The sequence below is a fragment of the Erpetoichthys calabaricus genome, chromosome 8, assembly GCF_900747795.2.
Source record: "Erpetoichthys calabaricus chromosome 8, fErpCal1.3, whole genome shotgun sequence".
NCBI classification, from domain to species: Eukaryota; Metazoa; Chordata; class Cladistia; order Polypteriformes; family Polypteridae; genus Erpetoichthys; species Erpetoichthys calabaricus.
In genome coordinates, this window is record NC_041401.2 from 165,224,343 (window position 1) to 165,368,521 (window position 144,179).

The 144,179-nt window shown below is 38.7% G+C and overlaps 5 protein-coding genes across 5 annotated transcripts in view; 4 read left to right on the forward strand and 1 right to left on the reverse strand.

The window, feature by feature from the left end:
• The window catches only part of sdf4 (stromal cell derived factor 4), a 25,193-nt gene extending 24,020 nt beyond the window's left edge, over positions 1-1,173 (forward strand). The window contains exon 7 of the mRNA XM_028807719.2: positions 1-1,173. This exon is cut by the window's left edge and continues 227 nt beyond it. The gene's annotated coding sequence lies outside the window, so the exon portion shown is untranslated.
• Positions 1,174-15,072: 13,899 nt separating this feature from the next.
• On the forward strand, positions 15,073-33,314 carry pink1 (PTEN induced kinase 1). Its single transcript, XM_028807720.2, has 8 exons — positions 15,073-15,556; positions 18,183-18,464; positions 21,958-22,061; positions 24,938-25,120; positions 26,915-27,078; positions 27,425-27,552; positions 28,700-28,927; positions 32,643-33,314. The coding sequence occupies exons 1-8, from the start codon at positions 15,212-15,214 to the stop codon at positions 32,901-32,903; spliced, it is 1,695 nt and encodes a 564-aa protein (XP_028663553.1). The 5' UTR covers positions 15,073-15,211; the 3' UTR covers positions 32,904-33,314.
• A 6,386-nt stretch (positions 33,315-39,700) lies between these two features.
• Positions 39,701-59,483, forward strand: agmat (agmatine ureohydrolase (agmatinase)). The gene is made up of 7 exons (XM_028807721.2): positions 39,701-40,128; positions 48,836-49,038; positions 51,726-51,774; positions 52,812-53,007; positions 56,746-56,925; positions 57,116-57,200; positions 59,365-59,483. Exons 1-7 carry the CDS (start codon positions 39,716-39,718, stop codon positions 59,436-59,438), a joined length of 1,200 nt encoding a protein of 399 aa, XP_028663554.2. The 5' UTR covers positions 39,701-39,715; the 3' UTR covers positions 59,439-59,483.
• A 12,540-nt stretch (positions 59,484-72,023) lies between these two features.
• dnajc16 (DnaJ (Hsp40) homolog, subfamily C, member 16) lies at positions 72,024-114,823 on the reverse strand. The gene is made up of 15 exons (XM_028807722.2): positions 114,526-114,823; positions 107,360-107,548; positions 97,290-97,356; positions 93,513-93,840; positions 93,206-93,390; positions 92,239-92,343; positions 91,490-91,648; positions 80,487-80,617; positions 79,868-80,045; positions 78,741-78,923; positions 78,169-78,245; positions 77,228-77,308; positions 77,045-77,140; positions 74,787-74,957; positions 72,024-74,303 (listed from the first exon to the last, which is right to left on the reverse strand). Exons 2-15 carry the CDS (start codon positions 107,536-107,538, stop codon positions 73,856-73,858), a joined length of 2,388 nt encoding a protein of 795 aa, XP_028663555.1. The 5' UTR covers positions 107,539-107,548; positions 114,526-114,823; the 3' UTR covers positions 72,024-73,855.
• Positions 114,824-125,615: 10,792 nt separating this feature from the next.
• casp9 (caspase 9, apoptosis-related cysteine peptidase) overlaps positions 125,616-144,179 on the forward strand; it is a 60,161-nt gene continuing 41,597 nt past the window's right edge. The window contains exon 1 of the mRNA XM_028807723.2: positions 125,616-125,840. The gene's annotated coding sequence lies outside the window, so the exon portion shown is untranslated. The remainder of the gene's footprint in view (positions 125,841-144,179) is intronic.

Genomic DNA, 144,179 nt, shown 5'->3' on the forward strand with positions numbered 1-144,179 from the left:
ATTGGGTTGCATTTCTGAAGGGTTGTGTTTTTCTGAGTATCTGATTGGCTACTTTTCTGTGAATGCAAACATATTGATGTATCGATCCGTTGCCTCCGTAAATTACCAGCAAACCACTCACGAGCGCACATCTTGATTCATCTTCATGTTTCCATTTTTTTTATTTAAAAAAAAAAAAGCATAAACTGATATAATAAACATAAATTGACAGTGTCATGTTAACTTTAATAAGAAAATGCAATAAAATATAAGGAAAATCATGGCTAAATTTTGGTTTGGATGCACATCTCCCTGCACATAGTGTTTCACATCGGAGGTAAAAACTCGGCTCTCATGCAGTTCTGCTGTTTTCACTAAAAAAGGTAACAATGGCCTGCCACTACTTTAAGGGCACCTTTGAACGCAACATTAAAACCAACCGTGTCCCTGCTTCAGTGTGTGAACTTTTAAACACTTTTGTTTATCCTGAAACATAATTGTAAAGTGGCAGACTGCATGAAGGAGTAGATCTAGATTAATGCATAAAATCCATCTTGTTTGTGGATGTGACTGCTTGTACTTTTTCCCTAATGTAACGCTGGTGAAATATTCAAAACGTGCAATAAAAATGCTTTCTGCGAACTATGGTCACCGTAGTCTACCTATTAAGCTAACTTTTTAAATTTGTAAAGTCGGAGGTAGACATTTTTCCTTTTTAAGTGTGTCAGCAGCCAGTTTCAGATATTGAAAATTTAAAATGCGCTTTATATACCGTGTGTGTGAATGTATGATACAGATATATACTCACACCATATATTTACATATCTGTATTTATATCAAATTAAACAAGACTCATTAAATTTGTCAAGCACATTTATGAATCATTGAAAGCTTTCAGATGCAAAAAGTACATTATTTATTTGATTTGGAACTTAGCAAAATGGGAAAAAAATATAATATATATATATATATGAGCTTCATTAAAGACAAGTAATCCTGTCTGAAAGTTTGCCCACCAGATGCATAAAGGAATCCTAGATATTCCCAAGAATACATTTTTACATAAATAATTAAAATGCATGTTTGCTTCTTTTCTGTTCATACTATTGTAGAAAGACTGATCCTCAGTGTTCTGTATATTTTGTTGGTTTGTTTTTTCTTTTGAGTTCTTACATTAAATAATGTATTTTGTAATCCTGTTTGCAAGGCTGTATTATTTGTAAGTGTTAAACAATGCAATCTGTTGCCAGATATTAGGTGTTTAGCTTTAATTTAAGGAAAGCAAATATTTAATATGCATTTATTAAAAGCAGCAGTTGTTCACACTTTGTGATGAAGCCACATGTAAGGTGTAGACTTATGAATGAAATTATTCTTTAAACTTTCAAAATATGCTGCTTACTGAAGGTTACGTTTCTGGTTTTGATAAAGGGTATATGGATGAATGGAGCTAGTCCCACCTGATAAGACCCACTCTCGTTTCCGTGAGTTCTGCTTGCACTCTGGTTTTGCTGTCGCTGTGACTGATTTTTGGGCTCCTCCACAGAGACCGCCTATGACAAAGGATTCTTGACCAATGAACGAGGTAGAAAGGCAGGTCTTGTATCCTTATGATGTGCACTCCTGTAGTATCTCTTTAACAATATTTTACCAAACATGTATGTGTTTTGCACGTTTTGTGCATACAACTGGATAACCGACTTGTAATTTAGGATTTACACACATTTGTACAGACCTCCTCAAATTCTGAAAATATAACACGGCCTTGTAAAAGATAGCAGCACAAAGTACCAAATTTGAAAGATGAAGCTCTAAATATTTAATCTACAGTGGGGCAAAAAAGTATTTAGTCAGCAACCAATTGTGCACGTTCTCCCACTTAAAAAGATGAGAGAGGCCTGTAATTTTCATCATAGGTATACCTCAACTATGAGAGACAAAAATGAGAAAAACAAAATCCAAAAAATCACATTGTCTGATTTTTTGAAGAATTTATTTGCAAATTATGGTGGGAAAAAAAGTATTTGGTCAATAACAAAAGTTCATCTCAATACTTTGTTATATACCCTTTGTTGGCAGTGACAGAAGTCAAACGTTTTCTGTAAGTCTTCACAAGGTTTTCACACACTGTTGCTGGTATTTTGGCCCATTCCTCCATGCAGATCTCCTCTAGAGTAGTGATGTTTTGGGGCTGTTGCTGGGCAACACGGACTTTCAACTCCCTCCAAAGATTTTCTATGGGGTTGAGATCTGAAGACTGGCTAGGCCACTGCAGGACCTTGAAATGGTTCTTACGAAGCCACTCCTTCGTTACCCGGGCGGTGTGTTTGGGATCACTGTCATGTTGAAAGACCCAGCCACGTTTCATCTTCAATGCCCTTGCTGATGGAAGGAGGTTTTCACTCCAAATCTGACGATACATGGCCCCATTCATTCTTTCCTTTACACGGATCAGTCGTCCTGGTCCCTTTGCAGAAAAACAGCCCCAAAGCATGATGTTTCCACCCCCATGCTTTACAGTAGGTCTGGTGTTCTTTGGATGCAACTCACGACAAGTAGAGTACCAAAAAGTTCTATTTTGGTTTCATCTGACCATATGACATTCTCCCAATCCTCTTCTGGATCATCCAAATGCTGTCTAGCAAACTTCAGACGGGCCTGAACATGTACTGGCTTAAGCAGGGGGACACATCTGGCACTGCAGGATTTGAGTCCCTGGCGGCATAGTGTGTTACTGATGGTAGCCTTTGTTACTTTGGTCCCAGCTCTCTGCAGGTCATTCACTAGGTCCCCCGTGTGGTTCTGGGATTTTTGCTCACCGTTCTTGTGATCATTTTGACCCCACGGGGTGAGATCTTGCGTGTAGCCCCAGATCGAGGGAGATTATCCATTTTCTAATAATTGCTCCCACAGTTGATTTCTTCACACCACGCTGCTTACCTATTGCAGATTCAGTCTTCCCAGCCTGGTGCAGGACTACAATTTTGTTTCTGGTGTCCTTTGACAGCTCTTTGGTCTTGGCCATAGTGGAGTTTGGAGTGTGACTGTTTGAGGTTGTGGACAGGTGTCATTTATATTGATAACGAGTTCAAACAGGTGCCATTAATACAGGTAACAAGTGGAGGACAGAGGAGCCTCTTACAGAAGAAGTTACAGGTCTGTGAGAGCCAGAAATCTTGCTTGTTTGTAGGTGACCAAATACTTATTTTTCCACCATAATTTGCAAATAAATTCTTTAAAAATCAGACAATTTGATTTTCTGGATTTTTTTTCTCATAGTTGAGGTATACCTATGATGAAAATTACAGGCCTCTCTCATCTTAAGTGGGAGAACTTGCACAATTGGTGGCTGACTAAATACTTTTTTGCCCCACTGTATATGTGTATATATGTATATATATATATATATATATATAAATAAAAGCCAAATACCACTGACTCATTCATCACGAAATCTTCAGAGCCATGAGGACTTGGGACTTGAAATTTGGAATGTAGGTTATCCTTGGCCCTTAGGTGCTCGCTAAGAAACATTTTTAAACATTTCGTGGTCCAACCATGAAATTTCTTAGTTTTTCAGACCTGTTTGTATGTCTGTCCGCTTTTCACGAGAGAACTAAACAGATTTTTTTCTATAATTTGCTTGAACATTGCATTGATTTTGCGACTTTCTCATCACACTATAAGTATCATAGTTTGCTTGCAGGAGCGATTTATTAGCGTGAATCTGAGAGAGACTCATTGGGCTGTGGGGCCCTCCTCACTCGTGTGCCAGCCTCGCGGAGTAACCTTAAATCCGCTATGTTAGCAAATGAGAGAACAACTTAACGGATTTAGATCTTTTTTTTTTCTCTAATTTGCTTGAACATTCCAGGTGATTTTGCGACTTCTTTCATTGCGCTAAGTATCATAGTTCGCTTGCAGGAGCGATATATTTGCTCAAATCAGAGACAGAGGCTGCAGGCCGAGGGGATGGGGAAGAGTGACGTCAGGAGTACAGAGCTGGGCCGGGCCCTCCTCACTGTCCTGTTTCACTAATACGCGGGCGAAGCCGTGGGGGATGGCTAGTAATTTATATTTCTGCCTGCACAAGGTGTGATCATAAATTCTGGGAATTGGCCCAATTTTTAGAAAATGATGATTGTTACCAGTAGTTCTTATTGGCCTCTTTAACTCTACTGTAGTCCATATTGTGATTATAAGAATTACTTACAAACATTTTGAAATCACTTCATTTGGTTTTTTTTTGTTTAGCACTTCCTGAGAGAATACCCTCGTATATGATGTACCGTTGAATTCTTGATGTCTAGTTATGCAAGATGTTAAGCTTTTTGGGGTTCCTCCCTTTTTTGGACCTCTAGTCCTGGAAACCTTAATTTTTAGGACACAATTGGTGTAGCAAATTATGCCCTTATGATAAAGCATAAACCAATAGATGTCTCTAGCAAAAATGATCAGAAGGACTTCATGTCGTGCATGGCACATCGACCAACCCCAGGGATTCACCCCCTAAAGGGACACAAGGGTTTAAAATGACTCCTTTTTGCAAATGCTCGAAAAAACTGGGACCAGTAATATAGGCATGTGAGGTGTCCTTTGCTGCAGTTTCAAGGTTGCTGATCACAAATACGGTGTTTTTCATAGCTGATTCTTTACCAGTGGTGCTAACCCCTAAGAAGGTTAAAAAATGTGAAATTCCAAACATAAGCATGAGGGGTATTATTTTAGGCTATTTCATGGGCTGTGATTGCAAGCACGATGTTCTTTTTGATTTTTTGATCATTCATTAGGGGTCAAGGCCTTTGTGGCCCTCCATCAGAGGGTGAAAAAATGACAAATGCCTATTAAAATCGAGAATATATAGACTTTTAAGCATTTTCAATTGAAGCATACATTTTATTTAATATTTTAGATATTTAAAAGAAACATGTCTCGTTTTTTATGAGCACCCTGAATAAGAATGGGTCATGCTAACTTAGACTTTTGCAGACTTCATTTTTTGCATATTGTGGTAGGATTTTTATTTATTTTTAATTCTTTAACTTTTTATTACCTGTTGTGGCAGGTGGCCGGGTGTGGTCCGCAGCCGCCTGCCTATTTAAGGAGCCGCCTCCCTACAATCAAGGCTAGAGTCGGGTGAGGAGGTGGACGAGGTCAGAGGAGGTGGCAAGGAGAGGCCCTGAGTGTTTGTGAAGAGAAAGAGAGACGGCCTGTGAAGAGCCAGGATTGTGAGAGACTGTGGGGGATTGTTAGTGTGGTGCACATAAGACTTGTATATGTTAATTGTAAATAAACGTGTGGTGATGGCTTTAAATGTGTCTGCCTGCCTGTGTCCGGGTCGCCTATTTCACACTGTGTTACACATGTGTTACAGGCTTTTATAAGCATTTTGTAAAACCTAAATTAAAATGTTAAATGTACACGGGTCAAAGTCTTACCTTCACCCTTCAGCACTAGTATCATTTAAATAATGAAAGCAAGTGAAGGATAGTTAAATCGTAGAATATATCAAGTATGACATGGAATGTATGTTAGTACACTTTTTTTTGTATGTTTTTGGTTATGTTCAGCTAATGTTATATTCATATGTCGCTGTTTTCTCTGAAATATTCCACATAAAATGTGTTAGTGGAGAATAGCAGGTACACGCCTGCTAATTTCACAGTTTGCTTCTGTGCAGTGTCATGGCAAACCTGACACTGACGAGAAACGAGTGAATTTTAAAATGAAATATTGAATGGATAGTGAGGATGAATACAAATTTTCCATTTACTGAATTTCATTTAAACCGTCCTCTTAAACAGATAATCTCAGAGGGTTTTAATTTTGAATCTGTCCTGTTACACAATTTTGGAGGGTCTAAATTTCAGAGCAATATTACTGCCACTGTAAGTTCTTAGCATAGGCTTACGCTTTAAAAATTGCAGGTGTGGCACAGTGCAGCCTGTCCTACTTGTTCAATTTGCTATTTACATCTTTGACTTGAAATTGGCCACTGGCTTTTTCGTTTATCAGAGACGACCTGTAGCTTTCCCGCTGTCAGTTTTAGGCTTTACTGCTGTCAAAGATCACAAATAAAGTTTACTGCGGTGTGAATGGTATTATAACGTTCAGTGGTTTTATATCTTACCTGAAGAAGGGCCTGAGTTGCCGCGAGATTTGTGAATAAAAGATATTACTCTAATGACAGTGACAGCATGTATAACTAAAAATGTATGGGGAGAATGTCTTTATTATAAACATTTACAAATATTGTTACCTGTTCTAGTGTGGCCAGCCCCAGAATGGCGAAGACGCACTAGCCAGCCAATCAGCCTTCTTTCTGTACAGACCATCATCCTAGCTCTGAAATAAATACTAATTTGAGTGGTCTCATCAGCAGAATTCAGTAGTTTTCCATGAACTTCACTGGATGTGCCGTATTGGGGAAAAAAGCAATGGAAGACCACATCCACTGATCGAATTTGCTGTCAGGGCCAGGAACTTTGATGCGATGTCCGCCAAGCTGCACGTTCTTCAGAACGTCAAGGTTCTTATAATGACTCTGGAGTTGGAATGTTCCAGTTACTGAGGTCCAGGTTTTCTGTGCCAACTTCTTTATTCTTTTTTAAGATGTCTACTAGACCACTGCCTTTATTTTCAGTCTGGCAATCTGACCTCCTTTACTCTCCCCTCATCTTGTGGAAAGCTATAGTTTAATAAAATCTCAGAATCCTCTAAAAATCTATACTTCCAGTGAAACTTGTGAGGCTATTGCTGTATTTTTTAATCAAAAAATTAATGATATTAGAAACAATATAGTATATCTCCCCAACACTGATCCTCTTAAACTCCAGTACTCCATTATAAACAAATTAAATTCTTTCACTAGGATAGATTTACCTGATTTATATAAAATAATTTCTCAACTGAGACCCTCCACCTGTGTCCTTGACCCAATACCAACAAGTTTTTTCAAAGAAGTATCGGGCGTGCTAATTGATAATGTTCTTGACATAGTAAATTCATCATTAGATACGGGGGTCTTCCCAGACTGTCTTAAGACTGCTGTAGTTAAACCCCTGCTCAAGAAAAATAATCTTGACCCCTCTGCTTTTGAAAATTTTAGACCCACCTCTAACCTGCCTTTCTTAAGTAAAATTCTAGAGAAGGCAGTCATTATGTAGTTAAATGACCACCTCAATAAACATACCATTCTTGGTAAGTTTCAGTCGGGTTTCAGAACAAATCACAGCACAGAAACTGCAGTCATTAAAGTAGTAAATGACTTGTGGGTAAATGCAGACAGAGGCCGTTTATCTGTTCTCGTCCTCTTAGATCTGAGTGCCGCATTTGACACCATTGATCATAATATTCTTAGAAATCGCCTTAGTCAATGGGTGGGCCTCTCTGGCAGGGTCTTAAATTGGTTTGAATCCTACCTGGCAGGGAGAAAATTCTTTGTTAGTTGTGGTAATTATAACTCAAAGACACATGATATCCTATATGGTGTTCCACAAGGCTCTATCCTGGGTCCGCTGCTCTTTTCGATTTACATGCTTCCATTAGGTCAGATTATCTCGGGGCATAACATGAGCTACCACAGCTATGCTGATGACACGCAACTGTACTTATCAATAGCACCTGATGACCCCGACGCTGTTGATTCACTGACACAATGTCTTACTTGTGTTTCTGAATGGATGAGTAGTAATTTTCTCAAACTAAATAAGGAGAAAACAGAAATTTTAGTGATTGGCAGTAATGGATATAATGAGGTTATTAGAAATAAACTTGATGCATTAGGATTGAAAGTCAAGAAGGAGGTAAAGAATTTTGGGGTAACTGTTGACTGAGACCTGAATTTTAAATCACATATTAATCAGATTACTAGGACAGCATTTTTTCACTTAAGAAATACTGTATAGCAAAAGTTAGACCCCTTATAACATTGCAAGATGCTGAAAAATGAGTTCACACTTTTGTTTTCAGTCGGCTAGATTACTGTAACGCACTCCTCTTAGGACTACCAAAAAAAGACATCAATCAATTGCAACGAGTGCAGAATGCAGCTGCTAGAATCTTACAGTAACTTGGAAAAGAAAATCCGAGCACATCTCTCCAGTTTTGATGCCACTACATTGGTTACCTGTGTCATTCAGAATTGACTTTAAAATACTACATATGGTTTACAAAACCTTAAATAAACTCACTCCATCTTGGATTTCGGAATGTCTTAACGCTCCAAATCGTAACCTTAGATTTCAAATGAGGGTCTACTTAGAATTCTAAGAGCTAAACTTAAAAGAAGTGGTGAGGCGGCCTTCTGCTGTTATGCACCTAAAATCTGGAATAGCTTGCCAATAGAAATTTGCCAGGCTAATACAAGTGGAGCACTTTAAAAAACTGCTGAAAATTCATTACTTTAACATGGCTTTCTCATAGCTTCATTTAGTTTAATCCTAATGCTCTGTATATTCAATTAATTATCATTATTATTCATGGTGGCTCCAAAATCCATACTAACCCCTACTCTCTCTTCTGTTCTTTTTCCGGTTTTCTGTGGTGGCGACCTGCGCCACCACCACCCGATCAAATCTCCATGATGTCCCTACATTGATGGATTAAAGGCCAGAAGTCCACATGACCGTCATCATCAAGTCCTTCCATGTGAACCCTGAATACAATGAGGACTGACTGTGGTCATTGATGTTAGGTAGAATGCCCAGAGGGGGCTGGGTGGTCTTGTGGCCTTGGAACCCCTGCAGATTTTATTTTTTCTCCATCTGTCTGGAGTTTTTTTTTGTTTTTTCTGTCCTCCCTGGCCATCGGACCTTACTTTTATTCTATGTTAATTAGTGTTCTCTTATTTTAATTCTTATTTTGTCTTTCTTTATCATGTAAAGCACTTTGAGCTGCATCATTTGTATGAAAACGTGCTATAGAAATAAATGTTGTTGTTATTATCAGCATGTTCAGTTTACATTTTTACATAATCTCTACCTCGCCTCTTGTGAACCTAATGATAGCTGATCCCACCTGTCACTTGTGTTCACTATTTTTCTATATATACTTTGTGATTGTCCTCTGGTTTCTGCTTTTTGGTCTGCCCCTTTTCTCTCTATGTCCATATTCCCTTTTGGCTAATGCATTTTTTCTCTTGGCCCACTTCACTCTTATCCCACTGTTTTGTCTTGGTGCAGTTCTCTATTACTCTCCTTTCCCCTTTTGTATTATTAATATGCAGCCTTTGTCAGAATGCCTCAAATATCACAGACTTACCACAGTTTTTAAGGTATTGTAGTATATAACTTCTCCTCACCTTCCCTTCTATATTTATAACCTCTGGCAATTAGGTGTAGTAAAAGACAAGCAGGAATTAAGTTACACTTTAAATAATGTATTGTTTGTAATATTCATAATTAATAACAATATGCAGCGTACATTTGAATACTGGCAACCCTACAACCTGATAAATGCTGATGTGTAGTTTCAGGCGGCACACAGACTTGTTAGTTACTTTAAATGTCTCTAGTTAAGTCCTCATTTGTGGTCAGCTTTCTTCAGAACAGGCTGCATGCCTGTCTCAATACGGCTGCCGACCTGTGCTCTTCATTGTGTTGTCCTTTTCAGTTCATGGTGTGAGATGCCCCTTCATCATTTTGTCAGAGAGAGGGTGAGGTAAAGCAAGCAAATTTATAGATTTTCTATCCAACCCCTACAGCCAATAGGGTGTCATGGTACTTAAAGGCTTCTGATACAAGCCAATTCCAAACAGCCATACTTCAGACCAATGGGGCAGAGAATACCTTCACACCTGCTCCCAAAACCATTTGTTAAGGTGAAGCTTGCCAGCTAGGTAGTTGTCCTCCATGCAGGGGTTGACTGAGAGAATCCAGCAGAGAATCACTTGCCAAACTTGTTTGAGGCACTCACACCTACCCGGTCATAAAAACTCATTCCTAAAAGGTAGGAAGGGGTGCTTAACCATCAAATCATTGCTGTTCTTATCAATAATGTAACACTAATATTACATTGATTTGTCTAAGTTACAAATAAAGACATACAAAATATTTATCAACTTATATGCAAAATTTTACACCACAACACCCACCATCCAGCAGATGATTGTGTCTGGGTAGGATCAATGTATAAAGACTGGCTGGAAATCTTTTAATTCTCTCACTCTTTAAGTACATTTCTGGAAATCCTCTTTCTTTAATCCAGCCTTACTTGAACTTTTTTTCGGTGTGGATCAACAGGTCATCTGGTTCTAGTACATGGACATAGGAAGCTGCTGTGTGTTTGGTGGAGGACTCGATGACCAATGGTCCACATTGTGTCCCTAGTCTTAATTCCCAATGCTTCCTCTTTCTGTTTCTTTTCCCTGCTTTTGGGCTTACACTGGCATCATTAACTTTTAGTCTTTAAGGGACCCCTTGTTCCAGGATGGCTTTGGCAGGGTTGGCTCTAGTTTTTTTGTTCCCCTAAGTGAAGCTCTAAACGAGGCGCCCTAATCTTGGAGTCTTGTCAGCAATATTATACACATATTACACAGAAGAGTGAAAAGAGGGTGTTCCCTCTTGGTGTTTCCAGCACAATGATATACTGTATACAATAGATATTAAATTGATGACCATGGGGGTTATTCCCCTTTGATGTTTCAATGGCACAAATATACATATCTTGGATAAAACTGTGAAGGGGAAAATATTCACTTAATACATAAAAATAACGGGCGGCATGGTGGCGCAGTGGTGGCGCTGCTGCCTCACAGTAAGGAGACCTGGGTTCGCTTCCCGGGTCCTCCCAGTCCAAAGACATGCCAGTTAGGTGCATTGGCGATTGTAAATTGCCCCTAGTGTGTGCTTGGTGCCTGGGTGTGAGTGTGTGTGCCCTGCGGTGGGCTGGCGCCCTGCCCGGGATTTGTACCTGCCTTGCGCCCTGTGTTGGCTGGGATTGGCTCCAGCAGACCCCTGTGACCCTGTAGTTAGGATATAGCGGGTTGGATAATGGATTACTGACATCAAATAACGAGGGGAGTCTGATTGGTGTTGAGCCTGGGTGACCACCTACTTTGTGTATAAGGTAGAATCGGCCCTAGGCTTTGCCATTTTCATTTCCCTTTTTTTGAAGTGCAATAAATATTTCTATTTCTGAAATAGCTTTAATTGTCTAACTTTCTTTTGTTATTTTCCTATTATTTTTTTCCCTGTAGATTTTTTTGTTAATTGTATCCTAATGGTGTTAGTTAAGGATGAGCGGAGTTAACACCCAGGCAACCAACACTGAATTCCAAAATTTGCAGCTATTTTATTTGCATACTACCTAGCGTGCTCATATGTAAATACCAACTGAAATAACCAGAATACCTGAAAAAATTGGATACAAATTATGAAAATCTTAAAAACCAATGATCAAAAACGGAATTATCCCAAAATAAAATACAGTATATAAATGCTTTCCAAATTCCAATACAAATGTAGCAAACCCACTTTTGTAATTTCTAGATTGACAGCCCCACACAGAAACTGAGAAATAGTTTACTTAATTAACGTAGCAGGCCACTTCAAAGCAGAATTTAGTTGAGGTGAAAATCTGTAGCTAAAGTGGGCCCATACTAAATAAATAAATGAAAAGAAACAAGTCTGAATCTATAATAATAAAAGGCAAAGCCCTCACTGACTGACTGACTCACTCATTCACTGACTGACTGACTCACTCATCACTAATTCTTCAATTTCCCGTGTAGGTGGAAGGCTGAAATTTGGCAGGCTCATTCCTTACAGCTTACTTACAAAAGTTAGGCAGTTTTCATTTCAAAATTATACGCGTAATGGTCATAACTGGAACCTCTTTTTTGTCCATATACTGTAATGGTAGGCAGTAAGATGGCCGTAGGAGACTGAGTTGCGTGTTGCGTCATCACGCCTCCCACGTAATCACGTGAACTGACTGTGAACTCAGTACGTAGAAAAGAAGGAGGAGCCCCAAAGAGCGCAGAAGAAAACATTCATTACACAATTGACAAGGCAGCAAAACAATAAGAAGCGAGTGAGTGACGCATACAAGCATCTTCATAAGACACGAGGTATAAAAAAGCACGGTGTAAACCGTAAGTGTAAATTAACTTTATAGAAACGCCCCCGCTGCCGTTTGCAATACCATATTCGCGAGATACAAGTTTAATAAGAAGACACGAGGTATAAAAAAGCACGGTGTGTAAACCGTAACCTTAACTTTATAGAAACGCTCCCGCTGCCGTTTGCAATGCCATATTCGCGAGATACAAGTTTAATGAGAAGACACGACGTATAAAAAAGCACGGTGTAAACCGTAACCTTAACTTTATAGAAACGCTCCCGCTGCCGTTTGCAATGCCATATTCACGAGATACAAGTTTAATGAGAAGACACGAGGTATAAACGAGAGTTTGCATCACTTTGTAACAGAGTTAAAATTGCTGTAGCGAGAAACTTTTAACTGCCGGGTCTTAGCTAACATTAAATAAACCCGTGGACATCGCAACATCACACAAGAGAGCGGCTCACATGAAGTGACTGAACGCAGCAGGAGTGATCACTTCCATGAATCAAACCTGTTCAAAAAACACATCACAGAATTGATAAGGTAGGAAAAGAATATGAAACAAAGCACGGTATAAACCGTAACTTTAAGTTTATAGAAACGCTGCCGTTTGCAATACCATATTCGCCCCTGCGAAGCGCGGTGATTTTGCTATATATATTAAACTATTTCAACCATTGTATGATCTGCTTCTCGCAACTGAAAGAGGGCACCGTGACAGAAGTTAGCCGACTTGCTCACCAACCACAAGCGTTACCTGGTAGGTAACCACCCATACAATCAGATTGTGAATCAGACTACGAATGCCTGCAATGTAATTACCCCGATCTACATGCTGTCAAATGAACGAACCTCACGCCGTGGCACAACGTTAGGGGCTTCGCCTCTACGTCCGAGGATCGATTCCCGTAAGGGAGTGCAGTGACTGTGTACTCCTGATGAGCACACAATTACGGCGAAACACGTGTCGCATACTATGCATCTTCAAAGCACGGTGTAAATAGTAAGTTTAAATTGAGTTTATAGAAACGCTCCCGCTGACGTTTGCAATACCATATTAGATGACTTTGTAACACAGTTAAAATTGCTGGAGCGATACATTTTTAACTGCCGGGTCATGTCGCGTGTTCTTGGGTAGGTACACCAAAAAATGTATACATTTATGCATGTAATGGGCAAACAAAAAATGTACTATACCCGAAAGCACTACAGTAGTACTCAATGTATCTTTACTTCTTAAATGTTAATGTTTTACTGTTTAATAATTTATACGCTTCTTATATGTTATTCAGATTCTTTTATCAAAATACCAGTAACAGCGCACTGCACGATAACGTGGAGTGAATACACTTGACATGACCATTCATAGTATTTATCCTCTTTCTCTGTATGTTTACCATTCATTTGCTCAGAGGTTGATGACCTTGCTGCTTAATGAGCAGCTCTTCACCCTAGCGTCCCGCTGCTTCTCTTCTTTCGTCGGCATCTTTTCCCGTTAAAACTCATTTTTTTTTAAAACTTAGTATGTTTTCTTTAATTTTTCAGTTAAGCTGGCACTTAAGTCTTCAATCTGCCTCAAGAATGATTAGCGGAGGTGGTAGACAATGAAAACGTCAGCCGTACGCATCCGCCACGCACGCACTGGTGCGCGCAGCTGTGAGTTGATTCTACAATAAAATAAAATAAAGATAAAAAGAGTAATAACTTGCAGCACCGCTATTCAATTACACTTGCCTAACGCCTCTCCTAAGGGGAAATACTGTGGGATCTGGGCATCCGTCAAAGCAGCAATCACAAGCCCGATTAGAAAGCGGGAAGCTGTGATTTGTCCTCTCCCTCCCATGTAACAATCGCAGCCCGTGTTGCAACGCACTATGTATGTATATGTATATATGTGTATGTGTGTGTATATGTATGTGTATATATATATATATATATATATATATATATATATATATATATATATATATATGTGGGAAAGCGAATAGTAGACGTGACGTAGTATCTGTGTACCAAATTTCAAGTCAATAGGTGAAACGGTTTGCGAGCTACAGCTCATTTAAAATCCTGGACAGACAAACGAATAGCCACGGTAGCGTTTTATAGAACAACATTTTAATGTTTAATAATTTATATTTATATGCAATGTGCTTCTTATATATTACTTCATATTCTCATATGATAATGATGTTAATGTTGTTTATATTGATTTCTATGTTATTGTAAGTGCTCTTTATTTGTGGAAAAATAAATTTGGCAATTAAACTTATTTTATACATACATTTTATTTTTTCTCTTGCACTCAGTGAGCGAATCCACTGGGTAATCAGCTATATATATATATATATATATATATATATATATATATATATATATATATATATATATATATATATATATGTATGTGTATATATATATATATGTGTGTATATATATATGTATATATATGTATATGTGTCTGCATGTGTGTGTGTATATATATATATATATATATATATATATATATATATATATATATATATATATATATATATATGTATGTGTGTATATATATGTTGATATATGTATATATATGTGGATGTGTATATGTATATATTTATGTATATACAGTATGTTTATGTATATATATGTTTACATAACCTCTTTAACACAGTACTTCTCCGCTGCGAAGCGCGGGTATTTTGCTAGTCAAAGATAAGGTTTACCCCAGTTTAACACGTCATCTGAAATTACTGTATAGGCACACAGCCTATCTTCCAGCTGTCAGAAAATCTAAAGAACACGTTTTATAAGTAGCTCTACAGAAAGATTGATAACCAAATAACGAATCACTCGAAAAAAGTATTCTTTTCCAGCCCCTGTTGCTATTTGATTGGTGAATTTTCTAGTTTCTAGATTAATCATTTATCCCCGCCCATCTTCTTTATGATTAACCAATCTCTGTGAAGAATTCTAGTTCGTTTGTGATTGGCTTCTCTTTGATTGGTGAATACTTCTATCTTCTAGATCAATCATCCGTCTCTGTCACAAAGCTCCCCCCATTTGTCATTTGTTTTTATTTGGAAGCGTGCGGTGCTGTTGCTTACTTTCGATAGGAACTGTTCTTGTTTGTTGTCGTGGTTGAGTTGGTGTGGTGGTAGTCGCGTTCTACCACATTCTTCTCACCATGTCACTGAAACATGTTATTGGTCGCGGCTTGGCGATCGGCCGCACGGCCTTGCACCGGGCCGTTTTTAACCCGGTGTTACGCACTGCTGCGCAACTGCGCAACCTTCGCCCAAGACAGGCCTCCTACTCGAATAGTTCGCTACTCCCGTCTCGATATCGTTACTTTAGGGTGTCGCTCAGTGGCCTGGCCGCACAGTTGCAGCGACATCTATTCCGTACAGCTAGCGGCACGGGTTCACCAAGGAACAGGGCTGTCTTCCTAGCTTTTGGGCTCGGGATGGGACTAATTGAGCAGCAGCTAGAGGAGGACAGGAACAGCAGTGCTGCCTGCAAGGAGATCCAGGTAAGTGAGTTGGACGGATGGGGACCTCAAACTACTTGGTGTGCCATTCTTTGGACACAGGGGGAATCCTATCCCAGATAGCTTAGTGCGCAATGAAGATACACACCCTGAACATGGCGCCAGCCCATCACAAATTAAACACACACCACTTTAGCGCTGCCAGTTCCCCCAACCTGCGAGTCACAGGGACAGGGTCATGGGAGGGAACCCGCACAGACACGAGGAGAACGTGCAAACTCCACGCGAGCACTGGGCTCGTTGCTGCGAGTGTTCATCCCGTACCAATTTGGGAGTACCCTGGGTTTCTTTTCATAATTCATATACTTGTGCAAAGAGATTCTTCGTAGTCAGGCCAAGCTACTAAAATAGTCACCGATTCGTCTGCATATGTGCACACGGAATAAATGTGTTTCCATTATAAACGGCGGTCTGAACAAACTATGTAATTCATAACACATACTTCTGTGACAAGACAAGCTATGATGAAGTAAGAAAAAAAAAAACACTACAGCTATCAAAACACTTAGTTGAAATCCCAGAACGCACATGAATGTTACCCCATGTGTACATTCTCAACTTTTCTGTTTAAAAAAATAAATAAAAATGCTTATTTTGCCACAATTTGCTAAATAAAGTGATACAGTACCCCCTTGGGATAAAGTTGTATTTGGCTTTTATTACAATAAGCAGATAACCAAACTTTATAAAAATTGTAATTTCAAAGCTTTAAATGTATTAATGTAAGTGAAATTTAGTTTTTATTATAACTTTATATTAAGAATAGTTCAATATATTTGGCTTGGGGTTATGATGTAAATATGTAGCAGTAGGATTGTAAAACAAAAAGGCAATTATATTTTGTAGTTCCTCAGCCCCAACCCTGCTTAAATGTCAATCTCCACCCATGTTTTTTTCTTTTCATTACATTTTGTAGTGCACGATGTAGAGATTTGTTTAATCAAGGTTTTACAGCAGTAGAATGGTTAACTTAACAGAAGGCAGTTCATGTGAATAAAACATATTGTGCATCATATTGGTGTTCACTCTTGTTATGTTAGGAGTGGGCAACATTCTCACAAAGATATTTGCAAAGGGTTTCTAATGACAGTGTGTCAGGGAAAAAGTTTGAATCAGTATAAACATGTAGGTACCAGTTGTGCCTGGGGACTGATGGGCACAACCCATACATCAGACACAAGCTTGAACACTGCCCAGTATAACTGTACTGCTTTCTTGGTGAATTATGATAAGTAATGCTGGTGTTACACTGCCTACCGTTTATGTCATTCAAGAGCGAGACTTGAAAGATAGTGTTCACATTGACCACAGAGTAATACTTTTATATACCTTTTTAAAATATATTTCTGTATATATGTATTCAGCTATTGTTCATAAATTTACGTGTGGTCTGTATGATTTGAGTATTTTAGCATGTGTATATATGTCTAGTGCTTTTGCATTGTTTCCCCCACTGTTGAAATCAGTGCTTTGTCCACCAAGTATTTTTGATCATTTGCTCAGTAACTCATAGCCCGCAGACACTAAATTTGTGAATTTCCTGTGACTGAGTTGTCTTTTTGGTTTGTGTCTATTTACATTTGTCCAGTGTTCCTTTGCATCAAATGGTTTCCATCAGTACCATTTCACCTTCCATTATTATACAAATGATGCAATGCGAATCTTGGAATTAGTGAGAAGACTCAAACAATCTTGTAACTAATCCTGCACTGTGTTTCACTGTGTAAATCTCACAGGGGGCTCTGATGTGAGCCAACATTTCCCCCCCAAATCAAATACTTTCCTTCAACTCAGTTGCTTTTCATATTGTAATTTCTAATGCAAAGCAAGTAACAGTGTTCTGACTTCCTACTTACTATAACAAGTTAGAATATATGATATATATGAAATTTGATTTATATATTTGTATTCCTTTTTTGTGGACATGACTTATGTGTTTATTGTGAATGTAGTAGGGGCATAAAACAAATTCCCAACTTCTCCAGTCCTTCTAAATACAAGCAATAGCACCACACTACTATCCATCCATCCATCCATTTTCCAACCCGCTATATTCCTAACTACAGGGTCACGGGGGTCTGCTGGAGCCAATCCCAGCCAACACAGGGCACAAGGCAGGAACCAATCCCGGGCAGGGTGCCAACCCACCGCAGGACACACACAAACACACCCACACACCAAACACACACTAGGGCCAATTTTAGAATCGCCAATCCACCTAACCTGCATGTCTTTGGACTGTGGGAGGAAACCGGAGCACCCGGAGGAAACCCACGCAGACATGGGGAGAACATGCAAACTCCACGCAGGGAGGACCCGGGAAGCGAACCCAGGTCCCCAGATCTCCCAACTGCGAGGCAGCAGCGCTACCCACTGCGCCACCGTGTCGCCCACCACACTACTATATATGTTATATATAATTTTAATTTGAACGGACCCCATGTAACTTTTACACATTTTACGAATATTCTTGCTTTAAAGTAGTCTTTATTAAATAAGCATGAAAATTATTAAATATATTTTGTTTTTTTAACATTTCAATGCATACAGTATAAACATAACAATGTGTTAAAAAATCCTGATAACTGTTTTAGATTTTTTTTTCCAGGCACTTTTCCATAAAAAAATGAAGAAATATGAAAATCCATTCAAGTCTTTTTCTGCGGGTTACAAGTTGGAAGATTACCTTATTGGTCAAGAGATTGGGAAGGGCTGCAATGCAGCAGTATATGAAGCAGCCCCTGCGAACAAAGACTACACATTTGCTAACATATACTCCTCAGAAAAACAAAACACTAGTGCAGAAAAAAGTGAAAAGGACTTGGTACCAGTGAAGTTCTCTTCTGGTTCAATTTTTCCTTTAGCTGTGAAGATGATGTGGAACATTGGGGTAAGTGCATCTTAACTATAACACTTTCAGCAACAGTGGCCATGTATTCCACTTAGAAGACAGTGCAATATGTCAATCTGCAAACTTACAAACCAACCAGTAATGACATTTAAATAACATTTTATATTTCAGTAAAACAAATATATAAATTATCCCCAAAATGCCCATTATAGAGTTATGCATTTGACTCGTAATAAGTTAAATTTAAACTTGTATGCTGATATCCTTTTGAAGCAGGGCAGCATTTTATTTTAGGTTACTCATCAGGAAAGTACAGGTAATTTTATTTAAATACTGTAATACATACTTTGTGAATATTCACTAACTTCCTACAGCATAAAGTCACAAGTAGACTGCAGAGTTTCCCGTGTACCTATACAAAGTACAGCGACGGCAAAAGTGCATTTTGCCCCCAATCTAGAACCCCCGTCATCATCTTGAGTTCACCTCTGTTATAGGGCGTCTTTATGTGAAAATAGCAGGTTCAGATACGGGGGGGTCGGGGGGGGTTGGGGCTTTATGTGTTAGCGTGAACGCAACTGAGAGAATAAAACTGAATAAAAAAAAACAAAAAAATAACAAAGCTAACCTTTACAAGTATCATAAATTTACACCTTCTGTTACAGACTCAGCTCAAATGTATGTTTTTATTCTAAAAAGTAAGAATAAGAGCAGCTCACTTCTCAAAATGTAGTCGTCCAGGATCAAACCCGTGAAGTTTTGGTTACCAATCCAATATTTGATACCGTTGTGTTACTGAAGCGGTCGTATCAAAGAGGTGTCAATGTCGCACCCTAACATGGGTTCTTTTTCTGCAGTTATATTCTTGAATAGAAGCACACTTGTTCTGTTATATTTTATACCCTTTGTGAAAAGTGTTTATTTGATGTTTGGACTTCAGGCTTCACACATTATACACTTCATGTCTACATTTTGTCAATTATTACTAAAACATGAAAAACGTTTCTGTTTTAACGATGTGTTTACATAGATTGTTGTAGACACGGAACACACGTGAAATGCATGTGTTCCAAATAACGATATAGTATTTATAAAATTTGTCATTTTGCTTGACTTCTCATTCTATACAACTCTATGTAAGCAACTAACATGCAGGCAAACAGACTTGAGCTGAGAAAACTGTGCGGCGGTGTGGGGATGTGATAGTAGGCTGCTTCCTGCTTATCGACACATTTACAGGACAAAAGACGCTGATGGAGAGGTGGGATGGATTTACAAGTTTTTCCATAGGCTTTGGTAATTCTAGTGTTAAGACGATTTTCAAGCAATTTTTAGTCAATCAATCCTCAGTCTGAAAGATCATCTATGAATGGACAAAATTTTAATGCTTTTGAATTCTAGTTGGGTCAAAGCATCCCACCATGTTCAGCTCAAGAGTTGACAAAAAGATGATCTGTGAAGTTTTCTATAAACATGCCACTATTAATTTTAAATTGCATGAGTTGACCTTCTGAAATAGAGCGCACAACACTGTCTCACATGTAAGACTATGAAGAAAGATGCCTCTGGTCTTAAAAAAGAATATGGATGGACAACTGAAGTTTACCAGGCAACACCTAGGTAAAGCACAGTGTGCTCTGGGTGGCAATTGTTTGGACATAGTGGTGAACATCATGTATAGTTAAAACCAAAAACTGCCTTTGACCCAAAGAAACTCATACCATCATTAAAGCATGTTGATGGAAAAATTATGGTGTCAGGGGTGCTTTGATGTCTTGGAGCCTGGCCAGCTGGCTATCACAGAATCAACCATGAACATCACATTGTTCTTGAGGAGAATGTGAGTCTCTCTGTCAAAAAGCGAAAGGTGAAAGGTAAATGGGCTGTACAACAAAAGAATCATCCAAAGTACTCAAACATGTCCATAAAACATGTCTCAAAAAGGAAAAGTAGAGGGGCTAATAATGGCAAAGCCCAGATCTTTGCTTCATAGATATGCTGTCAGCTATTTGAAGTGGAAAGTACATGGAGGAAAGCCCATTAACATTGCGCAGTTAAAAGAATTCTGTAACAAGGAGTGGGGAAATGTTTCTACAGCTTGGTGGTGGAGATTGGTAGATAATTGATAACAATACATTTTATTTAATTACAAGAAATGCTTTGAAGAAGTTATTTTTGCCGAAGGGAGCAACTCCAGTTTCTGAAGCTAGGAATATACAGGGTGGTCCAGATCTAATTATGCAACCCCGCCATTTTGGAATGCAGGCCAGGTGCTGCCATCTATCGGCAACAAAAAGAATTTTAAGTGAAATCTCTATGTGCAGGGCAGGTGCTGTGAATTCTGTATGCAATAAACTTAAGTTATAGCGTAATGAAAATTGCATAATTAGATCGGGACCACCCTATACTATTTCTTTCAAAAGCAAACAATTGCATTTCTGACTTTATTGTTAAATAAAAAATTGAAAGAATACTATCTTAAATTAGATCATCTTTATCTGTCAGCATTGTTGAAATGAAGATCAAATATCCATATGAACAAATACATCGAAGGATATGTACCTTTTTAAGGAGTGTGCTGTGCTTGTTTCGTAATAGAACTATAATATTCCCAAACATACTTCAGCCAAATTAAGGAAATTTAGGTGGCAGAGTTAGTCAATCCTGGCAGCATTGGGTGCAAAGGAAAAATTTGCCCTTGCCTGGTATTTTTGACGAACTTCATAATAAATTTCATCTTTAGAATGAAATTATTTCTTTGTTTACAGGTTGTGTGTTTGTGACATCATATATTTATTGTCATACATATACTGTAAGGGGAAGACTGTCATGACAAGCGTTTATTGATATTTGTGAAACCATCCATTGTGTTAAAGAACTATTATGCATTTGTTATTTTTTTAAATACTTTTCAGTCTGAAAGCATGTATACATATTGGTATCTACTGAAACCATAAGAGTTTTTAATTCATTTTTTTTTTTTGCCCACACCTAGTTGAGAAGTGTTTTCCCATGCAATGGATGTACTCTCTGACAGGCAGATTTGAAGATGAAAAAGGAAAACTGCACAGACTGGGCATGCAATGCTGTTTTTTTTTTTTGTTAAAAGTACAGAATTATTAAAATGGCAACTCTTTCGATTTGAAGATCAAATTTACTGTTTCTGTGTGAAATCAATCTTTCAGCCCTACTCTCAACTTTTGAGCAGCCCACACTGGTACTTGATTGGTTTTGTGACAGTGAAATAAATGTGCTAGAACAGAATCCGAATACATTAATAATGTGGTTAAGTTATTACTTAGCAAGTAGTCCTCTTAGGAACCTGTCCTTGTGACCTAAAATACTGGTGGGGTTTACATTTTGCCAGCCATGAAAAAGAAAGACTGAGTGTAGCAACTATGTCTTTATTGTTAAAACAAATAGAATGGATCCTGTCAAACGTAACTTACAGCTCACAGCTAGTAAGCTGAGTGAACTGTCTCAACTAAAACAATAAATGAAATTCAGTTTTTGTTGTTTTGCGGCACTGCAGGAAGACTCATCCTGTGAATCCATTCTGAAAATGATGGGAAAGGAATTGGTTCCTGCAAGCCCACATGCCATGAGTGCTGACAAAAGGACAGTTACTCTTAAAGGGTGAGTATGAGAGGCCTGAACATTATGATGGCAGCTGTTAATACAATGAATGAATGAATGAATTACATCATTTAATTAAATTAATTAGCTAAATCAGTATGTTTTCATACAATGGTCTTATCTTTTCCCAAAAAGGTAACTTTTTTGGTACTGGTTCTTTAGTAGTGTTAAAGGTATGGGAAAAAAAGACCTCTTACAAGAGTCTTTATTTCAGAATTATAATATATCTGATTAATAGTTCTTTAAAATCTAAATTACCATTAAAAAGAGATAATAGTCAAAGTTGAGAGATTTTTCGAACAATAAGTAGACATTATACCCTGACTACCTTATTATAAGATGCTACGGCACAAAGGTAGCATGGTCCTGTATTATTTGTTCCTATAAGAAGTGCAGAGTTAAAAGAAAAAAAAAGGTTTTATTTGTATAGTATTCTGATTTGTGTACAAAATATAATAGATTCTTCTCAAGACTCAAATGCCTACTTTTCTGAAATTTGCTGAATTAAATGCAAAAGTATAAAAGTTCTAGACCACTGTTAAGTGATAAGCTATGGTTTGTTAATTCTGCAAAATTATTGAGTTGGGAGCTTATAGGTTAAATCATCTCTCCATTTTTTTAACCTGTGAAAGCCAATAACTCAAAAGTATAGATGGAACATAAGTGGGGCAACAGTCCATCACAGTGCATACTCACTCACAACTGCTCAAGTTATCATTAAACATGCATGTCTTTTAAAAATGGGGGGAAAAACACAGTGCCCAAATTGAGCAGAGAGTGCAGACATTGAGCAAACCTGAAAACTTAACACAAGCAGTTCCCAGACCAAGTTTGTTGAGATTTGAGGCTACAGCATTAACCTCTGCACTATCGTGCTGCCACTCTGAAACTGTGAGCATCAGGTTACTTTTAAGGATGCTCATATCGATTGGCTGCCAATCTAAATCGGCAGATTTTCACTAAAAAAGGCGCAATCAGTAAATTGGCCGATCACAAAAGCCAATCTTTTCAGTCCCTGCTTTCCCAAGCTTTACAGTAATTTAGTTGCAGTCCTCCTATATGCAAGGTATTATGGTAGTAGTGCCAGCACGTCCTGTGCAATTTGATAAACGGCAAGAAAAGCTACTTGTGTTCAGACTTTATTTTGTTCTTTAATTAAAACAGACACTGTTTCAGTTTGGACAGAGAGCTTGTTTAAGTGCAAATGGAAAAAGAAAACATAAAGACAAATTTGAAATTGCTGCTTGGTAAAAGATAAGCATGTTAACGTAACAGTAAAATGAATCTTGTAAATCTGTTAAGCATGTTAGTCTTGTCTTCTTGATAAACAACTTATGAACATTTGATCCATTTGTAGCTTTTTAAAGATTTGTAGTGTTTATTTGCTGCTGTGTGTCATACAGCAGAAGTTTTGGTAAGAAACATCCATCCCTCCATCCATTTTCCAACCCGATGAATCTGAACACAGGGTCACGGGGGTCTGCTGGAGCCAATCCCAGCCAACACAGGGCACAAGGCAGGAACCAATCCCGGGCAGGGTGCCAACCCACCGCAGGACACACACAAACACACACTAGGGCCAATTTAGAATCGCCAATCCACCTAATCTGCATGTCTTTGGACTGTGGGAGGAAACCGGAGCGCCTGGAGGAAACCCACGCAGACACGGGGAGAACATGCAGACTCCACGCAGGGAGGACCCGGGAATCGAACCCAGGTCCCCAGGTGTCCCAACTGCGAGGCAGCAGCGCTACCCACTGCTACCCAAGTACTACATAATTATAATGGTAATGCATGTTCATAATTACACCTAAAGAGCTAAAAAATGTCTAGCTGATAACTTGAAGATAAAAAACACACACACCTGTATAAATGTATATTTTAACTGCAGAGAAGCTGTAGTGCAATTAATGATTATAAAATGATTAAAACCTATAAGTACATGTATATTTACATTTAAGCAGTGTTTAATTGGCAATATCAATTAATTGATTGTGTGAGAATATACAAATATGTATGTATGTAAAAAAAAAATTTTTTGTTGTTGTTGGAGAAATGTAGAAATGGTGAAAATATATTTATATATTTTTAAATTAAGCCTTGTTTCAGATAGATACATTACTGAAAAAAAACAATATAATAGCTTGTAATTATGGTAAGCATTTTCTTTTCTTTTATGCCATATGTATTATTGATACATCTTTTATTAGTTAAAATAAGTATTTTTTTAAAGAAATTTTATTTATTTTGTTTTTATGGTCACTGAACATTAAGTCTACAGAATTTTATTTTGTTAGTGAAAAATGATATAAAAAATGCCAGAAGTAACATATAAATATAGAACATAAGGCTTTAATGCATGTGGTTTTGCAGGAGCAGAGTATGAAATATTTTTTAAAGGGATAAATAAAGAAAAAAATGGAATCAGCTGAACAAGTAACATAAAATCAGTGATCGTTATCGGCTTTAAAAAAAAAAACTTGATTAGAGCATTCCTAGTTACTTTCATCCATATATTAGTTTTAAATATGTAGTCTATTGTAAAGCACTTTCTTTTAATAAATGATAATGGTTTTTGGTGGGTGATTCTTTAGTTCAGCTGTTAAGATTAAATCACGTGTTGCCTTTGCTTTCTGAGATCGTTTTTCATATCGTCACACACTTATTTAACAGCAGACTAACAGTTTATATAGTTTAGGATGACTCACACTATCACATAATCAAGAAAAGTAAATGTTTTTCTTGCCTTTTTGCTATCATCAAACGGAAGAAATTAGGAATGATAGACAATACACCACATTATTATGTTTTTGTTTACTTATTATTATCAGATTGCCCTTAAATCTTCATGCTATAATTGATACTTCCCATTACAGGCACTTTGGCTACAAGACAAAAAAACTGGAACCTCATCCAAATGTAATAAAGATTTTCCGAGCCTTTACAGCAGATGTACCCCTTTTGCCTGATGCTTGGGAGAGTTATCCTGACATGCTTCCCACAAGATTGAATCCTACAGGCATCGGCCATAACCGCACTCTCTTCTTGGTAATGAAGAAGTAAGTAGGATCAGAGTACTCTAGTACTTGTCTGTTCATTTTGTAGCTATTTTTTTTATAATGGCTAATGACACTCTAAAGGACTTTTACTTTGTAATGCCTCCTGATGGGAACTGAGTGGGGAGAGGAACATTTAAGTATAATGTTTGTTTCAAAACAAACAAACAAAAAAACTATGAATTGTGAAAACTGGGTTAAACATTACACTCTGGAGCAAATAATGCACTTCTCAAGGTTGTATGTCCATTTCAGTAGTTCAAAGTAAGGAAATGTAATATTTTTGCTTATTAGCCATGTAGGTTTATGCCAGATTAATCTGAGCCTTAATTATCAATAAACTAAGAAAACCATACACCTCAGAATATAGTGGCCATGTTCAAAGTGCATTCTTGTATTTGATGAAAGGCAGCAGAGAGCACAGGTTTAAACTTTGACTGGTATGTGTTCTAAAAAAAACTTAGTCCTGGGGTGTCCAACCACTGGGCTAGTGAGATTGGTTTGTAAAATTGTGTGCATAAGAAAATAAATGTAGCTTCCTGAGGAAAGTATTTGTATGACAGACATATTGCTGGAAAGTTTAAAAAATATGTCCAAGCGAGTTTTGAAAAAAGGGTAGTGCCAGAGCGCATCTACAAAAAGAAAAAATTGCTTATTTTTATATTGAATAAATGAAAAGATGACGGCCACATAAGCAAAATATTGTGTTTCCAACTTCTTTTATCTAATGTGGAAATAACATATTTTTAATACTTGATGCATTAACCTTGATATTCCAAAAAGTTTTATATTCATCAGATTTGGGTTGATGCAAGAAAGCAGTTGAAACTTGGAGAGAATATGAAATATCACGTTTTGTCTAAATATGCAGTTCTAATTTTAGTTTATTTTACTGTCTGTTACAAGTAGTGGTGCTCAATGGCTATTTTGACAGCTAATGTTAAATATTTTGTTGGCAGTATGGGTGAGTAATTGTAGGAGTTTTCTTTAATAAGAACTAAAGAGTGGTGCTAGATTTCTAGCAATTGAAATATGACAAGATAAAAAAATATATTAAGGCAGTGTTTAAAATTTGCTTTGATTGTTTAAGTGAAGAATTACTGTTTACTAACTAAAGCTTCTGAAAGTTGGTTAACAGTAGAACATATAAATCGGGTCTGAATTTAATTTTTTGTGGAGCAGACATTGTCCTGTACTGAAGGTTTTCTGTTAGTAAGATTTACATTAAGGTTATTCATGCTCACAATTAACCTAAATATGAGTTTTACTTAAGTTGTCAAGAAATGTGCAGACTATTCATTCCTCTTTCACATTACAATATAGTATCACAATATGGTAAGTAAGCACAACCATACAAATCAGGTAATTTTCCAAACTACAGTAATCCTAATTTGATTGTTTGCCTAATTCTTGGAAGTTGTCCAGTTATGTGATTTCTTTATTATAGTCAGCAGTATCTTTAAAGTAAGTATACTCGATGGATGTGTTGGAGTGATCCATCAATTCATTGCATCTGCTTGAGTTCTAGTTACAGTATTGAACCTGTGGCCCCATTTACTATCCATTAAATTGAAGTGGCTTTGCAGTTTCTGCTTGGCAGTTTGGTGTCTTGTAAAAGGTGCTTAATTCATAACTTCATAATGCAGAATAATGATGGAAAACCACTGAAACAACCACACATAAATAAAAACTAGGGTTAAAATCATCTGTGTTTGCAAGAATTCAAAGTACTTACTATTTAGACTCAAAGTGCCTTGCACTGCTTCCTAACAAAAATTTTTTTTTTTTTTTTTACAGATATCCTCGTACTTTACGACAGTATTTGGATGAAACTATTCCTCCACATAGGGAAGGTGTTCAGATGATTCTGCAGCTTCTGGAAGGAGTGGATCATCTTTACAAACAAGGGATTGCTCACCGGGACCTGAAGTCCAATAATATCTTAATGGAATATGATTCAGGTTGGCAGGCTTAAAACGTATGGTGGATATGATATTGTGACAAAAATGTGCAACGTCCCCAAACTCAAGTCACATCTAGATTCTAACCTAGGTCCTCACAGTAGAAATCCACATGCAGTTTAAGAGAAGGAGCAAAAGGAATCGAATGTTTTTCCTGTGGATTGGTGAATTCAACACTGCACCTCACAGTATAACTGATTTACTTAAGATCATCACTACTAATCATGTTTATAGTTTACATATTCATAGGCCTTATAGCTAATGGCAGTGTTTTTATTGTGATTTAGCAAGTGAACAGCTTGGTTAATATGTTGTAAAACAGATTTTGTTTGCCTTTATTTTTCAGTTGGCTCCATTCGTTTGGTAATCACTGATTTTGGTTGCTGTCTGGCTGAGAGTTACTGGGGTTTAAAGCTGCCATTTAACAGTACCTGTGTTGACCGTGGTGGTAACATGTCCCTCATGGCTCCTGAAGTAAGTAAAATGGTCAAACTAATTCATACATCTTACTGTATTTAACTTGAAATTTTGCTTTGAATTGTGCCTCGGAAGCTTGCATATCGTAATCTTTTTAGTTGGCCAATAAAAGGTGTCATTTTGCTTGACTTCTCGCTACATTCATAATGGCTAACACGGTACAACAGCCTTATTCTTCCAGTTCATATTCTGTAATATCCTGACTATGTGATTTCAAAGGTTGCATGTGGTAGGTCAGATGTGTTTGTATAGTTTAACTTTAGTTTTTATTATTTTCCTTAGTATTTTGGACAACCTTCAAGGTTCATCTTCAGTAAATAGGTCCCATCTCAAAAGACATCCTTTTCAGAGAATATATTACATACTGCTGGCTAGTATGCTTTCATTAGATTGTGTAAGGTACTTCAGAAAGTAATAAACAACAAGTGCACACATCGCTTTTAGTACCCCTGCTTTACAACCCAACTTCGTTAGACTCGCACATACAAATCCAATTTCCATTATAGGGTATTCACAGGTTTGCATTATTTTGAAATTTAGGTGCCACTCAGCTGAATTTTACAGGAGATGCACAATGTGCTGCTCAATTACATCTCGAAGGACTCTAAAATGGCTCCACCCATAGTTGGTTCCTACCTTCCTACCCTTCTCTTGAAGAGTGTATCACTTGCCATATTTTTTAATCATTATTATTCAGGTTTAAAAGATAATGCTGTAAAAAAGTCTGCTTTACATGTAAGGGCTTTGATTGTCACCACAGAAAACGAAGAATTAACTTCTTTTGCACTAGTTGTAGACACTGCATATGGCCTATTGTTACTAAGCCTATTAATGCTCACCATTTACCATGAGGATACAACACCTGTAGTTCCATGGGAACAAGAAGTGATCAAAACTAAATTGTAAAGCTGTGATCTGCACTTGTGCCTCACCCTATAATTGGTCTTAAAATTCTTAACATTACTGTATGATTCATTTGGGATATAACTGATAGTTAAGTAAAGGTTGTAAACTCTGTATTATATATCAATGCAAGTCATCAATCTGTCACTGAAGGTATTAACTAAACCCTCTGTCCATTTTAATTCAGCTGAGTGGGTTTCCTCTGCATATTTAATTGTACTTCATGTCTTTAAATACACAGGTTGTATCAGCAGTTCCTGGACCATGTACCTTTATTGATTATTCAAAAGCAGATGTATGGGCTGTAGGTGCCATTGCTTATGAAATATTTGGACGGCCAAATCCATTTTACAAAACAGGCTTGGAAAGTCGGACCTACCATGAGAGAGAACTACCTGCACTGCCTCAACAGATGCCTCCTGCAGTGCAGCTTCTTGTGAAGCTGCTGTTGCGCAGGGACCCACATAAGGTATGCAAAGTGTTTTTGAAGTTTGTATGCTTGCTAGTGCCTTATGATGGAGTGGCATCCAGTTCAGAGTACACAAAGCTGCTGGAATAGGCTTCTTCTGACCTTGGTCTAAATTAAGTTTGTTCAGGAAGTGGATGCAACCAGTAATTGATGTCATTGATAACAAAATTTGTTGGAAACTAACTATTATCAGTTATTTGCTATGTTATGGGGGAAGGAAAGAGAACACAATTGGTGAACGCTATCTCTCTGTATTATTAAAAAAAAAAAAAAAAAAAAAAAAAGTCCTGGGAGGGAGACTAGGGAGATGAGACGTGATCTTCTCTGAAGACAATTTGACGTCCCACGAGAGACATTTGAACGTCACGTGAAGACAATTTGACGTCCCGCTTTAGACACTTTAACGTCCCACGAGACAAGGCAGTGAGACAACATTTAAAACCAGTTCACGGACATCTAACCAAGCAGTTGTTGGAATGCATTTGGCAGACAAACATCATGTGCTCCCAGCTCTTAAAACAACGACAAGCAGAACATGCAGCTTGCCAGCAGCAGGAAGCCAGCAGATGATCCGACCGCTTCTCCTTAGCATGCTTTCAGCCACCACCCCCAAATCCCCTTTCACAACGCGAGTGGCAGAGATGTGAAGTGGCAAAAGGACAGCTGCTGTACAGGCTTTGAAATGATCGACGCAAAGCGCGACAAGCAGAAAACGCAGCTCGCCAGCAGCAACAAGCCAGCAGATGATCCAACTAACTCCTTAGCATGCGTTCAGCCCCCCCCTTCACAACGCGAGCGGCAGAGACACGAATTGGCAAAAGGACAGCTGCTGTACAGGATTTTAAATGATCGATGTGCAGCGTGACAAAAAGAACATGAAGCTCGCCAGCAGCAGAAAGACAGCAGATGATCCGACAGCATCTCCTTAGCGTGCGTTCAGCTGCCCCCTTTCACAACACGAGCAGCGTTACACGTCCTGCGAGAAAGATTTAACCATGCCCAGGGTGTGAAATAAAGGATAAGTATTGTTTTTATAAAAGTTTTAAAGTAAAAGTGAAAATAATGCATGTGTATCAATTCCAATAAAATAATCTCTTTAAATTGTATATCCAGTAAACCAAACCTGGGGGTGGGCGAGCGAAGGGAGCAGGAGGCAGAGCCCCTAGTATTCTGTACAAATGTTGGTGAGTTTTACTCTATATTTACATGAAACTTTCATATTGTAGGTATTTATAACATTGTATGTAAATGCCCCTTGTTTCTCTAGAGAGAGCACATTTTTGCTTTGTCAAAATATTAGAGCCAATGAAAAACAGACTCGGCGCTCTTGTGAGCAAAAGAACAAGTAAGAAAGAGGTAGGGAGTTCCTGAAATCTAAACAGAATTTACAGAATGCCTTTTACAGGCTGTCAAAATGCACAGCTTCTGGTAACTTTGTGAATTTAGAAACTGCTGAAAACTGGTCACAGAGTTGTGTAAATTGTTGTCCAATACAATTCCTACAGTAGTCCTGTAATCTGGCATCCTCAAAACAGCAAGGTCCAGAAACTGCAGTCATTAAGTTTTATATCCTGTAATGTGCAGCCAACCCTACAAACTTCACATCATAGACCAAGATTAACAGGCAGATTTTGGAATATGATGCAAAGACAGAATTTAAATAGGATGTAGGATCCAAAGAACTCAAAAGTGTGGAGACATATCCGTTTCTTCACATCTTGTGAGAAATCTGTGTCCTGCAACATCTGCAAAAGTGAGCTCAGTTGGTATAGGAACACCTAAAACGTAAATGGTTCAGAATTCTGGTGATTCCTCTCTCATACACAGGGATTAAAAGTATGCAAAACTTGAAAGTGTTAGGCTAGACTTTACAGTTAGTAACTGTGCTTGTTGCTGTGTGCTTTGTTTGACAGAAGTAATTTTAGTGCATATTTGTACAGTAGTTATGACGGAGAGCATTTTGTATCGACTATAACTTTTTCATTTTTGAATAAAATTGTTATTTTGCACAAATATTGTATTAAAAAAAACCAATTGACTTATATATATCTCTCTATATATAAAAGAAAATCCTGGAATGGAAAGCAAATGCAAAGCTACGATACGTGATAATCTCATAAGATATTTTAAAGATCCGCGAGACCAAAGACACGCCCTACTTACAAATAGGACAATAGGCAGCAAAACATTCAGTCTTGTGAAGGATTTGATCCAGGACTCTCAGCGCATATAAAGCGTATAAGGACAGTACGTTATAAATTAAATGTCGACATCTAAACGAAGAAGAGAGCAGCATGGAGAAAAGAGACTCAAATGCGTTGGACAGAAAAAAGAGCAAAAAAGAATAATCGAGGTGCAAATTCAGAAAATAAGGAAAGTAATTATCAGCCCGGAACAAGTGGAATTGGAAAAAAAAGCACGTCCAGTCCGGGTCAGAATTAAAAGACAATGAGTAAAAGAAAGTAGAACTTCATAAAGACGTTTACAAACGTTGACGCTAAACATATGCAGAGCAGGTTAGAGACTATGAAACCAGGGAAATTAGAAAGGCTCAAAAAAAAAAAAACGGCGCTATACACATGTGGAGAAAGTTAAAGGATATGAAAGTAGGAAAATTACAAAATATAAAAAAAGAAAGTAAAGATCGTAGTAGCGCAAACAAACTGCCTCATTTAACTATGCACCAGTCTAACTTTGGTTTTGCACAATAATTACTACACTATTGCTTCTTAACACTCAATTCTACTTTATTCACATAATTGTACTTATTTATTATGTTCTACTATACTGTAATCTTTCAATCTATGACTTTTTGTTAATCTAACTGATATTCTTCTAACTTTGCACAGTTTTTAGTAAGCGGATCAGGATGCATTTCACTGCGTGTTGTCCTGTATAACTCTGCATGTGACAAATAAAGAATCTTGAGAATTTCAAAAACGGAGTTTACCGCACATGTATTTATTGGTTACTTTGTTCATGTATATATATTTATCTGTCTGCTTATTTAAAAAGCTACATTTACCCCAGGAGTCAAAAACCTAGAGAAAAGCTGGGGTATCACCTTGGTAGCCTCATGTACTTTTGGAACTGTGAGAGGAAAATAGCACGACTTCACAGACTGGAGTCCAATGCAGAACTCTACTTACTTTTTTACTTTGTAAAAAAAAATAACTGCTGATGATGTAGATCGTTTTGTCTGTGCTGAAATTCCAAACATAGAAACCTATCCTGACCTCATTAAAAAGATTCAGCATATTGGGACTCACAAGATTACAAATATTGTTTTTACAGAAGTTCTGAAATAAAAGTGAAACTAATGAAATAGCAACAATTCAAAGAAAAAAAATCTTAAAAGTGTGTATCCGGAAAACCAAACACGGGGGTTGGCGAGCGAAGCGAGCAGGGGGCAAAGCCCCCTAGTAATGTAAATAAATAACCAGCCAACTATTCTGTTTAACAAAATAGTTGTTAGTTGTGCTTTCTAGATGTACTGTTTGATGGTATGCTATATTGACTGGCTTCTTAAGTGCATTGACATCTCACTGGGGAAAGAGAAGAGCTTTGTTAATTCATGAGTCTCTGATCATTTTGGAGTCCTTAATACACTGTTGTATTTGTTAGCTCTTACTTCTTTAAGCATTCATTTAATTGCAGACCCCATCATAATGAAGAGTGCCATGTTGTCTAAATATTTGCTGTTTTTCTGTTTTAGAGACCAAGTGCCAGAACTGCTGCCAATATGCTTCATATTTACTACTGGAATGAAAAGCGATCCTTTCTCAATCCAGCCATCATGAACAAGACTGTTGACTGGCTTCTGTGTCAGTGTGCCACTGCCATACTCCAGAGTAGAGGCTACAGAGGAAACACCGTAGAAGTGGAACTACTGAGTTGCTTTCTTTCAAATATCGACATGGCAGAATTCCAAACAGGGATAGCTTATTTAGAGTTCTGTGGACAAAAAATAAAATGAACTCCTTTAAATAAATGTGTGGCCTGTAGGCTGAATAGGCACTTTAACGTGTTTTACTGTTGCTTGTAAGAAACCAGGTTTCTTTTTTTTGTTGGTATTATTTTTCTAAACCAACTTTTACAACACTAAAGTTGAAGGTGTCAAAGGAATTTGAGAGATTCTAGCAGAAAATGCTCTTCCTTGGTTTCACTTTACAAATTAATTTTATTGAAATTGGAGAAAATGGCACTTTTTTTTAGCGAAGTCGTATTTTGGAAAAACTCATTTTAGTCAAGAAAAGTTTTTTTTTTCTTGTTGACAACACTTTGCTTACATAGAGTATATTTTACTAAAATGTAAATTTTATCCTAAGGAAATATTTTGCTGTTTTATGTTTTGTTATAAACATTAAAAGAGGACTGGTATGTAGAAGCTGTATTCTTCTTGATGTTGACTGTCTTCTACACATTTTTTTTAAAATTAGTTTTAACACTTTGTGGAAGTTGACCCAGCGATTCACTTGCACCCTCCCCAGGGGCTACTTTGTGTATCAGGCTGCTAGGAGACTGGCTTCAAACCTTCACATCTCGGACTTGAATTAAGTAGGCTTGAAAATGTTAAGTTGTTTGTGCAAGCTCAGAAAGAAATGTTGTTCAACGCCGAAACCCGTAAATGCGATTCAGTCAGTTATAGCATCGTGCGTACAGTACTGTTGAAAAGCAAGTTACATAGAAGGAAAGGTAAGTAATAAAATGGGCTTCGTTAAAAGATTGGGGTTCTGAAGGTGACTAGGCCGTTAGTTAGGAAGTTTAGCAAAGACGCCAGTGAGTAAACAGAAGGGCCAGCTAGAAGACTGTATTTAAGGTGTAGTAGGGTAGACTAATGCTGTTCACTATTACAGTATTAATCAGGTGATGGTTCCATGACACAGTGTTTTGATTTGAGGAGCTTGTATGTGTTAATAAAGCACAGTCTGTGGGTGAAAGTGGAATATTCAGGGAAGACCGGCACCAGCCAAATAATCTGTTTATTTTGGTAGAAAGAGGGAGCAGATAGCCTTGGAAAAGTCACCCTCACATTCTGTTATTACAATACAAAGTAGGATGCAAACACCCACATTATGAACAATGCAACTTGCACCTTTCATAACCAGTCCTGGTATGTTCAAATATAATATCGGTGTTAAAAATATTCCTTTTTCTGCAGATTTAATATGTCCTGTCCATGGCTGGGTATGTACGTTTCTACAGAAGGGTTATGCTAATGTACTTAGAAATTCAACCATGGGTCATGTACACTGCAGAGGAAATGCCTAAGGGAATAAGTTCTGAACACAGAATTGTTTTCCACCCTCTGATAGTGCAGATTCTAGTGAGAATTTTGGACTAAAAAGGAAGAGAACGACTAATGTTGTCTGACATGCTCAAATGTTCATTTGTTCAGGCTTGTACAGCACTGTCATACGTGGCATGGTCTATTCCAGTTACGCTAAGCTTCAGAGTGATGACACTTACTGCTGATTGCATTGATACGAATGCTAAGATTTAGGTAGACACTTAGTGCTACTAGTGCACAAGATTCTTGAATCTCTTTCAAGGCCTACATATTCATGATATTGTACACTAATGGGTGTTAGCAGTGTAATGTATAAGACAACTTTTATTTTCAAATTTTCCGAGTCATAATGTATTCTGTTATACTGCTGTACTTGGATGTGTGTGTGTGTCAATTAAGTGCGTCATTTTTTAAGTAGTTCAATAAACAAGGACCTCCTTTCATCCTCTATCCACTGTGTTGCTGAATTTAGATACTGTAATGGCATTGTTCTCTTTATAAAGAGGACATAACTGTTAAGTGTATATGGAAAATGACAATAAGCACAAAATGGCTGTAATCACCATAGACAGACTTTCATTTCATTGTAATGCTGTTTGAATTAAATAGTGATGTTGTTGTCATTCAGATGAGAACGGTGCTACCTGAGGTGAAAGGCAAGTGCTGTTTTATCTGTGTAGTTCATATCATTTTCTCCCGTTATGAGCAGCAACATGTCCAGTACATGGAAGATATTTTTCAGAAGCTCCTGTGTATCAATGCCATTGTCAAGAACAGCTTATTTGGGGAGGGGGGGTTTGGGGGAATATGTTGTAGGCAAGGTGAGCGGCCATTGATCTTAAGAATGTGGCTCCCATCTGGAGCTATCCTTGTACAAATAATTGCCTACATGATAACTTGACCTCACGGCCTGTCCTAATCTAAACCTACCATTTCTGGTCCACCTAGGTGCAGACAACTGGCATAAGTAATGAATAATGTGTAGGTAGGTACAAACTGGTTTAAACACCAGGAACAAAGGATTATTGAGACAGGGTGACTATGAGGGTCCATTAGTAAAATAAAACCAACAAAGAACTAGCCAGTGTAATCAGATGCTTAAGATTGGGCTCCGTGATTTTTCAATTTATTATTCTCTGTATTCTCCTTTTTTTTTTTTCGTCTGCAAGGCATCACTGTGATATGGCCACACGGAAGGGGGGACTTTTCTCTGGGATTTCTTTGCAAAACTATATTTATGTTCCACAAGTCCATTTTCCATTCCTCTATCAACCATTAATTACAATACCAGATGGCTTCAGCTGATCCTATGAGTCTGTTTTCTTTCCCATCAGCCCCGCCTAAACACCACCCCTTCAGGGTCATTCAGCTTGATCAGTATCAGTTGTCTTACCATGCCTCGTATAACAGCATACCCTCATTCGATTGCTAGCTGGCATAACCGCCGATCCCACATTTGTCCATAAATGGGATGAAATTAATAAAATTTTGACTTTAATCATGAACTAGATTTTTTTTCATCAATGAGCTGGTAATGTTTTTCTTTTTTTCGTTTTCTTTATGGACCTAATATGCTGCTACTGTATTATCCAGCTGTTGCCCATGTAAATGGAAGTATTGTCTTCTTCTTTTGGCTGCTCCCGTTAGAGGTTGCCACAGCGGATCATCTTCTTCCATATCTTCCTGTCCTCTGCATCTTACTCTGTCACACCCATCACCTGCATGTCCTCTCTCACCACATCCATAAACCTTTGCTTAGGCCTTCATCTTTTCCTCTTCTCTGGCAGCTCTATCCTTAGCATCCTTCTCCCAATATACCCAGCATCTCTCCTCTGCACATATCCAAACCAACGCAATCTCGCCTCTCTGACTTTGTCTCCCAACCGTCCAACTTGAACTGACCCTCTAATGTCCTCATTTCTAATCCTGTCCATCCTCGTCACACCCAATGCAAATCTTAGCATCTTTAACTCTGCCACCTCCAGCTCTGTCTTCTGCTTTCTGGTCAGTGCCACCGTCTCCAACCAATATAACGTAGCTGGTCTCACTACTGTCCTGTAGACCTTCCCTTTCACTCTTGCAGATATCCATCTGTCACAAATCACTCCTGACACTCTTCTCCACCCATTCCACCCTGCCTGCACTCTCTTTTTCACTTCACTTCCACAATCCCCATTACTCTGTACAGTTGATCCAAAGTATTTAAACTCATCCACCTTCACCAACTCTACTCCCTGCATCCTCATCATTCCATTGACCTCCCTCTCATTTACACACGTGTATTCTGTTTTGGTCCTACTGACTTTCATTCCTCTCCTCTCTAGAGCATATTTCCACGTCACCAGGGTCTCCTCAACCTGCTACCTACTATCGCTACAGATCAGAATGTCATCAGCAAACATCATAGCCCATGGGGACTCCTGTCTAATCTCATCTGTCAACCTGTCCATCACCATTGCAAACAAGAAAGGGCTCAGAGTCGATCCCTGATGTAATCCCACCTCCACCTTGAATGCATCCATCACACCTATTGCAGACCTCACCACAGTCACACTTCCCTTGTACATATCCTGTACAACTCTTACGTAATTGGTGACTGTGTGCAGATGGTGCAGACCTATAAATACCTGGGAGTGCAGCTGGATGATAAATTAGACTGGACTGCCAATACTTATGCTCTGTGTAAGAAAGGACAGAGCCGGTTATACTTCCTTAGAAGGCTGGCGTCCTTCAACATCTGCAATAAGATGCTGCAGATGTTCTATCAGATGGTTGTGGCGAGCACCCTCTTCTACGTGGTGGTGTGCTGGGGAGGCAGCATAAAGAAGAAAGATGCCTCACGCCTGGACAAATTGGTGAGGAAGGTAGGCTATATTGTTGGCATGGAGCTGGACAGTTTGACATCTGTGGCAGAGCGATGGGCACTGAGCAGGCTCCTGTCAATCATGGAGAATCCACTGCATCCACTAAACAGTGTCATCTCTAGACAGAAGAGCAGCTTCAGCGACAGACTGCTGTCACTGTCCTGCCCCACTGACAGACTGAGGAGATCGTTACTCCCCCAAACTATGCGACTCTTCAATTCCCACATGGGGGGGGGGGGGGGTAAACGTTAACATCATACAAAGTTATTGTCTGTTTTTACCTGCATTATTATCAATCTTTAATATTGTTTTTTGTATCAGTATGCTGCTGCTGGAGTATGTGAATTTCCCCTTGGGATTAATAAAGTATCTATCTAATTCTCTGCCACTCCCGACTTCCTCATACAATACCACAACTCCTCTCGAGGCACCCTGTCATATGCTTTCTCGAGGTCCACAAAGACGCAATGCAACTCCTTCTGGCCTTCTCTAAACTTCTCCATCAACACCATTAGAGCAAACATTGCATCTGCGGTGCTCTTTCTTGACATAAAACATACTACTGCGCACTAATCATTACCTCACTTCTTAACCAAGCTTCCATTACCCCTTCCCATAACTTCATGCTGTGGCTCATCAATTTTATTCCCCTGTAGTTACTACAGTTCTGCACATCCCCCTTATTCTTAAATATCGACACCAGTACACTTCTTCTCCACTCCTCATGCATCCTCTCACTTTCCAAGATTCCATTAAACAATCTGGTTAAAAACTCCACTGTCACCTCTCCTAAACACCTCCATGCTTCCACAGGTATGTCATCTGGACCAACGGCTTTTCCATTTTTCATCCTCTTCATAGCTGTCCTTACTTCCTCCTTGCTAATCTGTTACACTTCCTGATTCACTATCTCCACATCATCCAACCTCCTCTCTCTCTCGTTCTGTTCATTCATCAGCCTCTCAAAGTACTCTCTCCATCTGCTCAACACACTCTCCTCGCTTGTGAGTATGTTTCCATCTTTATCCTTAATAATAATAATAATAATAATTCATTACATTTATATAGCGCTTTTCTCAGTACTCAAAGCGCTATCCACACAGGGAGGAACCCACAATCTTCCACAGTCTCCTTACTACTAATCACCCTAACCTGCTGCACATCTTTCCCAGCTCGGTCCCTCTGTCTAGCCAATCGGTACAGGTCCTTTTCACCCTCCTTAGTGTCCAACCTCTCATACAACTCATCATACACCTTTTCTTAGGCTTCGCCACCTCTCTCTTTACCTTGTGCCTTATCTCCTTGTACTCTTGTCTACTTTCTGCATCTCTCTGACTATCCCACTTCTTCTTTGCCATCCTCTTCCTCTGTATACTCTCCTGTATTTCCTCATTTCACCACTAGGTTTCCAATTCCTCCTTCCTCTGTCCAGATGTCACGCCAAGCACCCTTCTTGCTGTTACCCTTACTACATCTGCTATAGTTTCCCAACTGTCTGGTAATTCTTCACTACCACCCAGTGCCTGTCTCACCTCCTCCCTAAACTCAACCTTGCAGTCTTCCTTTTTCAACTTCCACTATCTGATCCTTGGCTCTGCCCTCACTCTCTTCCTCTTCTTGATCTCCAACATCATCCTACAGACCACCATCCTATGCTGCTTATCTACACTTTCCCCTGCCACCATTTTGCAGTCTTCAATCTCCTTCAGATCAACTCTTCTGCATAGGGTGCAATCTACCTGTGTGCATCTTCCTCCACTCTTGTACGTAACCCTATGTTCCTCCCTCTTGTTAAAATACGTATTCACCACAGCCATGTCCATCCTTTTGGCAAAATCCACTATCATCTGACCTTCTTCATTTATCTCCTTGACACCATACCTAGCCATCACCTCCTCATCTTCTCTGTTCCCTTCACCAACATGTCCATTGAAATCCGCTCCAATCACCACTTTCTGTCCCTTGGGTACACTGTCCATCACTTCATCCAACTCACTCCAAAAACTTCTTTCTCCTCCATTGCACACCCAACTTGCAGGGCATATGCACTAACAACATTCATCATCACACCTCCAATTTCCAGCTTTGTAATCATTACTCTGCCTGACACTCTTTTCACCTCCATAACACTCTTGACATACTGTAATGGGCTCAAAAAATCACTATTAAGCTAAGTTCAGATTCTGATTCTGATGTTTAAAACTTCGAGAAATGGTGATTTTAGCAGGTAAACCAGGTAGCCTATGTATGTCTGTGGAAACTGATAGGCAAAGATCACTTCCAAAAAACTGACCTAGGCACAGTATTTGGGTGGTAACATTGCTGTCTCTCAAAAAGGAGACAAGAACTTGCACCTGGACAGATGGATTTTGAAAAATATTGAGTGAATGTAAGGATGATTCTTAAAATACACTTACATCCTGAAGGAAAAGCCATTTTAGAACAAGTTAATTTTGTGTGTAGCCAACTTAAAAACGCTTGTTTGATTATGCAGCTCATCATTAATCACATTGCGATTATAAATACTTTTAAAGGTGCTAGATCTATTTAATTTTAATAGAAGTTGACGTAACTCAAAAAGCTAGTTGATGATTTTTGTGTTAATGTTTTCGCTGACCTCAAACATTCGCATGGATGTACCTGTATTTCTTGAACTCCGTTCTGAAGGTCTCTTCGTCGTGTCTATATTTCCCACAATGCACTCTCGCGGCGCCTCACACCGATCAAACTCCAAAGTTTCACTTGGGCAAAGCTGACACTGACACGGACACCATGCAACCTGCTGCTCGCGCCACTGGGCTCTTGAGAGCTCAAACTAAAGCTTTCGGGACCAAGATGCTTCTAAACAGCCGAGTGCTCCACAAGCCAAACGGGAGGGCGCTCTCCAGCTCTCGCTTCAATGTGCCTCCAAGCGCAGAATTCGTCGCCAGGCCGGTTGGCATCGCTTCGATGTTCAAACTGCCGATGAAGGAATCTTCTACAGGACTGGACGCGGCTTTCGTGGGAATCCCGCTTGACACCGGCACGTCTAACCGTCCCGGAGCGAGGTAAAATTGCAGTAAGTCTGGCTTGTCGCGACGCAGTCAAACGCCACCTTGTTTTCTTCATAAACCTGCGCAGTGTTACCTGGAAGGACAGCTCGCTGTCAAAGTTGCAGACTACCGGTCATACGATACGCCTCGCGTACGTCACTTTGAGGACTGCGGGACCAGCTGCAGGTAGTCAGTCAGAGCTGCGCAGTTTTTGGTTTTTTTAAGTGTTAGCCTACAACATACATTCGTAAGTCAATGTACAATACACACCATCAGCGACCAGATCTATCAATTTTACATCAAATTAAATGCTTTACATATTTCAGTTACTCTCTTTTTCACCCAACTTAGTGAATTTAAATACGACGGACGTTCAATTTTAAACGTAATAAACAGCGGAAGATTGTTAGCCCATTAGCTGTGTGTATATGATACCTAGTAATCAGCAATACCAAATTCATAATGTATATCATTTCTCTGGATGTGTTAATCCTTACACAACGCAGCACACTGTCGACTTCTTTAAAGTTAACAAATCTCAAGAGTTCCACACATGTTATTTTGAATTCCATCCATCCATTTTCCAACCCGCTGAATCCGAACACAGGGTCACGGGGGTCTGCTGGAGCCAATCCCAGCCAACACAGGGCACAAGGCAGGAACCAATCCTGGGCAGGGTGCCAACCCACCGCAGATGTCATTTTGAATTTTAACCCAAAAACAAATACGGTAGCAAATATAAAACGGTTTCTTGTTCATTTTTGCAAAAGGTACAACGTTCATCTTAGCCTTGTTTAGATTTGGCCAAAGTTAATTTACCAGGGCACATTGTATGTCCAATTCTGTAAGCAGGAACGCACTGGGTCTCAAAGCCGGCCCGGGCATCCTTCAGCGAGTGAGGAGGTGACGAGGTCGACCCACTTGGCCCATTATTATTCATTGTGATTTTCTTAAAATTTGTGATGAGTACGCGGTTCGCTACTTGCTACGAGCCTATATGATATGAACTCTATCTAAACTGTTGCCAGACGTAATCTGTACACTGTTGTTTAGACACGACTTAAAATTTGACGACATGCTTAGAAATAAAATGTAATGAAAAATAAAAATTTAGTAACACGGCTTACACGTTATTAGAGTACATGTCAAATGTCAATGTCATGTCCAAGTGCCAGTACCCTAGTAGGCTATTAGCTGCTCATTTACAATGGAATAAGTTATAACCAAGGTTATAATGAAAACCTCACATGTTTGAAATGTTCCATTTACTTAACAATAAACTATAAATGTTCCATCCTAATATGAAAAATTCCTATCGTGTGCTTTATAACTTTATTTCATCATATTAATAATCGAAGCTGAAAACCACTAATTATTGCTCAATCCGACGACCAGAGAACAATAAAATGCATAATACATAATCTAAACTAATTATTAGTACCGAAGAATTTAAATACTAGATATGAGATAAAATAAATTGCAATAATGTATGTGCTAACCGAAATGTAGCGGCATTGAAACAGAAGTCGGCAAAAGGCAGTTTTGACCAAATTTTTCGCTGCAACGTTGTGCTGACAACTAAAACAACTTGATGACGTAATATGGTATATTAATAATATAGGACTGTATAAATCGCAGTATTCCAAATTGTTCCTAATGTGTGCTTGTTGTGTATGTGTGTGTGTCCTGCGGTGGGCTGGCGCCCTGCCTGGGGTTTGTTTCCTGCCTTGCACCCTGTGTTGACAGAGATTGGCTCCAGCAGACCCCCGTGACTCTGTAGAATGTGAATTTCCCCTTGGGATTAATAAAGTATCTATCTATCTATCTATCTATCTATCTATCTATCTATCTATCTATCTATCTATCTATCTATCTATCTATCTATCTATCTATCTATCTATCTATCTAGTTACACTGAAAAAATTATAACATTGATGTTGTTCATTCAACGTAAATTTTCTCTTTCAAGCAATTTAAGATTAGTCATTTAGTGTTGTAGCTTGAAATATTTGGTTTCAGATCTCAATCAAAGTAAAAAAATTGTTTGTACCAAAGTAAGTTATGGTGGAGGGAAATAAACGTAGAAATCCTATTTCATCCATCCATCCATTTTCCAACCCGCTGAATCCAAACACAGGGTCACGGGGGTCTGCCGGAGCCAATCCCAGCCAACACAGGGCACAAGGCAGGGAACCCACCCTGGGCAGGGTGCCAACCCACCGCAGAATCCTATTTCAGTTAACTTAATATTTTAGTTTGTTCGTGTGCTGTGTTTGAGGGGCCGTTTCTATATTCTTACAGGTCGAACTTTCCAGCGTGCTGGCTTTCCAACTGCCAAAAAAGAAGAACAACTTAAAAAATAGATTTAGTATAAAACAAGTGAATTGCACCCAATCACTCTAAATGATTAGCCTCAACTTAAAAATTGTGGGATCAATAAGATAAAAAGAATTATATTGGTTCAAACTGAAAATATTAAGCGTGAATCATCACCTTCTTTTTTTCAGTGTAGGATATAGCAGGTTGGATAATGGATGTATGGATAAATCGCAGTACAGATAAAGTTTAGTAGTTTAGAAAATTAATTTTAATATCAAAAAGTAACCAGTACATAAAATTTATTTCATGAAACAGCCATCCCATGACCAGACCAGAGTCAGCAGCCCACCGGGCATTGCCCAAATGCCCTAATGGCAGTCCGCCCCTGCCTGTAAGTAACTTCTTCGATCCTCTTTATTAGACAGTATTGAGTTGGGGTTGTCAGTAGTTGTAGAGTGATATATTAGACATTTATGGATGCAATGAGAAATGAAGCAGAATGACATCTTTTATTGGCCAACCGTAGATTACAATTTGCATGCATTTGGGGCAGCTCAGAACCTAAAGAATGGGCCTCAGTGGCTTCAAAAGCTGTCATATTGCAGTTTACTCAGACAGTCGTTTACTTCCACTTCTCATTGACTTACGACTTTTCCAATCATTTTATTTAATTTTTCATTCCAAAAGGAAATACATGAATGCATTATACAATGGTTATACAGTCTCCTTACATGAGCATTATTACCTTTTGTAATAACTTAATATTTCCTAAACTGTATATACATCATTCTTAGAGGAGACCAGGTTCACAACAGCAAAATCTGCCTTTCTATTGATTAAAGCAATTGTATTGTCAAGAGAGGCGCTATCAACAGTCATGTCACATCCAGACCAGGGCAACAGGAGGCTGGAGCCTGTCCCAACTAGTCCTGGACACAAAGCAGGAATAGACTCTAGACAGAGTGCCAGTCCATTGCAGGGCAAACACACACTTGGGTCCATGTAGCATCACTAATTCACCTAACCTGCATGTCTTTGGGAAGTGCTTGGAAACCAGAGCACCTGGAGGAAACCCATGTGGACATGAGAAGAACAGGCAAAGTCCACACAGGGATCACCCAAGACATGAATCCTGGCCTCCATACCACAAGGCAGCAGGACTACCACTGTGCTACCGTGCCATACCATTTACATTTACATTTACAACATTTAGCAGACGCTCTTATCCAGAGCGACTTACAACAGTGCTTAGTAGTCTACAACTGTTCTTCAGTCTTTAAGGCTAGGATACCACTAACAACGGTGACAAATTCAGCATAGGAGATGGGAATTTAAAATGTATCTAAAATTCTGTGTTAAGACAACAACCTGCCCTCCTTATTTAATAAGTGTGCAACTAACCAAATGTCATCACTAAACCATGAGTGCAAAAATAAACTTTTGTTCTTATACATAATATTTATGTTGGATCTGAGTGGTGTCAAATATTTTAGCAGGGAATCGTGGGAAGTAGAACTCTGTTCATATGGCAAACATGGGACACGCTGAATGTTGTGTAATGGTGGTCATTTGTGAAATATTATTGCACAAAGATCAAAACGCTCGCTTTGGAACAGGGCTCAAAGTACAAGTGCTTTAGATTTTCAAGTGACTTTCACTTTTGACAGCTGTTGTATCCTTTTGGGGGCAGCACGGTGGCGCAGTGGGTAGCGCTGGTGCCTCGCAGTTAGGTGACCCAGGTTCACTTCCCGGGTCCTCCCTACATGGAGTTTGCTGTTCTCCCCGCGTCTGCATGGGTTTCCTCCCACAGTCCAAAGACATGCAGGTTAGGTGATCCTAAATTGTCCCTAGTGTGTGTGTGCGCCCTGCGGTGGGCTGGCACCCTGTCCAGTACTTGTTTCTTGCCTTGTGCCCTGTGTTGGCTGGGATTGGCTTCAGCATACCCCCGTGACCCTGTAGTTAGGATATAGCGGGTTGGATAATGGATGGATGGATGTATCGGTTTGTGTGGAGTTTGCACAGTCTCCTGTGTTAATGGGGGATCTCTTCCCACATCCTCAAATAACTGCGTCCATCCATCTTTTTAACCTGCTTTTCCTTGGCAGGGTTGCTGGATAGATGGAGCTGTTCCCAGCAATCATCGGATACAAGGCTGGATTGTGTGCCCATTTATATACAGGTTATACAGTAGATGCATACGTAAGCCATGTATCAGTGTCTGTATGTGTGCATGAATGTGCCCGCTGATGGACTGGCACCCCATTCTGGGACAGCAGCTTTAGAAAGCAGTAAGTTTCAGTTTTCCTGTTCAAGTGTTACATAGTCAGCGAGGGTGCGTTCAGCACTCCACTGTTTGAACAACCCAGCATTAGCGGCCTTATCCATGACCTATTCTGAGGAGAACTGCTTCCCATCTGGTGCTTGCTCTATTTTTGCCCACTGCATAGCAGATCATCACACTTAAATTGCTTCTCAAATTGCAGAAACCTCAGAGCTATGGCAGCTGGGTTGAGGATCTTTTCCATAGCTTGCAGTGATTTAAACTTTGAGACCCTGTGAATGACCAAGACGATCAGGGTGGAATTGTCTCTGTTTTAACAGCTAATAGTTACCATGTGCTCTTTTATAGTATCTTCAGTAGTTAATCTTTTGTTTATTTTTAATTTTAAAGTGTAGTTAAAATATATTTTTTTTAAAAATGTTCCCATTTTGGAGGAATTAACAGTTTGAAAATTGGAGCATCGGGCGGCGCAGTCCTTGAAATCACCACCTGACGACACTTAGACTTTAGTTAGATTCCAGACTAAGAAGGAATATTCTTATTTTAGGGGAATTAACAGTGTAATTATTAGAACAACTAGTGGCACAGCCGGTGGCTTTACCACCCAATAGCACTTAGATTTTAGGTAGATTCCAGGTTTATAAGCAATACTAGCTGAAATTCCCAGCGTTGCCCAGGAGGAAAATAAAGTGTTTTTTTTTTTGGCGATCCTAAATTGTCCCTAGTGTGTGTGTGTGTGTGTGTGTGCCCTGCAGTGGGCTGTCACCCTGTCCAGTGTTTGTTTCCTGCCTTGCGCCCTGTGTTGGCTGGGACTGGCTCCAGCAGACCCCCGTGACCCTGTAGTTAGGATATAGCAGGTTGGATAATGGATGGATGGATGAATGTTTGAGAAAAATGTAATTAAAAAAAACACAACTTTAAAAATAAAAATAAATTAACAAACAATGAAGACTCACTAATGTGCATGTCTTGCGGTCTTGTATGTATGTTATCATCCAGTTGACGCTCAGAACTGGCAAACTCTATTTAATTTCAAAAGCAACAGGGGCGCAGTGGTGGTACTCAAACATAAAGAATACTGGCAGTCACCTCCAGTTCACCCTCTGGTGGTCATTCTGAGTGTCAGCTGGATGATAACATGCATACAAGACCGCAAGATCACCCCCCACGCTACCCAGAAGGGGATGGTTAGGGTTGATTTCACCTTACAGTATTTTTAGTCAACCAATGAGAAACATGCGTACCAAGTTTCATGAAAATCGTTCCAGCCGTTTGGACGTGATGCTGGAACATACATACACACACACACACACACACACACATACATTGACTTTTATACTGTATATATAGATTTCCATTTTGGAGGAACTGACAGTGTGAATATTGGAATATCTGGTGCTACAGTTGGTGGCATCACCACCTGACTTTGGAGGGATTCCAGACTTTGGAATCTTCTGAGTGGCATTTGAATGTTCACCTTGTGCTTCCCTGGATTTTCACATATGACTCCACCTATAGGGTGGTCCAGATCTAACTATGCAACTATTGTATTGCATTGCATTAAAAGTTGCATACAGTGGAACCTCGGTTCACGACCATAATTCATTCCAAAACTCTGGTCGTAACCCAATTTGGTCGTGAACCGAAGTAATTTCCCCTATAGGATTGTATGTAAATACAATTAATCCATTCCAGACCATACGAACTGTATGTAAATATATATTTTTTTTAAGTTTTCAAGCACAAATATAGTTAATTAAACCATAGAATGCACAGCGTAATAGTAAACTAAATGTAAAAACATTGAATAACACTGACGCTGCCTGTGTGTGTGTATGTCTCTCTCACGCTGCCTGTGTGTGTGTGTGTCTCTCTCTCATGTGTGTGTCTCTCTCTCTCTCTCTCATGTGTGTGTCTCTCTCTTACGCTGCCTGTGTGTGTGTGTCTCTCTCTCACGCTGCCTGTGTGTGTGTGTGTGTCTCTCTCTCGCGCTGCCTGTGTGTGTGTGTCTCTCTCCCTCACGCTGCCTGTGTGTGTGTGTGTGTGTGTCTCTCTTTCTCGCGCTGCCTGTGTGTGTGTGTCTCTCTCTCGCGCTGCCTGTGTGTGTGTCTCTCTCTCTCTGTCACGCTGCCTGTGTGTGTGTCTCTCTCTCTCGCGCTGCCTGTGTGTGTGTCTCTCTCTCTTGCGCTGCCTGTGTGTGTCTCTCTCTCTCAAGCAGCCTGTGTGTGTGTCTCTCTCTCGCGCTGCCCGTGTGTGTGTCTCTCTCTCTCACGCTGCCTGTGTGTGTCTCTCTCTCTCACGCTGCCTGTGTGTGTGTCTCTCTCTCTCTCACGCTGCCTGTGTGTGTCTCTCTCTCTCGCGCTGCCTGTGTGTGTGTGTCTCTCTCTCACGCTGCCTGTGTGTGTGTCTCTCTCTCTCTCACGCTGCCTGTGTGTGTGTCTCTCTCTCTCACGCTGCCTGTGTATGTGTGTCTCTCTCGCGCTGCCTGTGTGTGTGTCTCTCTCTCTCACGCTGCCTGTGTGTCTCTCTCTCTCTCACGCTGCCTGTGTGTGTGTCTCTCTCTCTCTCTCACGCTGCCTGTGTGTGTGTGTCTCTCTCTCGCGCTGCCTGTGTGTGTGTGTCTCTCTGTCACGCTGCCTGTGTGTGTGTCTCTCTCTCTCTCACGCTGCCTGTGTGTGTGTCTCTCTCTCTCTCATGCTCCCTGTGTGTGTGTCTCTCTCTCTCTCGCGCTGCCTGTGTGTGTGTGTCTCTCTCTCTCTCGTGTGAGTCTCTCTCTCTCTCTTGCGCTGCCGGTGTGTGTGCTGCCTGTGTGTGTGTCTCGCGCTCTCTCTGTCTTGCTCGTTGCACAGGAAATGCACAGGGAGAGACTGAACACATACAAACCGAAAGGGAAACTGGTTTGTTTGTATACCGAGTGTGTGGTCGTGAACCGAGGCAAAAGTGTGGCGAACTTATTGGTCGTAAACCGATTTGTACGTGTACCGAGACGTTCATGAACCGAGGTTCCACTGTAGTTAGATCTGGACCACCCTGTACACTCCACAGTTCACTGACACATTATTAGGCTGTCTTACAGGCCTGTATACTATGATGTGCTAGTTCTTGTCTTGTGCCTTTGATTGCTACCCTATACTGTTTAATGCAAGTTCAAATAAAAAAATTATGGATATTTGTAGTTTTTTGGGTCAGGATTTTGATCTGCAATATATACTGCAGTTACAGTGTGCCTTTAAATGAAAGTGGATGAAAATGTTCTAGAAAGTTGACAACAAATACTGGCACATTCAGTGCATTTTATGATTGTACAAAGCATTATTGTTTGCAAGTAAAATGTAATATTTAAAAAAAAAGTTCTGTAAAAACAAATATTTATTTAAAATAATTTGTTAGCATATTTCCATTACCCACATAGATGAACACTACATTAAAAAGAATATTTACTGTAATATGTGCTATGATTTTAACAATTTGCCATATACAGTATCTCTGTAAAGTGAACTTTTGATTAATTATAAAGAAGTGGATGGTGTGGTGCTTCATTGGTTAACACCGATGCAGCAGCATTGTGAGTTTGAATTCTGTGTCTGGTGTGTTATTTGAGTGGACCCTTCTTGCTCTCGTATTGTTTTTCTTCTGTGCACTCTTGTTTTCATCCCACATCCCAAATATGTGCAAGTTAGGCTAACTGCAAATTCTAAAGTGCGTGAGTAGGCCCGGCAGAAGACTCTTGTTCTGTCCACGGTTAGCTCTTGACTTGCATTTGGTGTTTCGATGGTATGTTTTGGCTCCCTACAACTCTGAACTGGATTCAGTGGATTGGAGAATATCATGTTATGCTTTTGGAATTGTTGCAGTGAAGACGTTTTTGCATTACCTGCTGCAGATACTAAGCTTGTGTGGTTGTTTTAGGTTGGAGCTGATAGTATATTTGGTTTGGGTCCCACATTCCAGGCAAAAAAGATGATCTGTTCATTTTTTTGCACATTTTTAGGAGTGCATAGACAATAAAGTTTGAGGCACTTTATGGCAATCAAAAAGCTCCGGCTAATTTAAAATACAAATCTTCATTTAGGATTGTCTGGCTGGTGACATATTATGCATAATGGTTGGTGAATTTTACAGGTTTGGCCCTCGTGAGATCAGAGCAGAGTCTTCAATGTTGCGCATCTACAATGGTGGCACAAGGGCTGCGCCTTATGAGTCATTGATGGTGGCCGACATTGGTGATGTTAACGTCAACTTGTATGACCTCAAGAACAGCTGCAAGAGGATACAAGAAGCATACAAGAAGATCATCGCCAATGGCTGTATTCCTTTAACTCTTGGTAAAATTATATTATTATAAATTATTATGCTGAGTTGAAACAGATTAAAATTCAGAAATATATATTCAGCCGCAACTACCACCCAGTCCAGAGCAGGTTAATGTACCTTGTATCTGAGAATGCCAGGAGAGGCTCCTGTTCTCCATCCATCCATTTATTCAGCCAATATGTTAAATACAGGTTTGTGGGGCTCCTGTCTCCTGTTATCCTAAACCAGGATTAAGTGGGTTTATTAACTTGATAGATGGATGGATATTTAGCTATGTTATTAAACAATGTATACCTCTGCCTTTTTGGCAAACGTATTCTTTCTGTTTATTCCAAACCCAGTTGCATTCAGTTTAACAGGAAGAGTGCTACATTCAGAAATGGTCACCTTATTGATTACAAGTGAGTTTGGGTCTGATTCCCAGTGAACCGACAGTAGAAAAAGTGTCTGAAGAAAATAGACAGTTAGAGGTACTTAACCTGAAAACACAATGCAAGTCTGAAGTTTCGAAGGTTGTGTTACAAACATTGACATGTAATAGATCAAAAAGATGAGCTCCAATCTCTGTGAATGGACAAAATATCTGACTTCACAGTGTTTCTCAACCTTTTTTGTCGTTGTGACCGACTTTTTCCTGTACTTAATAAGTGTATTCGTGACCCACCAGGTTTGGGGGACGGGTGAATTGAGTGTGATCATCAGAGAGTGGGCAAGGGGGCGCCCTTGGTGAAGCGAGCGCAATTGTCAGTGCAGGAGGGTGGGATCAGGCATGATCATCAGAGTGGTGACCCTCTGCCAAAATACATATGTTTGGTACGTTGTGAGCATATAACTGGATACCTAAAATTTGGATTATGCAACTTGAGAACGTTGAGATTTTTTTCATTGAAGTTTTAATATTGTTTGCTGTTTTCTATTATGGGTCCCCATTTAAGACCATTGTAACATGAATTTTCTAATCTCCAATCTGTATGAAAAGATGACAATAAAATTTTTTCTCAGTCATCACTGGAAACAAGGTGGGTTAGGTAACAGATAAAATTTCACTCGTAATGGATTTCTGGGTGATTCTATCTGACAGGAAGCCATTATTGTTGATTAGTTGTGGGACTAATGTCTGTTGTCAGAGTCAGGACTCCAGCTGCTGCATTTTGAAATCTGTTGTAATCAGTTGCCTTCATCTGCAGGACAACTATTGGTGAGAGAACTACAAGAATCCAGATACAGCAAATCAACAAACTCTAATGATGTTACATAAAGAATAAAGTATCTGGTCTGCTGCCATAATGTACCGGTTATAGCAGGGGTCGGGAACCTTTTTGGCTGAGAGAGCCATAAACGCCACATATTTTAAAATGTAATTCCGTGAGAGCCATACAATATGTTTAAAACTAAATACAAGTAAATGTGTGCATTTTATGTAAGACCAACACTTTTAAAGTACAATAAGTCTCTGAATTCTTTTTAATAACATTGTTATGCTGTTGCTAACCAATGATGAATAAAGTACTTCTTACCATTAATGCGACTTCTGGTGCTGCATGGTTTTGCTGATGGCTTTGTAGTCTGGTTGATACGTGGTGAGGTTAAGCTTCATGCAGGCGTTGAGACTTCCATCCGTTAAACGTCTGTTGACTCATCCAAAGCGAGAGAAAAGAATGGTGCTGCATTTATGCCCTTCACTTGTATTGCCTCAATTTGATTTGCTATCATGATGGTACGATCATGAACAGTTCTTGCCGACAGAGGCATGTCTTTTATTCGTTTGATGTATTGTCTTGTCTTTATCCGAAAAGTCGTCAAAAAGTTCATTGGCAACATCAAGCATGAATGTTTTGGCATACTCCCCATCTGTGAATGGCTTTCCGTTTCTCACAATTGCTAAAGCACCAGCAAAGCTAGCCGAATTCCAGTCACCCTGTTGGGTCCAAACACGGAGTTGCTGCTGACTAGCTTGCACTCTGCACAGTAGCTCTTGACATGCTTTCTTCCTGCTGTCCCCCGCAGGATATTTCGATGCAAATGTAGTATGGTGTGTGTCGAAGTGCCGCTTTACATTTGACCGTTTCATCGATGCAATTTTATCATTGCATATTAGACACACTGCAGAACCTGCTCTCTCCACAAAGGCGAATTCCTCTGTCCATTCCTGCTGAAAAGTACGATACTCCTCATCTTTTTTTCTTTTAGCCATCTTCTTCGCTAAAAGGGTTTCTGCAATTAGCTAGCTGACTACTTGATTAAAAGGAGGGAAGTTTACTTCCTGACCTCACAACGACCCGTGTACGTTACGCATTATCCAATAAAAATTTGGTGTTGTCCCAGAGGACAGCTGTGATTGGCTCCAGCCACCCGCAACCATGAACGTGAGCGGTAGGAAATGAATGGACTGAAATCCATGAGAATGTTTTATATTTTTAACGTCATTATTTTTTTATTAAAGATTTATCTGCGAGCCAGATGCAGCCATCAAAAGAGCCACATCTGGCTCGCGAGCCATAGGTTCCCGACCCCTGGGTTATAGCTTGGGTCCAGCAAGGCTGGTCAAGATGGATGAGAGACAAAATATCTGCTAGTAAAATCCTCTGCATTTACTCCAAGAGTGTGGGAGAACCCCAAGGAGATATGTCTTGGATGGCTGTCACAAGTCCCATCCTTTTAACAACATGTTTCTGACTTTATCTTGTTTTGTCTTCAGGTGGTGATCACACAATCTCATATCCGATTCTGCAGGCTGTTGCTGAAAAGTGAGTCATTCGAAAGATACCGGCTAGAAAAGATGGCATCTTATGTAAAAAGAGTGCAGGCTGAGTTGGGTGGGTGTGTGTGCTTTGTTCTTCATGGCCTCTAAAGACTCCTGTTTACCCAAACTGGTATGCAACATTCAGTCAGTTGTTCTCTCTGTCTAAAACATGTGCCAGTCCTCTGCCCTTTCTGAACTTTTAACCACAGCATTCCTCTTCAGATTGCACTTGAGTCTTTCCAGCACACTCAGCTACTTGCTTCCTTTCTGGACCGCTGCACAATCTTTAGAAGTTGAATGTTGGTATGACCCTCTTACTGTGCATTCTACCAGTTTGTAAGCGTGATGACTCAGTTTGTGAAAAGGACCCTTACTGGGTTATCACAAACTTCATTGGTAGTTTTTTTTAACATATTGTCTGAACATTTGAGAATCATAGTGTGTCAAAAGACATTCTTTTATCAAACCAGCATTTTTAGGCCATTTTTCATTTCTCACCTCACGTTATCATTGAGGTTTTCATGAGTGCCAATGCTGTTACCATCTTCCTTGGCAAAACAGGCAGTAAAAATTTTCCAACAGAATTCTTTTGATTAAAAAGCAAATTACATACCAGAAGACATCAGTGGACATTATGGGGAAGTGCATTTAAGATTGAGGCCATGAAGCACTTCTTCAAGCAAAAAGTGGTGGGAATCTGAAATAAACTACAGAGTCATGTAGCTGAATCAGAAACCCTGACAGACTTAAACAGCTTAGCTATTAGCAAACCAAACAAAGTTGACGGCATGAATGGACTCCCCTTGCTTGCCAAACTTCACATATTCTTACAGTTTTACTATTTCTCATCATAGCACAAAGCCGTACATGTGGTTGTGTGCTTGAGTGTGTCCTGTGGTGATTTGAACTCAGCACTCCTGGGTCAAACTCCAGCCCACCACTACCCTGTACTGGAGAAAGACAAATCTTACCACAAATGTAGCACTGGAGTCCCTGGTTAATTTTTCCAAGGTGACTCTTTTCTTTTGCTGCTCCTTACAGATATGGCCCAGTTGGCTTGGTACACGTTGATGCCCATGCAGACACTGGAGATGTCACTCTAGGTGAGAAGATTGCTCATGGTACTCCATTCCGCCGCTGTGTAGAAGAGGGCCTGCTGGACTGCAAGCGTGTAGCACAGATTGGACTACGGGGATCAGCCTACACACCAGATGCTTATGAGTATAGCAGAAATCAGGTATTTAAAGTCAGACATACAGTATGTCCACCATTAGACTGTTCACTTTACAAGCAAGTCAGGATGCCAGGCCTCTATAATGGGAAATAAGGAGACAGAAACTGAATGTGTGGATAGTTTGGTGGTTGCAGTACTCACTACCCAAGTGTGGGTTTGAATGTGTGAGTAGTCTTGAAACGAACTGGCATCCTATCCAGGTTAGACGGCTGGCCTTACCTAATTCTGGTGCCATTGGCTCCAGCCCCTGTGACCCTGTAAATTGACTGAGTAGGTTTAGAAAATGGAAATATCAATGCAAAACTACTGTATATATACAGCAGAGTGCTTTAACTGGAACCAAATTACTTGTGGTACTCTGTCTACGGCGATGCGATGACATTCAATCAAATATTGCTGGGGGTAGGAGGGTTCCCACATAAAGATTATTGAAAATGTGCTGGTGCTCACTGGCAGGCTAAGATGAGGTGCAGGGTACAGTAAAATGTAGATCATTGCAACATAATGACAATCGACCGAAGTGCAATGTTGTCCCCTGTAAAGATTCATGAAGAGGTGCCAGTACTCATTAGAATACTATAAATAGTTACCAGTACGATGAAAAATAGATTGTTGGAATAGAATGATAATTGACTGAAGAACAGTGTTGTCCCCCATGTAGATTCTTGAAGAGGTGCTGGTACTCACTGGTATTTCAAGACAAGGTTCTAATCCTATAAAACCTGGAGTTTTTTGCCGTTGCGATATGATAGCCAATCATAGAGCGCTGTTGTTGTTTTGGGGGGGTGGTTCAGGGGATGTTCCACGTGAAACTTAGCATACAAGTGCTAATCCCGATACACTAAGAAAATCTGCTGGTAGTCTATGTTGAAGTTAGAAGAGGTGCCTGTACTGAATACGGATGAGTACTGGCCCATGTCAAGCACTGAATACATGAATATTCTTCTCTTACTTATGCTTGCTGTTTGCTCAGCAGCTAAGGCATTAGACTTTAAATTACAAAGTTGTCAGTTCATTCAAAAAGCCTGCAGTCCAACTGTATAACATACATGAAAATAATCGTTTTACACATCCGTGCTTATATAGTGCCTTGAGAGGATATTCCCTCTGGAAAGGCACCATTTAAAGCTTGTATTTTGATAGTTGCTTCCATAGTATCTTAACATGCAGCACAAGTAACATAAAAAGTATAAAGTGTCAGTGCATCCATTTTAGCTGCCAGATTAACAGTTTTATTGTGCACCTTGGGTCCTTTCAACATCAGGAGAGCTGATTTGTGCTTTCTACTAAATTAAATGAAGTGTTGTATTTTAATTAGTCAGATGCCCATGGATCTTTTATGATCGCAGAGAGTCAGGACCTTAGTTTTACATCTCACTCAATGGACGGCACTGATTTTTACAGCACAGTGTCTCAGCCACTGCACTGTTGCATAGGCCTGAACACACAAACCACAAGGTTAGCATCTCCTGTTGGCCTCACCAACACCTCTTCCAACATCAACCCAAGCTTTTCTGGTTGGTGGACCCAGACATGTTTAGCTTCAGTTTGAATACCTATTCTGAAGTGCAGGTGACATGGCTACATTCTTGTTCACCATGGTTCAGGGCAGAGATGATGTGTTGCATGTTGGTCAGACATACAGTGCATCCGGAAAGTATTCACAGCGCATCACTTTTTCCACATTTTGTTATGTTACAGCCTTATTCCAAAATGGATTAAATTCATTTTTTTCCTCAGAATTCTAGACACAACACCCCATAATCACAACATGAAAAAAGTTTACTTAAGGTTTTTGCAAAAGTATTAAAAATAAGAAAATTGAGAAAGCACATGTACATAAGTATTCACAGCCTTTGCCATGAAGCTCAAAATTGAGCTCAGGTGTTTCCCCTGATCATCCTGGAGATGTTTCTGCAGCTTAATTGGAGTCCACCTGTGGTAAATTCAGTTGATTGGACAGGATTTGGAAAGGCACACACCTGTCTATATAAGGTCCCACAGTTGACAGTTCATGTCAGAGCACAAACCAAGCATGAAGTCAAAGGAATTGTCTGTAGACCTCCGAGACAGGATTGTCTCGAGGCACAAATCTGGGGAAGGTTACAGAAAAATTTCTGCTGCTTTGAAGATCCCAATGAGCACAGTGGCCGCCATCATCCGTAAGTGGAAGAAGTTCGAAACCACCAGGACTCTTCCTAGAGCTGGCCAGCCATCTAAACTGAGCGTTCGGGGGAGAAGGGCCTTAGTCAGGGAGGTGACCAAGAACCCAATGGTCACTATGTCAGAGCTCCAGAGGTCCTCTGTGGAGAGAGGAGAACCTTCCAGAAGGACAACCATCTCTGCAGCAATCCACCAATCAGGCCTGTATGGTAGAGTGGCCAGAAGAAAGTCACGCCTTAGTAAAAGGAACATGGCAGCCCGCCTGGAGTTTGCCAAAACGCACCTGAAGAACTCTCAGACCATGAGAAAGAAAATTCTCTGGTGTGATGAGACAAAGATTGAACGCTTTGGTGTGAATGCCAGGCGTCATGTTTGGAGGAAACCTGGCACCATCCCTACAGTGAAGCATGGTGGTGGCAGCATCATGTTGTGGGGATGTTTTTCAGCGGCAGGGACTGGGAGATTAGTCAGGATAAAGGGAAAGATGACTGCAGCAATGTACAGAGGCATCCTGGATGAAAACCTGCTCCAGAGCGCTCTTGACCTCAGACTGGGGCGACAGTTCATCTTTCAGCAGGACAATGACCCTAAGCACACAGCCAAGATATCAAATGAGTGGCTTCAGGACAACTCTGTGAATGTCCTTGAGTGGCCCAGCCAGAGCCCAGACTTGAATCCGATTGAACATCTCTGAAGAGATCTTAAAATGGCTGTGCACCGACGCTTCCCATCCAACCTGATGGAGCTTGAGAGATGCTGCAAAGAGGAATGGGTGAAACTGGCCAAGGATAGGTGTGCCAAGCTTGTGGCATCATATTCAAAAAGACTTGAGGCTGTAATTGCTGCCAAAGGTGCATTGACAAAGTATTGAGCAAAGGCTGTGAATACTTATGTACATGTGATTTCTCAGTTTTTTTATTTTTAATAAATTTGCAAAAATCTCAAGTACACTTTCTTCACGTTGTCATTATGGGGTGTTGGGTGTAGAATTCTGAGGAAAAAAATGAATTTAATCCATTTTGGAATAAGGCTGTAACATAACAAAATGTGGAAAAAGTGATGCGCTGTGAATACTTTCCAGATGCACTGTAGGAATAAAAGTTCATTCTTTTGACATTATTGGTACACAGGAAACCAAAAGTTGTAAAGGGCATAACATATCCAGCACTTTCAGTATCTCCATAGCCATTTATCCACTAATTTTCTACACCCACTTAATCCAAGTCTGTGATTCCCCTGGTCAGCAGTCCTGGATAGGATGTTAGCTGGTGTGCCAAGATGGCACTGCTTTGCATGATGTGTCAGCAAAGTTGAAATCTTCAACTGGAAGTAATCTGGCTTGTGGTAGGATCACAAGGGTCTATGAAGCTGTTGTTTCACTTGGGCTGTTGATGACTTTGTATATAAAATGAAGGGTGCAGTCCCTCAGCCGTCCTGTATGGGTGGTGAGATTTGAACATCAAAGTTTTAAGTGCACCAATAACAAGTAGTTGGCTCAAATGTGGATGGTGCTTTAGGGTGCTATGCCACTTTCTGTACTGATGGATACATTTCACTCTTTTTCTTGTTTCTACTCAGGGGTTCCTGGTAATCCAAGCACAGGAGTGCTGGCTAAAATCTTTGACTCCCCTGATGGAACAGGTCAGGAAGCAGATGGGAGATGGCCCTGTCTACCTTAGTTTTGACATTGATGCTTTAGATCCAGCTTTTGCTCCTGGCACAGGAACTCCTGAGATTGCAGGCCTTACTCCAGTGCAGGTAATTTGTTTGTCTGTTTGTTCTAAAAGACACAACCATTTCTAAATAAAGAAATGGAAGCTATTTTCTGACAAGGGAAGTTCTCTAAACTCTCTATCATAAAGAAATAGGGCAAAAATAGGAATGGACAAAAAGGCAGACACTCCTGTTAAGAAAAGCAATGTTACAAGCTTCTCTTTCTTCTTCACAGGCTCTGGAGATCATCCGTGGCTGCAAAGGCATGAACCTTGTAGGCTGTGACCTGGTGGAAGTGGCTCCCGCCTATGACCTTACTGGTAGGCTTCTCCTGCTTATGGTGTCTCTGACATACACTTGATTTTCTTTCTCTTTGAGTAGCAATTATCCAGGCCGTAAGGTAGTCGGCGCCTGTCGTGGCGGCAATCCCCGAACCCGTTGGTGGACACCGGCGGTGAGGGATGCCGTCAAGCTGAAGAAGGAGTCCTACCGGTCCCTTTTGTCCTGTGGGACTCTGGAGGCAGCTGGTAGGTACCGGCAGGCCAAGCGGAATGCGGCTTCGGTGGTTGCCGAGGCATGGGAGGAGTTTGGGGAGGCCATGGAGAACGACTTTCGGACGGCTTCGAGGAGATTCTGGTCCACCGTCCGGCGTCTCAGGAGGGGGAAGCAGTGCAGTGTCAACACTGTGTATGGTGGGGATGGTGCGCTGCTGACCTCGACTCGGGACATTGTGGGTCGGTGGGGGGAGTACTTCGAAGACCTCCTCAATCCCAGTAACATGCCTTCCAATGAGGAAGCAGAGCCTGGGGACTCGGAGGTGGGCTCCCCCATCTCTGGGACTGAGGTCACCGAGGTGGTCAAAAAACTCCTTGGTGGCAGGGCCCCGGGGGTGGATGAGATATGCCCGGAGTTCCTCAAGGCTCTGGATGTTGTAGGGCTGTCTTGGTTGACACATCTCTGCAACATCGCATGGACATCAGGGACAGTGCCTCTGGATTGGCAGACCGGGGTGGTGGTCCCCCTCTTTAAGAAGGGGGACCGGAGGGTGTGTTCCAACTACAGAGGGATCACACTCCTCAGCCTCCCTGGAAAAGTCTATTCGGGGGTTCTGGAGAGGAGGGTCCGTCGGATAGTCGAACCTCGGATTCAGGAGGAACAGTGTGGTTTTCGTCCTGGTCGCGGAACAGTGGACCAGCTCTACACCCTTAGCAGGGTCCTGGAGGGTGCATGGGAGTTCGCCCAACCAGTCTACATGTGTTTTGTGGACTTGGAAAAGGCGTTCGACCGAGTCCCTCAGGGAATCCTGTGGGGGGTGCTCCGAGAGTATGGGGTACCGGACGCCCTGATAAGAGCTGTTCGGTCCCTGTACGATCGATGTCAGAGCTTGGTCCGCATACCGGCAGTAAGTCGAACCCGTTTCCAGTGAGAGTTGGACTCCGCCAGGGCTGCCCTTTGTCACCGATTCTGTTCTTAACTTTTATGGACAGAATTTCTAGGGAGTCGCCCTACTTGCAGCTGTCCTTCACTCTGCGTACTTCAGCTGTTCAGTTCGCCTCTCTGATCCCTGGCTCCAGTAGACTCCTCCTGACAGCGACTTGGGTTCCTCAACGACCAGGGCGCCCACACTGGAGAATACACACCCTAAGCCCCGACTCCCGCTGCCTTACGCGGAGAGTCATCCGCCTTCCGGTCACTCCCACCCTTCAGAATCAACTCTGCGGGAGCAACCACTACTGCTACTCCTTGGGTGTCGGCCTAACACCCAAGCTACCTTTACAGCTGCATGCGAGCCTGCACTCGCTCACTCTCCCGCACTGACTTTCTCCTCCTGCTGCTTCCTGCCTTCTCCTGCAACCTCCGTTCCGTTCAATCTATCATTTTTCCCCCTTAGCCCGCTCGCACTTCTATATATCAAGAGGGCATGGCAGCTGTGGCAAATTAGCAGCCCCAGGAACAATCACGGATGTGGGCGGTTTCTCAAACACCCACATCGCGAATCGCCCTGAGAACCACTTCAGCCCCTTGCTAAGCCGCGAGCGCGGTGATTATTTATTTTAAAACTGGCCTTATGATGGGAGCCGCTATACCACACTTCTGCTTATAAAAGTTGTTTTGTTCTCTTGATGCAGGCAGAATGGACAGATTTGTATAATATTTGAAATACAACACTTATGTGTAGTATTTCTTTATTGCCAAATAAAGACTTCTGACTGATTATTTTGTAGACAGAGTGGATTTGAAAAAAAGATTACTTGTACGTTGAGTGATAGGTGACAATTGATAAAAGTGCAAATAAAACATGACAAAAAATTAACGATCCCTGATTTATTTATTGACACAGAAAGTGATTCAAATGACACGAGAGTGAAAAGAACAGCTGTAAACATGTAATGATTCTTGCTATGAGTTGTGCTTGCTCTGTTGTTATTAATGAATGCTACTGAGATGTCTGCTTATTATAACGTCTTGTTTTTGTCTCTTTAGGAAACACGGCTCTAACTGCAGCAAATCTTCTCTTTGAAATGATGTGTGTCCTTCCTAAGGTCAAGTACTACTAATGCTTTAGGACGACTTTACTGATTAAAAGTTCCTGTTCCATTTTATGAAGTGTGATGGGCTGACATTTGTTTTCATTGATGTTTGCTTTTAATGAATCAGATAAGTGGGAATAGGTTAATAAAATGAAGGTGCTTTAGGAGAATGTTCTTCCATTGAAGCAATTGGTACTTTGGGGTTTAATTTTAGGACTGGTCCAGTGCATTTGTGCTTATGCTTCATCATGGCAGTACAGGAACTTGAGAGATGACCTGGAAAGTGCACATAGTGGTGGGTATGTGTGGACCTGTTATAATAATGAGAGTAAGGATGCCTCAGTTATAAAACTTTTAATAGATTTGAGTATGAAAATGTGCACACGCCAAAAAATAAGAAAAGCTGTACAAAATAAAAAAAATCAGATTTATAAAACCTGCTGTACACACATCTATATTCAATTTACCGTTTTTAAATCACAATTGTCATTTAAATATGTGTTCATGAACACACCTCCAACTTCTTCTTCTTCTTCTTCTTTTGGCTGCTCCCATTAGGGGTCGCCACAGCGGATCATCTTCTTCCATATCTTCCTGTCCTCTGCATATTGTTCTGTTACACCCATCACCTGCATGTCCTCTATCACCACATCCATAAACCTTCTCTTAGGCCTTCGTCTTTTCCTCTTCTCTGGCAGCTCTGTCCTTAACATCCTTCTCCCAATATACCCAGCATCTCTCCTCTGCACATGTCCAAACCAACACAATCTCACCTCTATGACTTTGTCTCCCAACCTTCCAACTTGAGCTGACTCTCCAATGTCCTCATTTCTAATCCTGTCCATCCTCGTCACGCTCAATGCAAATCTTAATATCTTTAACTCTGCTACCTCCAGCTCTGTCTCCTGCTTTCTGGTCAGTGCCACCGTCTCCAACCCATATAACATAGCTGATCTCACTACCGTCCTGTGTTAAAAAAATGCTTTAGTTGCCTCACATTTTTATGCAATCGTTTTGTTCACCCCACTGAATTAAAGCTGAAAGTCTGCACTTCAACTTCATCGGAGTTGTTTCATTTAAAATTCATTGTGGTAATGTACAGAACCAAAATTAGAAAAAAGTTATCTCTGTCTAAATATTTATGGACCTAACTGTATTTCATATAACAAGTTACGATCTTTCGGCCTCAAAGCAACAGGAATCAATTCAGTAAACCAAGACCATATCATCAGTCCCAAACGAGTACCAAATCCACTGATGTACAATCATAAAATGTTGCAGTAGACCTGTGTTTTTATTGGCTTACAGGGTCGTTATTGTGGATCCTTTAATGTTATTGTGGGAATGTTTTGAGAGTTACATTGAGCATCCTTCCATTAGCAATAAGGCTGAATTGTTTTGTCAGCACGTGTATAGTTCATTATATGGTGGAACATTAGATTTGAAAATCTTCTTAAATGTCTTTGTAACCAGTTTCAGAGCAAAGGTATCAACAATCATATTTTTGAGGGCTTCATTATGTGTCACCAGTATGATTAAGCTAGACCTTAGTTCTTCATTTTTGTGTAAGGTTAGGGCCTTCAACATACTCTCAGTGATTTAATGGTATTGGGCACACTTATGGTTCCCAGCTAGGAAGATCCCTGTTAAATAATTTAGAAAGGTGGACTTTCAAAGCTGTTTGTTAAATTTGTTTATTCTAGTGATAACATTACAATGAGAATAAGATGTCCATATATTTGCATACATTAAGAGATAAAACACTTTTCAGGGAAAAGTGTGACTTATTTTTTCATATTACTGTAGATTTGTACTGTATGAGGAATTGATTAGCCCAGGCTCTGTGAGTCTGGCACTCCACTGAACAGCTAATCGGATTGCACATTTTTGTCACTTGGTTTAGTTGACTTAAGTCAGATAGCCCATACACAACCCAAATCTTATAACCATAGTGTATCTGGGTGTACTGTGTAACATCGGCAAGTATAATGTTAATGACGACTTATTTAGCAGAACAGAGCAGAGCGCGGGAGTCCACAGCTTGACTCTATTGGGGTTATTGCTTTCTCTTGAATTGTCAAACTAATGTCATTGACAGTCACCTGTTGTGATCATTTTCCATTAACAAGCAAACAGATGGTTTCAAGTCAACACCACTTAGGAGCATAGAAAAGAAAAAAACGAAAGCATGAAGAAACAGCTTGCGCTGCCTTTGCAAGTGTGTTTTAGAAATCTGAATTTGTCTAATCTCCATTAACATAGCTAATGTTACATCCATTGCCACTACACTAAGGCTAGCAGTCTACTGGAATAACAATGGAGTAGCATTATGTATAACAGTGTTGATATCGAGTGTTTAACAGATATTATTGGACGTTACAGTACCTAGCTATCACATGGCTGAGGGTTATTTATTAATGCCATATCGACCTCACAACATCTACACGTTGTTAAAGGCTGCTAACATTAGTCGACATATGAAGTGTTGTCTTACTGAAGACACGTTTATAAATTGCACTGACACACAGGCGGCTCTCTTAACTACAGTTAGTGATTGGCTGAACTATGGAAGAAAAAAAAAGTTCAATGAGCTCAGATTAATTGTTGGTTTATGTAATGAATTATTATTATTATTATTTTATTGGCAGGTAACATTACTGATTTTGACTCTGTATTTACTGCATTATGTAAGTTTATTAAGCATGTTCAGTAACAGTACTAGTAGTTTTTATTTTATTATTATTATTAATTGTAGTATTTTTAAACATATATTAGTAGTAGTAGTAGTCAGTCAGTCATTTTCCATCCATTATCCAACCCGCTATATCCTAACTACAGGGTCACGGGGGTCTGCTGGAGCCAATCCCAGCCAATACAGGGTGCAAGGCAGGAAACAAACCCCGGGCTGGGCGCCAACCCACCACAGGGCACACACACACCCACACATCCACACACCAAGCACACACTAGGGACAATTTAGAATCGCCAATGCATCTAACCTGCATGTCTTTGGACTGTGGAAGGAAACCGGACCACCCGGAGGAAACCCACGCAGACACAGGGAGAACAAGTAATAGTAGTGGTATTTAAAATAGTAATATTATTATTAGTAGTAGTAGAACTTAAAAATATAGTATTATTATTATCAGTAGCAGTAGTAGTGGTATTGAAAAATATATTAGTAATAGTAGTGTTTTAAATATTATTAATAATAGCTATATTTATATCTACTCTATATATATAAAATCCTAAGCCTAAAAGTTCAACGGTTTTGCGACGTTTCTACGTCACGTTTTTTGTCACGCTTTAAATCCAGCTTATTTTAAAACCTACATATACAGTATATGTTTGGTATCATACTTTTCAGAATTTATTGACCTTTAATATGATGTTGTTAGATTTTCAGATTCTTATTCCGTTTTAAAATTATAAACTAAAAAATATCAAGAACTCACGTCCCGCGAGACGAGACTTAACCAAGAGTGGCAAGAGATTTAACCACACCCATCCATCCATTATCCAACCCGCTATATCCTAACTACAGGGTCACAGGGGTCTGCTGGAGCCAATCCCAGCCAACACAGGGCGCAAGGCAGGAAACAAACCCGGAGGGCACACACACACACACACCAAGCACACACTAGGGACAATTTAGAATCACCAATGCATCTAACCTGCATGTCTTTGGACTGTGGGAGGAAACCGGAGCACCCGGAGGAAACCCACGCAGACACGGGGAGAACATGCAAACTCCACGCAGGGTGGACCTGGGAAGTGAACCCGGGTCTCCTAACTGCAAGGCAGCAGCGCTACCAACCGTGCCACCGTGTCGCCCTTAACCACACCCAGGGCCAGAAATAAAAGAGAAAGAGTAGGACAGCAGCTGTACAGGCTCTTAAATGTTTGAAGCTCCGCACGAGATGCAGATCACACGGCATGGCAGCAGCAGCAAGCCAGCAGCTGATCGAGCAAAGAGGAGGTAAAAAAAAAAAAATCTGTATTTGTTTCCCATTGCATCACCGTGTAAGAGAGGGTTTCGGAGGAGCGATCACGTCTCCTAGGGGGTGCGTTCAGTCCCCCTCTTCACAACGTGAGCGGCAGAGACACAAAGTGGCTGGCGTGTAGTTCAGGCCAGGGGGATTGGCGAGAGAAGCCATCAGGGAACGAACCCCCTAGTAATATGTATAATATTATTATTCATAGTAGTAGTATTAGTGATAGTTTTGTATAGATTATTATTAATAATAGTAGTAGTGGTGGTAGTATTTAAAAAATATTATTTTTATCAGTAGCATTAGTAGTGGTATTTAAAAATAAATATTATTATTAATAGTAATATTTTATATAATAGTAATAATAGTTCTTATTATTACTATTATCAGTAGTACTAGTAGTAGTCATAGTAGTAGTATTAGTGGTATTTTAAAATATATTAATATTATTAGGAGTAATATTTTATGTAATTATTATTAGCAGTAGCAGTTTATATACAGTATTATTATTAGTATTAGTAAAAGTCATAGTATTAAAATTGTTTTTGTTGTTCACAAGTGATACTGATGGACATATCAAAAAGCACAGAGTAACAGAGCTCTGGACCATTATTATTATTATTATTATTTTTTTACCACCAATTAGGCTTTCCCTTATAAAGGAACTAAATCAGTTGGTGTGTCCTTGCCATTAAATGCCACTGAAGTCCAAATCTATTTATTGCCCTCCGGATTGCAGCAGCTCTTCCAGTTGCCTGTTTTTCCAGACGTAAGCTCATCACGACATGCAGCACTTGAGGTCATTCACAGCCCAACGACGTTGCACAGAAGCTCTTGTGTGATGACCTCATAGGTGACTTTACCTTCAGAACACGCAGACGTCTGCTATTGTGATTTGCAACAAACCGACTGAAGAAACCAAAACATTCACTTTCAAGTTTTGTCTTTTAAAGAAGTATTTGTATTTGACATTAAAAGTTATAGTTAGCTTTGTGATGTGTGCTTCTTTGTTTATCATTTGTTTAATTTATTATTGTTCAAATGAAAGCTGTTATAAGAAACACTAATGTAGTGGGTTCAGGGAAGGGCATGTTGGGGAGTTTGGGGGGCTGCCTGTTTGCCTAGGGGCAACACTGCTTATGCCATGTGATTCACCAGAGTGTCAGGGTCTGTAGGCAGCATCATGAAGGTTTCTTCCCAGCCCTCTAGCCATGTGCCTTAGAAGTATGTTATAAAAACAAGCAGGGCATCATGTGGCTTGTCATGGGAGTACATGTGCCTGTAACCAGAACTACAAGTCAAGTCGACGTTTCTCCTTCATTGCCAAACATCATCTGAAGTGCAACCTTTGCAGATACCAAGAGGAGGTCCATCCAGTGAGAGCAGATCCCAGGTGAGCTGTGAAGCTCCCATAAGCAGTTGCACCCTTCATTTGCACTGCACCTCCAGGTGTTAACGCTTTCCCTAAATAATACGACACACTCCTTGCCTGCGTATCTGCACTGAATTCCCACAGAGCAGAACCTCAAAACCGAGCACAGCATTTGACATCTCCAGGTTTTCAAGACGTAACAAAGCATTCTCCTCCTTAATATTCTCCTCCTTAATATATTTGAAAAGAGCATCTGGTAGTACAAGGTGTGGTGTCAACACAGCCCAGCTTAAAACAGTTCCTGTCCTCCGGGCACAGCCCTCAGTTCAGGAGGTAGACTCATATAGGCCATATGGTAGAACGGGTGAAGGTCTTTTTAGAATTCACAGCTTACATTTTACTGTTGTGCCAGCTGCTGAGATTTTGGTAATACTTAGTTTTTAAAGCCCATGACATCAGAGCAGTGTTTTACAGACTATGAGGCCATGTTGTAAGTTTCTTTGTGGAGACAACAGTGCAAGACCCAAGCCCACTTGTCTCCCTGACTGGTCCAAATCACCTCCTCCTCCAAATGACAGGTCTAATATCTTCAGCCATCACATTGCAATTTAATGCTATGAGGAAGAATATATAAAGAACCGAGCACCTAAAAATTACCCCAGTGACCCTGAAAAGGAATGGAAGAACCCAAAAAGCAGGTCTCACTTTGAGACACTCAGGAAAATCCCTTGCTGTTGGTACTTCATCTTTCTTTGGAAACAATCAAGGAGAAGGCTGGCAAACACCAAAGATGGCCCTGTGCTTCCAGCAGAGGTGGATACAATGAAGTCCTGGCCAGTACCCCACCCTGCCAGGAGGAGTTCAGGCTGTCAGAAGATCTGGATGTGAGCCCTAGCACAGGAGTGGCAATTGAAGATCTCTGGGCAAAACATACATTGAGTCGGGACCCATCCAGAAGGCTGCCCTATGGCCTGTGCTAATAAGGGGAACACGTGTGGATGCTGAAAGTTAGATGGAAATACAGTGGTGTGAAAAACTATTTGCCCCCTTCCTGATTTCTTATTCTTTTGCATGTTTGTCACACAAAATGTTTCTGATCATCAAACACATTTAACCATTAGTCAAATATAACACAAGTAAACACAAAATGCAGTTTGTAAATGGTGGTTTTTATTATTTAGGGAGAAAAAAAAATCCAAACCTACATGGCCCTGTGTGAAAAAGTAATTGCCCCCTTGTTAAAAAATAACCTAACTGTGGTGTATCACACCTGAGTTCAATTTCCATAGCCACCCCCAGGCCTGATTACTGCCACACCTGTTTCAATCAAGAAATCACTTAAATAGGAGCTGCCTGACACAGAGAAGTAGACCAAAAGCACCTCAAAAGCTAGACATCATGCCAAGATCCAAAGAAATTCAGGAACAAATGAGAACAGAAGTAATTGAGATCTATCAGTCTGGTAAAGATTATAAAGCCATTTCTAAAGCTTTGGGACTCCAGCGAACCACAGTGAGAGCCATTATCCACAAATGGCAAAAACATGGAACAGTGGTGAACCTTCCCAGAAGTGGCCGGCCGACCAAAATTACCCCAAGAGCGCAGAGACGACTCATCCGAGAGGTCACAAAAGACCCCAGGACAACGTCTAAAGAACTGCAGGCCTCACTTGCCTCAATTAAGGTCAGTGTTCACGACTCCACCATAAGAAAGAGACTGGGCAAAAACGGCCTGCATGGCAGATTTCCAAGACGCAAACCACTGTTAAGCAAAAAGAACATTAGGGCTCGTCTCAATTTTGCTAAGAAACATCTCAATGATTGCCAAGACTTTTGGGAAAATACCTTGTGGACTGATGAGTCAAAAGTTGAACTTTTTGGAAGGCAAATGTCCCGTTACATCTGGCATAAAAGGAACACAGCATTTCAGAAAAAGAACATCATACCAACAGTAAAATATGGTGGTGGTAGTGTGATGGTCTGGGGTTGTTTTGCTGCTTCAGGACCTTTTAGGCTTGCTGTGATAGATGGAACCATGAATTCTACTGTCTACCAAAAAATCCTGAAGGAGAATGTCTGGCCATCTGTTTGTCAACTCAAGCTGAAGCGATCTTGGGTGCTGCAACAGGACAATGACCCAAAACACACCAGCAAATCCACCTCTGAATGGCTGAAGAAAAACAAAATGAAGACTTTGGAGTGGCCTAGTCAAAGTCCTGACCTGAATCCAATTGAGATGCTATGGCATGACCTTAAAAAGGCGGTTCATGCTAGAAAACCCTCAAATAAAGCTGAATTACAACAATTTTGCAAAGATGAGTGGGCCAAAATTCCTCCAGAGCGCTGTAATAGACTCATTGCAAGTTATCGCAAACGCTTGATTGCAGTTATTGCTGCTAAGGGTGGCCCAACCAGTTATTAGGTTCAGGGGGCAATTACTTTTTCACACAGGGCCATGTAGGTTTGGATTTTTTTTCTCCCTAAATAATAAAAACCACCATTTACAAACTGCATTTTGTGTTTACTTGTGTTATATTTGACTAATGGTTAAATGTGTTTGATGATCAGAAACATTTTGTGTGACAAACATGCAAAAGAATAAGAAATCAGGAAGGGGGCAAATAGTTTTTCACACCACTGTATATGTGATGAGCAGTGACTGAGAGGAGAAGAGGGGCCCACAACCGTCTTTTTGAAGAAACCCAAAAGTGCATAATAAATGGTGGGAGAGATTGGGGAGACGATTCATACAAATGATTAGACTTATATGTGTTGTGAGGTACCAGCTGGCGTTCTGCCAGGATGAATCCTGCTCACTTGCCAAACCAGGAGTCCATGGGAAAGGAAGGCCACTAGTAGAACGGCGATATTTCCCTTCCTTGCCAGGATATGAACACAGAAAGATGTCAGGGTGGGTGTCAAAGCAACCACTGAAGGATATACTGGTTGGGCTTGGGCACCTGGAAGGTCAGAATAGTGGGTGACTGCCTGTTATGCTGTAACTCAGTGTTCTACCTATATCAGCATGAGAGCTGTAGCCCCATGGGCCCACCTTTTCGGGTTCTGTGGGTGCAACTAGGGGAAGCTGTGAGATACTGATGGCACAAGTGACTGTTGGGGTCCTACCTGACCTGGAAGTGCTTCCCAGAGGCAATAGATTCAACAATGGAAGTACGCCCAGGCCCAGAGTTAAAAGAGAGCCCTCTACGTGGCCCACTGAGTCAGGAGCAGAGACGGACAGTGCTTGTCTGGGTGGGGTGGAGGAGAACAGAGCAAATAATGGAAGGACTGAAGGTTTCCTCTGCTGTACTGGCAGGTGCTGGTACCCTGAATGGCAGTGTGGAGAAGAAATCAAAGGTACACTTAGTGTAAATAAAAGAACTGGTTTTGAACCCAGGACTTGTCAGTAGCAGTCGAGTGTGGGGTTTTGGGGCTCGCTGTCCCCGCTGCAGGCCACAGTGTGTTACAGTCACAGCTGTCACTAAAACACACACCTTTGAAAGTTGTTTGAATGCCTCAACAAGGCCTGGTGGTCAGCCTCACCTACCATGGTAGATGTTAAAATGTAACCACATAATACTGCATGGGGGGCCGTCGCATCCACTGGGAAGATTTTAGGAGGCCCAGACATGCAAAAGTACTACAGGATGAGCAAACCACACAACACCGACCGTCTCTTGAGATTTAACAGCAGGCATACCACATGTGCTTCAGAAGAGGTCACCCACCTGAAGCTATGCTTGTTCAGGTGCAGCTAGTACTTGGATACGAGACCATCTGGGAAAGCTTGGGTTCCTGCTGAAAGAAGTGTTGGTGAGGCCAGTAGGAGGCACTTACCCCGGGGGTTGTGTGTGGATTCCAATATTCCAGTGCAGTGATGAGGACACTGTTGAAAATATAGTGCTGTCCCTTCGATGAGATGTAAAACTGAGGTCCTGACTCTCCGTGGACATTAAGGATCACTGGGCAATTTCAAAAAGAGAAGGTTGCACCCTGATGTCCTGGCTAAATTGACCATAACAGTCTCATCCATTTTGGCCCCCTAGTCATTTCCTGTCCCTAACTGGCTAACTATCCCACCCATTCTCCACATAATAGCTAACGTGTGGTGACCACACACATAAAAGAATGGCTCCCATCACATAATCCAGATGGGTGCTTCACATTGTTGGTGGTTGAAGCAGTTCCCCTCTGTCCATGTACAGCAGTTTGAGGAGTGAGAAAAGTGATATATAAATGTAAATAATTATCATTGCTGGCCTAGCAACACCTTGGACAAAGAATTGCTGAAGTAGGACTACTTTCACTACGTCCATTCCACTCTTTGCATCTGAGCCCAAGAAGTCTCGACTGCAGATGGATGAATCCAACTTCTCTAGGCAGAAGGCTGCCACATTGACACGTGATGATGCTGTGAGCAGCCATATTATCTGGCTGGTGTCATAGCATGGAGTTATCACCGCTGATTGTCACCCATTTTACTGTACATACAGTATCTTCACAGCTGGCCTACCTTCATCTCCAAACTGTGAGGCATTCTGGGATGTCAATCTTACAAAAACAATCGGGTATCGTGGTGTTCACCTTACTTCCAGTGATTAGACAGAAGAGTTCTCATGGTTGGCAGACATCTTCCAAAATTACCCATGCTCACCAAGACCCTGCTTCCTTTCTTTACTAGTACCCAAAAAGATTTGCTTGAAACCAAACCAATCACAGAAGCCATATTAGTATCTTAAGATTTCAGGTTATATGGCATTTACTTCACAAAGGGCAGTTTTAAAAGTGATTTTAATTCCAAAAACTCATAATAACATCAATTTTAAGTTTGATTTTTGAAGTTCTGGTGGCACAGTGGCTCGCATTACGGTCATTTTCAAGGACCTGAAATCTGAGTCCTGTGCCCGCCTTTATCAAGCGTCTCTGAGTAGGCAAATGGTCCTAACTGGCTCAAAATTCTCAGTGATGTAAATTTGGTCCTCCTCTTAGGAGTAGAAATAATTTTACCAATTTTCCTAATTTAGGAAACTACGCCTAACCTCACCAGGATTTAGGAGAGCTCATGAGCTGTCCTAACTGGCAAGAAGCTCCAGAAGATGATGTTCAAGCAGAAATCGGCACACACATCCTGGGAGAGGAGGAATGTTTTGGAAACGCTGGACAACAATGAACTCGTAAAAAGATATGGATGTGATGGAGATGGAATAAAATTCAGAACAAATCTTGTGCATCATGTGACCGCTCCAGGTACGAGGAGAAGCTATAGACTGTCATAAAAAATGAAAATGCTGTAAGGCTACGTGTAAAATGCAGCTTTGCAATAGCAGTGATTTGGGTAATAACTAACAGATCTAGACATTTACCTGTCACTTAATGTGAGGTAATTAATGTAAAGCACGCTGCACTCCTGCAAATCGGGACACACATGAAGATCATTACACCAAGTGTGGATGAGCACCCATGTGTGAACCGCTCCCGACATCACAACACCAACACAGTGGTGGCTATGGATGTAAACTATTTTGAGTAGCCAGCATAACACCCTGAAAAGAAGTGGGCAGGATGGGAGAGTGACAACGAAACGTTACACGAGAACGCCGAGCTCTGCATTTCATGAACCCCTGAAACATTCACATTACACTTTACAAGAAGGCAGGCAGAGACTTCTGGGACTTTGGAAAAGGAGGAATCATGGAGAGGGACATGTCATATAACTCTGGAAGACAATCGCGAACAGTGGAAGAAGAGTGAACACGACTTCAGAAACAGCGGAATAGCAACTGTGGATAGTTTCAGTATTAACTGTTACTTTATGAGGCGTTTCCCATGACATAACAGCGGCATGGTGACTCTTCCAAAAGTGTGCCTGTGGATCATTCACTGTTAAATAAGCGTGCTCATTAAAGGGCTTTACTCTCATTTGGTGCCTGTGTGTGTGTCCATCTTGGTGCTTGTTACACTTTAATCCTTGTTGCTGAGAAGTGGCAGCAATCTCATGCAGGTTAGCAGAATAACCTGCCTTATTATGTTGCCCTCCTTCTTCAACTACTATTTTGAATATTATTACTATTAACTTTGTGATGAAGCCTTTGCATTTGTATCAGAAAACTACAAAGCGGCTTCCGGAGTTGCACTTTGCTGCTTGAAGTTCTGTAAAATTGTGAGCACATTCACTCTCAAATGTGAACGCCTACTGCTCACTGGTTGTGGGGCACTTGGTAACGATTTCACATGTTCTACACTGTGTAAGACAAACTCTTATCCTGGTCACACTGAAAGGTTTGATAAAGACGAGCAGTAGTTTGTGGGAGTTTGCAGTTCTCCACCTGTTCATGGTGGATTTCGACTCCCAGCTACTGTGGTTTCCTGATGTGCTCCAAAATGTGCACGAGTCACAATAGCTTAAATGGTTCCTCGAAGTTAAATGCCTCACACTCTGTGTTTACAGGTTAGACTTGGACTCCTTTAGTCCTTTAAATGAAGAGTTTGAGGTCAGATGGTGGAATTTGTTAATTAGGTCAATACAGTCATCTCTGGAACCAGAGCTCAATTTTGAGCTTGCCGTGTTCTGTTTTATAGCTTGCACTCCTCCCCACAGTTGCTTGTGCTCACTCTGTTGTTACTTTAATCATCCTAAGGATGAGTTGGTTGGTTTCATTAAATTGGCTCAGTAATAATGCACTCTCTGATTGCCTCGTTGCTCCGAAGGTTCAGAAAACAGATTAATGACATAGGATTCTCAAACCCGGTTAGTCCAATTCAGGGTGATGGGAAGCCAGGGCCTGTCCTGGACATGGCACCAGTCACTTACATATACCTGGCACAGTCTGGAGTGTCGGTTACCCTAACCTGTGTGGCTTTAATGACGGAGGAGGAAACCTACAAACTCCTCACAGACAATGAGCTGACATGGGATGTGAATTCAGGACACACTGATTTGTGATACTGCAGCACATTGTGCCACCACGCTGCTTCCAAAATGGATATATTTTGTTGTGTTTTTTAAAATTCAAAAAGAGCTCACTGTACTACTGTGTGTGAACAGTGCAATTAACAAGTGTGCAATTAAAATAAACTCTAAGTACACTTGTGGGTCTCCATCATAAAGAATATGCTATTAAAAATGAGCTGATGTCAAGTGACACATACTGAACTCTATACACACAATCCCATCAAGGAGTAGTCGCAGACCCTGCTGTCTTGGCATTACACTGGCTTACATATACATCAATTGTAAGCCAACTCGGGGTCAAACTTTAAAACCAATTTTATTTTGTCTTAGAACATCAAGGTAACATGTATAATAAATAACATCACAGTCTAGAGTTTAAAATAAAACCTAAAAAAAAGCATTCAGACATCAGTATTAAATCAAAGCTAGCCTTCAATTATCCTGTCAACAGTGCAAAAGACAAGCAGAGCGATTTCAAATTTACCTGCCGGTTTTCTGGAGCACTGGCCTATAAACGTGCCATCCTGTCACTTGAATGTCTGGCCCTCAGATTCCAGCTGCTGTTCTTCAGATTCCTTGAGTTTCACACCTTCCTTTGTGTTGCCTAACAAAAGGCCTGGTGCTTTATTACTCTTGCCTTTCCAACGGCCCCATCATTCTACGTCTAAGGCAGTACTAGCAGCTGGGATGGTCTCCTGTTTTAACAAGATCTTCAACAAGTTTAATCTTCTGGGTGTAAAATGCCTCATTCACAGAAATCCAATTCAGGAGAATAGAAAGAAATCAACCATGTTGGAAAACAGTGTCCCCGTTTAAATTCTGCACCACCACACCCAGGTTTATCAGGAGTGCCTTTCACTAGAAAATCTCCAGTGTGAAATGTCCATCCAGTGAATGCAACAACTGGCAGTATATAAGGTGGTGGCATTCAGACTCGAGATAGATAAAACATACTTGTAAACATTGGTACTTGGTGAAATTCAACGATTTAAGTCATTTACATTAACTCTAGGATTAGGTCACAATTTGAGTAAAAAATAAGGTAGCTCATCAAAAATCAAAAAAGAAGAAAGTCCCATAATTTGTATGTCAGTCATACTGCAAATAACTGCTCATCTCAGCTAAAGATCACATTATCGTTCCAAGTTATGTTTGGTTTCATCCTAGATCCAGGATGGTCCACATTTGTTTTTTCTTCTCCTAAAGGCCCTTTGAAAATCCTACTTGAGGGAAAAAAAAAACGAATTTAAGGCTGCACTTAATCCTGAATGTTTGCTGAAGATGTAAAACATCTATCACATAAATATTGAGTGCTGAATTCAAAAATAAAGTCTCTAACTTAAAAAAAATGTATTTTATACAAGTGATATGACAGAGGTCAGCAATCTTATTGGGCCTGCAATCACAGGAGTAAATTGCAAAAACTTGCACTTCGATAAAGATGCATCTTTCTGTTACACACAGAGCATCTTCTATATTTAAAGCAGTTTGCCCTACGAATGCAAAAACGTCTCCAGAAGTATCCAGGTGCAGAAACTCAAGACAGATAGATTGCAGGTCTCTAACCGTGAGGTTTTAGCAGCACATAAAAAAGGAATATAAATTCTACTGTATGTACCCACAACATATTCTGTAGTTAAGGCCACAAAATAAAAGTGGCTGATTTAATGCCTCATCAACTGTAACCACAAATCATGCAACTGTAACAGCCTGTAGAGGTTACTAGGTCACACTATGTCTCAAAGCCAGTGATCTAGATGGTGCCTTACACTTGTTTTCCACTCTGCCATGATCAAGGTTGATATCCATGCAGGTTTTGAGTAACTAAAAAGAAATTTCAGCCACAGTTTTATTTCAAATTGTAGCCAATAATTATCTGTAAATTATGCAGTTATTCAAGGTGTTTGTGTTAGAGCTCTGAAGCAGAGTTTCACCTTCGGGGCCAGCAGTATGTAAAGGTAGAGTTCTCCGGAGGTGCTCTCAGCCGGACAAGGAGAGAAAAGTAAGAGCACTCTGGCCATAGGCAGAAATGTATCATAGGTATTTCCTAGTAATTTCATAAAGTCTAACAAACTAAGCAACGGAAACAGAAAAATAAATAAATATTCTTCGTGGTTATACAAAAGCAGTTATTTGGAAGCCGTAATTTTTTCTAGTCCAGGCCAAGAGGGGATGTAGTATCTGGGCAGTGTCCCCTCTAAGAGGCGTTCCATCCAGAGACCCAACCGATCAAGTTTATGATGAATCTGTAGGCTGGTGCCAACTTTAGGCTGTACAGTTTTTCGTTGATGTGACTCATTCTTGGAAAAGGAGGATCCTGACCTGGACCTGGCCTCCTCTTCGGGTGACTTACTTATGTCTAAGTCCTGGTCTTCGCCAGTGTACACTGGCTTGAATAAACAGAAATATTTTTTATATCCATTTAGTGCCAACACGTATCCTGTGTAATCCTGTCTGTGGTGGCTGTCATCTTCGTCTGTATCTATCTGGACAGCATCTTGAGCGAATTCCAGGAGCGATTCCATCCATTCATGATGCTTATCCATGTTTAGAAAGGAGAAATGCAGAGTAAGGCTCCTGTAAGAAGCAAAAAAAACAAACAAACTAAATAAGCAGGATGTTATGTGTATACTGTTGACAAGGCATTCGGTTTCACCTGCTGCATCATCCTAACAATTTTCAGTAGCTTTATTACAATACGGGCAGTAATTCGGTTTCTAATCAGGACTGATTTCTCCTTGCACTTGATGCTGCCAGGATAAGGTCTGAACCCCCGAAATCCAGCCTTGGTTCAAGCAGATTAACATAATCAAATTACAAAATCACTTCACAAAACACTGTCAGTGAAACCATAAACTGTCTTGACAAGCATACAAGATGAAATAGAAGAACAGGACAGTTGTAAATTAGTGAGAAATCACCTGCCATGTTAAAGTTGCTCTTTTTAATACACACATGCAGATCAATCATAAGAGAAGAACCTGTCATTTACAAGCAAAGATCAAATCACTAGCCACTCTAGTAGTAATATTCACATTAAATGCTATTCTCTACCCTTACCCAGTAAAGGAGTAAACTTCTTTTGCAAACTTGCTTAGGAGAACGTTTTTGGTGGAATCTGTCAGCACCAGCACTACATTGATGTGTCCTGGCCTCAGGCGCACCAGATTGCTAATATAAGTAATGTCTGTCAGCTCAGTTACTTCTACAAAATTCTTCTTTGGTGCTCGGCTATAAGAAAAGAAAGAGGAAATAGTGAAATGAGGCATTCATCATACACAAAAATGCAAAATATAACATGAAGAACTAATTAATGTTAATGTTATACATTTAATTATCAATATCATTCCTGGTGGCTACATAATCTGTACTAACCCCTACTTTCTCTTCTGTTCTTTATCCGGTTTTCTGTGGTGGCGATCTGCGCCACCACCACCTGATCAAAGCACCGTGATTTCCCTACATTGATGGATTAAAGGCCAGAAGTCCACATGACCGTCATCATCAAGTTCTTCCATGTGAACCCTGAATACAATGAGGACTGATTGTGAGGTCACTTATGTTAGGTAGAATGCCTAGAGGGGGCTGGGTGGTCTTGTGGCCTTGGAACCCCGGCAGATTTTATATTTTTCTCCATCCGTCTGGAGTTTTTTTTTTTTTTTTTGCTTTTTCTGTCCTCCCTGGCCATCGGACCTTACTTTTACTCTATGTTAATTAGTGTTCCCTAATTCTATTTTCTAATTTATTTTGTCTTTTTTCTCTTTCTTCATTATGTAAAGCACTTTGAGCTACATCATTTGTGTGAAAATGTGCTACAGAAATAAATGTTGTTGTTGTTAAGAAAATGCATGACTTGTCATTTTAAGTCCAAAGATTCATTCAAAGCTCTTCACATCCTGACCCAGACAAACCTAGGGAAATGTTCTTTTAAAGTCTAAAACCTGTCTACGTCATGAAAATCTCTTAAACAGACAGTGAAGCAAAAAATAAAAATGAATTTTGTGAATATTTTTTTACTTACAGAAGCAGGCACCGTTAATCAAAATTCTTTTGTAAGGTTTTTTTTTTAATGATGATTTTGTTTCTTTTCAAATGCTCCTATTGGACTGATTTTGTATTACTTGAAAAAGAGATATGTTCACTTTGTTCAGGCAGAGTGATCATATTTTAAGTAAACAGCTTCTGGTTCATTAGTTTGAAGAAAAAAAAAAACAACTTTGGTTAATGCAAGACCAGCAGGTGGGGATGAGCCATCCACAGTGCCAAAAACAACCGCAGAAGAAAGCAGTGCTTATCATTAGAACCCTCGCCCGATCAGTATACAGTAATCCCTCACTTATCGCGGGAGATAGGTTCCAAGGCCGACCGCGATAACTGAATTTCCGCGAAGTAGGGACACCATATTCATTTAATTATATAACGTGTATTTGGACGTTTTTAAACCCTCCCTGTATTGTTTACAACCCACCCTTTACTCTATTAATAACAGGGACAACTGCTAAGCAATATGAAATCGGTAGATAAGTTTACACTTACTGTATAGCGAAGTACACGTAGCTATATATGACGTGATGATGGTGATGAATATTCTGCGCAGTAAAAATGATGACAATTGAAGGTGATAATCCCCTGAATGCAGTAGCAAGAGCACGTTAATGTTGAATGAGTGAGATGAGACTTCCTGGTTAATGCAGCACTCCGTCGCTGAGCCAATCAGCAGCACACAGGAACTTAACTGCGTGCTCTGATTGGGTAGCTTCTCAGCCATCTGCCAATAGCATCTCTTGTATGAAATCAACTGGGCAAACCAACTGAGGAAGCAAATACCAGAAGTAAAAAGACGCATTATCTGCAGAAACCCGGGAAGCAGCGAAAAATCCGCATTATATATTTAGATATGCTCACATATAAAATCCGCAAAGTCGTGAATCCGCGAAAAGTGAACCGCGAAGTAGCGAGGGATTACTGTATAACCATTTTGTCGCTGCTCTAGATGAGTATCTGTCGCACTGCCAGTATCATCACCGACGTTCATGTACTGCATGGAAATCACATTCCAATCAGCAAGTACCAATAATTATGATATAAACCTTCACGAAGATCCAAGAACAATATTAAGAATGTATATATTTTCATAATCCTAACTTATGTATTAACGGAGCTTTAAATGAAATGTTGCTACACAGAAACACTAATAAAAATTTAAATGCACAACAGGAACAGCTAAACCAAGAATATATGCAAGTTCCCCTGAAAAAATAAACTGGCTTATTGTGGAAATGCAGAATAAAAGTGGAATAGAGCAGCTATCCACTAACCTGGACTGGTTTGTACTGCTGGGAGATCCATTTTCTGCTGTTTTCTGGGAATCATCTTTTGGTTTGGTCTTTACTTGCTTGTCATCACCTGAATCACTGAAATGATAATCCCAAGTTTTAAAAATGTAATTCTATTCACTCTAAAGTCTCCGCAGATCAACAAGTTTAAAGATGGCCAACTACCTGAATGCCTGAATGACGACTGTTCCAAAAAGGATGAAAAGGGCAGAGAAGATAAGCGACAGAAGGGGCATCATTTCTCGCCTGCAATGTACCAAGATAAAGTTTGTTTTTAAAATAATAGAATTATGATGCATGAGAGGCTTAGATTAGTCTTAAAAAACATACTAAAACACGCTCTATCTAATGACAAATATGTGAATAATTTGCAACAAAGAAAAATATTCTCTTTATAGTAATTAATGACAAATCTTTGCAGCTCATACTAAGCTCGTCACTTTAAAATTTACACAAGTATGGATATATCCAAGAAATGAAGAAATATACGATATGTCAATGTGTTCTTCAGAAATAGTGCTGCACACTAAACAGAAACCTTCTTTCAATAACTTCCTTTTTTAAACAGAAGCTTACACGGTGCAAAAACTATTAACAAGATACAGAAAAAAAGTAATACCCGCTTAAACTGTCCCATGTGTTTTTAGCACACACCAGGTTTCTTACGTAAAAAAGTCACATAAACATGGGGAAATTTTGTGAAAAGACTAACAGATAAGAGCCAAATGAAAGGTTTTCATTACTCAACGAGTGTGGGTATAAACAATTTACTACTGTCCTGTAATGGATATTATACATTCCTGTCTTGTTCCCACTGCTACCAGGATAGGGACCTGTAATCCTGCACAAGTGGGTTCAAAAACTGGCTAGATGGATATTATCATAGTAGACACCATATTCTATTCATAGGGACCAATACATTTTTGTATTTTTTTTTAAATTTCTAATTACGTCAACATGTATATTTAGGAGAAAAAACAAATCAACTGCTTTATGGAAATAGACAACAGCAAAAGAAAATAATATTGTATCAACTCATTCAATCACTTAAGTCTACTTAATGCAACATGAAAAAGGAATAAAGGAATGGTGAAAAAGATTCAGACCAATTGTTATGCAGAAGATCTTCTCCAAACTGAGATAAGTAGTCATATACAGTGTATATCCATCGCAAAAGAAACATCTGCAAAAAAACAAGAACAAACAGTGTTGGCATTTGTTATCTCTGCAGTCTGAGTGTTTTATTCATCTAAATTTACCTTATGCCATGACAGATCGTGTATGTTTTTTTTTTGAATAACAGATACAACAGCATAATTAAACTGTCACATTACAAAAAAATTCTCACATATAATTATTTATTTACAAGTACTTTTCAGAGCCCTAACTGACTACAGTCTAGTCAAAATGAGTAGTTTTGATAAATCAGTGACAAAACTGAGTGGTGTACATGACACATCACATTGCAGGTATCCATAATAATGGACACGACAAGATTTAAAACTTATGTGCTACCAAAAATGCTGCAACCTAGAAAGAGTAGTAAGATTTTTGGTTATGACGGCCATGCCCACTTCAACTGGACTTGCAACACAAAATGTGGCTATATAGCACATTGTTGAACAGAACAAAGTTTAAAAAAGAAAAAAAGTAATTTTTTTTGGCTGACAACACTCACAGCAGCAAACTCATTGTTGAGCTCTGGCAGCACAGCGTCCTTGGAGAGGACGGAGGGGTCCATCTGAAGCTGCTCTAGACTTTTCAGGAGTTTAAACTTATCATCTTCACTCCCATTCCAGCCTCCTGAGATTGGTTTATAGAAGACTCTTCCAGCTGTGTTACGGCGCTCCAAGATTACCACCTGTAAACAAGGTGGAATTTTCTTATTTTTATTGATTTTAATTAGTTGATTTTAATTAGAAGCAAACAACATTCCATAAAATCAAGTCAAACTTAAACACAAAATGCTAGTAGTGTGGTAAAGGCAACTGCTATTTATTTGTCCTTCTCCACTTTAAGCCCATCTAGGAGACACCAAGGCTGTCTGATAGGCATTTAAAAATTATTGCTGCAGAGATGGTTGTCCTTCTGGAAGGTTCTCCTCTCTCCACAGGGGACCTCTGGAGCTCTGACAGAGTGACCATCGGGCTCTTGGTCACCTCCCTGACTAAGGCCCTTCTCCCCCGATCGCTCAGTTTAGATGGCCGGCCAGCTCTAGGAAGAGTCCTGGTGGTTTCGAACTTCTTCCACTTACGGATGATGGAGGCCACTGTGCTCATTGGGACCTTCAAAGCAGCAGAAATTTTTCTGTAACCTTCCCCAGATTTGTGCCTCGAGACAATCCTATCTCGGAGGTCTACAGACAATTCCTTTGACTTCATGCTTGGTTTGTGCTCTGACATGAACTGTCAACTGTGGGACCTTATATAGACAGGTGTGTGCCTTTCCAAATCATGTCCAATCAACTGAATTTACCACAGGTGGACTCCAATTAAGCTGCAGATGCACCTGAGCTCAATTTTGGGCTTCATGGCAAAGGCTGTGAATACTTATGTACATGTGCTTTCTCAATTTTTTTATTTTTAATAAATTTGCAAAAATCTCAGGTAAGCTTTTTTCACGTTGTCATTATGGGGTGTTGTGTATAGAATTCTGAGGAAAAAAATGAATTTAATCCATTTTGGAATAAGGCTGTAACATAACAAAATGTGGAAAAAGTGATGCGCTGTGAATACTTTCTGGATGCACTGTATATCTCATAAACTGGGAAAGCATACATGACACAAATAAAGTGCATCTACAAACCTGAGGAAAAGTACTGTCCAGATCTTTCAGCAACACATCACACAACGCTTTCTGCTGTTTCTGATTGACATAGGCAAATCTGAAAATGTCTTTGCTGTTAGAGGATGCAAATTCCAGAAAAGCTGCGTAGCCATTAGAAATGGAATCTTGTTCAACAGTTATCAGAATGACACAATATCTGAAGAAGAAGAATCAGGTATACATTTTGTCAGAGTTTTAGAATGTCTTACATTTCAAACTAGTAACAGTCTGTAACATTTTGGTACACATAATGTATGAACAAAAGAAAAAATAGTAAACAAAACTGAATAAGTTATATTTTTGCTACATATCAGCAATTGAATTTCTAATTACTAGGATTTGTAAACTGTTCAAAACACTTTCATATATACTACATTTTGTTATGTGACTTAGATAGTGCATAGAGATATGAACAGGAAACATTAGCTCTCTGTGTCTACTAGTGAGTTGCTGGTGACATAGTGCTTAGTCCATTAAGACTGATAATACTTACAAGACAGAGAAATCTAAACACTACTGCATGATTTAAACAGTAAAGTTTTTAATGAGCGTTTGTATCTGTGAAAATGCAGCAGTAGTAACAAAGCTGGAAACTTACTTTCGACGACGATGAGTCTGTTTCACCGGACAAAGCTCATCAAACAGTTTTTGGTTTACAAGTCGGGGAACCAAAAGAAACTTGTTGCTGGAAACAAAGTCATCAATAATTTGTCTTTTCATTTCTCTAGCCTGGAAAACAAAATAATATTATGTCTGGAGGAAAAAGAATAAATATTGAAGCTAAGAAACTATATCACTTCCAAATGTTTAATCAATATTTTCTACAGTTTCTTTGATGACATTAAAAGAAGGAAAATAGTTTTTCATGAATTGTCGTGAGAAAAAAGAGTCACATGAAATCCAATGTCTTTTTAGAATTAGGGCAATTTAGAAAAGATAAACAAAAATGAAATACTAGGGAAGAACTCAGCTCTAGTTTTTAGAAATTGATTTGAGGAGGTACATTGACAAACTGAATGCCAGTTACATTTGTGAAATTTATGGTCTTCTGAAACACGACAACTATATGGTGTTGAGAAAACCGGCAACTTGTTTTAATCGTAAAATTTTTTCAGCAAGCCAAAATGCGGCTTGATTCAAAGTATCGTCAAGCATTCTCGTCTGGGATCATCCTCTGGGTTCCTCTAAGGTATGTACTACCATCTTGGGACGAGAGTGGGTACAGTCACTACCTATGTCCTCTCATTTTTCTCCTGCAACACAGAGAAGATGTTTTCCACGATAAATCATGAGCCGGCAGAAGGAGATGGCTCGCTGCAAGCAAAGCATTGCAATGTCCCAGTAACCTGAACTTGACCCTGACTTAAGCCTGTCTGCACTTATCTGACTGATGCCTTTGCACCTTGGACCACCTGTATTTTGTTAACATTTGGAGAAGTAAACGGGGAAGACCAATCTGGCACCCCAACATTCTTTTGCTTTGGACTTGCAATTCCTCACTCGTCTACAGTAAACAACACCTAGTTATTTGTTCAGACCAATACACATGAGAATTTGTAGCAAAAATGGAAATGATGGGCAGCAGGTGCACCGTTTCCAACTTTTAAAAGGCTCTAAACTAGTTATAGGGTGGTATGAGAGGGATACACACAAAAAACAAGTAATGAACAGCAAGAGAAACAGAGAGAGAAAGAAAACTCTTATGCAAAAGAGAGGGAGCAGCAGCTGCAGTTATATCTAAGAAGCAACTACAAGACTAAAAAAGAGCTTTCTTTATTAACACTTGTTTATGGAACTGGTTAGGGAAAAGGAAGAAAAAAAACCGCCAATCTGTGCTTGTTTTGGTCAGATGAATTACTTTTTAATGTAGTACCATAGATAACCCTTGAGAATTGACCAGAGGCTTCGCAATCATTCTCTGATAGCAATTAACATTACTGCAATATGCGCATATGTGTGTCCAACCACATATCTGTTTTCAACCAACCAAGTTCAGGATTGTTGGGACTCTGGTACCAATCTCTAGGTGTGAGGAAAACACTGTTGGACACGGTGATACCTTGAATGCTGTCTACAAGAGTGACAAAATAAATACCTCAATATGTTCTGTTTAAAATAAAATGTCTTTTGTTAGTGTAGGTCAGATTGTAAACCTCTGAAAGAAAATCTCTAACGATACAACATGTGTTAATAATAACAATAATAATATAAAATAGCAAGTTCCATTCCCTGCTTACTTCACTCGCGAACCCCCGGGGATAGGCACTGGGTGCCCACAATCTTGTGGCTGAGCCGCTCGAAGGGTGCCAGGGTGCTCCTCTGTTAAGAGGAAGCGATTGTACTTAAATAGATGGTATATAGAAGAGTATGCGAGGCACATGAGGAAGACGGTTTGGTCCTTAGTTATTATAGATAGAAAATCACTTACTTGAGTATTTCACTACAACTGTCTATTTTAAAGAACAATGAATAATAAAACATGATAAAAAGTAGAAGTAAAAAAGTAAAACGTAATAAAAAGTAAAAAAAAAAAAAAAAAGAAAATTACATTAACGCCACATCAAAAGCTATATTATGAATTACTTTATCCTCTAGCTCAGGGGTGGGCAGATTCAGTCCTGGAGGGCCGCAGTGGCTGCAGGTTTTTGCTCCAACCCAATTGCTTAATAAGAAACCCTTATTGCTCAAGTAACACTTCAGCTTCACTTTAGTTGTCTCGCTCGTTAAGATTTTGAACCCTTATTGCTTATTTAAGTCTTAAACAGCTGTATTCTTGGTTTTTAATTGCTCCTAATTAGCAATACCATGCAAATGACAAAAGAGACCAGCATTTCTCCGTTTAGCTTGTTTTCATTTACACCTGTGTGTATTTATCACGCACTATTGGGTTTAATTAAATACTTGGAAGGAAAGTGAAGAGAAAAAAGTGAAGCACTGAGAACTACTCATCTGTTTTAGACTTCAAATCATTTGGATGATATCCTTAGAAAGGAAAAAAAATCTAGGATATGAGAATGACCTGACATGGCAGAGTTAAAGCACTAGCAAGCCATGCAATTAAATAATTGACAAGGATTGGTTTTTAATTAAGCAACTGGGTTGGAACAAAAACCTGCAACCACTGCGGCCCTCCAGGACTGAATCTGCCCACCCCTGCTCTAGCTTATATTCTATAAGCCTTGCTTTTTGCATTTCTGTTCACATGTTGTTTGGGATATTTTTATTTTTTTCGTTTACTGGACAATTCCCTTTGTTCTTGATTTTTATCATATGCAGCTCTTTTTTGTTCATTTTCTTTTTTTGATGTTCATTATCAGCTCTTGCCACTCTTTTTCTATCGCAATGTAAAATTCAACGTTCCTGAATAGATAATTTGCTTTTCTGCCTTGCAATTATAACCAACTTAATTGAAGGGCGAGTTACCACCGAGAGTGTCATGGGGTGGTAGGGAGAGAGGATGTGCACAGTAGGGGTAATGATTGGACGAGTGGTGTGGAGGGGAGTGGTCAAGGCTGAATAACACGGACATGACAGAAAACATTAAAAGATACGTTTTATTTATATAGTGCCTTTTCCATGTAATGCTTTAAAAGAACAGCATAGCTATGGAGGCTAGTAGTTAGCTGAGCTGCAAAAACAGAATATATAATTGCTGAAATAGAATCAGCAAACACTACATTTATGTCATTCATTGCATTTTTGAAATCAAACTAATGTTCATTACTATAAGAACTAAAATAAGACAAACGTGGTGAAAGTATAAAACAACACATACTGGGATGTTTTGGGATCAAACGGGACATACCTTCCAGTTATAAGTAATAATTCAAATCTGGATTAGTACATTGGCATATACGTAAAAAAGCAATTTCTTATCAGTTATGGGGAGGCACCTTGAAAATAAACGGTAAAATATATAAATTCGATTTAATGATATATTTTATTCACCAAGGTAGCCTTAAAGTTGCAACCAAGACATTGAAAAATCAAAGCATTAAGGATTTGTGATATTTGACATTTTTGTTATTTGACTTGTTCATTACCACTTTGAATGCGAGCTACAAGTTAACTTGTATCTCTCTCAGCCTGTCAAGACTCAACAGACAAGAAAACACGTATCTCAGTATGCAGCCAGCTTGCTGGAGATGTTTGCTGCTGTGTCTCAGTTACCTAATATAGTGTGCTGCCATCTAGTGGATAGCCATAGAACAGCTTGCTGAAAATACTGTTATACAGTATACGAGCTGTATATACCCGGCGTTGCCCGGGGCAGAAGTAACCTAATCGGTCAAACACTTACATATATACCAAAGTAAACCTAATCGGTCAAACAGTTACATATATAAAAAAACCGAACCTAATCGGACAAACAGCTTCATATATACAGAAGCGAACCTAATCGGACAAACAGCTAATCTATATACATAAGCAAATGTAATTGGTCAAACAGTTACATAAATACAAAAGCAAACCTAATCGATCAAACAGCTTCATATATACAGAAGCGAACCTAATTGGTCAAACAGTTATGCATGTGCAGAATGATTTTACAAACATTATGCGTGTTAACAATCATTAAAAAGAAAAGATTGAGGAACTGTTCTTCTATATGTGATGAAGCCACTAATAAGACAGATTTTTTTCAGGACCCAGCTGTTTCATAACTAAACTACTGCCACCCCAAAGTAATGCCTAATAGTGGTTTTTGGGGTAGCTGTGGAATAAAAAGGGTGTTTTTTAGTCAGTAAGAATCTGACACTACCCTTCAGTACGGGCTGAAGGGTGCCTATGTAAGGTTTTACATCCTTCCCGTATGGAAAAAAAAAACATACTAAACTTTTTTTTCATCATTACAGATAATCTCAGTCAAATCGAAGTACGCATTCTCAATTTATTTTTATCTAATTTTTACTTTTTCACAAAGCCATCCCATGCCAATTTGTATGAATAAACTTTTGCTAGAGAGTTAGCAAAAGTTTATTCATGCACATATTTTAATACGGATAATCTATCTCTAATCAAGGTTCTCATTTTCATTGTAATTTAAAATAATAATAGATACTGATTTTTTTCTTCTGTTTTAGAAAAACCAATCTATGCCACCTACGTCTTCGTCAAGTCAGCTTCATCCAGCTTCATCACATAGAGAAGAAGAGTTCCTCAATGTTTTCTTTTTAATGATTGTTAACACGCATAATCTTTGTAAAATTATTCTGCACATGCATAACTGTTTGACCAATTAGGTTCGCTTCTGTATATATGAAGCTGTTTCATCGATTAGGTTTGCTTTTGTATTTATGTAACTGTTTGACCAATTAGGTTTGCTTATGTATATAGATTAGCTGTTTGTCCGATTAGGTTCGCTTCTGTATATATGAAGCTGTTTATCCGATTAGGTTCGCTTTTTTTATATATGTAACTGTTTGACCGATTAGGTTTACTTTGGTATATATGTAAGTGTTTGACCAATTAGGTTACTTCTGCCCCGGGCAATGCCGGGTATATACAGCTCGTATATATATATATATATATATATATATAGCAAAATACCCGCGCTTTGCAGCGGAGAAGTAGTGTGTTAAAGAGGTTATGAAAAAAAAAGGAAACATTTTAAAAATAACGTAACATGATTGTCAATGTAATTGTGTTGTCATTGTTATAACTGTTGCTGTCTTTTATTATATATATAATATACACACACTCATAAACATTTATATACATATACATATGTATACATATCTACATATACACATGTACATATATATACACACACATACATAAACACACACATAAGACTTACTGAGTGAAACGGGCTTTCATTGACAATCATGTTACGTTATTTTTAAAATGTTTCCTTTTTTTTTCATAACCTCTTTAACACACTACTTCTCCGCTGCGAAGCGCGGGTATTTTGCTAGTATATATATATATATATATATATATATATATATATACACATATACACACATACATGCAGTTTTAATAACACAGAAATCAATATAAACATTAACATCATTATCATATGAGAATATGAATATATAAGAAGCACATTTCATATAAATATAAATTATTAAACAGTAAAATCTTCTTCTGTAATTTGCTACCGTGGCAATTTGTGTGTCTGTCCAGGATTTTAAATGACCTGTAGCTCGCAAACCGTTGCACCTATACACTTGAAATGTGGTACACATATGGTACGTCACGTCTACTATCCGCTTTATGGGTGATGATTGTTTTAGTCTTTTTATCTTTATTTTATTTTATTGTACAATCAAGTCCTATCTGCGCACAGCAGGGCAGCCGTGGGCGGATGCGTATGGTGTATTCACTCGATGTTATCGTGCATTGCGCTGTCAGTGGTATTTTGATAAAAGAATTTGAACAACATATAAGAAGCGTATAAATTATTAAACAGTAAAACATTAACATTTAAGAAGTAAAGTTACATTAAGTACTACTGCTGTGCCTTCGGGTATACCTCATTTTTTGTTTGCCCATTACATGCTTAAATGTATACATTTTTTGGTGCACCTACCCGAGAACACGCGACATATAACCGAGAAGCATGGATTTTAAACACGCGTTGAGTTGATGTGCTGGTCTCCCTCGTGAAATAACTGGTAATGTTTGACTAAAATCTACAGCGAGTAAAACGACATTAGCTCCTATTTTTTTTTTTACGATCTCTGAGATGTTGCTTTTTTCGGTTCAAGGCTTCATAAGCTCTTTTATGTTGTATGGTGTACTTATCCCAAACCATCATCTTTGAATGTTGCAAGACTTTCGCCTTGTATGTAGATCGGGGTAATTGCATTCATTGCATTCCTAGTCTGAATCACAATGTGATTGTATGGGTGGTTACCTGGCACTGTAGGGTTGCCACCCGTCCTTTAAAATACGGAATCGTGCCGCGTTTGAGAATGAAATTGCGCATCCCGTTTTGAATCAATACTGGACGGGATTTATCCCGTATTTTTTTTATCATTTTTTTTTAAAGCAGCGTCTCATGCAAATCATCCCACACGCATTTTATGAAGATGCCTCCTTTCCTACTTTTGATTGGGTAATACTTGATGTCATCGTTAGTTTGATTGGTGTTTTTAACTGTCCAGTGAGTAGGGCGTGTCTTTCAACCGTAAGCAGATTTTTTGCACTGGTATCACTGACCTCGACGACGGCGACGTTATACGTCAAAAATAAATTACGATAAATGACGATTTTAGCGATACTTTATTACGACGGCGGCTACATAGACACGATCAAATAAAAACAAAAAAATCAAATAATCATTCTACATTTTCAAAACGTCGAAAAAACGACGGAATGAAAAAAAGGCCCACCCGACGACCCACCCATTCCATTTTTATATATATAGATTGGCAGTTACATCGTGAAAAAGGTATAAAGCTGCTGATGTTTGAAACAACTAGATTTTTTCAAGATGAAACATTTTGATGATAATGGCAGTGACTGAGATAGTGACAGTCCATTGGATGATGTGGAACCCGTAAGCTCTGATACTGATGCAGATAATTTACCTAAGGTTGTTACATTGTCACAGGGCATCCATCCGACTTGTCATGATTGTCAGGACAGCACTACATGGACATTCTGCCACTCACTGACTACAAAAAGTCACAAACTACCAAATGTGTTGTGTGCAACATGCATAGGCAGTGCAAAGAAACATGTAATATTTGTGGCATATGTGCTTCTAAGCTGGAACTTTGTGTGATTACATGCTTCTAGAACTTACATTCAAATGGAGACATCTTCATGTTGCTGATGAAAATGAAGCAATTAACATTTTTGACCCAGTTGCTGCTGATAATAAAACTGTAGTCTTATATTTATTTCTTTACTAGCCATGTGCGCCCAACTTACGTTGCGCGTGTTAAAGTTGTTTGTGAAGGGCTCCCTGTTTAAACGCGGCTGCCAGTCGTGAACTGGGACCTTCGTCGCACAGCATTATGATTTTTTATAAGGGAAACAAAATTACAAAACAAAACCCTTGGACATTGATTCGATAGGAACGGCCTACTCGGAATCACTGTCCGAATAGTAATTATGTGGTGGTGGAGGAGCATTTCTGCTTCTCTCCGCTCACAGTCCGTCTCGTTTTCATGACGCTGTCGTTTCCTCTCACGATCTCTTCTCAACCTTTCTCAAATTTCGCAGGTTGCTTTGTGGCAATCCAAAGAGTAAGGAAGAACCAAAGGTTCTTTCTTGAACTCCAAACGCCGACTGATGAAAAATCACAGAAGTGTGTCCGACTTATGTACTCTGACTGCCGACTCCAAGAAGTGGGTGAACATTCGATTTGGACGAAGTGCTGCCAACGACGGTTGATAGAAACACAAAAAATCACAGTCTTGACAACGAAGCAGGTGTCGACGCCAGATCTAAACACAAAGCACGGTGTCGACGCCAGATCTAAACACAAAGAGTGCTATTGACAGTGTTTGTAAACAAAAGTAACAACCAAGGTGTTGTGTATTCAGCCAGTACAAACAACATGTAGTCTCCTTTAGTTCAATCCTCTTTAATCACCACACTCCAACCTCATCAAACGATCCTCCCCCTCACTTCCTCTCCTCCTCCATCACTACTGCCCTCTACTGAACACACCAGGAACACCACACAAGGCAGTGAATTCGCGGACAAACAAAGATCAAGATCCAAATGAAGATTATATATAAAGACAAGGGGGCTCCTTGCTTCGCTCGCCTACCCCCGGCGTTGGGTATCCTGAAATACATTGTTTGTATATCAGTCAGTCGAGCTTGTTCGTTTTAAACCCGTGCCTGCTTTGCTTCCGCAGTTTCAGACGCGCGTTTACTTCACTCCGCAGTGGTGCCACTCACAATATGGCGGTGACGCCTGTGCCTTCACTCCGCAGTAGTGCCACTCACAATATGGCGGTGAAGCCTGCGCCTTCCATACTTTATGGACCCGTGGGGCCTCCGTAGCCTCTTCCGTTTGAATGTGGGCTGCAGCGCAGAGTCCTCTTATTTGTGTGGCTGTGTCGGTAGTCGTTAGCCAGGGGCGCGTTGTTGCTTCATTACTCATTCACGTCAGTTGAGCTCTTTCGTTTTTGGGCCGTGACTCCTTCGTGCGCGGTGGATAAGACTTCGTGTGCGGTTTATGAGACACGCGCCTGCGCAGTACGTCTCATGGTCCCATCGCTGTGTCCCTGCGTCCATGCCATCCGGTTTACCATTCTCGGTTGGTAATATGGGTATTTTAGATATGTTTTGATAGAGTTCATTATCATATACAGTTAGGTCCATAAATATTTGGACAGAGACAATTTTTTTCTAACTTTGGTTCTGAACATTACCACAATGAATTTTAAATGAAACAACTCATATGCAGTTGAAGTGCAGACTTTCAGCTTTAATTCAGTGGGGTGAACAAAACGATTGCATAAAAATGTGAGGCAACTAAAGCATTTTTTTTAACACAATCCCTTCATTTCAGGGGCTCAAAAGTAATTGGACAATTGACTCAAAGGCTATTTCATGGGCAGGTGTGGGCAAGTCCATCGTTATGTCATTATCAATTAAGAAGATAAAAGTCCTGGGAGTTGATTTGAGGTGTGGTGCTTGTATGTGGAAGCTGTTGCTGTGAACAGACAACATGCGGTCAAAGGAGCTCTCCATGCAGGTGAAAGAAGCCATCCTTAAGCTGCGAAAACAGAAAAAACCCACCGAGAAATTGCTACAATATTATGAGTGGCAAAATCTACAGTTTGGTACATCCTGAGAAAGAAAGCAAGCATTGGTGAACTCAGCAACGCAAAAAGACCTGGACGTCCACGGAAGACAACAGTGGTAGATGATCACAGAATCATTTCCATGGTGAAGAGAAACCCCTTCTCAACAGCCAACCAAGTGAACAACACTCTCCAGGGGGTAGGCGTATTGATATCCAAGTCTACCATAAAGAGAAGACTGCATGAAAGTAAATACAGAGGGTGCACTGCAAGGTGCAAGCCACTCATAAGCCTCAAGAACAGAAAGGCTAGATTGGACTTTGCTAAAGAACATCTAAAAAAGCCAGCACAGTTCTGGAAAAACATTCTTTGGACAGATGAAACCAAGATCAACCTCTATCAGAATGATGGCAAGGAAAAAGTGTGGAGAAGGCGTGGAACAGCTCATTATCCAAAGCATACCACATCATCTGTAAAACACAGTGGAGGCAGTGTGATGGCTTGGGTGTGCATGGCTGCCAGTGGCATTGGGACACTAGTGTTTATTGTTCTGACACAGGACAGAAGCAGCTGAATGAATTCTGAGGTGTTCAGAGACATACTGTCTGCTCAAATCCAGCTAAATGCAGTCAAATTGATTGGGCAGCGTTTCATGATACAGATGGACAATCACCCAAAACATACAGCCAAAGCAACCCAGGAGTTTATTAAAGCAAAGAAGTGGAAAATTCTTGAATGGCCAAGTCAGTCACCTGATCTTAACCCAACTGAGCATGCATTTCACTTGTTGAAGACTAAATTTCAGACAGAAAGGCCCACAAACAAACAGCAACTGAAAGCCGCTGCAGTAAAGGCCTGGCAGAGCATTAAAAAGGAGGTGATGTCCATGAGTTCAAGACTTCAGGCTGTCATTGCCAGCAAATGGTTTTCAACAAAGTATTAGAAATGAACATTTTATTTCCAGTTATTTAATTTGTCCAATTACTTTTGAGCCCATGAAATGAAGGGATTGTGTTAAAAAAAATGCTTTAGTTGCCTCACATTTTTATGCAATCGTTTTGTTCACCTCACTGAATTAAAGCTGAAAGTCTGCACTTCAACTGCATCTGAGTTGTTTTATTTAAAATTCATTGTGGTAATGTACAGAACCAAAATTAGAAAAAAGTTGTCTCTGTCCAAATATTTATGGACCTAACTGTATATGTAGAACTATATGACAGAATCCTGATAATAAATGGTCCAGCAGTCAATGTGTTAAATATTACTCTTCTGTGTTATTAACCAGCTAATTACGTCTCTGTACACATTTTTTAATTTTATACTTAGAATTTGAAGCAGCCTCCATCAAATAAATATTGATTTCTTGATAACAAAAAAAAAAAAATTCTTAAATCAGCCATTTCTTGAGCTTCATTTACACAAGAAAAAAAAATTTCAGCAAAGTTTTAGTCTAACTTGTATTCCTGAATGGTGCTTTCACATTTTCTCTTTATATTTTTTTCTTAAGATTCTATCCAACTTTATGAAATGTGCTTTCCGCTGTGAATATCAAATCAAAGTACTTTCCATTAATGGTACAGTATACTGTATATTCTAAAATATATTCACACAAACAGAATTAAAGTACTTGTACAAAGCCACCTCTATAAGAAAAGAAAGGGTTTTGAGTCTGTATAGATTTGGTTTCCTAACAATAAATCACTTATATACCTTGTCTTATTAAAGAAACTGGTTTCTTAAAGAGATTTTCTGAGATTCCATTCTGTGGGTCACAATGGAAACACAAATTGCACTTAGCTTTCAAAATGTGGCTTAATGTGTCATCAGATATAATGATTAAAAATATATATAATAATATTGTATTGCAACTCTGACAGTCTTCATACCTGAATCATGTCAGCAGGTTGGTCAGTTTTCTCCTTAAATATTAACATGGCTGGAATAATAGTATTGATGTTATACTGCCTGAGCAAACTCTTTGATTCAGATGATGTTTGATCAACATATCCAAACTGCACATAATCTTTGTAGGCAAATGCTGTCAGCTATTGAAATAAAAGAAACAGAATGATTATTGAACACCTTTGCGATTATAAAACTGAAATCTTTATATCTCCACACAAAATAGAAATAAATGTAATTTCTAATAAAATTACTAATTGTATGTTCTAATAAGGCAAGAGAGAGAGAGACTGCCCTGTTTCACTGAAGATGTCACTTAAGGTAAACAGAACAGAAACTCCATCCCATGATTCTACTCCTTTCTTTTTCTTTTGCATTTGCAAACTAATTTAAGGTAATATACCTATAAGTATAAACAATTTACATGAAAATTGTTCTCAAAAGGTATGTACTGGGACTTCCAGTTGTATCCTGGTTGGTTTACCATTGAAAACATAATAAATATCTTTTTAATATTTATACACTTACAATGACTAAAAAAAACAATAATAAAACAATCCATCCATTTTCCAACCTGCTGAATCCAAACACAGGGTCACGGAGGTCTGCTGGAGCCAATCCCAGCCAACACAGGGCACAAGGCGGGATAATAAAACAATCTTGATTTTAAAATAAACTATTGCCATGAAAAAGATTTAGCACATATACAGAAAACATCATAAATGCAACTCACTTTGAATAAAAGAGGAGTGGCACGAAGACGATCAAAAAGCAGCACATGGGGTTTGTTTTCTTCCTGATAGTTCCCCAAGAACTCAAGATAGTTTTTATCTGTCACCTTATATGGAGGTGGTTAGGAGGACAGAAAGCAAAGAAAGTTTAACATTACTAACTTTTCAAAATGCTACCCATTAGAAACAATACCTGCCAACCAAACATGTATAAAATATACACTCATGGACTGGTTTTCCCTCCTAGGTCTATTTCTGCATTTCACTCAATTTTGCGAGGAAATAATCCTGGCTCCCCACAACCTGAGAAAGAGTCATCAATACATGAATACTTTAAAAAAAAAAAAAAAATTAATTAAAAAAAAATGAAAAACTACAATAGACTATTGCAGTTTTTCAATAGGTGTTTTCATTTTATGGAATGTTATTTAGTGTTTTAACTATATTTGGTTGCCTTGGTGGCACTGGCATATGCTTTAGCTCATCACATGCTGGGAAAAGGATTAAATTGAGAAAGATAAGAAAAAAAGTGTATTATATCATTATTTATTCCATAATAGGGATATTAATAAAAATCTTCCAATACATACACCAGAGCAGTGGCAAATGATATTCTGCTATCCCTAGTGTTACTTTGTTTAGAGCAACTAAAGTGAAACAGTAGCAGTGTTGCACAGAACAATTTGCTGGCAACATGTAATGATAGTGCAGACAGGCTGCTGCAGGTAATAAGTGAACTTAGCACAAGGGAGAGATGATGGGAGTGGGCAACTGCAAAACACGAGTAAAGAAAATCTATACAGACACCAGACAAACTGAGCAATCAGATTTTCATCGTAGATATGGACAGAATCGTTAATTTAATCATAAAAGTAAGCCAGTAACAATGAATAAACAGAATTATCATCTGAAGAAAAAAAATTGAAGTGTGTATCAACAAAAAGAATGGTGGTTATAATACTCACATACCTTCTCTATAAGCTTTTGTGGCAGCAGATTCTCCACAAACTGACGCAAGTGTTCCCTGACCACAGCATAATGAAAGAAGGTAACTTTGCCATTGATGAGGCCAAGGATAGATGGGGTTCGATGTGCTCCAAGATGATTAGCAAGTCTTCGTTCATATCCTACATCTACAACACCAATCCCTACACCTGCAACGGGGAACAAAGACCACTTATGTGGGGAAGCTGCAAAATATTTGACAATGTTTATCTCTCAGGATAACATAGTCGTGTATTAATTATAGACTCAGACTCATTACAGTTAAACTTACCCATTGTCTCCAGCTCTTGCACGGCCTCCTTCCATATAGGTTCAATGTGAATGCAGCTAAAACACCAATCTGAGGTGATCTTTATAAGGTATGGTTTTTTGAAACTATCAGGGACAATGTCATTTATGTATTGGGAATAATGCAGCATGTATTTATTATCAGCAAAGTCCCGATTTCCTTTGTTGAATGGGAAATGGAAAAAAGATTCATCAAAATAGAAACTGTCATGGTAATGTCGAAATGGCTGTCGCTGCTGTCCATATGCCTGGGTGTCATCTGTATCCCCATACTTGTCATAATTAGCCCTCTTTTCTTCACTGGACAGTACCTTGTTTAAATCAAAAGAAAACAACAACAATAAATGAATTATCCACTACAAAAACTCTGAAGATGAATCAACAATAAAATTAGTTTGCTCAATTCAAATTTAAAAATATATGTATCCTGTCTTCTTTAAATAACAAAACTTCAACTGAGGAATGAAGCTGAAAAATCTACTTTCTAAGATGCACTGCTTTTAAAGGCCACATTTCTTAGAGATTGAACAATATGAATGATGACCGAAACATTATACATATGTTTAATGCACTGTGCTGTAATGGACTAATGCAATGTTGCACTAAGTTACATCTAAGCGCATAAAATTTAAATTAAAAAAAAACTTACAAGTGCTACCTTTTGTTTCATTTTGTTTATCAAAATACGCCTATCAAAACATTTTTATGAATGGTTGTAAGAACATATAGTAAACACTCACAAACAATGAAACCAAATTAATTCCCGATAAGTAAAGCTTTAATAACATGTACAGAAAATTAATTTACTCTTCAGTTAAGTAATTACAAATATTATAGCTTATACCTATTCTCATTATACTAAAGAAACCATTTACATTGTTGAACTGTTTCTTCAGATCAGCTGGAGAATGAATTATGATGTTTTTCAAATAGATATTTTTTAATGTGGAATAAAACACAATATTTTACTGTTTAAGGTAAATTACTATGAAGGAAAAGCCATGTACTAGACATATCAGATTTTATATGTATTTCCTTTATTTTTAGCAATTTATATTTTTTCTTCAAAATGTAAACTTTCATAGTAACATAAAATATTACTAAGTTAGCATACTATAAAACTGTGTATGAAATATTGACATTATAGTCATTTTCTTTCATACTAGACAAAGAGCCCGTTTCGACAACGTAAGATGAAAAGGGCACGAGTGGAATAGTAATAAGTATAAGCACCACAAACCTGATATAGGTGTATTGAATGAATACGTAATTAGGCCTCGAGCTGTAGTCGAAATCGCCTTTCAGGCCTCTAGAGCTTTAATCGAAGTCGCCTTTCTCTTTGAATTTTTGCGGCCGTAAATCCGCCGCCTCCCGCGATGTTGGGGTTGGATGTCGGTCGAAGTCGCCTTTCTCTTTGACTTTTCGCGGCCGCAGTAGCCTTTTTCTTTGAATTTTTGTAGCCGGCCACGATGTCGGTCTCGTAAGGTATTTCAGGCAGCTTCGGACACGCACAGAAGGCGACTGCGCATTCGGCTTCGGACGGATGTGAGTGAATGAGTGAGGAGACTAGCGAATTATGTATTAAGATTATGAAGGAGCAACTTTTAATATTGGTCTTAAAGGAGGGATATAAGAGCCAGATTGCTAGACTGCTATTATAACCTCCATGTGGTGCATGAATACATTGTTTCATGTACATATATCATCACATCCTACATCTGCAGAATTTAAGCAACATAAAATTAGAATACATTTATCACAAGTTTAAATTATGAGATTCATTTCAAAGTTAACTGTAGTGTTGAACAGGAGCAAGGTGTATTTATAAGACTGGCAAAGGCCGTCTATCTATTGACTGGAATTAAAATTACAGAAGTGTGCTTAAGCTTATTAAAGTTAAACTATTCTCCTAGTAATAGATATTAAAATGATTTAAGAAATAAATGCACACACTGGCAAGAAAAAAAAAACCTTACAGTGAAAAAAGTAAACTTTCACATAACGTGGCCATGATAAACCAGGTTTACTGAAGTCTGTATTAAGGTATTTTGTAAAATGGTATATAATCCATGTTTCACAAGGTTATTATCGGAACTTTGAATAGTGTTAAATATTAGGATTTGAGCTAACATCTGTATGGTATACTAGTCTGCCCAAAAAGAAACCTTGCCTCTTAAAAAGGGCACCAATGAGCTAACATAGCAGACTCACGATAGTGGTGGTGTGTTAGTTACCCTAACCTTTAAAATCTCCTTTTGCAAAATCACACCACATCAATTAGTCAAAGTACATGCAGTAGAGTGAACTTGTCTCCTGTGCCTTTTGCAATTTGAAATCTGAGGAATCTTGAAAAGCAACATGTTTCTGTGAAAAACTGTGTGAAATTGGCAAAAACTTTTACTAAGACTTTTCATTTGATGCAGCAAGCTTATAGAAATGATTCTTTCAGCTTCACACAATGTTACAAAAGATACCAACATTTCAAATTTGGCAGACAATTTGATTGAAATTGGACTGACAATCCCAAAACTGGATGGCGATCACGTTGAGAAATTGCATGCTTTGATTCATGAAAATCGTTGCTTAACTGTCCATGAAGTTGACAAAGTAGGCATCAGTAAACGTTTGTGTCACAGAATTTTGACTGAAACAAAGTGATGAGAAAAAAAGCAAACCATATCACAGTCAGTCAGAAGTTTTTAGATAGTTTTTATCAGCATTTGAACATTCTGAAACATTTATTAAGAGGTGATGAAATGTGGGTGTATAGCTCCTACTGATTTTTTTTTGTTCATGAACTTGAAATTCACCCAGATTTCAAACAATAGAAACTTTACCACAGGACTTATGCAACATTCCACAAAACAAGTTCCAGGATGCAGTCCAGAGATGGAAAAACATTGGGGGCAGTGTATAAATAGAGGAGGGGTATTCTTTGAAGGAGACAAGTCTGAATTAGTTGTAAAAATTATTAATAAGTGTGTTTTTTTTAAAAAAAAAGTTTATCTTCTATTTGGACAGACTTCATATATGCATATACTCTAAGTTCTCTACTCTTTTTTTAATATTAATTTGGAAAGTGCAATAAAAATCAACATGTTAGATTTTTCTGCAGCCTCCATTTTGCAGAGGTTAGGATATAGATACTGCTGAGAATATTTTAACATACAGATACTGACTATATTAAACTATGGTTAATATATCAGAATTAGGACAATTATTATTATTTATGATGGAATCAAGTATGCTGTGGCCTAATTAGGCCCTCTCACTTACTGCACCAACAGTCATGATGATTGAAAGAGGACATTCAGACATCTAACAAAACATAACCTGCAAGTTAAGTGAAATGTAGTGAGGCCGTAAATTCATATTTTACCAGGCTTAAGGTGCATAATAGCACTGAACAGCCACAGCTTCACAGTCCACAGATCTGGAGGTTAGACTAACATGCAAGTGTAAAGTGGCCCCACATGCAGGTGTGGAAGTATGATTTGAGTAAACCCTGCAATGAACTGGCACCCCTGGATCCAAATTTGCTTTGATAAGATCCAATCTCCACAAAACTAGAATGAGTGTGTTCAGAAAATAATTGAAGAATGACTTTAAAAGGACTTATATAGCTGGGAAACTAAAAAACAAACACATACATAAGTCACTAAATATTTTTTTAATTAATTTGGGATGTGAAATTCTTCTTTCTGTCATTTCTGATTACAAATACGCTTTTACAAACAAGAAAGTCTAAGGAAAATTATACCTCATATGATTTAGTGATTTTAATGAACATGTCCTCTGCCTCTGGGTTCTTGTTTTTATCTGGGTGCCTAGGAAGAAAATCAGCCAGTGGTTACTGAGGTTGCATACATCCTTGAGTACTGGATTACACTATTGGTATAGTAAACATAATAAACTGGGCTTTCTTTAGAAGTGAAAACTCTCAAATGGTCTCCAAGTCATGTAATATGGAGATAATGCCGAAGTTACTTACCTGCAACTAGTACAGAAGACACAAATATGAACATTTCAGCTGTTTGTTAATGAATATTTCCATCACACTAGCACTCTAGCATTTTTGTATAAATAAGTTACGATGTCTTTTCCACTTCCAGATTTTTTTGCAAGAAATACTAGCATGTCAACATGCTTTTCCATAAGGCATGCTTTTGTTGGGCTGAAAATTTGCCAGGACATCCTAAATAAACATGCTGAAACACATCAAGTATATGAGCACACAGAGGAGTCGTGCTACTGTTTAACCTTACATTATATTTCATTGCATTTACTATATAATTTTAAAATCACAATAAAATAAAGCAACATTCTACAGCAGCTCACTTCACCATTCACAGTTTAAAAATGAGTGACACAGTCCCAGTGCTAAAGGTTGCTGCCCCTGAATGAATGGAACAGCATACAACTACCCCTCAGGTAAAAATAATTGCAGACCCTTGTCTTATTGCATTAAACGTTTAACAGACTACAAGAAATGCATTTTAACCTGTAGAAAAAACTTTATATCATATCCCTACTTTAAACGCAACAATTTGCAGGATTTATTAATGTTTCCATAATTTAGAAATAAGATATCTCTTTAAATTCTTTGTATTGACTTGCATGACGGTCCTTTAAGCAGTGTGGGTCAACCCATTAGGTGACAAAGGCAAAAGTTAAGGGGAACCGAAGGAGGGCTCCATACAGTTGGTATTGTGCAGTAGTCAACCTTGTATACAGGCTTGCATGTTATCTTCTGGTTATCCATTGCCTTTGGCCACAAAGGCAAAGCAACTCCAGATGCCACTCCATCTTGCCTCTTTGACAAATAAGTGAGCTAGTGAAGGCTCCAAACCCGCTGAAGTTGCCATATTAGTGCCTATGAGTGGGTAGAAATGGGGCTGCAACTCTAGACATGGCGAACAGCAAGGGCATTTGTAATGCAGGTTACAGAATTGATACCATGAAAAAACGAGTATGGAAGTAATTTTAAAATGTTAAAATCCACGCTTATCAATATTTCAATACTTTTGACAACCCTGATTTATGCATCAGTAAAAGTCAACGTTTTGAATGAACATCACTTAGTATATAAACAAGTGTTGCTTTCCACTTAGTATAAATGTGTGTTCCCACCACAAATGTTAATTTTAATTGAAGACAAGGTCTTTTACTTTTACTACAATAGTTTATTTCCGATTCCAAATGTACAATGTAGATGAATGCAAGGTGTAAATGTTAAAAGCAGAACAGACTAAAACGAATGAAGACACTGAGTGTTCATTAATTGTTGAGAAGATTATGTTCCAAACAAACATTCAGTTTTATTATAAGATATGCTGTTATCTGTCAGCACAGTCTGATAATAGGTTCTGCTTTATACACTTAAACTGGATGAAACACCACGTGAAGTTAGCAAGTCGTACCTTAATGTAACTGTGAAACATTTTCTTTCAAATGGCCACACACACACACTGGATACATAATCTTAATACATAATTCGCCTGCCTCCTCACTCACTCACTCATGTCCGTCCGAAGCCGAATGCGCAGTTGCCTTCTGCACACGTCCTAAGCCGAATCCGCAGTCGCCTTCTGCGCAGCTGCCTGAAAAACCTTACGAGACCGACATCCAACCCCAACATCGCGGCTCGCGGCGGATTTACGGCCGCAAAAATTCAAAGAGAAAGGCGACTTCAATTAAAGCTCTACAGGTCTGAAAGGCGATTTCGACTACAACTCGAGGCCTAATTACGCATTCTGATTCAATTACGCATTCATTAAATACACCTATATCTGGTTTGTGGTGCTTATACTTAATTATTCCAAATTGTACTGGAACATTCATCATTCAATATTATACTATAGGCCTGGAAAATTCATCAACTAACAGTACAAGCCTGTACAGTAATGAGTAAAGCGGACTAGAATCATTACAAAACAACTTCTTTGTTACTTATCATTTGTTCTTCATACACTGCTGACACAAACTCGTGCCCGTTTCATCTTACGTTGTCGAAACGGGCTCTTTGTCTAGTTTATAATAATAAATAGTGTTACTGGCCCCAAATGTCTCTCCCACAACTGAATACTTGACACAAGTGGCCATTTTCTACAACGCTATAGCAATGCACTTTCAAGTTCAAAACAGAAATGAATGACTACCTAATGGTCAGACAAATGCACGACACAGAAATTAAAATATATAACTTTACATTTTAAAACACTGTGGCCAGTTAAACAGTTGTTGGCTACAACTTTCCAGAACTTTCTGACATGTACCCTTCCCATATATATATATATATATATATATATACATAGCTTTCATTGTTTTAAATTGCAGTTTCTTGTAGGCCTATCATGTCAGCAATTGCTTCACTCCACAGCTGTTGTCTTTGGATGTCATTATATTGTGGCTGTTATAGCGGAAATGGGTCTGATGACTCCCCCCATCCATTCCCCCCCCCCCCGCCCCCCCCCCCCCCCCCCCCCCCAACCCACATAAAGCAAAGTTGTGTGACAGCAGTTTGCTTTCAGGAAAATAAATTATATAAATTATTTTTATTACTAAAAGTCAGTTTAATGGAAACAAGCTGCTGACAACAAACCTCACAGTTATTTAACGCATTTTGATTTTATTGCTTAAAAATGCAAATTCCATTAATGGAAACATAGCTAATGTTTAATTGTATTTACTGTATTGTAGTGTTATACACTGTTTCTATGATCAAATAAAAACTTATACACAACTAGCTCTAAAAGTATTTTTTGGGATGGCACAAAGCTGTTGCACATGACTGTATTTTGTTTGCATCATTTTATTCTGTTTGCACAAATAGAGGCTTCTAGGCTGGAATGTAATAGGATCAAAGCACATATATTTGGAATGCACAATTTACATAGTACAGTAAACAGATTTCCAGATTCCATTCTATCAAAAGTGTTTTTTTTTTCTTTGCTCTGAGATAACTGGCCCTCTGGAAACTCAGATCCTGCAGGGGGTATAATCCTGTGATATTTTAGCTAAAATGTTCACCAGGATCTTTACATCATTTATCAGTAGAAAAATGAATCAATAAGATGCACAAAGAAGTCCTTAGAAGAACAGTAATTGATGCCTAATATTCATTTTTTGATCAAATATCTTCTTTAGTTTCTTTAAACACGGCCAAATTTAACAGAGATAACTTAACACTTTTGTTTAAATAAATTTCAATTGAATAGCTATCAGAACCTGCTGCATTCCTCTTTCTAGAGAATGTACAGTGGTGTGAAAAACTATTTGCCCCCTTCCTGATTTCTTATTCTTTTGCATGTTTGTCACACAAAATGTTTCTGATCATCAAACACATTTAACCATTAGTCAAATATAACACAAGTAAACACAAAATGCAGTTTGTAAATGGTGGTTTTTATTATTTAGGGAGAAAAAAAAATCCAAACCTACATGGCCCTGTGTGAAAAAGTAATTGCCCCCTGAACCTAATAACTGGTTGGGCCACCCTTAGCAGCAATAACTGCAATCAAGCGTTTGCGATAACTTGCAATGAGTCTTTTACAGCGCTCTGGAGGAATTTTGGCCCACTCATCTTTGCAAAATTGTTGTAATTCAGCTTTATTTGAGGGTTTTCTAGCATAAACCGCCTTTTTAAGCTCATGCCATAGCATCTCAATTGGATTCAGGTCAGGACTTTGACTAGGCCACTCCAAAGTCTTCATTTTGTTTTTCTTCAGCCATTCAGAGGTGGATTTGCTGGTGTGTTTTGGGTCATTGTCCTGTTGCAGCACCCAAGATCGCTTCAGCTTGAGTTGACGAACAGATGGCCGGACATTCTCCTTCAGGATTTTTTGGTAGACAGTAGAATTCATGGTTCCATCTATCACAGCAAGCCTTCCAGGTCCTGAAGCAGCAAAACAACCCCAGACCATCACACTACCACCACCATATTTTACTGTTGGTATGATGTTCTTTTTCTGAAATGCTGTGTTCCTTTTACGCCAGATGTAACGGGACATTTGCCTTCCAAAAAGTTCAACTTTTGACTCATCAGTCCACAAGGTATTTTCCCAAAAGTCTTGGCAATCATTGAGATGTTTCTTAGCAAAATTGAGACGAGCCCTAATGTTCTTTTTGCTTAACAGTGGTTTGTGTCTTGGAAATCTGCCATGCAGGCCGTTTTTGCCCAGTCTCTTTCTTATGGTGGAGTCGTGAACACTGACCTTAATTGAGGCAAGTGAGGCCTGCAGTTCTTTAGTTCTTTGTCCTGGGGTCTTTTGTGACCTCTTGGATGAATCGTCTCTGCGCTCTTGGGGTAATTTTGGTCGGCCGGCCACTCCTGGGAAGGTTCACCACTGTTCCATGTTTTTGCCATTTGTGGATAATGGCTCTCACTGTGGTTCGCAGGAGTACCAAAGCTTTAGAAATGGCTTTATAACCTTTACCAGACTGAAAGATCTCAATTACTTCTGTTCTCATTTGTTCCTGAATTTCTTTGGATCTTGGCATGATGTCTAGCTTTTGAGGTGCTTTTGGTCTACTTCTCTGTGTCAGGCAGCTCCTATTTAAGTGATTTCTTGATTGAAACAGGTGTGGCAGTAATCAGGCCTGGGGGTGGCTACGGAAATTGAACTTAGGTGTGATACACCACAGTTAGGTTATTTTTTAACAAGGGGGCAATTACTTTTTCACACAGGGCCATGTAGGTTTGGATTTTTTTTCTCCCTAAATAATAAACACCATCATTTAAAAACTGCATTTTGTGTTTACTTGTGTTATATTTGACTAATGGTTAAATGTGTTTGATGATCAGAAACATTTTGTGTGACAAACATGCAAAAGAATAAGAAATCAGGAAGGGGGCAAATAGTTTTTCACACCACTGTATATCGTTTTGGAGCCTCCTCTCTGCACAGTATGTAGACTAGAGCAATTGCATTTTAATCTTATTGAAGACATCATTGACATAAGCTTCCTCACCTTTGTAACACTATTTAATAGTATTACAGTAATCATTGTATGTGTTATTCATTTGCATTTGCTAACTTTATTTCAACTATGCTGTATCTCTACAATTGTGATCCAAGTAGATACTAAGTAAATTATGTAACATTTCTTAATTAGCCAATGCCCAAAACACATGTGACTGCCAACTGTTTGAATGATCGAGTGATATCAGCACCCTTGCCTTCCCACCTGTTTTGCCAGGCCTGTCTCTGACTGAACATAGGTTGGAAATTCTAGATCAGAGGTGGGCAAGTGCAGCCTTCGAGGTCTTTTTTTGTGGCCGTCATGAAGGTATCAGTGAAACAAGTGATTGCGCCCTTTTGGCTTGTTCACACTAGCTGAAAATGTTCAATGAAACAAACAACGTAAACAAAGATTTGTTTGGTCTCCGCGTTCATACCTGACGGAATGGTCAATGACAGCTAACAAAATACAGCCAAACTGAATGCAAGTTATGCCAATAGCAGTCAAGCTAGATATTTACTGCGGATAGAGTGCGCGCACACTGTAGATTTTTGCGTTTACCGCTGCAATTACAGTCATGGCCGAAATTATCGGCATCCCTGGAATTTTCCCAGAAAATGCACCATTTCTCCCAGAAAATTGTTGCAATTACAAATGTTTTGCTATACACGTTTATTTCCTTTATGTGTATTGGAACAACACAAAAAAACAGAGAAAAAAAAGCCAAATCTGATATCATTTCACATACAACTCAAAAACCGGGCTGGACAAAATTATTGGCACCCTCAACTTAATATTTGGTTACATGCCCTTTGGAAAATATAACTGAAATCAAGCGCTTCCTATAACCATCAACAAGCTTGTTACACCTCTCAACTGGAATTTCCGACCACTCTTCTTTTGCAAACTGCTCAGGGTCTCTCAGATTTGAAGGGCGCCTTCTCCAAACAGCAATTTTGAGATCTCTCCATAAGTGTTCAGTCGGATTTAGAACCAGACTTATTGCTGGCCACTTCGGAACTCTCCAGCGCTTTGTCTTCAACCATTTCTGGGTGCTTTTAGAGGTATGTTTGGGGTCATTGTCCTGCTGGAACACCCATGACCTCTGACGCAGACCCAGCTTTCTGACACTGGGCCCTACATTGCGCCCCAATATCTTTTGGTAGTCTTCAGATTTCATGATGCCTTGCACAAGATCAAGACATCCAGTGCCAGAGGCAGCAAAACATCTTAGAACCTCCACCATGTTTGACTGTAGGTACTGTGTTCTTTTCTTCGTAGGCCTCATTCCATTTTCTGTAAACAGTAGAATGATGAGCTTTACCAAAAAGCTCTACCTTGGTCTCATCTGTCCACAAGACGTTCGCCCAGAAGGATTTTGGCTTCCTCAAGTACATTTTGGCAAACTCCAGTCTGGCTTTTTTATGTTTCTGTGTCAGCAGTGGGGTCCTCCTGGCTCTCCTGCCATAGCGTTTCATTTCGTTCAGATGTCGACGGATAGTTCGAGCTGACACTGTTGCACCCTGAGTCTGCAGAACAGCTTGAATATGTTTTGAAGTTGATTGGGGTTGTTTATCCACCATTCGGACTATCCTTTGTTGCAGTCTTTTATCAATTTTTCTCTTCCGTCCACATCCAGGGAGATTAGCTACAGTGCCATGTGTTGTGAACTTCTTGATTATGTTGCGCACAGTGGACAAAGGAACATGAAGATCTCTGGAGATGGACTTGTAGCCTTGAGATTGTTGATGTTTTTCCACAATTTTTGTTCTCAAGTCCTCAGACAATTCTCTGCTCTTCTTTCTGTTCTCCATGCTTAGTGTGGCACACTCAGACACACAATAGAAAGGTTGAGTCAACTTTTCTCCATTTTAACTGGCTTCAGATGTGATTGCTATATTGCCAGCACCTGTTTCTTGCCACAGGTGACTTCAAACGAGCATAATATGCTTGAAATAAAACGATTTACCCACAATTTTGAAAAGGTGCCAATAATTCTGTCCAACCCATTTTTGGAGTTCTGTGTGACATGATGTCAGATTTGGCTTTTTTTCTTTTTTTTTGTGTTGTTCCAATGCACATAAAGGAAATAAACGTGTGTATACCAAAACATTTGTAATTGCAACAATTTTCTGGGAGAAATGGTGCATTTTCTGGGAAAATTCCAGGGGTGCTGATACTTTTGGCCATGACTGTATTTCCCTCGGTAACTAAAGTGGCCAATCAAATGGCACCGAAAAGGGTTAAAGTTCAGCATGCTTAAATTTCAACGAAAGTAGTCACATCCATCATTTCCTCCTCTGATAATTATTGTTGTGTATTATTGGTCATATAATGCAGTTACCACCGTCAAAGAAATCCAGACATGTAGACGATGAAAATCGACAGTTCAACAGTGAATGGGAGTTGGATTTCTTCATGTCAAATCAAGGAAACTCCATGATGTGCCTAAGATGCAAGACGCAAATAAGAACATTAAAGAGATCAAATGCAAAACAGCACTATGAGAGTTGTAAGTCACACATGAAGTACATCAATTTAAAAGATGAGGCCAGAAAGCAAGCGTATGATTCCTTGAACAAGAGCCATACAAAAGAAACATCCATGTTCGCCAAATTCAAATCTCACAATCCGGAAGTTGAGGCAACGTTTCGCATCGCCTTCAAATTGTCTACAGCTGGCAAACCATATACTGATGTAGAGCTATTCAAATCATGCATGCTTGAAGTTGTTCAGTGTCTCGAACCATCTCAACTTCAAAAATTTAAAGATTTACCTCTATCACGAAGGACAATTGTGAGGTGCCAAGGTGAGATCGCGGTGGACTTAAAAAATCAACTGAACAAAATATGTCAAGAGTCCAATACTTTGTATTCTGTAGCGTTGGATGAATCCTGCGATACAACAAATACGGCACAACTACTTATTTTCATCAGAACAATGTCACTAACATTTGACATTCATGAAGAGTTGTTGTTCCTAATCAGTCTCAAATCAACAACAAAGGCACAAGATATTCTCACAGCATTTAACAACAATTGTGTAGAGAAGAAATTGGATCTAAAGAGACTTGTTGCCGTGTGTACAGATGGAGCTCCTGCAATGGTAGGAACAACTGGTGGTTTTGTGACTCTACTTAAACAACAAATTCACTCAGAGCCACTCCTGATGGAACCTGACAATGTGCCAGAGAAGTTCCAAATGGAATTTTTGGAACTTAGTGAAGATCCAAATGCTCAACACAAGCTATCCCAAAATTCCATGGATTTGATTTCATTTTGGCGTGATGCTCACATCTACCCCATTCTGCGCGAACACGCTCGACGGGTGTTAACATGCTTTGGTAGCACGTACATTTGTGAATGTACATTCTCTCATAAAAAGTACATTAAAAATCAATACCACACAGTCCTGACAGATGACCATTTGGAAGGCCAGCTACGTTTAAGAACAACAACTTTTGAGCCAAGTTTTAATGAATTGTCAACCAACAAACAGACTCAAAAAAGTCATTGAAAATTACAGAATTAATTTGTGTTATGGATTATTCTTACACTTTTACACACTTTGGGTTCAGTATAAAGTTTAATAATAAATAATTAATAAAAGCATTCCTATATATGTTGTTAATGACTTTATAATGGAGCGGCCTTGTTCCAGTTAAAGCAATCGTCAGTGGCCTTAGTGCGAAAAAAGTTTGCCCACCACTGTTCTAGATGGTCAGCTTTTATGTGTGGCGCACATCCTTTTGTTAACCATCACTTCCACTGTGAAGCAGTTACGCATGTCTACTTAGATGTGAAATGGAAAATATTTGGGAAATGGTATTACGTGATGACATGAAAAATTGTCAAATGTATTAAGCACCATTTGGGTTTTCCTTAAAACTGGAAGGTTTTTTTTTTTTAAATTAGGCATTTGATCACAGATTTCTGAAATAGCCGGTAGAGTGTGAAAAGGGCTTGCATGAAGTGCTTATTTTGCTTCCCTCATTTTATAGGGAAAAATTATTACATGCATATTACACACGGTGGACCTCATATTTATACTATTATATTCAAAATGATACTATATTAACGAATACAAAATAATAAACATAACTTCATCTGATAATTTAAGTTGAAAAGTAAAATAGTCCAGGTGCAAAGTATTTCGTTTGCATACAGCTTAAAATAAGAACAACATAAAGTAGCTATAAGCAGTGGATAGTGAGCTTTTAGCAGAACAGACAAAACCTTAAACGGACAATATCAACCACTGCACAGTTCCTAAATTAACAAGGCCAGGATACAAATTTAAGAAGTATGAACAGGCTTTGGAAGATCCTTGGATATTCTGCCTTTTGACAGATGCAGAGTTTAAATAATAAGAGGATAATGACTGGAACCTGAAGAAAATGGCAAAGGACATTTAAACAGACTTCCACTGTTGCAGAGGCAGACCCCTGTTTTCATCTGAGTTTATGCTGTACCAGTCACTGTTTTTATGTTTCTCCCAGCATTCTATCAAGTTTGTGATGTTTCCTTTTGTGGCTTTCATTCTCAATCGAAAAACATTGTGAATGTTTAACAAGTAAATCTAAACTGTTTCTAAGGCAATTATAGGTCGGTATGTATGCAAGTGTAACTTTTGGTAGCTTGGTCATTTTCACTTAGTTGTAAGATCACCAATCTTTATGATAAAAAGTAATCTCCAAATAGATCTTTCTACACGTCCTGGCCCCTTGATCTTCACCTCTACAAGTAATCATTTCACAATACACTTTGAGGGTAGAAAAATGTTTATTTTACTCATAATACTGTGCAATATGATAGTAATATCAGCATTACGATCAAATTTCAGGAAAAGTGAAAATAAAGAGGATCTTACCATTCTCGAGCAAGCTGCTTATAAGCCTTCTTGATTTGAGTCTGACTAGCAGTTTTGCTAAGTCCTAATACTTTATATGGATCAAACTCAGCAGCACGTAGCAAATGTGGACTAAATAGCAGCAGAAAAATCACCAAAAATTCAAATCTTGAAGAAAAAATAAAATGTGATATCCTCATTTTCTTCCACCTAAAATAAAAAAAAAAAGTTAAGGCAAAAATTATAGCCTTTACTAAAAACTTACAAATTGGCCCAACTTCATCAACATGACAGATTGAGAGAACAAAAAATCTTCAGTCTAGGAAAAATTGTATTTACTTGCATTACCATACCAGGACCTAAAAGAAGTGCATCCCTTAAATCCACCCATCCATCAGCTGTATCCACTTTGTCTGATGCAGGGTTGTGAGGGCCAGAGGCTATCATGACAATACTTGACGCAAGGCAAGATCCAACAATAGATATAAGTGTTGATTAATTCCCAGGAACACTGGGGTACATACTCATACTCATTTATACCAGGCCAATTTCCAATTACCTTTCACCTAACAGACAGGTTTTTGGAATGAGGAAGTGAATCAGGAGTACCTGGAGAAAAGCCCATGCAGATGCAGAGAAAATGTGCACACTTTGCACAGAGAGAGACAAATTTAAAGTCAGTCTCCTGAAGGTGCGAATGTCAGTGTTAACCACTGCACCTCTGCCATATTTTACTTGGAATGTTATTAGTCTAGCAGACTTAAAAGCAATCGTGCATGTTGCTCCTCTTCCGTAACCAATATGGACAGAGCAAAACACTGAACTAATCAATGAAAAATGTTAGTGTCTTTTTATTTAAATAAGCTTTTCTGGATGAAACATTCTTTTCTCATTATATCATATATATACACACACATTTACATATATACAGTACTGTGCAAAAGTTTTAGGGAGGTGTGAAAAAATGCTGTAAACAAAGAATGCTTTCAAAAATGGAAGTGTTAATCATTTATTTTCATCAATCAACAAAATGCAGTGAATGAACAAAAGAGAAATCTAAATCAAATCAATATTTGGTGTCACCACCCTTTGCCTTCAAAACCGCATCAATTCTTCTAGGTACACTTGCACACAGTTTTTGAAGGAACTCGGCTGGTAGGTTGTTCCAAACATCTTGGAGAACTAACCACAGATCTTCTGTGGATGTAGGCTTCCTCACATCCTTCTGTCTCTTCATGTAATCCCAGACACACTCGATGATGTTGAGATCAGGGCTCTGTGGGGGCCATACCATCACTTCCATCACTTGTTCTTCTTTACGCTGAAGATAGTTCTTAATGACTTTGGCTGTATGTTTGGGGTCGTTGTCCTGCTGCAGAATAAATTTGGGGCCAATCATATGCCTCCCTGATGGTATTGCATGATGGATAAGTATCTGCCTGTATTTCTCAGCATTGAGAACACCATTAATCCTGACCAAATCTCCAACTCCATTTGCAGAAATGCAGCCAGAAACGTTCAAGGAACTTCCACCATGCTTCATTGTTGCCTGCAGACACTCAATATTGTACCGCTCTCCAGCCCTTCGACAAACAAACAAACTGCCTTCTGCTATAGCCAAATATTTCAAATTTTGACTCATCAGTCCAAAGCACCTGCTGCCATTTTTCTGCACCCCAGTTCCTATGTTTTCGTGCATACTTGAGTCGCTTGGCCTTGTTTCCACGTTGGAGGTATGGCTTTTTGGCTGCAACTCTTCCATGAAGACCACTTCTGGCCAGACTTCTTCCGGACAGTAGATGGGTGTACCTGGGTTCCACTGGTTACTGCCAGTTCTGAGCTGATGGCACTGCTGGACATCTTCCGATTTCGAAGGGTAATAAGCTTGATGTGTCTTTCATCTGCTGCACTAAGTTTCCTTGGCTGACCACTGCGTCTACAATCCTCAACGTTGCCCGTTTCTTTGTGCTTCTTCAAAAGAGCTTGAACAGCACATTTTGAAACCCCAGTCTGCTTTGAAATCTTTGGCTGGGAGAGACCTTGCTGATGCAGTATAACTACCTTGTGTCTTGTTGCTGTGCTCAATCTTGCTATGACATGAAACTGTCTTCCACAACCTCACCTTGGTAGCAGAGTTTGGCTGTTCCTCACCCAGTTTTAAGCCTCCTACACAGCTGTTTCTGTTTTAGTTAATGACTGTGTTTCAACCTACGTGTGACATTGATGATCATTATCACCTGTTTGGTATAATTGGCTGATAATACACCTGACTAGAATCCTACAAAATCCCTGACTTTGTGCAAGTGTACCTATAAGAATTGATGCTGGTTTGAAGGCAAAAAGTAGTAACACCAAATATAATACAGTACATTACTGGATCGTACAAAAAAAATGATCTCAAAATAATAACAGAACTGAAATATAAATTGTCTAGTATGATGCAAAGAGGCTACCAACAAACAATACCTGAATATACACAAGAACAGACTGTTTCTACACTGTAGACAATAAGGAGTGAGTTATGACAGAAATACCTGTAAACTTAACACATTATAACATAAGATTCTCAAACCATTTCATACAATTCAGTGTCATTAGGCCGGAACCTTATTTTGTGAGAGAAGCTAAAATACCAAAAAATAGAAAAACTGGGTATTCAGTTGCCAATTGAGAGTTAACACCTCAGAGACCAACCCATGAGAGGATGTATCATAGAGTGGAAGCCACTGATCTATACAAGTATTCATGCAGCATCAGAAGAGTAAGGAGCCAGGCCTCAAAGGTCCTCAGTTGCCTGACAAGGTGATATAGGAAGAGTAATAATAACAAGTAATTTGTGGTGTTGTGTCAACAGTAAATCAGAACAATGTTTGGATGCTGAATCAACATTGGATAGGACTTTAAACACATCATGCCAGTAGAAGAGTTCTTTGCAGATTCTTTTGTTGCTTGTTATTGCTGACAAAAGAACTTCAGTAATCTACCTGGACATTAACTGAGGTTACTTCTGAAACAGAGGAAGATATATTGTATCAGACTTGAAACCATATTAATTATTTTGCTAATAAAAATCAAACCAAATTGGAATCAGCCTTAAAGAAGAAGAAAAACAAAAATCGGAATCAGTATCGAAATCGGCTGATCAAGTAACATGAAATGAAAGCACATGTTTAACCACATATATCAGTTGGAAATTTGTTTTCAGTAGGAAAGTACAAAAACATAAAAATGTTCTTAAATATGTTGCTCTTTAACCACAGAAACCTAAATCTGCAGCCTGTTGGCAACAACTGAAATTTTGGAAAAAGAGAATGGCACCTGTCTGGCAGAATTGAGTCAGCCTTCTTTCTAACCTGTCTGTAATATAGTTCAGTGACACAGCTCTGCTGTAAACAAACTATTTTATTACAAATTTTTACAATTTTTACTCAGATGACATGATGAGGTAGTCCTGAGTTGTTAATAAATTGCTACAAATTACTTTTAAATGTTTTCATCACATGTAGTGAAAGACTGTGAGTGATCATAAATGTGATATTTCATCAGTGGATATTTTATCCAGCTGTCAAAAGACCAGAGACAGCAATTCACATCTGGACATCAACATTCAAAAAAATCAATAATGATGCTTGGAGAAGACTTTTCATGTGAAACCATGCCCCTGGGGCTGAAAGGAAACCGAGGAGGGTGACAATCACATTATTGAAGCAAAAGATGGTCTTTTATTAAACTTGATAACTCTCACAAAAATGTTTTGTGTTTAGCTTTTACCCATTTCTAAAACAACAAGAATATCCGTTTTTGCAATATGTGTCCAATCTCAAGACTCAGATCAGTACTCAATAACACTCTTCACTTGAACAATGGATGTAATTTGCAAGTTTAAAGAATTTTTTTACTTTTGTGCCTTGGCCTGATCATCCCCGTTTTAAAACATAAGAAAAGGCTAGTGTAAATTAATACATATACCATGATTGTGAATAACTTGAAAAACACCAAATCTGTCCTTTACTATGCCATTATCAAGCCTGCAATTGGGTCAAAATCTAAAAAAGACAATTGGTTGCATAACTAGTCCTACATTTTCATGGCACTGTTTATGAATTGTAAAGTTGAAAACAACTAAGACAAGAAGCAATGTTTGTTTAAAAAATAAAATAAAATAATTAATGTAAAATGAGCTCAGAGCTTTATATTGTTATTTTCTTAAGTATTTGCTTCATGCATTCGCTTCAAACTGAAGCAAAATTAAACTAGGAAACAGAAGGTTTCTTAAGGAGCCAAATTTGCCTAATATAGTATTTAAACACTGACTGGAAAACCTTTGAGCTTTTTGTTTCATGGCAGTATATCCTTGCAGAAATTGTTGTGACTTTATAGGCATTGATATTATAATTACAGAAAGGTCACGACTGCTGGTGTTTTACTCCAAATAATAAGGCAGATAACTGAAGAATGACTAACTGCAATCTAAGAACAACAATTCTTGGGAAGGAGCTTTAACCTAAAAGCTCTGGAATACTGGGGATTTTTTTTAAATAAAAGCTCCATACACACAGAGGTGATGCATGTTGCCCCTGCACTCCACCACTAAGCTATTCAACAATGAATATTTTTAACTTTAAGTTATTATTTTAGCTTACTTAGTGCACAAAATATTGTTTACTGCCTGTTTGCACAAGGTTTTATTTTTTACATTGCTGTGTAGTTTATCATATTCTAAAAAAAGTGAAACTGCATTTACTAAAACTACTATATTACTGATAACAACAGAGAAGAGCCTCTGCTCATCCAGCTTGAATTATCAGCACAATAATCAAAGATATCACAAGTTCAATGTGAAGGTGCTTAAAATATGACAGAAAATTGAACAGAAAAACAAAAAACAATACTCAGTTATCTGAGGTACTATTTATTTTTGGTGTGAATGAAGAAAAATGGTGAAACAAACACAAAGCATTAAACCCTTTGTTTCAATGAGGCTATAGACCATGCAGTACCTAGGTTTACAATGGAATGGATCACATTCCAATAACACATCCTTGGTATAAGTGAACAGAAGGTTTGTAGTGTGAATGTGTGCCTGAAAATTCTGTAGAAACTGTGTCATGCTATCAAGTCGACTTGTACCAATATCCTTAACAAAAATATTTCTAGTACCTTGTTCAATTGATGCTTGAAAAATTCGGGCTGTTATGGAAGCAAAAGGGATTTTACCCAGTAGTACATAGATGTGCTTAAAACAGCGGCCACAAGTGTATATTATCTGACTGTGCACGAATACCAGTGCTTGTTTCATTATATTGATGTGCAATATTTGACATCACTGACCATTAACTCTTAAATCATTTTCCAAAAAACATAATTAAGTCCCGACCTAGTTTTTATTGCCCTTTAAAAACATATGCAATACTTGAATACTCAAGTTAATAAAAGATTTGTAAGTCCCTGCATACAAGAATAAATATAATTGACATGTTCTTGTTTTATTACACTAATAAATATATAAAACAGTTATTGAACCCAGTAAAACATTAAAAAAACACTGCTGAAACAACAGATAACCATGCATTAAAATATCCTATGTGACACTTGCAACTTATTTTTGACAAAGTACATTCCACTTGAAGTACATATAAAATACATCTTGTATTTTTCGCCCACCTTCCATTAAGGACTTGGTTCAGTGGTCCTAAAACAGACCTTATATAACATGCTAAGGATCGATGCTTTTAAGCTGTGCTGCTGGAGATGTCTGCTACGCCTTCCATGGACACCCAGAATAACAAACCTAGCAGTTCTGGAACGGATCAAACCAAAATTTTCCCTGGAGGCCAAGATAACAAAGCAAAAGCTCTCCTACTTTGGTCACATCATGCCGAGCAGGTTGCTTCCTCAGAGGAGGAGGCCACCCAAAAACATAGCAGAATTTAAACAAGTTGCGAAAGTGATTTCTTTGAATATTACTTATAGTGTATTTCAGCCTGCTTCATAAAATTGCTTCTATGAAAATAACTTCTTGTTTCTGAACCATATTTAACACGACTATCGGGACAATAAACTTCTTTCAACTACATGCAAACATTTAAGGATGTGAAACTCCATTCAAAACTCTTGAATATTTAATGATCTCAATTGCACTTCTGTGCAGAGCCTTAAAACTGTTCTTGTCACTAACATATCTTGGGCTGCAATTAGTACTCTTACCAGAACATTTTTTTTTACCCATAATGTCTCTGAAACCCTTTTGTTACACCATTCCTCTAAATTTCTGTGATTGCTTTCAGCTGTCAACGTCATTAAGCTATCAAAAATGTACAAGCCCAAAATTCAGCAGCCACGGTGCAGACTCCATCCTAAACAGTGATCACTTTTGAAATAACTCTGGTATTATCTTACAATATTCTTTAAATCGTCATTAGATAATATCTTTCCTTTACTCTGTATAAACCCCTAAGTCCACCAAGAGTTTCTTTTAGTCATTTTATTGTCACCAACATTTGATGCTCAACTGTTTGATAATGCTTATTGTGTCTGGGTTTCCCTTTTCCTGGAACTTTACCTCTAAAGCTTTTCATTCTACAGTAATATTTAAGTACTGCCACCACTTTCTTATGTCATTCTATTCCCCGAATGAAGTAATCCGTTCTTACGTATGCCACCTCTTACTTCAATGGCCTGCGTTCCGCACAGTGCTCTGCTCTCTATTTTTGATTTCTGCTGTTTTCTGAACTGTTCCTTGTATCTGTCATTCGCATTGTCTCTACTCTACTTCTACACCAGTTTTAAATACAGTGTATTTTACTCATTGGCTACTTAGCTTGTGATGCCCTAAAACTGCACTGGGCATGTAAAACGTATTGTGACGCTAGATGTTCTAACGGCCTAATATAAGTGAAGACCAATAATTCACTAAAGCACCCCGTACAGCTTTCGCGAACAAGTTGAATAAGAGGTGTATAGCTCCCAAGGAAGGACAGAACGAACACATAAACAAAAGACGACTTGGCATTAAAACGGGTAGCGAAGTTCAAATACGCCATCCTTAATGCAAAAAGCCAAAGCTAATTCTGCCCCTTGGCGCCCAGTGACGTTAATACTAGCAAATTCGCCATAGTAAGCTAAAATTGCGTCAGGCTTTCAAGACGCTCATTACTAGACGTGAACGAAAAAAAAACATGTCTTACAGCTCCTTCTTTTATCTGAGAAGGCTGCTCGCATCGCCTGCGGCCGCCGGTGGACACCAGGAAGTCCAGACACTGTGTTTCTCCAGGGCCGCTATCCTCAGGATAAGCTTTGATAGTCAGTCACGCTGATGGCTAGAGAAGATCCGTAAATGTACGTCCCAGCCCTCCGGAGTACACCTGCTTGACCCCTGTCTTTCCTGTGATGTTTTGGAGCCGGGTCACTCTCGATGAACCCTGCGTACAAAACGCAAAACTGTCCCACATCTACAACGCTTCCGCTAGCCGGCGTCAAGGCTACGCGTCCTGAGGGGCGGAGCCGCGCCAGTGTCGACTAGGACCAAGTAGCAACCGAGCGGCGCAGCGAAGTTGAGAGGCGGAGTCGGAGATAGCGGTCACGCTGAATGGCCACGCCCCTTAGCGGTGTTTAGTTCGAGCAGTGAGAAAAGATCGACTGTTAAAGAATTGCCAAGTCCGTGGGCTAATTTTTAAACACCTTCTGCTGGAAAATCCAATTAACATTCTAATTTAGGTTTAGATATTTTTCGGAGTATTCTTACCTAGATTCGCCGTAAACGATGTACACAATTAGCATATTTTATTTCAATTAGCCTAAACCGACGCCCATTTTCAGATAACATTTTGAAGACTTGGGTGGCAACTATTTTAAAAAGGTTGGGAAGTGCTTTTGCCTAACTTCTAGTTTTAGTGGGTCATGAATACGTATATTTATGTTTAGATTTTGAAAGAAAACAGAAAGTAACGAAACCACAATGACTGTACTTGGGTAGCTGTGGGAAAAGAGCGCAACACTTGACCAAGTCATAGTATTTATCTAGTAAACAGACTGAAATGTTCTGTTTAATCAACTATTCACCCCGCAAAGGTTCGTATAGTACACTATGAGGTGTGTCATGTCTTTTTTGGTGGAGGCGCCTTTATCATTAAATAAAGCAATTAGAAAAAAAATCACATACTTGAAAACAAAGCAAAATAAGCAAATTCTTTTTTCCAAATAATGGACGTAGTACTATGCAAATATGTCGTAGAGAACTGCTTACCAGAAAACCTGTTTCCTATAAATGAGAGAAAAAGCATGCCATTTGAGCGTGTACAACGTTTAAATTGTGTTTCTGATACGATTGTGAGCAACCCTGGAGCACTAAAAGGAGAAGTCTTGTTTTCTCCTCAATATGTACACCTTAAACTAAAATATAACAGCTGGTCATGTCACTTGCAGAAATTCTCAGATGATTCTGTATGGATAAAGGGGATGAGTCAGAGTAGAGGAGTCAGGTGGAGAACTTTAGTTTTTGGTGTGAAGAGAATTGTTTGCAGATTAGCATCTGCAAAACCAAGAACTGACTGTTGACTTTCACTGCACCAAAGAACCTCTATGTCCGGTCACTATTCAGGTAGTGGATGTAGAGATGGTTCTCTCTTACAAGTACTTGGGGGTCGACATTAATGACAAGTTGGACTGGTCTTAAAAACACAGAGGAACTAAATATAAGAAAGGGCAAAGCCAGCTATTCTTCCTGTGGAGACTGTATTCCTTTAATGTGGAAAGTGACATTCTTAACATCTTCTACAACTCTGTGATGGCCAGTGGGATTTTATATGCTGTGGTGTGCCTGGTTGGTAACATCACTTCAAGGAACGACCACCAAATCAACAAGGTAATTGAAAGGGCAAGCTCAGTTATAGAACATACTGTGGTCTGGGGGAGGTATTAGCCATACCAGGAGGTAGTAGCGAATGAGAGAATTCAAACAAAACTGAGTGTCGTTATGAACAATGCTGCTCATCCTCTCTGTGACACACTAACATTGTGGACTTTCAGCCAACAAATCATTCAGCAGAAGTATGTAAAGAAACACTACTGGTACTCCTTTATATTAACAGCGATGCATCTGCATAATGCCTAACTGGGACTGTAACTGCAAAGTCAAAATTTTTCTCTTTTTCATTTTGTTGCTTTTTAGTCTTTCTGGTGTGTGTTCAGACTTTCATGTGTGTATATCTATCTATCTATCTATCTATCTATCTATCTATCTATCTATCTATCTATCTATCTATCTATCTATCTATCTAATAATGTTGTTATAAAGTTCTGTGCATGTTACAGTTATATTTTAATGATAATGGACTGTGTGGACTTTGAATCCGGACACACACCAAATGTCCCAAAACACACATGGTTTAATTCTTCAGAATGCAATGCACACATAATGCAGTGCACAATTCACCGTCAATTCAGTTTTCTCTTTCTCTTTCTTCTGCCGCCTCCACTCCTCCTGTTGTAAGTTCTGTCCTCTGCCTCCCAACTCCAGCTCTCCGAATGGAGTGTGGCGGTCTCTTTTATACTTCACCCGGAGGTGCTCCAGGTGCTTCCTGATGATCTTCTGATGGCATTTCCTGGTGTGGTGGAAATGCTGCATGAGCACCTAGAAGCACTCTGGGTCTGCCTGGAATCTCTTCCGGCAGCACTTCCTGTTGTGGCGGAAGTGCTGCAGTCCAGGGCTCCATAATTGTCCGGGCGCCCCCTAGCGGTGGCCACGGGCCCCAACAGAAATGAGCTTCCAAGCTCTGATCCCATGGCCCCCATGCAGACCTCTTGTGGCCCAGGGGAGGTATTATTCCTCTCCCGGTCCTTCCAGGCGTCCTAGCTGGGAAGGATCCCCAACCGTCTGCCACAACTGTTAGCAGGTAGAATTTTCTCTGAGTTCTTAGAACATTATTTATGAACGTTGCACCATAATGTTACTGTAATGTTCAAAGAACATTTCCAAAGTTTATTGCCTGCACCTTTTATTACTCATTTTTAGCAAATAATTTACAGTCTGAACAATAAAAAATCTTCAGTTTGATTGCTGAACATTTCTAATGTCTCTAAGACACATACAGTGCATCCAGAAAGTATTCACAGCGCATCACTTTTTCCACCTTTTGTTATGTTACAACCTTATTCCAAAATGGAATAAATTCATTTTTTTCCTCAGAATTCTACACACAACACCCCATAATGACAACGTGAAAAAAGTTTACTTGAGGTTTTTGCAAATTTATTAAAAATAAAAAAATTGAGAAAGCACATGTACATAAGTATTCACAGCCTTTGCTCAATACTTTGTCGAAGCACCTTTGGCAGCAATTACAGCCTCAAGTCTTGTTGAATATGATGCCATAAGGTTGGCACACCTATCCTTGGCCAGTTTCACCAATTCCTCTTTGCAGCACCTCTCAAGCTTCATCAGGTTGGATGGGAAGCATCGGTGCACAGCCATTTTAAGATCTCTCCAGAGATGTTCAATCGGATTCAAGTCTGGGCTCTGGCTGGGCCACTCAAGGACATTCACAGAGTTGTCCTGAAGCCACTCCTTTGATATAATAACAGGAATAAGCACTATCTGTTCCTGAATTTGTTTATAAAAAGTAAACCAATTAAAGAATCAATCAGGCAAACAAACAGACATATTCAATCACCAATTAAAGAATCAATCAGGCAAACAAACAGACATATTCAATCAGGAAAACCTGGAATATCACACCCCTGAGTGAAAAGATTAGTTTATGTTGCTCGTGTCAACACATTCCAAATGCTTTGTCTTTTGGAGCTTTTCCAACAGAATGCACTACAAAATACATGTAAATTAGAGTATTTCTGAAATTTTTCAAACATGAAAAAATTTGTTGTTTTTATTACCTTCCTACTACTAGAGTCACAGAAGCTACTGCCAATGGGCTTGGATCCACCATCCTGAAAAGGTGCAAGCTCATTGTTTAGCAGTAACTCTAGCTTTACATCCTGAAAATCATTCTGTTAACTTAGGTACATTTTAATTAAAATAATCAAGCAGTGATGAATTAAAATAAGACACACTTACTAACAATCAGTTTACAAATGGACCATACGAGGAGTGTTTCCTTTTTTCCTATGACCATCAAACAACTCCCAACAGTTGTTCTCAGCAACATTCATCATCATACTCCTCAATGCAGCAGAAATGTCATGCACACCAATGGAACTCAATACTGGCACCAGATCAAAAAATTATTTAATTTAATCAAGCCATTATATTGCATAAACATTCAATACAGTTAATCTTAAATGAACAAATCCTGCTGCCATATAACTGCTTGGATACCTCCACTCCATATCACTCTTTCATTTTTAGTAATAACACTAATGTCAAATTCAAATTTTATTCAGAAATAGTGTATAAACATATGCTTTTTCAAATGGCCATTTTATGTATGTATCATGGAAACTGCAGATCCTGTAATGGAGACAACTAATAAAGTCATGCGGGTAGGCGCTTTTTCTAGTATCATGTGTGCTGGTTGGTCAGTACAAAAACTTTCATTCAGTATACAACAAATTTTAGGTGAGAATGTTAAAAACTGATTCTTTTGACAACTTCAGGTAAAATGTTCCAAAATATAATTTTTTTAACAGAACTGTGGTAGAACAATTAATGCAGGTTAGTCTAATGTTAGTGTTATGTGGGTATTTTCTAAATAGAGTTTATAGATGTATCCGAAAGGGCAGTAAAGTCATGCATTCACCAGGGTTTACACTGCTTACTTGAAAACACACCTCAGTTTGGTTCCTTTATTGTATAACTGACCCAAATCAAACTAGATTCTGGCTATGCTAGATATTAGTAGCAAAAATTTTTAAACATTGCTTTAAAAAATAAACTAGATAATATTTTAAATTAAGCAGCCTTCTTCTAAATGTAGTTGAACAGTATCATGTCTTGTCACCCCCTTCAATAAGATCATGTGATTTCCAAAATGAAATCTGCTACCTGCCTTTTAAACTCAGTTCCAATGTGTCAACTGAATAACTCACTGGTAATATTTTCTGAATTTAATATTCCAAATAATTAATATATTGTTCATGATTAATTGGATTGTATGTTGAAATTTCAGGGCATTGTTGGGCCTTCTGTAAAGAAATCTGATTCGGTTTGAAATGTCCAAGAAGCCTTCATTTACATGTAGAATGTACATTCTGAGTATTTCATACTAGAATGTGGAGCCAGAGAAGGCTGTTCATTATCTCCAACACTTTCTGTAGTTTTTATTGAACACCTGGCCATCCATCTATTTAAGCAATGACAGATATAGGGGATCAGAAGGGAATAACTTGAACAGAAAGTATCTGCTTTTGCTGATGATATGGTGCTCAATATCATGGATGTACAGTATATTTATCATTATCACTTATATTAAAGGATTCCCAAGTTTAACATTAACTTAATAAGAGTGCATTTCTCCATTAAATAGTCTTTCATGCAGATTAAACTAGATAAATTTTTGCTGATTGTCTCAGAACTAGTCAAATAACAAGTAATTATACAGTCTTAAAAATAATAGTTCTTTAGTGACACTTGGCACTTTACTGGGTTGTGTGGTTCCTTGTTGAACCTTTGCTTCTCAAAGAACCGTGTAATTTTGGGAATGGTTCTGATTGGATCTTTGGACTTTGAAAAAGTTAATAATTTGTGGACAGAACAGAAATATTTAATGTATAGTTGGCTGACTAGCAGGACACTAACAGATCAAAAAAAACTGAACTTAGCTTGTGTTATTGTATTCAGCTGGAGTCTTTTAAAAATTAGGAACCCATTGGTATTTCACAAATCTGTTATCATCTGTTCATTGTGATTTATGGATCCTGTTACAGATCTAAATAAAAGGTTCTTGCTGGAACCTTCATGTAGATGGTTCTTTTGGGAATCAAAACTGTTTCTCCAATGGAACTGTTCTTAAGAACCAATTTGGCACTTTTATTTTTAAGGGTGTAGTTACATGGAAACTTGAAATTTAATTTCTGTAATATGATGGAAAACATTAAAAATGATTTTAATAAGTAGTCCCATATTCATGTACTTTAGCCATGAGAATAAATACAGTTAAAATGAATATTTTTCCATAGCCTTTTTATGTATCCATATGCTGTATATTTAAGAATAATTTTCTAAAAAGATAGAGATCCATCCATCCATTTTCCAACCCGCTGAATCCAAACAGGGTCACGGGGGTCTGCTGGAGCCAATCCCAGCCAACACAGGGCACAAGGCAGGGAACCAATCCCGGGCAGGGTGCCAACCCACCGCAGGACACACACAAACACACCCACACACCAAGCACACACTAGGGCCAATTTAGAATCGCCAATCCACCTAACCTGCATGTCTTTGGATTGTGGGAGGAAACCGGAGCGCCCGGAGGAAACCCACGCAGACACGGGGAGAACATGCAAACTCCACGCAGGGAGGACCCGGGAATCGAACCCAGGTCCCCAGGTCTCCCAACTGCGAGGCAGCAGCGCTACCCACTGCGCCACCGTGCCGCCCAAGATAGATATAACTAAAACTTTTTTTTATTTGGAACACAAGGCAAATTTCTGTTAGTTGACTCTACTTATCAGAAATTGCCTAACTTCCAGTTTTACTACTGGGCCATAAATATAAAGTATATATGTTGAAATTTTGGAAGAAAGTAGAAGGTAATTAAACCACACTTACATAGGTAGCTATGGAAATAAAAAATCTTTTTCAAACTTCTGTGTGTATGCTCTGTGGTCCAGTCACGCTATTTCTGATTTACTAGCAATCTGGTGGTACATTATTCATTCAAAATATGGCACTGATGTGGGATACCCTGTAAGGCAAGAGACACTATTCTCATTCTCTTAATCACAATAGTGAACAACTTATTAGGAAATATTTATGCAAATGGTAATAGCTTTACATAATAGGAATCTATTTAAGGAAACTGAGGGGGATGTTACATTATAAGAAAATGAACCAATGCAAATGTATACTTGGTAGAGATTTTAATATTAATGTTGAGAAACTGGGAAGTTTGTTGTTAATACATCTCCACAGTTTAATCAGTTATGTCATTGACATTTGTAGATATACAAATCCAAATAAAACGACAAGTCCACGGTGTAAAGACTACAAAATAATCCACTACTAGATTTGGTTAGTATCATGAAAGATTTAATAAGAAAAATTAAAATTATTGACCTTTCTTCTCTTACTGATCATAATATGATGCACATATTATCAATTAATTCATCCAAACCTAATGGATGTGAAGAATTTTTTTTTTGTTAGTGATGTATTAAAATATTATTAAATGGTGACCTCTTAAAAAATAATATTAAGGAATGTTGGAACGTGGCTAAATTACGATACAGATCTGGCACTAATTGGGTCTTATAAAAATATAAGATTGTAAATTTAGCCATTAAAAACAGGCAAAGATTGGTAGCCAATTAATTAGAAGTTTGGTTAAAGATATTGTCCAGCTGCCTCAAAGAAAGCATTTTTTATGCCAAAGCAAAAACAATTGAATGCAGATACAATTAGACTTAGGATATATGGGAGCAAAGCCAAGTCTGTATTTACAAGGCAAGAAGCAAGCATACAGAAGAAAGCCAAACATTATATTAATATATTTTTTGTTTAGAGAAGAATTGAATTTACTGCACATAGAAAATTAAAGATTAACAGAGATACTGTATATCAGAAAACTTAGATATTTCTAGATATGTGACTAGTTATTACAAAAATGTGTAGAAAAAACTTGCCAATATGTTGTTTTTCGACACAATTAAACAATATGTAACACAAATTGACAAGGAAGCTAAATGTGTGACTAGAATGTGCAGTATCTTTTAATAAATTAAAAGTAAACATTAACAAATTAAAACTATAGAATTGTCTTAGTTCAATCATGTATTGGATTTATGAGAAGCAGATACATAAGTAGAAACATTCTATTAGTGCTACCTGTAGTACGTTGACTCAACTCATTTTTGTAAAGAAGATTTTTTTGTTGTACTTTTCCATCCATCCATTATCCAACCTGCTATATCCTAGCTATAGGGTCACGGGTGTCTGCTGGAGCCAATTCCAGCCAACACAGGGCGCAAGGCAGGAAACAAACCCTGGGCAGGGTGCCAGACCACCACAGGGCACACACACACACACACACACACACGCACACACACACACACACACACCGACCAAGCACACACTAGGGACAAATTAGGATCGTCTATGTACCTAACCTGCATGTCTTTGGACTGTGGGAGGAAACCGGAGCACCCAGTGGAAACCCACGCAGACACAGGGAGAACATGCAAACTCCATGCAGGGAGGACCCAGGAAGGTGAAAAAAGGTCTCCTTACTGCGAGGCAGCAGTGCTACCACTGTGCCACCGTGCCGCCCTTGTTGTAGTTTTTGAGTTCTAAATTTCTTTGGCTTTACAGTATATATTAGAATCAGAATCAGTGCAGGCTCACATTTATTGGCCAAGTATGCACACATACAAGGAATTTATATATTTATATATATATATATATATATATATATTATTTACATATATACTGTATATGTAAATTTGAAGCTTATTGACAACGAGTAATAGATCAGTTAAATTATCACCACATAATTATATGGCACCACTCCCAGATTTCAAAATGATGATGGTATTAAACATGTCTGTTTAATTTCTTATATTCTTTTTCCCTCGACTACACAGACAATGACACTTCATATATAAAAAAGAGGGACTATAATATTAGACAAGGAATTAAAATGCTCCTTTTCAAAATGATAAAGACTGAAGTTAAAAGAGCAATTGAATGTCTGAATATATTTTTTTCTGTATCTAAATGTTTAAAAATGTGAAATATTAAATCTAAAAAAAATGTAATTTGCAATGAATTAGTGGAATTTCTGTAAAGAAACTAAAATTATTACTTGCATTCAAGATGATAGATAGATAGATAGATAGATAGATAGATAGATAGATAGATAGATAGATAGATAGATACTTTATTGATCCCAGGGGGAAATTCACATTCTCCAGCAGCAGCATACTGATATAAAAAAAACAATATTAAATTAAAGATTGATAATAATGCAGGTAAAAACAGACAATAACTTTTTATAATGTTAATGTTTACCAACCCCCCCGGGTGTAATTGAAGAGTCGCATAGTTTGGGGGAGTTTGTATTTAAACTTTTTTAGTTTGGATGCATACAACTGAAACAGAAAGAGACAATCTGATTTTTTTAAATAAGATTAAAAAAGAGATATAATTTCAGGTAATTAAGAGATTTATAGCTAAGCAGTGGAATGCTGTTATCAAAAACTGCCTATCTAGATGGCATATTGTACAGTTTCCTATAAAGTAACTGATATTAAATTATACAACTTTAGAAGTAAAAATCACTGTTTAAGAAGAAATACCTTATGCATTCATATTCATAAAGGAAAAACTAAAGCATTAGATCTTAATGAATCAAATCAAATAAATAAAAAAAATCCTCACTACATAAAATAACATACAGTACAGAATATATTTTTCAATATGATTTTTGAAATGGTTAGTGCTATAGAATTTTTGCTAAAAAGTAAGCAAGATACTTTCATGAATAAATCTTAATATACTGGATAATTAAAACATTTTCATACCATAAATCAGTTAACTGGCACATTCAAAAATGTGAATTAAAAACGTATTCTTCCAAAACTGATACAGAAATGGCAGTTTGTTGGTGAAGGATTTATTTATTAAAAGTATAGCCAGGTTTATAACTCTTTGAAATTTAGACAAAATTATTGGACCAGTAACCAGAAATGGGTTATTATTTTTGATTGCAATCCAGCAGATGTTTTTAAACTTTCACAAAGGAATAACTGAAGGAATTTCAAATAAAAAAAAACTTTTACATCATAGTTTTAACTTTAGAAAAATCCTTTACAGTAACAAATTACAAAAATATCTGTGAGTGTGGAATTTGCACAAAAATTCTAATAGTTACATAGCATTTTCAAAACTGCTTAATTCAATTCTGAGACACCATGGTCCAGTGCCTAGGGTGCACTGCGGGCAAAGCAGGAAACAGGATGATAATGCTCACTTTAGAAATGCCAATTGACCTAATAAATGTTTTTGAACCCATGCAAATATGGAGAGAACGTGTAAACTATACAAATGTTGTGCAGATGTGGCATTCAAACCAGGACACGAGATGGGAGAGGCAACAGTGCCTCACTACATCCACATGCTGCAGATAAGTATCGCTCACAAATAAAATAAAATAAAATAAAAAAAAATAAGCATCTCATGAAATTATTCACTTAATATATCCAATAAGGACTACGGTGGCACAGTTAGCAAAGACATTGGCAGGACGTGTCTGATTTGTGACGCTGAGGAGAAAACCTGCTTATTTTAGAACTGTGTTATGCTATTTTTTAGAATAATATGGAATGATTTTTATTTTTAGAAAACAAAGGTAAAAATTAAACTAAAAGAGAAGGATACTTTTCTGTATTACTACAATACAACAGAACCTGACAAAGAATGATCCTGCTCAGGATAAAGTGGGTTTGGAAGATGTATGGATGGTCGAAACTGTTATTTATACATGGGAAATTTCATATTCAAAAGAAAACAGGAGCAAAAGTGAAACTTTTTTTCAAGCATTTAAGACCGAAGTGGAAAAATATTTTAATATTTTACACAAATGTGGCTAATGTTTAATGCATGCATATTATTGACTTTGTAAACAATATATTTTAGTCTTATATGTGTTTGTTCTCTTCTATTTTTGTTGTTTTGGTGATTTAAGCAATTAAACTGTATGAAGCTTAAATATGAAGCCATCAATTACATTTAAGTCATTTGTTGTTACTGTATTACAGTTTTTGTTCTGGGGAAAATTAAGAGCACGACTTTTCTTGTTTTATATTCATTTTGTACACAAGACTCTGAACTTGAACTTAAACCCTGGAGGACTGTTACGGGTCAGTGCGCTGAGCCTCCATGCTGCCAATTGTGCAGAACTTCAACAGTCCGACGGCGATTACAGCTATCCACGGCCGCACTTATCAAACACAAGAATGAAATACGGCTGTGAAATTAGGACAAGACCTTACTTCTGCAAATCGGACTCTGTAATGTGCTTGTTACATACTGAGAACGAAACGAGCACATTAGTGCGTCCGCTTGGAGGAGGGCCGCTCTGCGCAGAACGCGATCTTGGCTGCTGAAGGTGGCCCTACGTAAACGGAAAAAGGAAGTGTTTGTCTGCAAAGTGCTTTGTGAATATGAAGAACTGAGGCTTTGGCTAAAACTTTTCTCTCTGGAAACACCGAGGAAAGCCGAGATAGTCCGTAACGTTTTGAATGTGTTTCGTGTGTTTGCCTTCTGATCGTAATCCCGAAAGACTGCGTTTATGCTGCGTCGAGTGACAGGGTTCGGCGGCTGAGGCGGCAGGTCAGTCTGTTTGTCTTGGTCGTACATACTTGTTATATTTATAAAACTCTAGTGCAGAATTCATAACACTTCTGATGTTTTATGATTTGCTATGTTAGATAAATTAGTAAATATGCAGTGGTAGGAAAAAAAAACTACAATAATCCGCATACATTTCCCATTTCTTAATCAAGGAATAAAAGATCACAGAAAATGTTTTTTATCAAGCGAACAGTGGGAAAAATGAAAGACATACTCAATTACATAAAAACCAAGACACTGAAGTATGTACAGTGAGCATCGAGGCTTTGTATTTGATTCAGAAGAAGTGGCCAGTTCATAACTACCTTCTTCTTCTTCTTTATCTTTTCCCACTTCTCTGTGGGGTCTCCACATCTGTGACCTGCTTTGCTGAATTTGACTTTAGGTCAGCAAAACCTAACCGTGGATAGTCCTAATGAGTGCGACTCTCCAAGACAGGACGGTAATCTGTACATAGGCGTACCATTTTACACCAGAGCAAGTCTTAGAATGAAAATTAGAAATGCAATCTCCAGTGAGTACTGTGAAATTCTTACTTGCTTATCCAACCCACACGCAGTTGAAAGTGGAAATATTGGATTAAAACATACATATCGGCATGCAGTGTTTCACTTTTTAAATAAGAAAATGTAACAGCTTTCCAAAACAGATCTTCTCGATTATGACTTAATATATATTAATCACCAAGCAGAAATTGTCTTTTCTAGGGCTGGGAATCAAATAAAAAAATTAACTAATTAATCCCATAAATGTATGTACTTAATCGTGATTAATTGCATGTAAAATATTTTGCCACTCACCTGTCCTACTCCATCGGACAGTTTAGCAAGTGTATACATTTAATGCTTTTGTGGTTGGTAGAACTGTGCTGTGCCTTGGGATTTTTTGGGTTATAATATTATGCAACCACAGAGAAATGGTTGGAAAGCACTGCCTTATTCCTAGCACACAAAAAAGATCCCTGTAGCTGCTATCTCTCTTGAAAACTGACACTGTGCATCACTTAGGATGGTTATGTTGCATTCTTTGCATAAATTAGAGAAGATACTGCAAACTGGAATAATGGGTAGGGATAATCATTACGTTTCTGTTTCATTGAATTTTGTCATTATGTTAGGGCAGTCAGCACTGTAAGCTACCTGGCAAACTGGCAAGTTAAATACAAAGGTATTACAGACTTATTTTGGTTTTAGTGTCAATGAAAGATAACTTATTTATCACCGAAACATTGTATCGATCTTCTTACAGAAACTGGAAATGAAAAAACGAGAGCATAATTTTTATCATCACAACATATCTCTAGCATTGCCCCATGTTTGCCCTAAACCCCCATCCCCACCATTTTTCCTCTGACTCCCCTGCACCTTTGTCATTACGTAGAAATCAAGAATATGAACACCAGTGCTATGAATTGACATGTGGTGTATCGTTGTGAATGCTGTAAAACAAAATTGTAAACCTTTAAATGAAAATTTTATTTCAGAAAATATTTAAAGATAGTATATGCTGTAAATATGGTACTGGATGTATTTAATTCTTTAGGCACACATTTAACTTTTTTGTATTTTTGTTTTGTAATGTTAAAAAAAAATGACACGAAAATGTTGCCCTGACCAAAGCACTGCCTGAGACATTTGCTTTGTTTCTAGCCCTGGATGTGACAATATTTTTTAACATGTTAAACAGAAAAATTAACGGGCTAACTTTCTCAGACCTAGTCTTTTCACATGACCTTTGCAGGTCCAAGTGTAGTGTCAGTCATCGTTCAGTGCCTCTCGAGCAATTTTCTACACTATAAAAAATAAAGGTGCCAAAGTAGTTCTTCAGAGTGATGCCACAGAGCTGGGTAATAATGACTCTTGGTATTTAATAATATGGGTGGCTAGTGCTGTCATTCTTCTAAGACAAAACTGTGTATTTTTTGTTTTCTGAGAACTTTATCCATATGTCTTTTGTTCCTTCACTCTCCTTTATTTCAAAACTTTTTATTAACACTGATAATTGAAGATGAGTGTAGGGAGGTTTAAATAGAAGCACGCTTTTTAGAGAGCTGGTGGTTTCCTTTGTCATTTACACCTCATCGTCAATTTGTAGCTGGTTAAGAAAATGGGCGACAAAAAAAAACCTAAATGCAACAGTTTGAACTTAAAATAGGCAATTAAGGGCTCTGACTTTAAAAAGCAAGTTAACTGAAACTAAGCCCAAAAATATTGCATTATTAGTAAACGGACAGGTTCTAATTAAGAAACTGGTTAAAACAAAAAAACTGCAGCCACTGTGAACCTTAATGACTGTAATTAAATACCCCTGCCATGGAGGAAACATTCACATGAAGGATCCAGAAAGACTTTATTTTTTCAACTGCACTGGGGTTCAAAAACAGCCATCAATAGAAGATAAACAGGTATTTGAAATACTAATGACTTCATGATTTTGAAAGGCTGCATACAATAACATAGGTAAAGTCTATTTTTTTTTTTTATCTTTCAGTATCCTGCTAGACAGCTTGCTATGTAGTACAGATTTCTGTTTTGTCTGCATATTAGGAACCTGTTCAAACTCAAAAAAATCAATTTTTATAGGCAAAGAAATTTTCCTAGAATTAAATGGTACTTTGTCAAGCAGTGGTGCTGCAAGGAACCACACAACCCAGTATTTAACCCATGAATTCATTCTCCAAGTCGTTTAGTTTTTCTTATGGAAAGTATAGCCTGCTATCATGAATAAACAGAGTTTTGTACAATACTAATGACCTGCTTAATGTGTTGTATGTTGGTTGAACATTAAAGTAAGAATTTCATGGTACTCAACTGAATAATTGTACAGGAGCAAGATAGACATATGAACTAATAAAGAGAATGCAGGATAGATACTGACCAAGGTGATTCTGATTTCTTAAGAGACATTGGTAATGTAATCAGTTAAAATGATAGCATTTGGGAAAAAAGGTAATGAAAATTTTAATGGAAGTCATAACGTGATTATGCGTCTGGGCAATAAAGTAATAAAAAAATAAATGCATCTCTTAATACATATACAATGGATGGAAGTAACGACAGAGCAATGTGAATATGTACAATTTTTTTACAACAATATGGAATAGTATTATTTAATAAGAGTTTATTGTATAGTAATAAACTTTTGATTTTTTTATATCGCTTACGAGCACTCAACCATGATGCTGCTCACTTGCATCCAGACATGTTACCATCTGCGCTTTTTTGCAACCACTGTAGATCACCTTTTCTAAAAATTAAATGTGAAACGTCATTTCAATTTTCTTCATTTTGTTTTCCCACTTAACTTCAAACCCACTGAAAAATTAATTTTTTTCAGGGTCTCAAGCGTGAACTGGATCCATTAATGAAAAACGTTTTTTCCTTAGGTTATCTGCAAATAACCATGAATTTCTTGTCAGTAAGTCAGTCAGGAACAAGTAGTTTTAAAATATATTGTCATATAATGAATTAGGAGTGTGCTATATATATATATATATATATATATATATATATATATATCATCTACGATAATATCTTAATTGTTGTTTTAATGATGTGTGAGCTGAAATTATCGAGTATGTCACTCACTTTGTAGAAAACAATCAAAAACATTCCCTGAGATTCCACATGTTCACTGTCTCATGTAACCTAACAGGATTGTGTACTGTGCATCCACAAAACAAGCACATAGGCGTGCAAGGTCAGCAAGTTAAGTTAGCGAAGCTGCCTAAAAATGAGTGAGCAGCCTCGCAATCTGCATCATTCGATTTAATTGCAAGATGTCGATCATCCTCACTTGCATGGAGATGGTTTGGCTTTGAAAAGACAGATGATGCTTTAAACATGGCAATCTGCAAAATGACGGAAATCAGTTGCTATTAAAGACAGCTGGACAACTAAGTTGTTTCACCATCTGTGAATTCACCACCTCACAGAATATGAAAAGCTTCAGCAGTCAGCTGTCCATGACAGGTCTAAATTACCCAAGGTACAAGCACAAAAACGCACGGCAAACCTTAGTGGAATCCTTCTGCAAAAAAGTTTGGGTTCCTCTATAAAACGTAATTTAAGTTAAATTGATCTAGTACAATTGTAGGTGTCAGGGCAAAAAAAAAAAAAAAAATCAGTTGGGACGAATTATTAATCTGTTTAAATAAATTACATAATTCTTTCAAACTGATTATTTTTATTTCTGTAAGAAGCGTATGCATAAGCATTTGATATGGTTGAATGGGATTACCTGCTCACCACTTTGCATAAATTTGGGTTTGGCCAGAACATATGTGCATGGATCAAACTACTGTATACCAGTCCAGAAGCTTCAGTTTGTATCAACAACATTATTTCAGACTACTTCAAACTAGACAAGGATGCTCCTTGTGACCACTGCTGTTTGCAGTCGCCATTGACACATTGGCTGTTCACTTTTGAAATGCATCAGAGATAAAGGGGATTTTCAGAGAAGGACTTGAACAGAAATTATAATTATATGCAGATGATATGGTACTGTATATATCAGACCCACAAAATTCTGTGCCAACAGCTCTAAATGTACTTAGCAGAATTTCAAAAGATATCTGGACTCAAAATTAATTTGAACAAAAGTGTGCTCTTTCCAATGAATTCTCTAGCAAACAACACTAGATTGGACACCTTCCCTTTTATCATTGCAGATCAGTTTAAATACCTAGGGGTCAACATCACAAGTAAATATAAAGCTCTTTTTCAACAAAATTTTGCTGTTTATATGGACAAAAGTAAATAAAACTTGCATAGATGGCCTACCCTCCATCTTACTTTAGCTGGGAGAATTAACATTGTCAGGATGAATATCCTCCCTAAGTTTTTGTTCCTATTTCAAAACATCCCCATATACATTAACAAATCTTTTTTTAAGAAATTAGATTCAATCATAACCTCATTTATTTGGAATTTGAAAAACGCACTCATTCAAAAGGCGACCCTACAATGACCTAAATCAGAAGGCAGCATGGCTCTACCTAATTTTCAGTTTTATTACTGGGCAGCAAACATACAAGCTATAAAAACCTGGACATTGACACAAATAGATGAACATACACAGGCTTGGTCTGCAATAGAAATTTAAATCCTGCAGTACTTCTTTATATTCCTTGCTTTGTACACCAGTAAATACAAGGTATTGTCAATATACTAACATCCCAATTGTCCTTCATTCAATCAGAATATGTAATCAATGTAGGAAGCACTTTAAGTTAGAGAATATTTTATCTGTGGCACCTCTACATAATAATCGCCTTTTTCCACCCTATTGAACTTAAAACAGTTTTTAATGCTTAGAAAATGAATGGGATTTAGTCATTTTAAGATTTGTATATAAATAATGTCTTCACATCCTCTGAACAATTACACTCCAAATTTAGTCTCCCATCATCAACACAATTTTTCCACTACCTCCAAATTAGAAACTTTGCTAAACGAAATCTGGTCAAGTTTTCCTCACCTCCCACCTATTTCTGTTCCAGAAGAGATATTGATCAGTCTTGGGGATATATACAGTATTTCTATAATATATAAAAACATTTTAAAGTCCCTTCCTTTTAAAGATCCCAGAATACAGTGGGAAAAGGATCTCTTACTCAACCTTTCAGAAACGGAGTGGAAGGCAGTCACAATAGCATATGTGCAAAGCATTCAATTATTCAACTCAAAATCTTTTATCAAGTACATCTCTCTCACTTAAAATTGTCCAAAATGTTTCCAGGGCAAGTTCCAACCTGTAAATGTTGCAATCGAGTTGTTTTGGGTGTGTACCAAATTAACATCATTCTGGACCAAAATCTTTAAATGCCTATCAGACAGCCTTGGTGTCACAATCCCTCCTAATCCACTAACAGCTATATTTGGTGGACTCCCAGATGGGCTTAAAGTGGAGAGGGACAAGCAAACTGTAATTGCCTTTACTTCACTATTAGCACAGACTTGGATGGGTAACTGATGTTATATACTATTTGAAATTGGAAAAAATCAAATTCTCTCTTAGCGGATATGTTCAAAACTTTTTTAAAACCTGGCTGGACCTAATCAATAATATTTTGGAATAAGCATTTATTTTGGGGGGAAAAGACTCCTTTCTCTCTTTACTACTCTCATTAGTTTTACTCTGGCTGTTGGTCTTCCTCTCCTTCTCATGGGTGGGGGTTGATTTGAATTTAGTTTTTTTAAGTTTTGACTTCATTGTATGGAATGTTTGTGTTTTTAATAAATTCAATATAAGACCAAAAAAAAAATGAAGCGTACACCTGTCAGGCACATTTTATTTTGCAAGCCGTCTTGGTTGGAGGGTCCTCGATTCCAAAGCACATTTTTTACTCTTTTATTATTGAAAACGCTCACACAGATCCCCACCTTCTCGCCCGACTTCATCCTATCCCTATGACTGTAGATATTGTAGCAGATGGTGAAACAAGCGAGGGAGCAAAAAGGAAAAAAAAGTCTTTTAGCAGCTATGCTACTTGGTGATACCTGAGGTGGACAGTAGTGTAAAAAAGTACATTTCTCCAAATTGGGGAAACTTGGAAAAAAGTAGCTGTACATCCCTGCTTCAAGCAGCCCTTCTGAGTGGCATTTTTAACTCCGGAGGAAATGTTGTAACATGTAACTGTGCTGCTCTGAAACCCAAATGCCATGGACAAACTGGTGTTTCTGTCACACAAAATAAAGTTTCATCATTAGAATTTTACAATTGTTTTATTTTTTTCTGATATCTTTGTGCAATATTGGACAGAACCTGAAGTTAGTAATTTGTTTTAAAATGTTATAGGTTTGTTTTTTTGTAACTTTTATGACAGAACCTGTTTACAAATGCCATAGTTTTTTCCTGTGTAGTATTTGACAAAACTTTGGATTTTTACACTATAGTACTGTATGTTAGATTTTTGCTCTTGCTTGTGTGCTGCACAAAATGATCTGATTATAGTAGTTGTGTTGGTTTTAGTGCAATGTTTTGTGTAAATCCTGTAGGCCACTTTGAAATGGTTTACTCATACTTGCACTGTTTGATCTCAGTAATAGTTTGGTGATTTTAATATTTTTGTGTTATTTTACTTCATTTTTAAGTAAATAAATTAGACCTGTTCTCCTTACCTGTTGTTTCCATTAGTCTCATTAGTAAAATACAATTAATATCTTATTAACAAGACCAAGCTAGATCAGTAAGACTTTTACAAACACATTTGAAAGGATGCAAAATAGTGTCTTAATTATTGTTATCATCAAAGTTCCAGAAAATATCAAGATATAATTTTATGCCAATATCACACACCCCTAAAATAAATTTACAGTAGTTAAGGGCCACATGAGTGTACATCTGCTAAAAGAAAGAGAGGTCTTGAAAAGAAGTTTAGAGACTCAGTGCTTACCTGTAGACTGTGTAGCTCTTGTCAGGTGTGACACACATATAATCTTACTTATGCAAAAAAGATCTGTATTTGTAGTTATAGGAAAATAATAATAATAATAATAATTTTTATTTATGTAGCACCTTTTATATACTCAAGGACACTTTACAATTCAATACACACATTAACAAGGCAGTAGAAATCACATACACGAAAACGTATAATACTCATTGAAAAGATGTGTTTTTAACAGAAGTTTGAAATTAATAATAGATTTTTCCTTGCGAAGGCTAAGAAGGAGAGAATTCCAAATTTTAGGGCCTATCACTCTGAAAGCTCTGCGACCCATAGTTACTAACCTGTATTTAGGTACAGTGAGTAACTTGGCGTCCGGTGATCGTAATGCACGGGTAGGAGTGTAAGGAAGCAGCAGCTCCGACAAATAATGAGGGACTAACCCATGAAGGGTTTTAAAGGTGAGAAGAATAATTTTATATTTGATTCTTGAAGAAACTGGTAACCAATGTAAATCATAGAGGACAGGAGAGATGTGAGCAGATTTTTTAGTGTATGTAAGTAAACGAGCAGCAGAATTCTGAACATATTGTAATCTATTGATATATTTATGATGCTTATAGTTTTGCCTGGCCTGTTCGTTACTTTGCTTAAATATGTGAATAAGCACATATTAGAATATCTGAACTACGAATAACCTGAAGAACAGTCTTTGCACTGTGAGGAATTTTTCTCTAAAATGGAGTTCTGCAAAACCATATGGTTTTGCTCAGTTCCTGCCATGTATCAAAGATGTGTTTCAGAACTGATGCTGTATGTATCAGTGTGGATGTGTGCCCAAAAAATTTTCAATTAGTGTTGGTTATTTCCTTGAACCTGATCTTGCCAGAACTCAACCCTGTAATGTACAAAGTGTGTTAAGAGAATGGGTAGAAGAATGACATCACACACAGGAACCTTATCTCGTATTTGTGCAGATTGCCATTATTACAAGAAAACAAAATTTGATGATAATTATGGCTGTAAGCAATTTTTGATTGTTATTAAAGAAGTTTGTATAAGCACAGCACAGAATTTTGAGAACAATTGTCACATCTGCTGTTCTTCTTTAATTTTTGCTTTGCGCCCTCCCCCACAATAACCTATTGTCTATGGAGGAGGAGCAAAAGCTTTAGATTTGTCAAAAATGTTGGTGTCCGGTTTTTGACAGATCTCGACGTTTTAAAGTCCCCTGATATTGAAAACATTGATATCCTGATGATGGGTGTGTGTCTGTCTGTTTGCGTGACGGCCTCAATGATGGTCTAGAGCTAGAACGGCTACAGTGCATCCGGAAAGTATTCACAGCGCATCACTTTTTCCACATTTTGTTACGTTACAGCCTTATTCCAAAATGGATTAAATAAATTTTTTTTCTCAGAATTCTACACACAACACCCCATAATGACAACGTGAAAAAAGTTTACTTGAGATTTTTGCAAATTTATTAAAAATAAAAAAATTGAGAAAGCACATGTACATAAGTATTCACAGCCTTTGCCATGAAGCTCAAAATTGAGCTCAGGTGCATCCTGTTTCCCCTGATCGTCCTTGAGATGTTTCTGCAGCTTAATTGGAGTCCACCTGTGGTAAATTCAGTTGACTGGACATGATTTGGAAAGGCACACACCTGTCTATATAAGGTCCCACACTTGACAGTTCATGTCAGAGCACAAACCAAGCATGAAGTCAAAGGAATTGTCTGTAGACCTCCGAGACAGAATTGTCTCAAGGCACAAATCTGGGAAAGGTTACAGAAAAGTTTCTGCTGCTTTGAAGGTCCCAATGAGCACAGTGGCCTCCATCATCCGTAAGTGGAAGAAGTTCGAAACCACCAGGACTCTTCCTAGAGCTGGCCGGCCATCTAAACAAAGCGATTGGGGGAGAAGGGTCTTAGTCAGGGAGGTGACCAAGAACCCGATGGTCACTCTGTCAGAGCTCCAGAGGTCCTCTGTGTGGAGAGGAGAACCTTCTAGAAGGACAACCATCTCTGCAGCCATCCATCAATCAGGCCTGTATGGTAGAGTGGCCAGACGGAAGCCACTCCTTAGTAAAAGGCACATGTCAGCCCACCTGGAGTTTGTCAAAAGGCACCTGAAGGACTCTCAGACCACGAGAAAGAAAATTCTCTGGTCTGATGAGACAAAGATTGAACTCTTTGGTATGAATGCCAGGCGTCACGTTTGGAGGAAACCAGGCACCGCTCATGACCAGGCCAATACCATCCCTACAGTGAAGCATGGTGGTGGCAGCATCATGTTGTGGGGATGTTTTTCAGCGGCAGGGACTGGAAGACTAGTCAAGATAAAGGGAAAGATGACTGCAGCAAAGTACAGAGACATCCTGGTTGAAAACCTGCTCCAGTGTGCTCTTGACCTCAGACTGGGGCGATGGTTCATCTTTTAGCAGGACAACGACCCTAAGCACACAGCCAAGATATCAAAGGAGTGGCTTCAGGACAACTCTGTGAATGTCCTTGAGTGGCCCAGCCAGAGCCCAGACTTGAATCCGATTGAACATCTCTGGAGAGATCTTAAAATGGCTGTGCACCGACGCTTCCCATCCAACCTGATGGAGCTTGAGAGGTGCTGCAAAGAGGAATGGGCAAAACTGGCCAAGGATAGGTGTGCCAAGCTTGTGGCATCATATTCAAAAAGACTTGAGGCTGTAATTGCTGCCAAAGGTGCATCGACAAAGTATTGAGCAAAGGCTGTGAATACTTATGTATGTGTGATTTCTCAGTTTTTTTATTTTTAATAAATTTGCAAAAACCTCAAGTAGACTTTTTTCACATTGTCATTATGGGGTATTGTGTGTAGAATTCTGAGGAAAAAAATGAATTTAATCCATTTTGGAATAAGGCTGTAACATAACAAAATGTGGAAAAAGTGATGTGCTGTGAATACTTTCCGGATGCACTGTAGATTGAAAAATACCAAACTCGTTGTGAGACGACGATGTGCTGATTAGTTTTGAAGCCAAATCGTACAAGAGAAAGAGGCAATCTAGATGAACCCTTAAATACCATAATTCTGCAATTAATTGTGCATTCTTCTCATCAATTGATATTGTCATGACCTATTTTATGATCAGAAAGATCAGCATCAGAGCGGTAAATAATTACTGAAATGTTACAGAATACTGTGGGTAACTTGGTTCCTAGGGTGTAAAGCCTACTGATGCTCACGTATAATATATTTTTTGGTGTGCCGCAGAATTTTAGTAATTATGTGCCATGAGGTCAAAAATTTTGAAAACCTGTGCCTTTCACAAGTCTCATTTTCTCCAGTACACAGCTGTAACACCCATCGCTTTCCCTCCATTCCACTCAGGTGTGCTTAGTCTGACTTCTCTCTGGACTCTTATTCTCTGAGTGGACAGAGGCGTCCTCTTTTATGCCAGACCTGGGAATACTTCCCCAGAAGCTTCCACTTGTCTGTACCCACAGAGCCCAGCAAGGCTGCTCCAATGGACTACAACACCCAGCATGCTCTGCAGGCACATTAATGGGCATACTGCTTGAAGAATGCTGCCACCCAGCATGTCAGGGGAGCATATATTTTTGGGAGGCCATCCCCCTTTTTACATCTACTAAATTGGCCTCCCTGTTAGGTAAGGGTTTATCCCGGCCAGGATCTCGGCCCACTCCGTTACACAAGGATCACAGAAAGTATGCACCGTGATCTACAGGATAGAAAATAGTCCACAAGATGTACAATCTGTGGGGATTGCCTAAACTGGGGATTTTAGCAGGAAATAGCAAGAAACTGATGACTTAACCAAATAGTTTGTACAATATTACAGCCTGCTTCTTACTTTAATTAATTATGGAGTTTGAGTAAATGACTGGTTGAAGGTTTTTAGCATAGTTAATTAAAAAAAAAAATTAGAAGAAAAACAGTTATATTTCAGCCAGGGTTCCTTCCCCGGCTGGTGATGACATTTGTTTTTTTTATGTATTTTTTTATCCATTTTATATTATTATCTTTTTGTTAACAGTGCTACTTCTCTTTGCATTATTCTGTGTTTCTCATAATTTTTGCATATTAAGTAATTTGTGTGTGTCTATGCTTGTTCATTTATCTTCCTTGTATTTTGTGAGTGGTTCCTCAAGGGGTGGGGCCACCTGTGTATCCATCAATAGACTGCATTCAATCCTGTACAGGCTGAAGGAAACAAACAATCCCTTGTAGTTCATTGAATATGCTGGAGTTGGTGAGTTTGCGTTGTGATTATGTTTTTGACTTTGACGTCTGGATCTTTGTTTTTGGGACTTGCTTGCCTTGGAATGCCTTGCCTTCTCAGGCAGACCCCTGCCATGCCTTTAGTTCTCTTAGAACCATCACTGTTTAAGATCACTTTTTGTACAGTAAATATTTTATTTTTAAAAGATTCCCTGTTTACATTTTGTGACATGTCAAGGTTTGACTGCTTTTCCCCCCTCTAGTAGACATTTGGAGTTATTTTTGAGACATTTATACTAAGATTCTTCCCAAATTCATGACAAAAATGAGAACCTACTGGGTCTATGCATCTTTTGTGCATGGCTCCATAAGAAACTTCCAATGGCCCCCTGTGGGCCACTAATTTCTCATCCACAAAAAATGCTCACTGCAAATATTTGGCTGTATTTCATTCTTTCCTCCTCTGACCTGTGAGCTTGCTGGTTCATGACAGGGCCTACCATTTGTAAATTATTATAGAAAATACTTACTGAATCTGTTGGTGATTAACTTGGAGTAATTCACTCCTATATAATATGTACTTCATAAAGACTAAATTCAACCAACAACTTTCTCTGCAGATTTTCTGTTATATGGATAATCAGATATTTTTAAGACAGTGTCATTCAAAAATGTAATCCATGGTTGGAGGATGTGGTCTCTCTATTCCTGCCAAAGCAGAATGCAAGTATAGCTGGTTGATTTTCCTATAACATGGATGATTATTACAATTACATAGGTCCAATTATACAATTTCATCCAATTATACAGATCCAATTACACAGATATCTAAGGAATTATGGGAAAAATTAAGCAAGCATAGAGTGATACACTTTTGGGAATTGTTTATGCGCCAGTTGACACAAAGTAAGGATCACTGTTTTTCCAAACTTACATTCTCTCCCAAAAGAAGAAAAATGATATATTTAAAAAAAGAGGATTTAAATAAAGTATCTAGACTATTATCACTCTCTAGTTATATTAAACTTTACCTACCATGGCATTTCCAGACCATTGATATTGCTACTCTCAGGGATAGGAAATCATTGTAAAAACTATTAACTTTGCATCTCTTCCTCCTATTGGCTTATGGGCTCATTGTGTGTCAGATCCCTAAGCTTTACTGTAAGGTTAGACCACACCTGTTAAATTGGTAGCATGAACCTAACAAATCTCACATGGAAATCCCTTCTGTATCCCTAAAGGTGACAAATCTAAGACTTGTTCGATTACTTTCATTAAAGTAACATCTAGATTGTGCCTGACAGTGCTTCATGTGGAGTGATATATTCACCCCACCACTATGGTAAACCTGTGTATCTATGTACTATGTACTGACTTAGTACATTACAAGATCAGCCTATCCAGGCTACATCGTGCAGCTGACAGGAACCAGCCCTAGATGGGGCACCAGTCAATCACAAGGCTAAATCTTTTGTAGTAGTCTTATAATTTAGCTTCTACCTGTAATATTACTCCTTGTTTACCTCCGTGACTTTTGGAGGGCCCCTTTTATCAGTGTTAGTTTTCCTGAATTATGGTCTTTCTCCCGACCCTTTCTTCTATTCCTTGTTCTTGGAGTTCTTTTATTATTGGACTGACCTCAACTGACCTGACCTTCTTTTATAATAAATATAGAGACACCAATATTTCCCAGACACCCTTTATTTCTTATGCCCTGATTTGGTGTCAGTGTGAGTTCAAAATTGTTTGCTTCAGCTTGGTACTGTCTCATTTAAACTGTGCTTAGCTTCATGGACAAACAGGAACTGAGAGTAAATTGAGAAGATCATCAGGGCCCAGAAACAAAACACCTTAACCTGCATGTTTTTGATTTTTACCATCCCTGACTGTGGTGCTTGTCTAGACTGTTGGGATTAGTACCAGAGGGGACCTGGGAAGCTCTGCTTTTTTCCCTTTCCCCGATGGACCACATTAGTGAGAAAAAGAATGCAACCTCTGCATATGAAAAAAAGTAAATAATGAATAGTGAATTCAGATCTAGAAAGACAATATTTTACCTTTCATAAGGGATTACTGGTCCAGTCGATGCCTGGAGGGCTGATCTGTCTGGCCTTGGCACAAGAGCGGCTGGACCTAGATAACACATTTTATAAGTGCTGACACTAGGAATGCTTGTGGGATATGCCCCCAGGGTGAGGAGATGTGACTGCTAAGGAAACAAAGGATCAGAGTTTGCAGCTCTGCAGGAAAAAATAAAAGAGTAGCAGTCTTTCAGCATCTTGCATTTCTGAATTGCTCTGGCAGACATAATCCCAGTATAAAAATCCTTCTTTTTAGCTGGTATATGTAGGCTTGCCTCATTAGTCTAAAAACCGCATTACTTTAACCTGCCAGAGTTAGTTAGCCTATCACATTGTAATATTGACACTTCGCAGATTTTGTGGGCCTACTTTGGAGGCTCATCAAGTTATATAATTGTTAATATCTTTACTTATTGCTTTGACATAGCTACTGGATTTTTCTTATACAAGACATTCTCACTCTTCTTTAATCCCTTCTTCATTTGATTACTGTCTAGAATGAAAGAATGGGCTGTGTCCCAATTAAACTGTCAAGGAGAGATCACAGGCAAGCACTTACATAAATGCTTGTCTCCATTGGGATCCAAGTGCATACATTTGCTTTCCCACACATGACTTCTGTCTTCTTTCCGTGGCCCACATGCTAGCTGTTATCTTTAGTTAAATCCTTTTTGTTCCCTCTCCTTCAGGTCCTTCATTTATTGGCAGTCTGAGACTGATTTTTTTGTAATTCCCTGCAACGTTAGTCTAGCTAACGAAAACAAAAATTAAAACTGAAACTATTATTAAAAAAATATTTTCGTAAACTGAAATAAAAAAATTTACAAAATTGAAATGAAAAACTAAAACTAAACGAAACTATTAAAGTAGCTGGAAAAACTAACTGAAATAAAATAATTTACTAAAAATATTTTTAGTTTTTGTTTTTTGAATGAATATTCTTGCCATTAGTCTTTAACCCTTATAACTTGTAACTCTAAAACAGAAAGTAATCCACCAAGAGCCACCCACATATATTTCATCCAGTGAACGGCAGCTGGTGAAGGAGGGTGTTCAAAAAGCTTTTGCGGTGACGGAGCAAGCTGAATATGGGTGCGTAAAGTGTGTGAACTAGAAAGAGATTTACTGTGGCGCCATTTTTTGCGTTTCTTGTATATCAGGATGTAATTCAAACACCTGAAATCATAATGTGCTGGTCAACAAAACCTTTACTGTATGGGCAGAAAACCCACGAGTGAGTAATGTTTCAGTTTATTACTCAGGTGCCTGCTTTCTGTTGACGATAATTCACCTGCCACTTTGCACAGAAGAAATCCTTTTTGAAAATAAAACAGCACTGATCGTGAGACTGACTAGGTCATCATATAAGATCAGCGTATTGTTACTGACCAACTTGTGCCTGAGATGGAGTCAGAGATCAATATGGCTGGTAGAAAATAACAAAGCCCAGTATGGGAGATATTTCAATGCAATATTGAAGGTATTCATTATAAGCAAATTGTCTTGGAGCAGGATATGTTGTGTGCTGTAGACATTTAGAGTAAAAAAACCCTCAAACCTTAAAATTCACCTAAATTTCATTACAAATTGGTCCATTCTGGGCAATAAAAGGAAAAGATAAAAAATGCCAACAGTCCACGCACATTTGTTCAGCACAACCAGATAGCAAACCATGTAGTGTAGTAAGCTTCCAGTAACATTAAACTCATTATATCCAAATCCTACAAAACTAAACTCCATAGTAGCTCTTTAGCCATACCTTACATTACTAAAAATTACTGAAACTAATAGATATAAAAATAGAAATGTCTTTGTGAAATAAAAACTAAATTAAAACTAAGAATACACGATGAAGGAAAACTAAAACTAAACTGAATTTCAAACTAAGGTCAGAAAAATATAGCAATAAAAACTAATGTAAAAAGGCAAATTTATAATAACCTTGATTCCCTGACACATTGAGGTTCATATGGTTTGACAGAGTTTCCTTTACATGGCTGTTCACAATTTTTATTCCAAGGGAAGAGAAGCTGGGAAAAATATCTCACACATCCCTGGTGATAATTCCTCATTAGAACTGGTGATCCAGCCTTTCAACAATTCTTTAACCTGATTTATCAAGTTCAAGGTTGTGGGGAGCTGGTGTCTATCTTGGCAGCACTTGGCACAAGGTAGGAGCCAGTCAGATGTGAGGTGGCAATGCATACTCAGTCACTCATACTGTTCAAATTTAGAGTCACCAGTTAACCTGATGTGCTCCTTCTTGAACAAATCTTTCATAGGGTGGCTTTCATGTTATCATGTTGGTGTCTAGGACCTAGAACAAATATTATACCATGCATCAATATTACAAGAATTGCAAAGCTCCCAAAAAATTACAGAATGTTTAAGCCTACCCTTTCCACATGTTACTAACATGATTTACTCAGATTTCTAACACTCAAGGTGGTTTACCAGAATTCAGACATTCTTTCTCCACACTGCAGTGGGATGCTTTTAGTTTTAACTCACACCCAACAATACCAACAGTATCTCAGAATACTGCACTCCCTGACAAAGACTTCTATACCGTATACTCTGGTGACACATTACTGTGCCTATGCTGCTTTGTTGAATCCAGACACAAGAGCCAACTTTGATTACCCAGAGACATACAATGTTAGAGCATGACTTCTCTGTCTGTCTATTTACTAGGATGATGCACTTTTTGCTTCATGACTGTTCTCTTTTATTGTCATTTTCAGGTCAAGAAACTTACCCTCTCCATGCTAAGTAAAATAATTACCACTCTTGAACAACCCTTTAAAATATTTAACATCAGTTATTTATCTTATTTGTAGTGTGTTGTATTCTGGGTTAAGAACTTTTAGTACTCACCTTTTTGTTTATGCACATTTTTATTTTTGCACTTTCTGATTTATACTGATATTCTGGCAATGCCATTTTGTGTTGTGTTTTTTGGATGGTTACTATAATTTTGAAACCTTCTTTGTATGGCCATGACCATATTGTATGCCTGTTGCTGGTCATGAGACACATAGGGCACACAACATTTGTGTTAGTTGTAAAAGAAGGTGGCACACAACTTCTGGCACCCATACATTTTTTTTTTTGCTTTGTCACACATGCACATCAGAGGGTCATCCAAGCTAAACAATTCCACCCTGGGACGATAGGGGGTGTTGTTGCTAACATTATTGTCTCTTTATATACCCGCAGCACTGAGAAGACACACAATGAGGGCAACTGACCCCACCGCTTCTGGTCGGAGGACTAAAGGCTCCTAACTTGGTTGTAGAATCAATGGTGGATGGAGCTCTACCCCAGACCTGATCGTTCAAGGGAGGGACTGCAGCATAGTGTTTTTGTTGGATGTTTGCACCATTGAGCACTATTTTTGTTGTTGCTGGCATCAGGTTTAAAGGGGGCGACCTGGGTAACATTCTAAGATTTATTTTAGAACTCATTTCATACCTCACCCCACCACACCACATCTTTTACTGCACATTTTTTCACAATTTCTTTAGTGTAAGAGGAAGCCACGACTTTCCCAAGAAGAGTTTAATACTTGGACCTCTTGTTTGGTTATTTTAATTTTGATTGTTTTGTTTGTTTTGTGTGTTGTTTTTTTATGGTTGTTACTTTGACTTCCTCCCAGTATTCTGGCCCTTTTGTATCTTACTCACTTTGATTTTGTCTGGTGCTTTTGTGTCTCCACCATCCCTGGTCGCACCTTTTAGTTCCGTTTGTGGGCAATACTTTAAAATTCTTAACACAGCCAAGTGAAAACATAACTTCTATTTAAAACAATATGTTGTCCTTAAATTACTATATTTGGACCACAATCAAATTAGTGGGGCCTAGTGGCTTAAGCATTGGATTTAGAACCTCAAGGCTAATGATTTCTTTCTTCACTTTTGACACGGTGTGTGATTTTGACCAAATCGCTTGGGATGTACTGTAATTGTAAAAACACACTAGAAACACTCGGACCTGTCATCTTCAAAGAAGCACCTCTCTTGTTCTGATAGACATGCTGCATACATTTTTTTAATATAACATTCAAGGTGCTTGTGTGGCCTTTATGTACTGAGAATAAAGTTGTGGAGGAAGCCTCCACTTGTTTGGTTGTGTATAACGTTTGTCTGATTGCACTTGTTTTATGATATTGACCTCTTGTTTTGCTAATTTTCACTTTGTTTTGAGATTGGAGTGTATGACTTTTGGTTATCAGATAGCCTGTGCATTGCTCCTCACTGTCAGTGACACGTGCCCATGCAGAGGTTGTTGCACTGTAAATTACCTCCAACCTCTGCAATGTGATTCACTATCAGTGCCATGTGCACACAAAGTGGTTGTTTTCCTATTAAACACTACACATGTTTTGCTGTGAGAAGGATCCAAACCTCAAATACTTGAGCAAGGTAGTCCACACCAATGGGTTGCGTTATGCATATTATATCATAAGCTTTTAATTAAGACCAAGATCGAGGGTCAAGGCCCAGTGGTTGGAGAGATTTTGCATGACAGATGGACAGCTCTTAGAATTTAATATATCTAGATGTACAGTAAATTGTATTCATTTTGTAAATTTCTAAAGTTCCTTGGAATGTTTTTC

What these genes read in the sequence shown, in the direction of transcription:
- pink1 (XM_028807720.2), top strand. Translation starts at nt 15,212, where the DNA reads ATGTCACTGAAACATGTTATTGGTCGCGGCTTGGCGATCGGCCGCACG. An exon ending in CTGCCTGCAAGGAGATCCAG is followed by an intron (nt 15,557 to 18,182) that starts GTAAGTGAGTTG and finishes TTTTTTTTCCAG; the next exon opens with GCACTTTTCCATAAAAAAAT. An exon ending in CTCTTCTTGGTAATGAAGAA is followed by an intron (nt 25,121 to 26,914) that starts GTAAGTAGGATC and finishes TTTTTTTTACAG; the next exon opens with ATATCCTCGTACTTTACGAC.
- agmat (XM_028807721.2), top strand. Translation starts at nt 39,716, where the DNA reads ATGTACCTGTATTTCTTGAACTCCGTTCTGAAGGTCTCTTCGTCGTGT. An exon ending in CTGCAGGCTGTTGCTGAAAA is followed by an intron (nt 51,775 to 52,811) that starts GTGAGTCATTCG and finishes TGCTCCTTACAG; the next exon opens with ATATGGCCCAGTTGGCTTGG. An exon ending in CAGGCCTTACTCCAGTGCAG is followed by an intron (nt 56,926 to 57,115) that starts GTAATTTGTTTG and finishes TCTTCTTCACAG; the next exon opens with GCTCTGGAGATCATCCGTGG.
- dnajc16 (XM_028807722.2), bottom strand. Translation starts at nt 107,538, where the DNA reads ATGAGGATATCACATTTTATTTTTTCTTCAAGATTTGAATTTTTGGTG. An exon ending in GCAAGAGCTGGAGACAATGG is followed by an intron (nt 93,391 to 93,512) that starts GTAAGTTTAACT and finishes TCCCCGTTGCAG; the next exon opens with GTGTAGGGATTGGTGTTGTA. An exon ending in CAGACTCATCGTCGTCGAAA is followed by an intron (nt 80,046 to 80,486) that starts GTAAGTTTCCAG and finishes CTTCTTCTTCAG; the next exon opens with ATATTGTGTCATTCTGATAA.